At 33.4% G+C, this 118,383-nt stretch overlaps 1 protein-coding gene and 1 long non-coding RNA gene across 3 annotated transcripts; one reads left to right on the forward strand and one right to left on the reverse strand.

Annotated features, from left to right (window-relative positions):
- Positions 1-28,961: 28,961 nt before the first annotated feature.
- LOC128672038 (uncharacterized) lies at positions 28,962-55,935 on the forward strand. Of its 2 annotated transcripts, none has more exons than XM_053748930.1 (6): positions 28,962-29,240; positions 48,188-48,348; positions 48,612-48,704; positions 53,534-53,692; positions 54,709-54,882; positions 55,259-55,935. In XM_053748930.1, exons 1-6 carry the CDS (start codon positions 29,195-29,197, stop codon positions 55,427-55,429), a joined length of 804 nt encoding a protein of 267 aa, XP_053604905.1. In that variant the 5' UTR covers positions 28,962-29,194; the 3' UTR covers positions 55,430-55,935. The 2 variants fall into 2 exon arrangements, with proteins under 2 accessions (XP_053604905.1, XP_053604904.1); XM_053748929.1 differs by lacking the exon at positions 28,962-29,240 and adding an exon at positions 42,010-42,309.
- Positions 37,162-53,018, reverse strand: LOC128672039 (uncharacterized). Its single transcript, XR_008404902.1, has 3 exons — positions 52,962-53,018; positions 41,377-41,513; positions 37,162-37,590 (listed from the first exon to the last, which is right to left on the reverse strand). It is a non-coding gene; the product is annotated as an uncharacterized LOC128672039 (long non-coding RNA).
- Positions 55,936-118,383: the final 62,448 nt, after the last annotated feature.

The raw sequence follows: 118,383 nt of genomic DNA on the forward strand, positions 1-118,383 counted from the left end.
ATCTCCACTATACAGCTAATCTAGATACTGTATCTATATAAAATACACAAAATAAAGTTGAAATGTAAAGATAAAGTAAGATAAGATAATTTAACATTATTTGTACTTTTATTACAACGATCTTAAGCTCAAGTCCCAATAAGGACGTCTTTTGCTCTCTATATATCGAAAATAATTCGACTGAAAATTCCATCACAGATGTACAGAAAGTTCTTAGAAGTCACTCCTTTTTCTAATATAGTTTACAGTATAACACTAAAGTGTTACAATAAAATGTTGCAAACAAAGCAAGTTTGTTTTCTTTCATTGTATTTTGTTTCTTATTTATTAAGACATAAGGATTATTTCTTGTTGTCCAAAGATCGTATCGGATGTGCTTCGCTCAGCGCATTGTTGATACAAGTGAGTTGCACTAGCACTCGAAGTGGCTCAACTATTTCCTAACTGCTTTAGTGTGACAAACATTCACTTTATCTAACTGTCACTGTCTATTTTATCTCGCTCTCTGCCATGAAATTTATGACGGTTATGGTAAATCGAAAATGTAGTTCAGCTCTAGAATAGGACCACCCCAGATCCATCCATACATGTAGTTCGAGACGACTAAAGGATCTTGGCATGCAACAATAACATTTCCAAGAAGAAGAACTAGCGGCTCGCCCCGGTTTCGCTCACGTAAAACCATAATAATAATTAGCCTATGTCACTCCTGAAGATTTCGCCTATCGCTGTGCCAAATTTCATCAAAATTGGCCTAGTAGTTTTTGAGTTTATAACAAAAATACAAATCTTTCCTCTTTATAATATTAGTATTTAATAAAGCTTAATTTTCTGATACTTTGAGAATTTCTGATTATATGTTCATTTTAGATTTTCACTTACATTTTTCTTTCAGACTATACGCCAATATTGAACACAGTATGTTGAGCGAAATAAAAAACCTTCTTACTAAAAAAAACTTACTACTTGCTAGTATTTTATTTTCACCTTGACGATTTAGAGCAACAATTCTTTTTCCACTGTATTTTTTAATAAGCTCTAAATATTACCTCACATTTTTGGGCACATTCATGTGTCTCTTGGCGCACTATATCGCCAGTGTTTCCATAAAAAAGGTCGAATACTGTCGGTGTTTGAATAATTCATGGGCCCTTTATGTGGCGAAAATTCGGTATATGACGCAAACGAACCGAAAATTTAGTGAAAGAATCCCCAAACACAAAGCAGATATAATACAGATATCAATCCACACTGACAGTTTCCTGAGAACAGAATTATTAGAGTTCTATATCCAGCATTTTTACAACATCTTTTGAACTTTTACGTTTTTTTGTAATAAGTTAAATAAACAAATATATTAGTTAACAACACACATGAAATATTAGTCTTTTTTAAAACCTATTTATATATTCTATTGCTGGTGTCACTGTGATAAATAGAGCACACCATAAAACTTTTCCTTAAAACGTCATTATTAATTTAAATAAACACCCTAGGTTTTTAAATCGCTTTACGGATATAAATATCTCCGTTTTTGTTTCTATAAAATGTTAAGTTGCTTCAAAATTTCAATGTCGATTTACATCTTTGTCCTCAATGTTTTCTGAAAACCCCGAATGAAAACCCCGACCTCTTACACGCACTGCTTGCCACACAATTTTAGAAACAATACGAACTTCTAAATCACGAGGGAATTCCGTAAATTTAAGGGGGAAAGTGTGTCACAAGATGAAATAAATTGATTCAAAACTCCATCCTTATGGGGGAACAAGTTTTCAATTGAGGCAGATTCCATATACCTATAGGTACCATTTAAAAAGGAATTCATATCATAAAAACTGTAAGTTATTCACTATAAGGCATCTGAGTATATGGCGTGTTCAGACAGGCTGTGGTCGTACAACATAGCTTAGGTATTTAATGTTATGTTTTATATAACAATATTTTTTATAACCTACGCTGGTATAATAATATTCATCCGGAATTTTTAACACGAAAACATAAATATGTCAAAATCATTAAATTAAATACGGGTAAGTACTCAAGTTTTATGTCATAAAAAATCTTTTGATGAATATAGTAAGAAAGCATTGAGTGCGAAGTTCGAGTGGAGGAGAAAAAATAGGGAAGCGGATCCTGGGCTCCAACGCTCTATGGCGGCAGTTGCAACCGGAAAATCATATGAAAGAGATACTAAATAGAATAAGGAGCATTCAAATTTTGCTAGAACCGATGAATTTATAATACTTCTCACTAAAATAGACAAACAAAACACACATTATAACGGCAGTTTTCGCAAAAATTGTACTCCATTCCGACATTTGCCCAATTTGCCCAAAATTGGCATGAGCACAATCGCCAGACAATCCAGATAGTGCAGAAGAAAAGAAGACCTGTAGCTATTTGAGAGGAAGAGTAATGGAACGCGCGTACGAACAATGTTTTGGCAACTGTTCAAACGAGACTCACACGTTTTCTAGTTCAGATGGAAGTAAATTGAAACAGAAAATGAAACAGAATTCTAGCTTATGACTATTCATCGTATGGTTGAGTCAGACACAAGTTATTTCAAACAAAAATTGGTAGTTATATTCTCTAGCACACCATATTACTTACTACAAAAAGAGAATAGTGCAGGACCACTATCATCTGACAAGCTTGAAATAATAATTCTATTGCACGTCAATGTCAGGTGCATGTCAGTGTCTAAACCTATAGAAAACATTGGAGCACAACGGAGTTAAAACGTGCTGCGTCGTCGCAACGGAGCACGATTGAGCAATGGGGCAATCTATCATTACACCAAGGCGATATATAATTTCACATTTTCTATATTTAAATTGATATTATGCAATCTGTTGCGATTAGGATGAAACAACACGATTGGAGCAGTAAATTCCACCCAACTTTAACAATTATTGTCTAGTCTATTCATATCCTCACAGATGGCGTTATACATAAAAAAATTTAAACATAAAAATAAATAGACAATAGCTATATTCTAATATAATATGTAGAATTAGCGCAATGATTTAAGTCACGTATAATTATACTCACTTAAGCCACGTATCACTTTAATATTCCCAAAAATGGTGTATCTTACTAGTTATGTTACTCGCTACTAGATGGCGCTCCAACATATCAGTAATTTTCCATGTTTATTTCTAAATGCACTCGCGGCTGTGACTCCCCAAAGTCTGAATCTTGAAATTTTGTAGATTCGGCTTCTTCTTCCTTGAGTATCGATGGCATTTGACAACCAGTCAAATCATTGGCTAGATTGAAAATTCTGTGAAAGTGTTGAAGCTGTAATTTTAAGGCCAGACCACTAGACTTCAACGCTATTTGGGAATATTGTTGTTGCCTTTTACCGGTCAATGTTGTTGTTATTACTTTGTCGTCTCGTACGACTTCCACAGGAGGATATGGAAACTATATGCCACAACATATCTACAAAAACATGTAAATAGGGCAAGCTCTTTCTTTTCTTTTTCTTTTGAGGTAATTCGGATAATTTGGCAAACTAATCTTAAAAACAACTAAATTTATAGAGACAAAAAATAATAAAACTAATTGTTAATAAATAAATAAAGGCGCTGTCATCTGAAACTATTTGGAAGCCCTAAGGATTCATCGTCGTAATTCGCTTAGGGCGCTCAGAACTATTGATCACTCACTTACACAAAATTCCCGTAGGAGTAAAGCCTTGGGACGCAGCTAGTGACCGATGGCTGCTACACACTATCGGTGAACTTCGACAAAATCAGATGGGAATCGACATTGCTGGCTTCTAATAAGAGCTATATCTCAAAGCAAAGAAAACCTAACAACGTACATCTTCGAGCCGATTGAGCAAATTCTTCGGTAATAAGTAATTATACAGGCAACCGTACGTAAAGTTCCTCTGCACAGATCTATATGTTGCGTGCGGTGATATCTGTTGACTGTACATCTGGCATAAAAACCTACAATATTAGATCCCATTTGGCTGCCATAACGCCGAGAGCCGCCTCTTGCAGCCAGCCAATACGCACTCGCTGCATCGAGCAATTTGTGACATGCAAAATTACACCTCGCGGCAACTCTCGTCAAATTATGCCTCGACCAACGGATGCGTTCTGTGTATTTATTTTATGTGCCATTATGTATATATTTGCCCTATGTACAGTATAGATATATATTTTAAGATTTGCTGGCATTTATATTTTTTCTTATCATGTTCGGTAATTTGCAAATAACAACCCTATTTTCAAAGGGAATTCCTATTTTAACAATTATTATTTTAACAAGAAAATATGTTTTAACGTTTACCTTACGAACCGATACAAATGCGTCAGTCAAGTAATTGTTTAATAGCAACAGATAGTTAATCTAGCAAATAGATTGGTGATAAACATCAAAAACATTTGACTATTAATAAATATTACTAAGTTTACATAACCAATAAATAATAATTTTATTATACCTACTTAAAACCAAGTTGATATTGCGAGATTTCTTGAAGACAATTTAAACAGGTGCTTTTGGTTTATTTGTATTTCCTATGTAAACATTATGCGCAGTTGTGCATTAAGTGCCGAAGTAGGTATTTATCATAAAAAGTAATATTATATAACAACCAAAATAATAATATATCCTATCAATGCGTAGGTACTTGCACATAGCGACATTTTATTTAGGCAGTACTCAAAGGTTTACAATATTATTTTTTCTATTTTTATTAAAAAAAAAATAAAGCTCAGCTCCCCCGTTGACTTAGCCAGCGGCGCATTGCTTAGTAATAACATTAATGATATGTATCGAGACGGAATGTCATTTTGAAAATTGCGGTGGCTTATTATAACCCTGGTAATTGCAGGAGGTCACGCATCCTATGGAATGTCCACTCGTTATCTGTCACCAGCCATTAGATGTCAGATTGCTGGTGTGGACTGTACTTTAGCGGACTGCGAGAGCTGTTCACACTTGAAGTCGGACCACATGCAAACTCAATAGTTTGCATGTGATCCGACCAAACCAGATACATACATAATTACAAAATTTATCTGGTTTGAGCATTTTCTTATTCTCCTACATTTTCTTCTCCATTTTCCACGGTCTTCAAAGCTAATCATCGCGAATATTCCTTGACGAAATGACAACATCAAGCAGCTATATGCTATGCCTTCGCCAGATTGTTCTAAAGCGGCTTCAACAACTAGTTACTGAGTTACGTACAAAAATATTACAATACTTATATTTTACTACGATTTTACAGTTAATGCATATATAAACCACATTTCTTTTAACTGAAAAGCATATTGTAATGTTAATTCATACGAGAATACACATGTCATTTCTTGTCTAACATAGTGCATATTTTTTAGAAGATTTTCTTAAAATGTTATTAAGATTTTTAATTTTAAAATAATTAAGTGTAATAATATTAAGTTCATGTACATGAACTTAATATTATTACATTATTAAACATTCTAATATGTTCTAAATTTGTCTTCATCGATACACGTTATAAAAAATGGAAGCGACATACAACGTCCATCCACCATTTAAGACATTAGTACAACAAAACTAGAGTTAATAAAAACCTAACAGGTGGGCCATCACTGTCACGTTCACAAAAAAAAAAACAAAATTAGGCCCGGCTTGTTAGTACAATTAACAAAAGGTTTTACCATTAGATTAATTGATCAATTGGTTATTTGATATTTAATCAATAACGTGACCTTCCGACCCTTTCAACTTTCACTATCGTTCATCGACTACAAATTTTATAGAGTATAGAACTCGGCTTTACTACACTCTTAGCTTATGGAATAATTTTTATACACCCACATCAAGTATATAAAAATAATAACACAATCAGACTTCTGACAAATATTATTTTATTACATTCATATTATATACATTTTGCATTGCATATTTAGCTTTTTTGTGGAGTAAATAAAGATATATTATTATACTATTAAATAGCAAAATTACTAGAATGTTATCTAGAAATATACTTGCTTCATGAGTATAATACTAATAAACACAGTTTTATTTGTATTATATTCATGATTCGATGTCATCATGGTAACATCATAACAAAGGTCTATAATCTATAAAAAATTGGAGTAACAAGACATAATTTTGAAATACCTTATTGGTATCAAAGTTTACTATTTAAACTTGTACTTAGGGAGTATATTGTTTCAAAAAAGCATCTTTTTATCGCATGTCTATGATAAATGTAGTCTATGATATTGCAGTTGAAACACAATGAACACCATCAGACACTTTGACGCCGCTTTTTGAAAGTGAATTTGGATTTCTTAGAAATTGGGTCGCATTCGTGGAGAAACTATCTATAGCTCATTTCTAAAAGTCTTTTAATTACTCCAATCGGGTTTTTAGATAAACATGAATTAAAAATAAATAAAACAAGTGAACAGGTGGTACACATTTTTATGATGAGAGATGGGTGATAGTTGTTTGTGATGTTTGGAATTAATATTGTGGTTTTAAAAATAATAATTTTTAATTTTCACATTATATTTTTACATTTGCGGCCCATCCCAGCTTCGCACGGATTAAAAACATAATATATTTACTGTATTACACCTTACCTTTCTCAGGAATCACACTATCTGTTAGTAAAACCGCATAAAAATCCGTGTCGTAGACAGAGGACTTTGGACTTTGTCAGGATTCTATAAGTTGTTTTTACCATATTTTTATAAATACTTACGTTCATCAATAATAATCTCCCACGCATCAGCATAGCTCACAGTGCGATAACCCAACAAAAACCGTAAATAGTCTAATAAAACATGCCATCGCAACAACTCAACATTTTTCCCTAGACACATCGAAACTTGACGTTTACAAAACGAATAAAAACGAAGCAAAAACCAAATTACAACACCAACCGGGAATACTTCGGTACGGGATCAATAGTTAATAAGTATTTAATCGGGTCAATGTAGGTTTTTTGCGTTCGGATACACCTTAATAGGAGTTAATGGCATCAGTGGCAATCAGAGCATCTTGAAACCGAAAGTGTGAGAAGCGTCTCGTTAGAGCGTTCCTCCACATTCTATCTTATGCAGCTATGTTAATTGAACGCTCACCATTTTTGCATATTTTTTTGCGGACGGTATACTCGAGTCGACGGAAAATATTTTGCTTTAAAGTGAGGTTGATCGGTTATTTTAAAATATTACATTCTTCATTGTTAAAAATCGCTAAAGAAGAGATAAAATCATGATATTTCAACCAATCTTCAATAATACTAGTAACTATATAGATAAATTATAATTATTTGTTATGTAACTCAAGTTGACTTAAATCAGTTTCTGTTTAATTTTCATTAATGTTTACACCATTTATATAAGTCAGAGACAAGAGACAATAAATAGATAGACTTGTGTCCTTTTTTCTATCATAGCTCTTTAAATGTAAGACAAGCATCGACCACTGCAGCACATTTTCGCAGAACTGGCCCAGCGATAATCATCTAACCTATTTGTATTTAACCCCATAACCTGACCTATACGATCGCGTGACTGTCGAGTTGACCGTACTTTTTGTTTCGTCGCGTCAATAAAGGAATTAGGCTCACGCTCCATTGCTCGGTGTTAGCTACGTTGTGCTCCGTTGTTTTCTATAGGTTTTGACATTGACTTACGTGATGTACGCCGAAATTCCAAACTATGTCTACGGTGTGCTGCGTTGATCCGCCAACGCGGCGAACAACGCGACGAAGAACGACTGAGCAATGGGGCATGGCACTTCTCGTATTACTCGTTAAGAAAATATTAATATTTTTTAGCAAAAGCACAGACTTTTATTGAATTTAAGTTTGTGTTTGTTGTGTTTTCAAAAATTGTGACTATGCAGCGATAATGCGTATTGTAGCCTAAAGTTTTACGCTTTCTGAATGCTATTTATGTACTATTTGTATTGTAGCCTTGCAACAGTATTTTTTTAGATGTGTGTATTTACATTAACTGATTCATTATATACTTTGTATGCAATATTTACCTATGTAAATTATAATCAAATCTTCTGAAGAGTTTGACATTGTTGCGACTAAAGCCTGGCAATACAGGCGACGACGGACGTCAAGAGGAGGGAGGAGCCGCGACGGACATTCGTTATTCGCCATCTTATACATACTTACTTTACAACCACTAAAATCTCTTGTACGCACCAATAATAAATTCTAATCTACAAATTCAGCGCCTTATAAATACAGTCCACTCACAACCTATATTCAAGCCTCTGCGCCACCAGACACTCATTTTCAAATGGACATATTTTTAACTTAGATTCCAAATTCTAAATACATATTTATAAAAACATGTAAAGAAAAACAATACTACCTATATATAATAGAAACAAGTTGTAACTTAATTTAGTTTAAAACTAGTAGTTTAGTTTAAAACTTAATTTAGAGTAAAAAAATTCAATGCTTCACAATAAAATATGTGACCGTAGTATGAGATGTTAATTGCTTGTCTCAATAACTATTGTTCGTCACATGTTCAGAGCAAACCAGATGGATTTTTCCGCTTATATTATACCTGTCATTTGAATATTTGGGTCTTGTTTATTTGTATATCTAAATACGGTGAGTATTTAAAAATTGTTAAAAAATAGTATCCGTACACAATGAAACACTTTTGGGGCTAGCTTCACTTGTGTACATCTGAACCACTATACTCATATGAGGGTGGACCTCACAGCGTTTCGAACGTGAACGATTTTGGAAATGATTTCTTTCCTCAAGAAAATTGCGAGATCGTAATGACAGCGCGGCCGCAGCGGTCGAAACGCTCTAAGAAACATCCACGAACCTATTTATTTTAGTTTGTATTAATTCATTATCTATCAAATTATTTGTGCAATGTTTTTCATGACTATATAGCATAAAACAAAGTCGCTTCCCGCTGTCTGTCACTCCCTATGTATGTTACACAACGGCTTTTTAGTCAGCATCATACCTGAACCGGACGGGACTCTAGTTTTGGAGGTACTGGATCATTCTCATAAATGAAGTAATTATGTATAATTTGTAAGAATGGTCCATTTTGTTATTTATTACGTATTAAATAATAATATACCGACGTCAACTATGTACCTATTTTACGCTAAAATTATCAATGAATCCATTCAAGCACACAAATATAATTAGTTATAAGCAATTGTTACAAAACAATCGTAGTGTTGCCAGTATAATATTTTTTACTATTGATTAACAACCTTGCTTGTGTCCTTGTAAGGCCTCTGCCACACTCTGCTTTGTCTTATTATCGCCTATATGAAGACTACAATTCTTGATACTTGACTTCAATAATAAAACCAGTACTTTTTGTTATATATTTATTTCCCAAGAAAGTTGAAGTCAGGAATGACCGGTCGTAACCAAGTGTTCAAAAAGGTTTAATTTTAAATCGACCAAGGCTTCGAAGCGTCAATTAGAATTGTGCCACTTCAGAAATTAATTCGTTTGTTTTTTATTTACGGTGATTATTCCCAAGCATACTCTACTACTGTACTAATGGTCATCATGCCCGACTTCTACACTGATACTCGAAGCAAAGGATCTAAACTATTTTTCCTTCTGTGACTGTGTCGGTTTCGTTGCGGCTACAATGTATCGTCTGATCTGATATGTATAACCTTGGCGGACTTTAATTTTTACATAGGTACGTCGTTATCCCAAAGTACTAGGTACGATCCAAACTAATAAGTACGTACACATTAAATGAAAAAGATCAGTTGGAATTGATATGATTCTTTTCTTTGATATTGTTCTTTGAAAAGATTTAGAATACATTCCAGCCATTTTATCTGCTATCAGTCTGTTTAACACCTCTTCTGTTTTATTCCTTTCGATTGCCTAAAATATGAAGATTACCAGGAAATAATCACGTTACCTATTAATATCTCACGCCGAATGCCAGACGGTTCAAGAGCGATACGAAAATAAACTCCTCGGAACTAAAGCCCCTATTACATTTGAGAGCATTTATTTGTGCCAAACCGTCGAGCATTCTATAGTTTAGTTTTAGTCGTTTTCATTATAATTCACTATACTATACTCTCCTCTAAAAAATGCTCGGTTATTCTGTATTCATCCTTTGGCGTCTCCTTAACATATTATTATATTATTAAATTATTGAATATATAATTATTACTAAATATTATTATTTTCAATTCATCCTTGTAAATATAACTAAATAATAATACAAATAACAAAACAACGTTTAAAGTTTGGACTTTAAAAAATAAGATTGTTGAGGATGGATTAAGGAATTGTTAAAAATGGCGTAAGGAGTAATATAGGACTAAATAATGAAGATGATATCAAATTTGTATATGCTCTGAAATAAAATAAAGACCAAATATATAACACGCCACGATAATAAAGTTGATTAGCCCACTAAAAAATTCGAAGCCATCTTCGTGCACGCTCGGTGCTCGCTAGAATGCTCTCTGCTCGCTCAAGTCTATCAGCGGCTTAACACTCGGGCGAAAGTATCACAATTGGTTACGCAAGAACATCTGTTCTACCAATTTGCTGGTAGCATTCTACCGGCAACTATTGTCGGTTTATGAAGTATAGGAGTGTGTGAATTTACATCGTGATCGAGCGGGTGTGTTAGTGTAGTTTCGATAACAAACGCTGGTTGACGCGTGCTAACTGTGTTCGGGAAGTGTTGTGGTTGTGTTTTGTTTGCCGTAAGTTTATTCATTTCTTTTTAGTATAAATTGTATGAGAATTTACTTGATATAATTTGATAGGTAATAATCTGCGTAGATAAAGTTGGTAGATCCGGTTTAATTTATTAGCCTTGATGTTTTTGTAGTTTGTCGTAGAATTATGGGTTTCTTTTTTCTTTTAATATCAATATCTTGCCTACCTTTACGATTGATATACATCTTACTATTGCCCGATATGTTAATTTCACAGGTTAATAGATAAAAATGAATAATATAAACATTTTGAATAATACCGACAATGTCAATGTGTAAATTTCAAGCATAGCATTATGTAACGTCCAATTTCGTATATAAATACAAGAATATTAGTGCTATCTCATTTACTTTTATGGTTAAAGTCAACACGAGTGCATAATAGTTTAATTTATCGTTAGCAACCAGCACAGAAATTTCCGTTTTCTACCACTGCGTTATGGGATAGCAATGCCCAACAAACCTTATAAGGACGCCTTAAATAAGGTCTACAATGACATTACGTCATTCTTGACTAGCTGTGATGTCATGGACGACGTTTTTACAACTCAAGTCTACGATTCCACTGAAGGCCACTGGTCTATCAGCTCACGGACAGTCTTAATAAAATTCACAAAAACTCATCTATACCGCGTTGATTATGTTGTCTGGTATCAGTTAGCTTTAAATAATCAACATACTTAATGTATTCTATCATAATCGGTAATTGCTGCGATGCAATTTTATTTTATTTTATTGATTATTAATTTTATTATGATTTATATATTCACGCATTTTGCCTTATCTTTTATTGACGTGATTTTGATAGCACTACCTTTTTTCCACTTTCTGTTTGGTTCGGAGTTTAATTCTTGTTTTTTAAAGTTTATGGCATTGATTTTAAATAAAACAATAAATATATTTTTGTACCCTAAAAATAATTTTAATTATCCTTTGAGTTACGTTTGTTTTTAAATTAAGCATATTGCATAATTTTAAATAAATCTTGCATAATGTATTTTATATTAGTCCAAGACTACTGATACAAAATTAACGAAGTTACGAGTAGGTAGCATAAACGTCACGATATCGCTAAGATTTGTGAATTATTGTTGACGAAACTGGTCACCAAACAGATAAATTATGATGAGTATGAGTAATCTTTGTACGTTATCAATTTAACTGAAACAGACGACAAAATATTGTTATCAAAAGAATTTTTATTTGCTATCTCATTAGTTATTTACTATAAGATAAATTTCATGTAACCATATATATGAATACCTATGTAATAACCACAGATAATGATCTTATGCGATATATTATAACTTCTATAAAGATTTTCGTATTCGTATAAAGCATCCAGTGGACGACTATTATTATTTTTTGTGTTGTTGTTGTGTTTTGACGACCTCGGTGGCGCAGTGGTAAAATGCTTACCTCTGATCCGAGAGGTCCCGGGTTCGATCCCCTGTCGGGTCTTAATGGAAAACGATCTTTTCTGATAGGCTCGGGTCTCGGATGTTTATCTATATATGACGTATTTTTTTGTTTTGTATTCAAGATTTTTATATATTAAATTTAATATCACTTGTTCTAACTTCCTTTTTTTGTTAAACTGCTTCTTGTGTTTGTAACTATGTCTTTTCCTATCGGTCGACTGGAAAATATCCCTCCGTGAGATAAGTCTGCGCCGGCCGTTCCTGGTGCTTTTTCTGTTTTTTTATGTCTGTGTTTTCTTATGCAATAAAGTCTAAATTTTTTTCCAACAAACAACTTTTTAGAAATTTTAAAATTAACTTGAAACTTTGGCTAAAACATCTACCCAAAGTCAGACTTCTTATGCATGTAGATATTTTGTAACACCCAGTAAAACTATATCACAAACTCACAGAATCTAAGTATTTACTATCAAGGAGATTCGACAACATTAAACCACTTGTGGCTCAGAAAATTATTGCGCTTTTTCATATTTATTTTACATTTTAATTTATGCAAAATACCTACACACTTGCATGAGAATTCTTTGCGATATGTAACCATGCCATAAACGTTATACAGGTATAATGTATATATATTATTAATACGTCTTATCTTTTCAATTTATCTTTCAAATATATTGTAAATGTCGTATTCTAAATACTACCCATGGGAATGGGAAAGCGGACAATGGGCTCCAATTCTTAACGACTGAAGAAGAATCGGGAAAGTGTCATTGCGATCATTACTATCTGTTAATTTTCTTGAGGAAGGAATCATTTCCAAAATCAGTCATTCATAAAATTGACATTACCACAGTATAGATTAATTATTTTAAAGTCAGATAGTAAAATTAGTTCTTGTCTTTTGTAATGACAGCGCGACTGCAGCGATCAAAACGCTATAAGAACCACCCGAGAATACTCAAGTTTTGTTGTCAATGTACATAAACAATCTTACCATGTACAGCAATATAAATTAAAACAGACTTTTTGGAAATTACTTTCGTGATTAATATTTTTTTTACTTTAGAATTTATTATTATTGCGTATGATTTTATTTTCAAAAATTTTTTATAACTAATGTGAAGATTGTTTACATGCACACTTGCAAGAAAAAACAGATAATTAGTTCATTTAATTCTATTTCCATCACCTTCCGATATATGTATGTACCTGAATGATGTAAATTATGTATTCAACTGCTGACAAATCGTATGCGTTGTTTTTAAACTGGTGTTATTATTCGAAAAACAAAAGTGGGAAATAACCAAGAAATAATGCTATTATTCTATACAATATTATTCCATGTTAGACATGTTTCTAGACAAAATTATTCGTTATTCGCTATTAGCGATATATTTAAAATATTATTAAGCTAGGTATGTTAATGGGGAATTGTGTATTTCAAACAAACAATGAAAAACACAGGTCGTTGCTTGATCTGTGTTGATTACTGAATGATAATTATTATACGCATCTATTACCCCCGACAAACAGGTTGTTATTGTTTTTTATGTCTATCTGTGGCCCCACACAATTGTCCGTTTTACAAACTTTTTGTTTTTCGCGTACTTTGAACGCCTCCTCCTCCTTCGGTATACCTACTTCCTATCAAGTTCGAGTCCTAGTACAAAACACGTGTACGCCAAAATATAATTGTTAAAAATATATTTGTTTCCACTTTTCTCCTCATTTATAGTATTTATTTTTTTCCTGTGACCGCATCAAGAACTGTGGTCCCAGTGACCCTATTCTGATACAGTGCTTGGGCAATTGGGACCGCGATCCGGGTTTATTGCGGTCCTAATCGCCCAACGACTCTTGAATGCTACATGATCTCTCTACATACAATAAAAGCATGTGTCTAAAATTATTTTTTTGTAATAATAAAACTTACTTTGTTGACGTTGACTTGAAAAAAATACTTACGTGAAATTTGTACTTATCTTTCTTATGATAAGTACCTACAAATTTCATGTATTTTTTTTTGTATATTCAGATTTTTGTGATAGTAGGATTGATGTTAATCGATGATGAACTGTGTTTGTTTACAAGTGACGTGTCTTGAATGACTGATGTTTTGTAAACGTCTAGTTAAATGTAGGCCTTCCCTATGATTCCCTATCATTAGCAGTTATAAAACGATTAGAATAACTTGAGTAATGCTTCTTAAAATATAATGGTAGAAGGTTAGATTGGTTTCGTAAAAATTATACATACTAAACATAATTGTATCTATTTAATGAAACTTACAATTAAAGATTGTTTTCTAATTCGATATAAAAAGTACATAGTATTTATGGTATCTAGTTGTTGATAAAATTAGCCTATGTCACTCCAACATTGATCCGTTTTAATGTGAAAGAAGGACAAACAAAACACATATTCACATTAATATTATGAACTTTAGAATGAACTTCGGGAAATTTGGACTGCCTCTTCCCCGGTCCCAAACGCCCAAGTACTTTGTTTGTATGGGTTAAAATGAACCACTGTCCCAATCACCTAATGCCAAATTTTGTCGGATTTGGTATACATTACTGATTTTGCATTGCGTTAAATAAAATCACTCTCATACAAACTACGCAATGTTCTTGAATTCGCTTCGGCATCTGTCCGAGTTCGGCGATAGTACGGCGAGCCTATATGAAAACTTTGGAATTGGTCAGTCTACCGTATTCTAATAAGAAGACTTTATTATAGGAGTGATAATCAAAAGTACGTGCTATGTATTTCTATCACAGTTGTACGCTCTGGATAGTTGCACGAATGTTGGTACGTGTTATGTCAATGCTAAATTTAACTTTAACCTACCAAGAGGCCGATATTGAGAAAACGTAAATGTTGAAATGAAGCGGTGGTGGTGTTAGCGGTGGTAATGGTTAAGATGTGGATCGAAAGGTCCCAGGTTCGAATCCTACTCGTGCCACATGAGTTTGAACATCTGACTCATGTATCGACCACCACTTGCTTCCGGTGAAGGAAAAACATTGTGAGAAATCTGCACACCTGTTGATTATGGAGAAGGCAATGGCAAACCACTCCATTAATAATGCCAAGAAAGTTGTTACGTGTGTTTCATTCCATGTAATGACCACGACCCTCAGTCATGAGGAATACGACTATAAAGAAGAAATGTTTACCGTGGCTGCCATGCTGTTTATTTTATTAAAATAATTAATCTTAATAAATCACTTCTTGTTATAAGTTTATACACTGTAATTACATACGAGTAAACATTACGGCTAAATCCCAAACTACGTCTAGACCTAGGTTTATAATGTGCTGAGCATCTGGTTCTTTAAAATAATATAAAGTGGTTTTATGTGTTTACTTTAAATTTATTTCAATAGCGAACATTCACAAAACAAATTAATAAACATCAGGATTATTCCACAAAGAAAAGAAAACTCAAACAAAAATTGGAAACCTAACTACTTTTATTTGTAAATTAAGCACTGCAGCGAGTGTATAAATATTTTATTTATAGAGTACTTAGTTTATTTTTTGAACCAAAGATTTGTTTAAAAGGACTTCCCATGTGATTAAGGCGATTAGGTACTCTCTGTACACCATCGGCACCTCACATTTTTATTATTTTCTTTAATTTTTTGTAATAAAATTGAACATTGTACGAACATTAATTGTAATCAGTGAAACAACAGGTTGGTTCAACATAAAGTATTTTGTTAGAAAATATTATGGTTTTCTATAATACCAGTGGTCAGACAGACTAAAAGGAATTTAGTAGCCACCGTTTTCGATTTATTCAACTGTGAATAATGGATGCAATGGAAAACTTTGAAATTCTACTAAAATTCTTTATGTACTGTAGCATAATATATTTTTATTTATTTTTTCTAAGATATGAAATAAATTAATAAAAATGTGAGATGGCGTTAGTGTGCAGGGAAATCGCCTTAATGCCATCTGCACACTTTCGCCAAACAAATCGCTAAAATTTGGCGTATTCGGCATACATTACTGATTTTTCATGGCGGTAAATAAAAGTTCTTATACAAACTACGCAATGTTCATTCATTCGCGTATAACTGGTGAGTAGCCGGTTTTTTTGTTGGTTGGCACGTTGGTACAAATTCTATTCGCAAGCATTTGAAAAGCATTGATAAAATTTAGTTACGCTATTCGACGATAGATGTCACAAGTTGTATTTTCCTCAGGAAATATAAATTTGAAATATTTTCTGATAAATATTCTATTTATACTTTTGAATTTTGTTGACCTGAGAAATTATTTTTTAAAACATCGTTTTTATTCGTTTGTATTAAAAATATATACTTATTTCAGTATATTTTTTCAATTCCACAATAGATGTCGCTACTGATAAATTTCAATACAACAAAGTTTATGCGAATTTAATTATAAACACGTTCAAAGTTAACATTTTTTAAATATAGTTTGAGTTCGTATTACTTTTAGAAAAGTTATGCTTTTTAATACTACTCTGAATATCTTAGTAATAAATTCTTAATATTTTTATGAATGATCATGATTTTGATCATGATCGGTCTTTGAACTCATCGGTAATAGGACAATTATGAAATGAAAATGAAATTTACTATAACGGCTGAAATTTACTAGCGGCACATTAGCCGAACTCAGATAGATACCGCCCGAATGCATGAAAATTACGTAGTTTGTACTCATAGAAACTAGACGTAATTTTGCTTATAAAGCTTTTGTTACCGGGATGAAAAACCAGCACAGTATGCCGTGTGTGTGACTCAGTAACATTTAGTCCTTAGTCCACAGGAGAATAAATGAGCGATGACCGATTTCCATAGAATAAAGAGTATGTGATGACGTTACGATATGGAAAAGACCACACTTAACATAGCCATTTAATTTCGACTAATCTTCGTCACAGTCTAATCAAGTCAATCAGTGTATTCATTATGGAAACTCATGAGTCAAGCGGATCCTTGCTCCTTAGATTCCCACTTCATATGTTCTCAGTATATGTCATGACGCGTTGAAGGGAATGGCCAAAATCCCATAATCGTGATCGGATCTCTTCATGTGACGTTGTAATGTGGACTCTTGAACTCCGTTCTGTGAAAAGTGACGTAGAGCGTGACGCGGGCGGCGGCGGTGACGTGTCGGCACGCCCGTCGCGTCAAGGTTATATCGCGTAATTTTATAGTCCGATTACCTATGCGGGTTACATAATTGTTTTATTTTTACACTAGTTTATTTGGTTTCGATTTCGATAAATTTGTTTCTGGTTTTATTTGTTTTAGGTGAAAAACTGTATTTAGTCAATTTGAAAAGCTATATTTTTTGTAATACTTAAATATAGTTTTAATTACGAAATGAGTTAATGAGTTACTAAGTACCAAATAATTAGCTATCCAAAGTTCAATTTAGTGAAACTTCAAAAATAAAAAATAATGCATGCTTTTTTGTCTATTTTTATAATAGTAATTCGTAGAGGAAAAAATCGAAGAAAAATTAATTACTTACATAACTGTAAAGGACATTGTCCTACATAAAAACGTAAACAAGGAAAATAAAGATGTCGATACGATTTACATAAATAACTCGATATTTTCCGCGAGCAAAGAGCAGGTTAGGTTTTGTATACAGGATGACTTTTTAACACTATACCATTTATTAATACTTATAGGTACCTATGCCCAAAAAAATCCAATAGTGAAAATAGAAAAATAAATTTCGACTTTCATACGACTAAGTGCTGATTGGTCAATTTGTATGGGAGAATAATGTTTGATGTTGCATTTAATCATTCAAACCACAGAAAAGGCCACTATGTATGAACTGAACTATCTTCTAAGTATCTTATTTATTTTTGAACATGAAAATATAAATACATAAATACTTGAGTTAGATGCTCGACCTTAACAACCTCGACCTCGGTTCCGCAGTGGTAAAGTGCTTGCCTCTGAACCGAAAGGTCCCGGGTTCGATCCCCGGTCGGGTCATGATGGAAAATGATCTTTTTCTGATTGACCCGGGACTTGGATGTTTATCTACATATGTATTTGTTATAAAATATAGTATCGTTGAGTTAGTATCACATAACACAAGTCTCGAACTTACTTTGTGGCTAGCTCAATCTGTGTAATTTGTCCTAATATATTTATTTATTTTATTTATCCTTTCAAACTGGAAATGCGTGGAAAACGCGTGATTCAGAATTTAGATCTTCCAATGTTATTTATTTTTCATTCTAAAGTAAACGTGAGTCAGAAATATTCTGTTATGACGTAAAATCGACCGCATATCAAGTTACTCTGAATGGATCTTTACGCCACGGTACTAGTGGTAAATTTCGCAATTAATTTGAGTAGTTTCATGTGCTCATTGACTTACCTATTCAGCTTAAAGTTAATTATTCCTGATAAAATACAATACGTATAAAATTACATAGAGAACTTATTAAAAAATATTAAGGTTTAAAAAAGTCGCAAACCTAAACTTTTGGACATAATATAAAAAGATAGTGATCCACTGAAATTCATGATAAGCTACGTGCTTGTTGACATGGGCGTGCGTGGGTTTATTAGGTTCATACCTTCATACGTACCTTTAGTCGACAGCATATCAACCTATCCAAATTTATTGCAAACTCGCCTATAATACAGCATAAAGATTGATGTTTTTAGCCCTTACAGGATAGGTTTGGTATGGCGAGATAGGGTTAAATTATTAAGATTGGTAAAAATAAGATTAAATAGTGTCAGAAGATAAATAGTAGTATTTAGCCTAGAGCCTGAAAACAGCTATTAAATGCTGTTAACACAATATAGTATAAAATTACTTCAAGAAAATATTTAGCGGCACAATTTGTTAGTTTTCTCCTTTTTGCCTCTCTTGCCATTTCATTCAGTTTTTATTTTTATTTTTAATCCCATTCCAGCAATATTTAATATTAGTCTAATATTAGAAAAAAATATTCATCAAATTAAATATTTACAACTCATAATTAAGTGATTTCAAATTTGTATGTTTTTGCGTCCGACATCAATGAACTGATATAACCTACAAAAATCGGTGTAGAAACCGCGCTTGACCGGATTCTATTAGACTTTGAACTTTGTCATCCTACCACCTATTGTTATATTATATAGTTGTTTGCCCGCGGCTTCGACCGCCTAAATTCTCACGGGAACAGTTTTTTTTTCGCATTTAAATGGGATTGGGATAGCGCATTTAAAATACACATAATTCCATGTAGGTTTTTATTGCAAAGTTTTTTATTAGCATTTAGCATCACCTTAAAATACACACAGCGCCATTCTAGTCTTTTTATATTTGGCGCCATCTATCATAGGTTTTTGCAAATCCCACGGGAACAATAGTTTTTCCAAAATCAAATCATTTATTCAGAAATTAGGCCATCACTGGCACTTTTTCACGTCATATTCTAAATTAAATGATATTTACCAAAGCCACAAACTACTAGCATTTCGGAACGACCACTGCTGAGAAGAAATGCCGAAAGAAACTCGTTCAAACAGTGTTGGTCCCTATCATAGATAAAAGAAATGGTCCCTATCATGCCAGAAGGGCCTACCGTTTTTCAAATATTTATGTATCATTTCTTGTCAGTCATTTAACAATGTAAGTAGCACAATAAAGTAGTAGTTTCCGGGTTGAAAGGTACTCTATATGTCCTTCTCCATACTCTAATTATATCTATGCGATATTTTAAGAAGATTGATTGAGTAGATAACGTGCAATGAGGTAACAAAAAAACTTACTTTTGTATGTATAATAGATATTAGTTGGGATTTGAAATTATGGGTAAACCCAAGTATGACTACTGTGAATTAAGGTACAATTACGAGCGAGTACTTACTTACTTTTTATATGCATTATTCACGAAGGAATCGTAAATTACTAAGTAACATCCGTACGTACTTATTTGTCATAACTTTCCGCACTTTATCGTCTGTGCGACTGAATGGATGTGGAAAACTATTGAGGAAGAATTCCATTCTTGCAGTGTCAGAGACAGTATCTTCAGGCAGTTTCTATTTTTTTTTGTACTTAATCTTACTGATTAATATGTAGAGGCAGTGGCCACTCCATCGAAATTCTTCTTATAAAATAATAAGTAACCAAAGTCCACTCGAATTTCTGGTGTTGATCGATCGTTCTGTAAGCTCAGCCAGCATTGAATACATTGCATTGAATATTGAGCTACGCACTGAATCATAGCGCAAGTAATGCGTGACCGAGACAGGTATTTTGATCTCCCGCTCTCCGGAACCAGTCTAGGTTTTCCCAACACTCTATGGTCCAACCGTGGTACATAGATTGCACTAACATCCGTATTGAATCACTCATCATAGAACATCGTAGGCGTGAAAATTGTATTTAAAAGGAGACCTTGAGTGACTATTCAGAAACCGCAATTTAACATGCGAACGAAAAACAGAACAAAAAAATAACCTAATTATTATTTGGTCAAGTGCCTGTCGGTCCACGCGCAAAGTATCACGTGACTCCCATTCGATTATCAGGATTCTAGATATCTAGCATGAAATTTATATATTTTACAAATATACAAATATTTTTTTCAAACCAGATAGATACTAGATTAATATAGATTTGGTGATAGAAAAAGTCTAAAGAACATGAACACTACCGAAACACGTAACGGAACATGACCGCATACGCGTAGCTCTGTTTTTTTTTTAAACTTGCATCTGCGTATCATTTTAGTAGAAAAATTTCTCCTGCAGTTTTGACTCACAGCCTCCAGAATTCAGACCATGTTTTTCGACCGCAAACTTACAAATCTGAGAAAAATGCATATTTTGACGAAATTGGAAATTCCGTTTAGCCTCTCGTCGGTGAACAATCTTTCAGTTATTCGGGTTTAGTCAGCAAGGAAATGTCCAACTAGCATTCCAGGTCAAAAAAAAAAAACAAACGCATGTACTTTCTTTTTGTACAAAATAACGCTAAAAACTATATTCGAAGTACTTAAAGGTATTTGAAACTAGTAATTTTAGAGGTGTATGGCGTCATTTTAAATTATCGCGGCCACACACCAAACAAAAATTTATAAATAACATATCAAAGGGAACATACTTTATTATACAGCACAATATAGTTACACTATGGCGGATATGAGGAAATTGGTGTTTATATTTTCAATTCTTTGTATGCAAAAGGACTTTAAGCCATTGACATAATGTACATATTGCATTGTATCGATGCGCAATCGAATAGCTTCGACATCGATTCCCACCAGCCACCAAGGTGTTCGCGGTCAATGATCACTTATGCATATTTCTGATACTTACTACATTATTATGGGCAAAATTATGTCGATACTATCCGATAGCGCACCGGTACATACAATGCAAAATGAACATTATGCCATTGAATTAAAGTCTTTTCCTTGCAAAAAATTTCAGCCCTGATACAGTTTAGCTATTATGTAGTTAGTTATAAGTTTTCTCCCCTTATGCTGTTTCCAACACCAATGTTCAGTTAGTAGCCGAGAAAGTTCAAAATCCAAAGAACTCAAGAAAATCAACTCAAAGAAGAAAAAGACTCCAAATTTACCGAAACCCATTACAAAAACATATGCCAAAAATTGAAATAAAAGCCATTAAGTACTTACATTATTTTCATTCTTTATATTTCTAGATTTTGATATAATCGAGAAGACGATTTATATACGACTTCCTTGTTCTAAGTATATAGTTTCCGATTACCAACTTCACATAGATTGTGGCAACATTGTATTAAATTGTATTTTTTTTTATGAAAAAAAATATTAATAAAAAAATCCGCAACACGCTTCGTCAATAAATGTATAAATCCGCCTCGTACTTGCTTAAATTGATTTTATCAAACCAAAAACATGATGTCATTAGCTCATGATGCTTGCAATCGTATCGTAAAATGTGTGAAAAAAAAAAATTTGCATCATAATATGAGAATTAAGTGTTCACGCGTGCGGCGTGTGTTTCTGATTCATTTATGTGTATGTGTGTAGTCATATATTACATATAGCAGAGAAAGCGACCTTCGACTGAGTCGGACATACATACAACAAAACAAATATTGCATACTATTGGATGAGTCAGAGTTAACTCATTTAAAGCTAACCTTTATTTCTATCTCTAGATCATATTGCTATCTCTGTTTGGTCTTATAGTTAAGTGGTAAATAATACCGTGTGGAATTTGTACATTTAAAAAAAAAATTTGCAACTAAGTTTTTTTTTAAATAAAAAAATTCTGTCTACACTTGCGTCGATACTCAAACGTAATTTGTATGGCGATAATTACGACGATAATTAATTTCCAATGAATTCATTGTGTGTATAAAATTCAATACAATTATATGTATGAAGAAGCAAATTACAATGTAAATTTTTCATGATAATAAAATTAAAAAAAAAAATCAAATCGTTCGTCTGAAACTGTTGCTGGATACTGTAATGGGTAAAACTGCTTCTCTTCCTGCGGATATCGTAAAGTCAAGGAGACGGAATATTTATATAAAACTTGAAAATCTTCCCATAGACGGTGGACTAGCATTTTTTACACTATTTCAGAATCTCGTGGCCTTTGAGTTTCACGAGTATTGGCTAATATCAATACGTGGCACCACGAAAATATCAATACGTGCATGTGAGTGACCACACGTAGCAAAATAATTAATTAAGTATAATAAGCTGCGTATCTGTATCTAAGTCACTTTCTATAGTATTTATGTAGGTCATTTTGGCATGGAATCTGTTTTGGTCGGAAATTCTAATGAGTCACTGCTCTCTCTCTCTCTCTGATCTTACGTTCATTTCACTACATGAACTATGTTTTGAAATCATTATGAAAAATTTTACCATGACTCGATCACATGCTTGGAATTTTCACTCGATTACGTATTTCGATGTTTTTGCCAATTTATTAAAATTGAAACGAAGTGAGTCAGCGATAACATTGTTTTATCATAATTTTAATTAACAACAAATTTAAAAAACCAAATCTCATGAAAGTTGTATTTAAAGTGTTGTGTATGTATTTATAGAAGCGGTGGTGGTGTCGTGGTTAAGCCGCCCGTCTGTGTATCGAAAGGTCCCAGGTTCGAATCCTACTCGTGTCACATGAGTTTGTATACTAATCTGACACATGTATAGTACTTTTCATCGTTCACCACTTGCTACCGGTGAAGGAAAACATCGTGAGGAAACCTGCACGCTGGTGGATTCTTATTAATTTATGTGGGAAATGGAGAAGGCAATGGCAAACCACTCCATTAATAATGCCAAGAAAGTTTTTGTGTGTGTTTCATTTCACGTAATAACCACGACCCTCATGAGGAATACGACTATGACGAAGTAAGTATTTACCATTGATAGTCATGTTGTTTTTTTATATGAACGAAACATCTGTACAGGCTCCTGCTTCGTTTCATCAAAAATAAAATATAGAAAAAATTTATACCTACTTAGAAAAATAAAACAATTTAGTACTTAACACGGAGTCAATATAGAATATATTAAAAATTATTCAGTCAAAATATTTGTTCTCATTTACGTATTTCGATGGTCTCTAAGTATAGCGTGACATAAAACTAAAAATAGATTTCCTTTTACAACAAGTTGTTATCGTGTAATCCGTCTCAAACATTGACATCACACTAGTGTTAGTAAATAATGACCTGCGTAGACGCATGTATGAATAACTTTATATGGAAACAACTGGCAAAGAACTGTTAGCTAAGTTACGTGTCGACCACAGATATATACGAGGTCAGATACCGTATCAACACAAAATACTATTACTTTTTTTATATCACTAATTTAAACTTGATAATTATAGTGCAGAATAATACCCCAAGCAAGAAAATATCTTGGTTTCTTTATGGTACCTGTTTTTGCTTACAAACAAGAACGTTATATATTTTGACAGTTCGAATTACTGACCTTGTCACTCTTCCTCTATGTATTAAAAAAGGAGCTAATAAGAGAGGGACATCTGCCCCCGGACTTTGAGGGTTGCCACAAAATAGCAAGAATTTTTTGTACAGGAGATCACTTTAAAGTCACTTGCCAGCGAAGTATGTAAAAAATTTTATCTCAAATATTAATAAAATATTCTCATTTTAACGTGACTTAAAACTTATTATTGTAGGATTTTGGCAAACAATTAGTGGAGATTATCATTTGTTTTACGTCATTTTCATGACGGTTTGTCGATAGTGCAATTTTTTGATAACATAGTTTTATAAAAGCGGTATGTACGGCACATATTATTTAAGAGATAGCTCTAAACTATCTACATATAGGGCTAGGATATAGGATATAGGGCTTTACTTTACCTTGCGGTGTCTAGATCAGTATAAATCTGTGGTGACGGCAAACACTGAGAGTGGGCCAAACCATGCGGATTCTCATTGCGGAACTGTTTCGGACTGTATTTGCGTCATATCCGAACTAATGAATTTTTCAATGAATGGTCTTAACCTTGCTCTCGTAATCCGGCGAACTTGAATACTATTACGATTTCATTCCATGTCATAATATAAGTTAAAATTTATAATAGGTACTGATATAAGACACATTGACAAAACTCTTGATATAACCGTAAATGTTGAGGCCGTATGTTACTCTTCTTCTATATTAAATTGAGAAAAAGGCCTACTTAGCCCATGTTGGTCCAAACTTGGCAAAGCTCTTTCTACATGTGTCAAAGTGTTTTTGAATGACGACCTCCGTGGCGTAGTTGTTTGGAATTCAATAGTTAAAGAAGCCTTCAAGAAACCTTTTCAAAAATCCAAATGTCTTGGGGGTGAAAGTTTGTATGAAAATATATAATCTGTTCCGCTTTAGCAGAATAAATAAGTCGGGCGAAGTTGCGAGCAAAAGCTAGTAGAGAAATAATTATCAAGATAGATACACTTTGATAAGCTTCAACAAATGAAAAATAAGAAAACTATAATAGAAACTATGAAAGAAGTTCATTGGCAGTTAACGAGCGGCGACAGCAGTCAAGGCCTTCCATTGAGCAGAGTACTACGCGAGTTCATTGATGATATGCATCTGTGTGTGTTAGCGTCGCGACGTCACAGCGTGTCGGTGTGTTAACCTTGTGGGAAAGTTACGTTATCGTTTACATGTTTTGAATTTAGAATACTTTGATTTTTCAAATGAATAATTGAACTCAATGATGACTGGCAATAATTTTGTTTCAATTTTAAAATATGTATAACAAAATTATCTTTTTTTGAGCTTCAGATGGACATAAATGATTTAATTATCTCAATATTATAATAACAGTAATAATAATCATGTAAAATTGTTACAATCAAGTAGGTACAATGCTTGTTAAACTATTTTTATATTAATTTAAGAGAATAAATAATAAAATAAATAATATATTTAGTAACAGTGCCTTTACCGAAGTATTTATAGATTCATAGTTGACCGCACTTTTAAAAATGTCATTCATACGGTAAACTTTTTTAGTGTGCTACTTTTTGCTTGGCCGAAAAAAAAATTCTACTTCGAACGGATTCATGCCCAATCGCCATGACCCGTGAGAATAAACTTTAATCAATCTGCACTAAAGTAAAACTAAAAGTGTATTGGTGCACGCACTTGCGCGACAGACAATCGCCGGAATAGGAAGCATCGACGCAAAATGGCCGCTTCTACAGATTAAAAAGAGTACAGAAGGTTCCTTCTAAGAGTACTTAGTTCCTTAAGAAAATTTATACTTTTTTGGTGTCATTTGTTGTATTATATTTAGTATTATTACTATACGGCTTCCTACTGTAAATATTAATATAATTTGTCAACTCAAAAAGAATCTATCATACAGTTACTTCGATAGGATTTTCACTGAGCTCTCGGCAACCAACAAATCGGAAGCGATGCCGCTGTTGAATTACTTTGATAATAAAATTAGATCAATTTATGTATTTTTTCGAATACTGGCTGTTCGCGCCGCTTTTGATACGCTGCGAAAAAAAAGTGTAGCTAGGAGATTAACGTACCTAAATAAATATTACAAATTTGTTGCGGCAAAAGGTTAAATTAGGTTCCATTTATGAGTACAATGAAACGATTCCGTATTTTTTATTGGTAAAAATCACGTAAAAATAGCTGAAGTAGTTGTTATGTTTATTCTAATCTCTTTAATTGCATTATATCTTGCTGATCACATTTTCGTACGATTGCCGATAAATTTTTCTGAACCCTAGTTATTTTGTAAAGTTACTGTCTCAGACTAGTTCCGTATACAGGTTCTTGCCACCTTTATTGAATAAGCGATTTATTGCTTAGTTACTACGAACGAACAATAGACAGCGGCTCTACGCATTATTTGTATAGATTTTAGGAAATCCTGGTTCAAGTTCGGGTAAAGAAGCTACTTTCTACACTTGAATTCAATTTATCAAGTGGTATCAATACTTACCTAGGTACATAACGGCAAGAAAGAAGGTGGTCTCCATTATAATGTTTACATTACATTTCAGTAAATTTCATTTTAGGTACAAACTTACATAGAATTAATATTTCTTTTACTCGTCGAAAAACTCTAAATGTTAATACGTAAAAAAATCACTACGGACATCCATACACATCCATCTATGCTAATATTAGAAATGCGAAAGTCTGTCCGTTTCGCTTTTACGACTAAACCGCTCAACTAATTCTAATGAAATTTGCTACAAATATAGTTAAAGATCCATGTTCAAAGATAGGCATTCTTTTTTTCAAAAATCAAAGTTTGTATGAAAAACACGTCTGTTCCGTTTTCGCAGAGAAAATCACGCGAGCGAAGCCGTGAAAAAAAATACATAGGATAATTAAAAACAATTATAATAATCTTTATCACAGGCTTATCATCAAATCAACCTCGTTTGAATCACGATCAAGGACCGGCCGCACCCACTAATACTTTGATGCGTGTTGAGAATTAGACCACAGCAAGGCCACTTGTGTACCTGATGTTGCTTCTAATGTCAGAGTCAAGAAAACTACTTCATTGTCATTTATGTATTTTATTTAAAAAACGACACTACAGCTTTATGATGTCAAAGCAAAAAATGGGAAATCAAGTCGAAAAAAAACGCTCCCGGATTTAGTTCGTTATTAGGTACGTCATCTATACTGTAATGTCATGTACATTAGAACAATAGCAATTTGGAATTTAATGATCGAAATATTTCAATATTTATTTTTTAATACTTATTTACTCGTAAATTTTTCCTGCGTTGCACTAAGCCATGGAATAAACTTTCTTCAATGGTATTTCGATTTTGGGGCTTTCAAGAAAAGACTCGTTTTCTTTATATTTAATTTAGCAAGGTTTTTAATAACTTTTTTCTTCGGATTACTAGTGTTCATGGACTGTGGTGTTTACTTACCATTAGGCAAATCGCATGTTCGTTTCTATATTACTTATATTATATTAGCAATTTATTACATATTACACATTATACACAATTAGCAGTTAGAATGAAGTTTAAAAGTGTAAGTCTACATGCTTAGCTAAGCAGCTTTAGTGAATAGAAAAAATAAATTTATTATGCCTTTTAAAAATAACGAATTTTATAGCGTTCTGAAAACTAAATCCATTAACACATAATTTAGTACTTATTATAGATAATTTTATAAATGTAGTTTTTGGCTGGATGCGAATTTCCAGTCTGTCTGACTCTCATACTTTACATTAAATAAAATTATCATTGTTACAATGTTCTCTGCTCGTCAGATATGACACGTTATAATTTCGTAAATATCGGTTGCAAAAATACGATTTTACAAACGATTACTGCTACAAGCAATTTCAACCCTTATTTGTTAAAATTTGCTGCCAATTGTGACCTAATATGGCATATGGCTTTTAATTTTCAAGGGGTCTCGGTATATTGGTTTAGTATTCAAAATATCTAGGTCACGAAGACCATTGCTACCAGCCCCAGGCCTGGCCTGGGTTAACCATCGAACCTAAATGCTAAATTATCATCAAACACAGACTGATTATTAGTTTTGGTAACAAAAAACGTCCTACTTTGAACGGTGCCAATTTCATCTTTTTAAATTTAATTTATTTTATTTACAGGTCTGACTGCAGTCTACGGATTGCACCAAAGCAAGCTAAGGTGAGAATTTTCTTTTGTTCTCGTCCTAATGTGGATACCTATTTATTTATGTTTTCTTATTATTTCCACAGTTAGGTTATCACACATGAGATACGTCTAGAACCATAATTTCGACAAGAGATGGATGGAAAAGACCAGAGAGAGCTATACATGGAAAGAGAGTCTTTAGCCCAGCAGTGGACATATTATAGCTATTAAAAAACGGTACTCTATTAGATATAGGCATTTTTAATTTTATAAATATCAAAATTAGTCATTATATACGTGACTGAAAACACGTGCTCGTAGGTAGGAAGGTAGGTTTACGAAATATTTTAAGAATTGATCCGCAGATTAGTCATATATTTTCGGAATGATGCACTATAAAACTTCTTTAGTAATTTTTGTTTTGTAGAATTAATTTTGGTCCATTTCTTAAAGATTTTATTAATAAATCAGCAAAAATTGTATTTCTACGAAGGAATTATTTTAAAATATTTATTCGATGCCGAAATTTGATCCGGTTTCAATTAGAAGTTAAAATAATAATATTTACTCATATAAATAATAATTCCTTACAGACTTTTTGACCTTGATGGTTGAATGACGTTTTTTTATTTCTTTTAGCCATCTAGTTTGTCTATGGTGGAATTTGTAATTTGACGTTAGACATTTCACGCTGAGTCCAATGCGTTCACATCACATCGTGTAAATGTGAAATTTCTAATTGGTTTTTTAATATTTTTCGTGTATCTATTTTTGAAGAAATTGTTTATTTTACGCACGGTCATGGTGGTATATCATGTGTTGTAAATTGTCATTGGAAATATCGGACATACCTTTGGTCAGGAGTGTAGGGAAGAAAATCTTTGTGCTGTCATCATGTTGAACGGATGGTCTCATCGGCAGGTAGAAGAAGTTTATATAGGGATATTTCAGGTATGAAATGTTTTGTTATTAATTTCTTAAATATCTGTATTTAAATTAATTGTAAAAAAAAATATTTTGCATTGTGTTTACTATTGGTATAATCTGTCTTCAAATCACATTGAAAGAATTCAACAACCTCTAGTAAATTGTGTAAATTAATAATTATGATTTGCATTTAAATTGGTCAATCAAGGTCATTTTTCGAATGCGGCGCATTATTCGTTCCGTGGAAATGGCACACATAAAATTATTTTTATTTAAAAAATATACTTAGTACTTACTTGATTTACACACAAACCACGATTTAACTGGCAGCCCTCATCTCCAAAACTAACTCAATGAAAATTTAAACAAGTTAAATATAAGCTTAAAAAAATACAATCTCACCACGGAATCAGACTCTTCGAAGAAAACATCGTGTTAACACACGTACACGTGCTGTTTAGATTATTAATATATTGCGTATACGACTATCATCGTATTCATATAAATCGTCATTGTATGAAAGTCAGATCATAGGCGACTTAAATAAACAGTATATATAGTTAACAGCACATCAAGCTACGCAAATTTGCCACTATAACGGCGGCATAAATATCTATGTAAAGTTAGGTAGTCGATATACGGTCAACTGTACTTCGCAAATACTAAGATGAAACCTACACGAAAACTACACACGCGTTCCATGGTGTTCACAAGCTTTTGCAGCGCTATATAAAAATATCTAACTATTGCACATTTGATGCGTTCTCTATCCATTCGCATCCCTTAGATATCTGCGCGCTGTGACGGATCGCAGTAATTTAGCTCATGATCTACTTGCCATACAAAAAGCGTGATTATTGCCTCGTTAGTCGTAGTTTAATGTATTTTCCTGTATTTAATACCGTTACAGTAATCGTCCCACACATGTGGACAAGCGCCGGCTCTCGATGGGTATTTTCACACAGCCCTTTTCTTGGGCCATAGATGTTATTTAAGAATAGACAGTTCACTCATTATTTATTTTATTTATCACATATATGAAATATATAATTTGATTAAGGTGTTTTCTTACAATCAGGCAAACAACATACTTTGCTTTGGCTCTATATATATCTCTTAATATAGAAGATATTTAAATTTTCAGCCAACTGCATATCAGTACAGTACACTAACACATTGAGAGACGACAAACATATATCTCGCGTTGCTCACGTCAGATCTGCTTGGTTAATTGATAGCCCGGAATTGTCGTGACGGAAGTAAATGGAAGCATTACATTCAGAATACTCTTAAGGAGGCTGAATTATGTTATACGTCTGACGTGGTCTTCCCCAGATCATTCTTTTCAAAATTTTTGTCGCCTTGAGTCATGTTGTTAATTTGAAACTTTCAATTGACTCTGTCTGTTGCTTTTGTAAGCATTAGTTATGGTAATGTAGAACATAATAGTGCTCCAAGTTCATCTCTATGCAAAGTCAACTCTATGGGATAAGCAAAAAGAGGATCACTTCCCACTCCAGTTTTTACCACCGTAATGACCTTCGATTTTAATTGTCGGGCTAATTACGACATAATTTGACGTCGGCCGAGTAATGTTTTAATTGTACTACCCTTTTCTTTATATTATCTTACCAATTAGAACAGGCATTAATTATATTATGTGTTTAAATTGAGAAAATTGTGAAATTAAAGGTATTTTGAAAATCGCGTGATTTGCTTATAATGGCGACGGTGAATCGCGTGTGACCACGGGCTGAAGCGGTTTGTGGACGGCGATATTTTCGCACAGTGCAAAATTTTGAATTCGAAAATGGGCCAAAAAAAGAGTGGGGCCAACCGCGGCGGCCTGCCCACCCAGTCGGCCGACCGCGCACGCTCGCTATGCCGCTCCGTCGCAGTCGTTGGCAAATACCGCCAATTCCACCGCCATACCTCCCTTTATTCCACAAGACTTATAACCCTTTTTGCTACCAAACAATTTTATTCTTTAAATACTAGTCCTGAAGACTCAGAACCGTTTGAAGACCCTACGACTAATTTTCCGACAGAGATAATGATTAAATTGTTTCGGCATGTCAAATCAAACGAAATTATGCTGTTATATCTTGTTTAATAGCGGTACGATTCTGTTTGTATTGTATGTGAAGTTACTTGCATACCGGCGAGGATACCCCGAGTAAGATTTTTCATTTAGTGTCCTCATATATTAAAAAAAATATATATTTGGTAAAATGCACTTTGTGCAAACTAACAGTAATTTGACCGAATGTCTCTTAAATACAATTAAGATAAATTGATATCAGTAATAAAATATTATATTAATATTTTAAAATTATTTTATAATGTAACCAGGAACAAGAAAATGGAGAGGAAAGCCTTTTGAAGTCGTCGTCTGAAATGGTCAAGGGAGTACAACATTGCTTTATATAATTTGCAACATAGTTGCATATTGCATGTAAGGACTGAACAAATGCATCAAGTCAAAGTATTTATATGGATTGCTCATATCATGTAGGTATTTTTTTGGGGAGAAGCTTTCAAAGAGAATTGTTTTATGTCCATAATTTCCTGTGTTCGTAACAGTTTTGTAACCTTAAAATTTATTGTTCTTCCTTGATTTCGACCAGTTAATACTGACTACTCATTATTTGAGACTGAACATTATGTACCAGAAATATTCATTTGACTAACTGTCAAACGCATACACCATATTATACAAATATATCGACTATATTTAACTATGATTACCGTTTAGTTTCATAATGTCTAATTAGAAATGGCTTATTTATTTTTTATGCGAAATGCAACTGAACAAATATAACAGTTTGATGTTCATTGTTCGCATTACTTAAATAAGCCATTTTGCGAAATTATCCATTATACGACTAATGCTGATCTACTTTCTCTTTTATACTTATCGGAATCGAGACTGATGACAAGTTTACATTTACTGATGTCCGATGGCCGATGTCGGATAACAACATCATCAAATAGAAAAACGAAGCATTGCAATGGCCATTGCAATGGTGTGTATGCATACCATATTTACATATATAACTTAAATAAATATATGTACCCATATTCTAAATGAATATCATGTATCCATTTATTTTAAAATTAATTGCACAAAAATTACAAAATAATATCAAATGGCGGACTTCACAATTTCTAATTCTCTACCAGTCAACCATTAGACCAAATAGCTATTTGGTCTAATGAGGTGCGATAAAGTGCAATAAATAGAAAACTTACTCACCTAACATAAACTAATAATACAACCGAGAAGTACATAAAATACGGAAAAAACTTATAAGGTGTTCTAACAAACACTATTTACTGATTTGTTGGAGAACATATGTTTTTACCGAAGCGATTGGATGCTCTTCATATAATTCTATGCTAATTTCATTAAATCACAATGTTAGGAAGAGTGAAATCTCACAGCATAAAAGGTGTTTTCAAATTGCCTTTCAGCCAATATGATTTTTTGAAAACTTTTCAACACAATAGGGATTTATTTATTTATATTTACTTCGATATTCATATGTCGATTTTTGGAAGAAAAGTATTTTTTTTTGATTGGTTTTTCATTTATCATTTATCAAGGCTTCTATTTTCCACCAATTACATCCACGAAACAGCAGTGAAACTATGATTTAAAGAGGAAAATACCCACCCTAGATCTCTAAATTTAGTTCACATTAACTTAGTGGAAATATTATATATATCGCGTTTCCCTAACAAACAATCTGATTCACAGATAAATGTGATTGACTAATAATTGTTTATCTCATAACGTTTATTACCTGAATTCTAAGTGTATTTTTATATAAATATGTTTCTTACCTATCTATTGTAAACAGTTCGATCTTATCCAAGAATTTTATAAAACAAGGAAGGAAAATGTAACGCAGAAAAGTAACTGTGTTCTGAAAATGTATATTAGTCGACATTTTTTTTATGACGTACTTATTACGCTGGTGCATAGGCTGAGCTTACGAGTTCATCTTTGAATACCTTTGAATCATTCTTATTTAAATTTTCATGTTTTATCTTTGGGTATTTCACGATTTGAAACCCTGTTCCTTAGTTATTTTTTAAACTCTTAACAAAATTATGCTGAACTCATTTTGTGTTCCAATCATATTTATCGAAGCCTACTGGTCACTACTCAACCTTTACTGCTTAACCGGGGGTAACAGCGCCAACGGCTAGAAGAATGAGGTTGAATTCTTTAAATGTTGAGTTTGCAAAAATATGAGTTGAGATCGAACCTAGACTTTGGATGTTACTTGTAAATCAAATGTCAGAGCGGTATATTGCTTAAGTTACTTGAAAAACCAAGAAGAAAGCTGTCCTATGGTTCCACCAGGCAGTAAGTCCCTTAGCCCTACTAGTTAGCTCTCAAGGTTACTAGTACGACTGTCTCGGTGGCGCAGTGGTAAAGTAGTTTCTTCTGAACCGAGAGGTCCCGGGCTCGATTTCCGGTCGGGTCATGATGGAAAATTATTTTTTTCTGATTGGTCCAGATTTTGGATGTTTTTCTATATGTGAATTTGTTAAAATTTAATATCGTTGAGATAGTATCCCATAACAAGTCTCGAACTTAATTTTGGGGCTAGCTCAATCTGTGTGATTTATCCTAATATATTTATTTATTTATTATTTAGGGACTGTACTGCCCAAAAGGAGAATTAGCAACCGTAATGGTCTTCTGAATCTGTAAAAACATCCACTGTGATAGGCTACGATTCGAGTGAATCTTTTTTTACTTGTGGTCGGATTTTTGTTTATTTAATTATATAATAATAGGTACTACGCGTTACTTTGAGTAAAATATAGTCATAATAATTTATATCGTCAATCGTATTAAATTCATTCATGAAAAGATTCGCGCAATGCACATACTAAGTAGTAAAATACAATCACATGTGGAAGCGTATACGTGACATAGTAATTTATGAATGAATGCAATGTTACATAGTAAATTTCCGCAGTCATTATGAAATGCGATTTCAGTTCAAGGTATTATCGGGAATCACCATTTTTTCACTATGAGATGTGACTAACCATGTCGTAACAATATGTTTCGTAGAAGCTTATTTTTATGAACTGACCTCTAAATTGAGCAATGTCCCGCACAGCCTCCGATTGACGTCAGAAATCGAATAACGTTGTTTTTTATTATTTGCAATTCATTGCGGTGTTAACATAGGCTGCGAGATTGATATTCTTATATATAACGGTAATGTATGTTTGGTAATGCGTAATATTTTTGTGAATGTGTCTGTACGTAGTATTAGTGTTGTAACCGTCAATTGAGAATACGATTCCGGTCTGCTGGTGTATTGGGTGTCGGTGAGTCATACGCATTCATAACTTTGGATATTACCGTCTAGCTATGCAAAAATGATTCTTTTTATACTTCTATATGGACTTTGCTTTGCACCTTTTATTAAGGTTTTTTTTTTTCTAAAATGGAGGACTACTTTCAGCTTCAGTTTCACATCTTTAGATGAGATTAGACTTAACAATTTTGATCGAAGGATCGTTAAATATTTTAGTATCATCACTAACATCCAAACTATCGCATTTAGACTAGCTGTTACACTCGCAACTCTACCCGCGATGGCCTATATTAGACCTCGAGTTATTAACGATATCTTTCTTAATTTCATCAAAATCGGCCCAGTATTTTAAATTCAAATTCAAACATTGCTTTTAGTCATAAACGCGAAACATACTTACTAATAGACTTTTGTATTTATAAGTTTTTATGGTAGCAAGTAACTAGATGCTATTTTTGTCCAATTTTCGTTAGTCTGTGTGCATTGTAAAATAAACTTGTGCAGTAATTAGGTTGTGCAGTAATTTATTGCGTGCCTCTGAACGTCCGCTGGGAATTGATTACGTGTGATCCGATACTCCGACCAGCAGGTTGTTGCGTAAAGGTCCGTTCCAGATTCTCCATTTCTTGATCCGCGTTACTCTTTACATCATAGCTTGAGTAACTCTGAACTTTGGATAGGATTTTAGGAGAAACGTGATTTAACATCACAAATTCTACATTATTTTCCTAAAATCCTATCCAAAGTTCAGAGTTACTCAATCTATGATGTAAAGAGCAACGCGGATCAAGAACTGGAGAATCTGGAACGGACCTTTACGCAACATAATATATATACTATATATATAATTACTAATTATATTATGTATAATTACTAATTATATTATGTATAATCACTAATTATATTATATATAATTACTAATTATATTAGTTTATGGGTTGAGGAACTTAATTCTGTTGTTTTACTTGTGCAGTTCACTTAACCTATTAGCATTATGGATACTTTTGTAATTTACTACCACAGTGCGGAAAATTCTGGACACAAAAATATTTTAGATACCAAAATCGTCTTGAACCGGAAAGAGGCGTATTGTTGACGTGCAATTTATCAAACAAACAGCCAATGATGCATCTATTCATACAGTTTGTAAGCGAAATTTCACAGCTCATGTTTAGAGCAATTGTATTGTATACACCGTGCGCCCTTTATAGGGCCGCTTTACAAAGGCGGACAAAAACTTGGCCTAAATTACAGACCTCCACTGTTCACTACCGTTAAGGTGAAAACAATAGTCTATATCGTTGCTCCTAAGTTTAAAGGACATCCGACAATAAGTTTTATTGCGTCATATATAACGTAGTGAAAGTTGAAACGTATTGTTTCTAATCTTCGTTAACGGTAAACAAAACGAGACGACAAAGGAGCCGATATTTTTACAGAAGTCGGCTACTTTACAGCGCCCAATAAAGACAGTTTGCAAAATTTTTATTACTGTTTTATGGCTTTTTATTTACGAGACGTTGTGCTCGATGCTGTTGGCTGGTTTTGCCTGAGCATTTTTGCCTTTATTTAAAATCGTGCCGTTAATTTATTATGTAACTTAAGAAATTTTAAGTTATAATTTAATGACTTATTTTTGTTGTTTTTTGGGCTTATTAGCTATTCTGTTTCATTAATCAATTTAAAAGCATTACATACTGTAAGAATCGCAAGAACTAGTTCTTCAGAATAGGCAAAATTATACTTTTTATATGAAGACATTTTGTTGTAGTAGAGACTTTATGCGACTAAAGGCTTATAAGGCAATATAAATTATCTCAAAATTATGAACTTGAATTAAAATTCTTTTTGTGACTTTCATGAACATTTCATCGCAGTTTTAAAGACCCCACAAGAGATAAATGGAGATAATTCACAAACGGAACGACTATCCCCCGGGAATGTCACTACAAAACACAGCACGATATCACTTGCTTCTTAAGTTGTGCTAAAAAAACAAGCAAGTGTCGACTTGAAATGTTAAAAAAACCCGTTTTGTAGCTAGATGAAGTGCTCAATCTGCAGGTAGTCGGCCAAAGCATTAATACAAAAACTCTATTGTCGAACTTTATGACAGCCTTGTCTATGGGAAGCCTTCGTTTTCATTTCAACGGTTGGATAAATTAGGTAATGTAAGGATTATAGTTATATATTAACAATTGACTTCACTGCTAGATGGTATAGCTAGGTATTGCTGGCTGAAATTTTTCAGAAACGACCTTCGCAAAGTTTAAATATAAAGGAATAAGTTAATTTCGAATTTTGTTTTTCTGTTATTCTTTCAAGAGATATATGATGAAACGTTTGTATAATTACTTTTATAGACACCATTTGTTTCCTCGATGTTGCCCGCATCACACAATTTAAGGGATCTTCTAGGCAAGAGTACTAACTCTTTTAGGCATTTGCCTATTCTCTTTTCCTAAAATTATATTATTTGAGCTTGTGAGTAACATCTTAAACCTCATCTATGCTCCCCATCAGGCTCGATAGAGGTCAAACGCACTCAAATTTCTAATAAAAAAAAAACAATTTGTTTGAGTATACAATTATATTCTAAAATTATTAATGCACTTTGCAAATACGTAATTTCTAAATATAAGTACTTCATAACTGCACGTGTGAGTTGCCTTATTCTGATCCTTTTATGGCAAAGTCAATAATTTAACCACAGAAATGTGACTTCCTAAAGCAAATCCCCAAATATAGAAGATGGTATGACGTCTAGATGACGGATGGATGATGAGAAATTTGACAAAGGTGTGGACAGTGACGCCATTTTATGAAGTCATAAGAGCGGAGGCTCTTTAAATCATATACCATAAGATTAGACTTATCTGATGAGAAGATGTCATTTGAAAAGGACTTCTGAAAATGTATATTTTGGTCGCCTGGTCAGTTGTGCTTTCCTTGTCATTTCATCTCTCTCTCTCCATCGTGTACTCCCGGTATCATTTTTGGAGTTATGTCGCCGCGAATCCCGTGGTCTGTGAGTAAAGACATATTATTAAAATCCCGAAAGTTTTTAAAAATCGCCTGACATTAACCTTCCTTAAGAAAGCTATGATTAACAATAGGCGTGCGGTTAGCTCCCACCCTAGAACTTGCTGAACCCAGGTGATTACCTGCTAAGGCTTTTTCTCCTTTGCCTCCTAATATGACATTACGAACGGATATGGAGTGGTCCATATCCAGGGTGGGAACCACACGAAAAAAATATTAACATGCGCATTTATTAGTGAAATTGCAAGAAACGCCGTGAGATTTTCCGTATTATCCGATAATCCTCAACTAATCTCACAAGGAAATAATGTTTATTTTTATAACAACAAATGACACAATTTCCTTGTATTATAATGACTATATTGTGAATCAGTTGGCTAGACAGTATGGCGTCGGAATGTCTTATCGTGCAATTTAGTGGCTACTGCAGCAGGAAAGCTGAGGTGGACGCAGGTGGTGTGTTGCTTCATAGAATTACAGGTTGACGCTATTGCGTATCCGGCCTGAAGAATTTATATGTATAATATTATCTATACAGTGACATGTAAAACTGTTAGTGGTCCATATCGATTCTCAACAGCGAGATAATATGAAGAGGAACTAAAAATTAAGGCACATAAAGGGATTACATTTATTTTGGAATAGCACATAGGCCTCATTAAAAACATGAACGGTTCTTGTTATAAAATTCGATACTTGATTATTCTGTTATGATTTTATATCCGACTGCCTGTCTGACATAAACCATTCATGGGAATGCTGTTGATGTCTATCAGCTAGAGCTAGGCTATGTTTTTCCTAGTCACCTTGTAGGACATTCAACTGATATGGAGTGGTACTATTCCAAGGCGAAGCCACAGGTCACTCTAGGGCGGAACCACACATCACAATTAAACTAGCCAAAATTAATTACCCTTAATCTTACTGAACGTAATGATACGAGTATAATTGAACATTACTGTATTTGAATGGGAGCTATTTGAAATGTTAAAAGAAACCTCGTTAGCATAATAGACGAACACTAGAGTTATACAAATTATATTGGTGCGACTAATTATCCAGCACTATCATTAAGAAATTATTTTAAAGTCATAGCAAGTACCTTTTCAAAAAAGGTACTTTCTAAAAACTAATTAATGTAATCCTTTAATGATGCCATTATATAAGTTATTAAAAATGATTACATAATAAGGGTTTTTACGTTCTTACAACAATGAGGATTACAATATATGTACTTGCTCTAGGAATCCAGGATTCAAAGAAATTTTTGAACATTAAACATTCTGTGTTCTAGTTTATATTCTAGCCGTGCATAACAAGTCATATGTGCTAACTAAAGAGTATTGCTCTGTGTGGTCTAATGGTGATGTCCTTAAAATGGGTAATATATTAATTGAGATAGTACATGATAAAAGGAGACAAAAGATATAAATCATTGATTAAATATGATTGTTTACATATTGAGTCAACTGAAACCATTCGTGAGTAACTGTGAAAATATCGCGCGTTTCATGTGTGAGTCAAAATATAGTTAACTCTGCCAAAGAATTTTTGAGATGAAAATATTTTTCAAATATGAATGAGATATTTTTTTATGTTGTTGTGATAGGGAATTTCTTTCATATTACCTTGACGATGATTCAACAAAACATTGGATCTAAAATAATGTTTCTATTGATTTTGGTACCATACCTATCCGTTTACATAGGTGTGGTACCTACACCGAGTTTTACCTGTATCGTGTGGTTCCGCCCTAGAATAAGACCACTCCATATCTTATCACTGATGTCGTGTGAGATTTCTAAGGGATATATAGCCTTGTTCACTTATGGGTAACAATAGTATTCCCAAGGAGCGTTTCTTGTAGACAGGCGACGGGTTGGAAAATCATAGCAAATATTCAAAATTATTGCACTAACCCTAGGTTTCTAGGCCACGGTTCGCGTAAAAAATAAACTTCTAATATTATGACCTGTTTGAAGCCAACTCTCTTTGGGAAATCTATCGTTGCCTATCAGCTACGACATCCAGGCAGGTCTTTACACAAATTAATCACAAACTTTCATAAAGACCGTATTGGGATGGAATTCTTTAAATTAATGTTAATAAACTTCGTTTACTGCAAATATACTTACATACTTTTTGCGTGAAATTTGATACATATAATGCATATGTAGTGATTTTACCAAAACGTTTATAATCACACGTATGCTCTGGTGAATACGTAACAAATTCCATATAACACTACTTGCACAATAATTATATCTAGGTTTAAGCGAATGTTTTTTTATGCCGTCTGTTTTTTATGACGTATGCAATTTGATATCATAATAATATGTCGTCTGTTTTAGTCATACGTAAATGAAATTATAATCATAGGATCAATTTTTATCAATTCTAATTCTTTACAAATAAAAGAGACCATCAAAAAATAAATTTTAAAAATGCTGAACGACTTTACAAAGCAATTATTGCAACAAACTATCGCTCGTGTAATAACATAATAAATTATACACTATAACTTTCCTCAGGAAACACACTACCTATTGGTGAAAACCTGTTAAAATGGTTAAGGAACTATTTTGTCATTTAAGTATTCATTATTGTGAGCGTCTTATTACTTGCTATAAATTAAAATATGTGCACTTTTTACTCTTGGCGCTTAAAGGGTATGTCTGATATTGTAGTGAATAAAATTTTAATTTTAATTAAGATTATCAGTCAGTGGTGCTCTTTTAGGTTTTCTAATATGAGATGATATTTTTTACATTTTCGTTTGCCTCATCAATTAAAAAGATATAATATGGATGTTTAAACGGAAAAGTTACGTTGTTTGCATGATTCATAATATTTGTAGTTAATTGAATTTACCGATCTTATCGATCAAGAAACCGGTTATATGTCTGAGCAGCGAACAGACACATTTGCAGAGTAATATATTTACATAATCATAGTTCGCACGAGCTACATTACTAATCACAAACAATTAGACGAAATCGGTTCAGGTGGAAACAAAATAGGATGTAGGAAGGAAAATCACATTCGTTTTTCATATTTTCTATTGTAAACAATACCGATCATCTACTTAGAAATCATTGATTTTGCTTCAATCACAAAATTAATGATTTTTTTCAATACACCTTACTTTTTATTATTAAGTTATTCCGATCTGATCCACAAAAAGTGATCCCTTGAGTTTCAGATAATATTTTTAATTATTTTATATTCCGTTTTGATCCTTTGACTTTTTTCACATATTTTTAGTGCAGTTAAATAAAATTTTTGTTTTTGTCGGTTTATTAAGTAAATATATGGTATATTGGTAACTCGATTTTTTTCTGGAAGCAATATGGAACATAAATCTGAGGTGTTTTTCTTGTTTTTTAAAATTCTAAACACATACTAGGAAATAAAGGAACAAAACAGTATTAGGTATGATAAGTATGACCAGATGGGGCTCCCAACCGTTTATTATACGGACATGATATATTTTATTCACACGTTAAATGCAATAAGATTTTTCTTACGACATGTCATAAAATGTTATTTTAAAATATATGTAATTTATGCGTAGAGGTAGTACTTACTTACCAGGGGGCAGTATTATATTTCCCATTACCTACTTTATTTTTAATTTTTTCAGTCCTGAATTTTCTTTAAACCAAAAATTTGTCCATGTTTGGGAAAAAGTCTGGATAATTATGGGAAGAACCACATTAAGGATGGTAAATGAATGGAAGTGTTTGGATTAAGCATTGAAATGTAATGACCTTTATAGTATTTATTAGTCATCAAGCTGGTATCTGCAAGTGTGCATCTGATCAGATCCCGGTTTGCGTCTGAAGTCTGGGCAATTCGTCATTGGGCTTTCCACTACAGTGGAAAGCCCAGTCATGGCAGTATGTAACTGAAAATGTGAAATAATAATTAAATTAATTAATTGATTAGTTATAAATAATTATGTTCTGTCCAGATTCGATTACGTAAATGAAAAAAAAAGAAAATACGTAGTCATTTATTTCCGCAAAATTTTGTTAAAAATATTTGACCATTTGAAAATTGGAATAAAAAATATTGATTGTGTTTTAAATGACATTATATACAACTGAAAATATAAAGTTAAATATAAATAGCAGGGCTTGTTTGAAGAAAATTGTGAAAATTCAACCCCTTGTCGATGTCGGGTATAAATAAAAAAACATAAGATCAAAGGACCCTATTGCATAAAGGTACTTGCAAATGGGTGGGCCGGGCGCCGCCCTCGGCCCCCATTGGCCACGCGGGTGAATCCGCTCCGAGGCCCAACACTCATTCGCTCCCCACTGCTGGGCTACACGTGCTTAGTCGACATTTACCTTTATCTTTCGCGCGTCCACCGATCAGTGTTAGTCTCACAGTTGTCACCACGCGAGCCACATTGCTCATTATTTGGGGATGACATATATCGTCTACTATGGATCATTGTAATTTACCGTCGTGCGCGCTAAATAGACAAGTCACAACTGTGATAATTAGAAACAAAATGGATATTTCTGACAGACATTGCCAGTTCGATGTGTGCCCAAATTCGTACAGTCCCAAGGCGGTCCACAGGCCGTCCGGTTGTGAAAAATGTCGAAGGACTAGATTAAATAACCAATACAGTGACTGTGATAGTGTAGTGGGGAAATGTCGAACGTACAAGTCGAGAGCAGCGAAAAGTAGTAAGCACTTTTTTTCTTTGTTTTATCTTAATTATTTTACATAAGAAATTTAATTAAATTTAGATTTATTTTATAGATGAAATGTTAGTAGTAATCCCTTTCATTAAATAAACATATGACTTAATAATAAAGTTTATCACTTTTTTTTACTAATCCGAACTTGAAAATAACCACAAATGTAAATTACGTTATTTAAATTGTACATTGGTATAATTTATATTTATTTTGCTGCTACGCGATAGTTACCTGCAGTTAGTTAATTATTATCATAGCAATTAGATACTAATTTAGTAGATATTCTAATAAACAGAAAATATCCAGGTTTTACATTGAACAAATAATAATTACTTTCCATGACAAAAAAATACCTAGACACATAGAAAGAGATTATTTTTGTTAGCTTATAGTTGTGCCCCACTACTAGGCAAAGGTCTCGAATTAAAAAAAAATAAACTAATTTTTTTACCCAATATGTGAGTGTACAACTTGGAGGAAGCTTACAATGAGCTTCAGAATATAATATTACATTTAAAAAGCCATATATCTAAACAGAGGTGAAGCCCCTAGATCATAATGTTATCAGAAACGTAAACATCCCGAGAAGTTAGCCTCAGCGCTAAGCATTATTTATTTATAAACCTTATGTCCGGTCTACGCCTCTCACATCCTCTGCGAAGATAGGTACCTTCTGTGGGTATTGTCAGTATTTGTTAAAGAAATAATTAAGTAACATTAATTATTGATATTATTTTCATTTATACTCTTTTTCCCTGTTTAATTTTCTCTTATTCCATTAATGTTTCGTAACGCAGCAAAACCCGGGGCCAACGTAAAAAAAGTATATTCTAAAATCAATTTAAATGAAAATATAACAGGAGTAGTAACGTTGAATTTAAACTGCCAAATTCAATTAAAATAATTATTGCCTAAATCTAATTTTGCACGTTAAATATAACATTAAATCCGTTTAGACAACTACACCTCAATTATGTCAAAACAAAAAGAAATCTTAATCGAGCTTACATTTTCATTAGCAAAAACGCGCCCGCTCTTACAATGTTAACCACGAAGATAGTGGCTAACTAGCGCAATTAACTCGACGTACTGTTACCGGTCGCATATCTCACTAAATGATTCTATCCTTTAAGAGACGTACGGTTACATACGCATATACACTCGCCTATTTCGTAATAAGCTTAACTATATACCTATATTGAAAATTGTTTAATGCCTATAGTATTTTTTCATTTTATCTCCTTCCCTATCAGATTCTAAAGAGAGTCCTGTCTAATTTTAGACAGGTTTTCAGGAATTTCATCAATTCAAAACCGAAGTCTTCGATTAAGCTTATATTAAAAAAAAATTTGATGATAACTTCAGTTATTTTCAAACGGTAACATAAAACAATTGACAGCAATAGATAATGTTTATTGCATATTTATCCGAGTCAACGTCGAGGTCGATACTAATCAGCGGATGGTATATATACGTCATACAATGTTACGTTTTACCCACAATTTTTTCGTGTCATATAGTTTTTCCGACATAGTATCATTTTTCCCACGTGGCCACGGGCCTGAACCTAACGGAACCGGATATTATGTTTAATGAGATATATAATTAAAAATGCATTTATTGTCGCGTCTAAGTGCCTATTTAGACAGAAGATTAGCTTAGAACGGTAGTACAGTAAAGTTTAATAAAATCTTTGACGAAATAGCTAAATAAAGAAATGAAGATATGGTCATTTGTTTATTTTTAGGATGAATTGTGATTTACTTTAATTAAATTCAAATGCAAAATATATTGAAAATTTATTAATTGCAGTGGCACGAATGAAATGCGAAAATATAAAAACACTTAAAATTATTTTCAACATGTAACCTTTTTTATTGCAACAGTAACACAGGTATAAATATGTGATTTCTTTGATAAAAAATGAACGTGTCATTCCTCAACCACAGATTATAAATCCCATTAAAAAACAATTAATCAGAGTACGCATGTACACCAAACAGTCAAATGTAGGGGACGATATATTGTTAGGATTTTCCCGGAAGAATCACAAACAAATAGTTTATTATTAGTTATGTGTTATTATAATTTGAAGATAAAAGATGTAATAGTTTTAGATTTGCTTTAATTTTATTTCCATCCCTTAGCACGCAGCAGTTATGATTACAACCCAAAATAAATTCATTTTCATATCAATAAAATTCTTAACTTTCAATGTAATGAGGTCATTATTAGACATTAATGTTTGCATTAAATTTGGTACATTTAAATTTCCCGGAAAAAAACTAGAAGTTTCTGGGAAAGCTATGTTGTGCTGTCCCATTATATGTACATGTTAGAGCGGCGGCGCGCGCGCAGGCTCGATTTCATGAACTATGTCCGCGTCATTAGGCCCGCGATCCACTCTCTCATTAGCAACATTTTCACATAAAACCTTGTTCATTTACGCCGAGTAAGCCGCCGCCTCAATTATAAACAGTTATTTCAGTGAGCCCCTCATAATTGCAGTGTTTAGCTGTCACCCATTTAGTGAGAGATGTCGAACCGACCTTATTTTTTATATCACCTTCAAAGGAAACGATTACGAAAACATGTAAAAATCACACTCGCAATACAGTATCAGATTGGCCCGCATCGATTAAGAAGCACATTCCATTCAATATCATCCAGAAAAGTAATTGAGATAACATCAGTTGTTACCTTATTAAATTTAATTCGAGAAAAATTTGCGCTTATTTCGATAATTTCAGTGCGACGCTATTACCATTTGAGCAATTTTGAGTTAATGAAGAGTGTATCACCTCGGCCATGTGATAGGAGCCGCCGCGCGTCTCCGCGCGATAATCGCTCTTATTATGCGCAGTCAAATTTTACGAGCGCATCGGTTGTTAGCCGCTACTAACAAAATGAACCGACACAAATTAAACTTCTATTATGGGTAAACAAGACACTTTTCTATGTAGCGACACCAGGGCGGATATCACTTGTTCTTAAACGAGTTACTTTGTCGCGTCTCCTGCAAAAACAGGTAATGAACGAACGATTTTGGTGGACACGAAAAAATTATCCGTGCTCCATTTTGCAAAGCGCCCGTAAAGATAATGCTCGCATCCAAATTTGACGCATTGATGAACGGAATTTACATAATGATTGCGCTGGCGCCTGCGCCGTCGACCAGCGAGCGTCCGGTGACGCCGCGCAGCTTTTCTCGGTTTTCGAACCAAAATTCTAGTTAGCGGACGCGCGATTTCATTTTAAAAAAACGTTAACAAGATCTCGTTTCGGTTGTTTTTCGTTCCGCGATGCCTCCTTTTGTGAACAACGAGCTGTTAAAAAATAAACGAATTCTTTGTTTCTCGGGTAGTCGGGCGACCTCCGACGCGGTCCCCGCTTTTTTATGCCCCCTTATAACCTGTGTATTACCTACGTGTAGGTATCTTCTACTTTTTATGTTCGCTCGGTCAGTTCTTCAATGGGCTAAAGGATCCAATCGAGTCTCATATTGTTGATCTTAATAGAGTCAGTAAACATTCTTAGAAAAAGTGTATTTTCTTAATACAATACGAAGTATAAATTAAACTGACTAAATAAATTACATTCTCTGGCCTCATCGTTCAACAGAGTAAAAAGAAAAAGTATTATTTACAGTGCTTGCGTGCCTCGTCCTAGCGATCTTAATTGTCGAGTGTTATCTTTATGAAATAGTTTCCCGGTGAGCTCGTCTCGCCCAGTTTCTCAAGGAAATATTTGTCTCACAGTGACTCTATGTCTTTTACGATCTGACCTGTTATTTTTTTTTTCGTTGAACTTTTGACGGCGGTCGCGCGGTTGCTTTTGACCGGCGCACTAATAAAATGTTATGATCGTGTGTTTAACGCGAGTCGGGCCTTCCTTTTGACATGATCGTTATTGCCGGTACACCTTTGCGGTCGCCTTTTGTAATCCGACTTACAACATTATTATTGTGTCAATTACGTAGCCATATAAAGTCTATAACTAAATCACGGCTAGTTATCGTTTAACGATCTCGATTTGTTTATGCGAAACGATGTGTTTTCAATGACTAAAATGAGAAGTTTGGATGGTCTCTTTCTGGCTAAGCGATGGGCGTGTGGTGATTGGGCTTGGTGCACAGGACTCCAGTTAAATAATAAGCGGCGAGGTGCCCTATAACTATAATTTTGTTTTATTTGCCGTCGCGGCCGCGGGCGAGGCAAAATCACCACGAAACATACTAACGAGATGCGAAAAGGGTAAAAAAGTCACGCATATATTTGCGCTAATTGTGTGAGTGCATTGATGAATTTGACTTTGAACCGCTTTTTTCCCACACTTACGTTTAGTATTTTTGATTAAGTATGCTTTTGAGAATATAAATATCATAAACAACATTCAATAAATATGTATTTATTTTGACATTGCGCCAAATTCACCTCACAATAATGTCTCCAGTCATCATTATTTGCAAGTGATGTACTTAGGTACCAAGTAATCGCACAAAATCACATGAAATTGTAAAACAGATGTCCCTTGTTTGTACAGTGTTAAATAGCGCAAAAGATTACCTCGTGTTAGTCACCTCCTCGTGTAAACATAAGAGTAATGATTCATACATTGAGTCAAAACTCTTAAAAAAATTGAACACCAGTGAGTAACTACTTACAATCCAAATATGTCTAATTATTATTTTTTCAATAAGGCAATTATTACTCGGTAAATTTTTATTTTCCGAGACGTTGTTATGAGGAAACCACAAAATTTGTAGAGACAGATGAAATAAAACATATAATTAACATAAATTATTACTTTAATTTATAATGTCACAAAATTTTAAGTAGACGATACTGCCAATATAAAGTCAATTAACTAATATTTTGTCTACAGATAAAAAGTATCATGTAATTAATTCTGTAGGTCAAAAAATGGAAGCAAATATTTAGCGGCGAACAAAAAGATCGATCGCTATGTGCGTGCGCACAATAGGGAAGGGCCGATCATAATACACGGAACGCTATTGAGAATAGCATCTAACTGCACTGTAATTATTTTATAATCGAAAAAAAAAATAAAACAAGTGCATTTTGATGATTCTAAATAAACGAACAATGAGTTGTACAAGTGTAAGTGTTAATTTATTGGCCAGTGAAGTGCAAACAGTGTGTCGGAACAGTTCAATCGAAGTTCCGATTAATCGGTTTGATATCGGGAGAATGTTAGTTTTGTGACCGTTAAATCATGCCGTGTTAGTGATTCACATAGGTTCACTGGACAATTAGCAAAGGCTGTCCACCTCTGGGGCGCAATGTATTTATTCATCGGATGTTCACCGATTACCATAATCGATAGCATCGCGCGTGCCGCATACGGAACCAGCTCTTGCCCGTTTTCATTGATGAAATGCATCGAAAAGTACGATGGTAATATATTTTTTCGTTTATGAAAAAGGTTACATTGTAGAAACCTTCAAGTAAAAAGTAGGTGAATTGATATAGTGCCACAGAATACATACTAGTACAAGTAATCAGTAGTGCATCATTGCGGAAGTAAATGCGTTAAATATCACCCTAGTACCGTAATCCTTATATCGGGAAAGACTTCAAGTATACGAGTATATTTGATAGGCTTTGCCATTGATTCTCAAAGTAGTTTAAAATTTGTCAAATTAAATAATTTTAAATGTACAAAATAATTTCGTATCCAAATTGTATGTATAGGTATAGATAAATGACAACCCAATACTTTTATATAAAATTTAAAATGCTCTAAATTGGGTAAAAAACCTTCCTTGTTTAGACGTAACGACATCGAAAAGGGTCTTTAAATAATAGAAGTTCCAAATTTAAAAATGTAATTTATTTTTCAGGATACGTCAACGTCTGCGCGGTGGTGTGCTTGCTACTACTCGTCGGGGGCCTGTCACCGCGGTCGGCGGCGACGCCCTACCGGAGTCGCACCATGGACCGCCAGAAACGATCTGACGAGAACAGTCTATGGGGCAACCCATGTAATTATACCGACTCTGATGTAAGTATTATATTTATGTGACATTCCACGAGAATAGGCAACTTATGGAGGGCAGCAGTCGATCTTTAAAAATGTGCATGTGAAACGTCATAAGCGACTTCCTTCCAACATGTTACATTCCAAGGGTAAAGTGCCTTACCTTTACCCGTGGAACGTCACATATAATCATGCATTTTACTTGTATGTTATGATATTTAATGAAAGGCCAATTAAAGTGTAAGCACCTTTTAACATAATTGTAACCAATTTATTTATTTTTCCAGTCAGATTCAAAATACACCTCACAAAACGCGGAGCGCGTCTACCGACAAGCCAAATTCTCATTCGAAGAAGCGGCGAAATACAAAGACGACTTTGTAAGTATTGATGTTTTTGAATTTGGAATTTTTCGCTTTCATTGATACTGGCTGGTGAGACATCGAGTAGTATTCGCAATCGCATCGTTATGCTAGTCGCGTCTCGCTAAATGAACGGACGGAGATCGCGCCCGGCCATACCAATAAAACTTAGCTGACAGCCTTTGGGCCGCTTGTATCCATATAAAATAATTACATTTTTGTAATAGATATCTTAATTATTTTGATTGTAAGGACCTAATTGTTTACAAAATACAGTGGTCATACAGTCTCTACCCAGTGGTGTAGGTTTTCAAAATGAAAATACAAGATGAAAATAAGACTAAGTTACGACTTTTCCATTTGATTCCTCAGAATGATACCCCAAAAATTTTGCGATTGACCATGTAAAAAAATTTCCATTATTAAAAACATTTTCACAAAATTTGGCCAATTAGAGATTCTGAAGACCCTTGCGGGCGCGACGCTTTCTGACCGGCTTTGAAAACAGATTGCATCGGCGCGGGCGCCGGCTTCGCGCGTCCGGTCACCGCTTCCTCCCTCTTAATTATTATTTCGCGCTGCAATTGTATGACGTCACACTCCATATTAATCAACTTCATCAATTCAAACATAGAATAACGTTAAAGTAATAATAACATAAAAAAATAAATGAATAGGCGAACTGTAGCAGACGCGTCAACCTACATTTAGGAATTCATAAAACATTCACGAGTTAACAAAAACCTACGTTCGGCATGTTAATACAACAATTCATATGATGACTACGATTCCAATCCTAGGAATATGATATTTCCGAATCGGAAGTAAGGTGGACTGATCAACCAGCAGTAATGCGATGTCGACGTCGCGACTCGAATCAATTATGTCTTAGCTGGTACCAATGTACTCGTGTGTCCATCTCGTATCGACATGGAACGTGAGTATTTCGGTTGCATATCACAGAGCATACCAATGACTGAGCGTCACGCAGTCAATGGAAGCGGAACAACGGATGAGTTTATTCTCAATGCGTCCAGTTATCGAACATGGTGTTCGCGTATGAGGTATGGTGGCATTGTAATAGTCGACGGTCGTAACGACGGCGACGTCCTGTCCGCTTGCCACCGCGTCGTAAAACGACATTATCGACGCACAGTAGCCGGAACGAGGTACAGGACGGTGCGCGTACGCATCGAATACTGATTGCGCATTAGTATTGCAGGACACACCTGCTCGACGATTTTTTCTGTCTCTCCCCTTAATGTCGGTCATTCGTTACTAATGTATCATATTTATTGCGATTTAGACGCAGGCGTGAGTCGATGAACTACTATTGTTACCGATAAATCAAGGACGGTTTTCTTTGTTTCCCGCCTCGTAATTGTAATCACGCCTTCCTCGCTGAAGTAATTTTTATATGAACGAGTTAGATCGAGATAAACGTATAACAGGAAAGATAACTGCCGTAGTGTGACATAAATAAAGAGACAATATCCAAATTACTCAGACGGTCGCATAATGTCGTCGTATAATAACTGGCTACGTTACTAAGAACGCAATAATAAATTCAACGAACTCTACCGGTATGTGAGTCGCCACCGGGCACCGTGTGAATGTCTTAGCACTCGTAATTTTTGAGTGCGCTGTTGTCACGTTATCTCATCGTTATTTTGATATCCAAAAATGTTTTGAGGAGCTTTTGTAATTATTTAGTAAAGAGTGCGAAAAAATTGCCGACGAATTTAAATACGCAAAGCAACAAGCGCGATCGACCGTACTATATCGCGACGCGTCCATCACGCACGACAACTCTTATCTGGCTCGCCTATAGTGACGCTATAAACATTGAATTACACATTATGTAATGCGTATGTAAGTACATACATTACGATATTGTTGTTCACGGGCGACAAGCTGTCTGCGACGTTGTTGCGTACGTGTGCCGTAAATATATAATTTGCTGCGGCTGTGTGAGTGTTTATTTGATAAGCTTCCGATGCGCTAGCCATTCGGATACGTAGTCGAATTTCTTGCGACCACCCGCGCTCGATGCAACTGCCGATGTAATCGATTCAGCTACTGCTTATTGGAATTCTGCATCTGCTCTAAAACACGATTTATCATCGAGTGGGACTTTATGACATATAGCGGCATTTCATATTTAACATTATGGGATATAAACTTAGGTCGATTTCGTATTATAATTTTTCTTCACTATAAACACATTGACAATATGAATCTGTCTTTTACATATTTTAATTCTCAAAAAATGTGTTTGTTTACAAAATACATGCTTTAGCGCCTATAGGTAGGTATTTATCTGTTTCTTCAAGACAACTAAGATCTAGAATTTTACCTACGTTTTTTCATGATGAAATCTACTTATTTTTGGGAAAGGTACCCTATTTATTTTTACATACTTATATATAAGTACCTATACGAAATTTCGTAAAGATTGTTGACCAGATCATTTTTTTAATCACAAGATTTCTTTCTTTCAGATTAAAATTTAATTATAATTGGCGGATACTGCCTATAACCAATTTATGAGCAATAAGTGAACTTGTGATGAGATTATTGAACGACAATAATAATTCTGCAGTGGGCGGAGGTAAAAATCGATGTAGCTTGATGGGTGGGAAAAATCATTTTTTTAGTAATTCAGACGTAAATAATGTTAGCCTAGTAATAGGGTGAATATAGTCTTGTCTATACAAGAATTGATATTCCCATTATCACCAAGAATTCACCCAACACCCTAAGAAACAACATATTAATTAATAGTGCATTAAGTAAGACGATTCTTAGAATCAGATTGTTTACACTAAGTACTAAGTTTTCTATTATTCGGTGTAGGTTTCGGACATGGCGTGATTGACCGGACGCGCACCTGTGTAGGATCCACCGTGCGTTGGCGCATTCCAAACTTCAATTATTATGATCAACACATTCCACATTATGTCAATACTATATCTATTTTGCAACTTCCACATTATTTCATATTTTGACATTTATTTATTTCTCTTTAACTCGATTACTACTTGTCAAAACCATTTAAGCGAAATTCGGAAAAATCAATTGCACAAAAGATAACACAATAAACACTTCTTATCATCAATGTTTATGCGCTGCTCGTGTCAAAATATAATTTTACGAATCGATCTTTCGTAAATCAATAACCGAATAACGACTTCCATTATCTTTGCACAATAATCGATAGTTTATCACTCCGAAAAATACGGTTTAATTAGTGGTATTGTTGCTTAACAATTTACAATGGGCCACTAAATTTCTATCGCTCGGACAACGCATCTGCCGATTTTGGGACTTTTTTTTTCATTTTTGAACTCTGTGTTGACGAGATAGGATTTAATTTGACTGGGTATGACAGAGTGAGGACTGTTAGTGTGGAAACCAAAAGGTTTTGTTACGTGACCAGCAGCAAGCAGTATACCTCTTGTTACAGTGTTATCTTTCGGCCAACCTTGACTTTGCCATTAAATTGTTCGATGATCATGTGGTGTGGGTATCGAGAACAACAACCAAATAAATAGCAATAATAATAAAGTTTGTTTACAAATTTTGTATTTTGTGTTGATATATTTGAATCCAACTGATATAAGTAAAACGTCTAAGTATCACCGGTCTCATGAAAATGGTGTAATTTATATGCTATATTTATTTCATTCGTTTATCTGTCTCTATATGAGTTTTATCAATTAACTAAATCCAAAATCCAAAGTCATCGGAGGCACAAAGAACATGAAAAATAATTCTTATAATTGCAGCATTTACGAATAGAATGCTTTATCCACTTGGGTTGACAAATGGGGGTAATTAATGTGTTCAATATGTGCGATCATGCAGTTAAGACAGTACTTTAATGGAGTGATTGCTATAAGCCAACCAACATTACATGACATGTAGTTGCAAGCAAAAGTATCATTACAGAGTTCAAATTAATCTGGCTATCTACAATCTACTCGTTCTACTCACGATCATTCGGAGAAAAAAATCTTATATCTCATGCAACTGTCCGTTTCAATTCAGTCCTTTGTATTTAATATCTTTTTCATTAGAAGTAATGTTTCTAACATTATTATCAAAATTATACAGGACTGCAAATAAACTTAGTTGGGATATTCGTTAACCCGTACGAATGTCGAGATTTGTCTTTCGACATCTGACGAATTCTAATTTGTAATTGATTAAAGTAAACACAGATGTAAAACAGTTGTTCTTAATGACAATTTTAATATATAAAATTGTACTTACCATTCTTGCTTCCATAAGCAAGCGTGCGTTTTTAACACAAAACAGACATACAACTACGTGGCAACTGTCGATGGAGTGGACCAGACTCCTTATATATACAGACCCTGCAGGAAACTGCAATGGACCACCATCCGATGTTTTTCCATGAAAGTCAGTCAGCACAATATGACACGCTCTATTTTCATCTTTCGAAGAAACAACGGTACTAGATCTAGATGAAGTGATTCATGCTGTAGACAATCACTTTTTAATACGTTAACTACAGGTACATAGTAAATAGTCATCTAACATCGTAATAAAACATATGAATTGTGCAATATTGAACATTAATCTTTTAAAGCAATCATTATTTATCAATGTACCTACCCCGGATAAGGTAGGTACTACGCGGGTTTGTTCTACTGAAAATTAGAAGCTTAACGTAGAAAGGTAGAAAAACTGGTAACAGGTCAACACTCGTACTAATTATAAAGATTCGATAGCGAATATATTCTACTTTCCGATGTTTCACAACTTTACAACTTTTATAATATATCCTAACTGAAATTAATTCTAATTTCTGTTTGTTCCAGGCCAACAAACTATTCACAGTGTCAAGTTTTGAAGAGTTGTCAAGTACAATGGGCAACAACGAGTGGTTGCGAATTATGCCGTGGTACCGGGATGAGGTTCTGCCAAAGGATAAAGTCCTTGACAGCTCGGTGTCTGAGGAGGCAATGAGCGATTTAATGGTACGTATTTTTGTATTACTAATTTTAGATATGAGATCCTTTATCGGTCCCTAACCCGACATTCTGCAGCTGAGAAAGAAATCATGAATAAGACTCAAATGAGAGAGATATGAGGTCTGAGAATTATTAATCTATTTAATTACAAATGAACATTACCAACATTTGTCAAACAAATGTGCAAAAAGCTGACGAGATTTGAGCGCACGTCCGGATTATGTACTTGTTATGTCTGTACACAATAACATTATGTTTTAGCAACATTATCTTAAATTTGCTCAAATTTTCCCTTGACATTGATTTTACATTTCGAAATAATACTTAATAATAATATGAGTAGCAAGAGGATTCTTACCATCTGATATAATATGATAATACGGGTGAAATTAATCAATATTTATCATACAACAAAGTAAATAAAGAGCCGATAGTAATTCGAAATGAAGCAACACAAGTAATCGATTATACAAATGTATTAATTAGTAGGGATGCCACTTTATTTAATTATATCTCGGGAATGTCGAATTGACCGTCGTTTCCTAAACGAGAACAATAAGCGAGCGGTGAATTCGCTGATTGTCAAAAACGTGCATCCGTATGGGTTTTTGAATCGATTTCAAGGAATCGCTCGTCGTCGGTGGCTCTCATTGTTGTTGACCGACTATCGCTCACGTGAGAACACAATCGTTTCGCAATATGTATGCTTTTCGTCGTGAAATCAACCGTTTCGGATAACAAATGATAATTTAGAAAAATTGCTATTACTTGTGGTGATATAATTGAAGGAAATTATATTTGTTCTTTGCCAACAAACTTTACTGTATTATATCGTTTGCTTGAATTTTATTCACGCTCTGAATCTGAAAAGTACTAAATTTAATCTGGCAGCTGCATCAGATCTCAATGATTTGAGCTTCAAATTATTCACAATTAACTGTAAACATATATTTCGTAGTGCTGACCCTAGCTCATACGATGACCAATGGAAGACAACTAACAAATATATTTCTTGTCAACAGAATAAGATAGACGATGTGTTACCGTCTATGTTCAAAAGTCTGAAGATAGTTCTCGCCGGGCTGCACGAATTGACGGAGAGCTTGCGCAGTACCGACATCAGCTCGGACGCTAACCTCTCTGAGAGCCTCAACAAGTCCGTGTCGGACGTCCGGAATGTTCTCTGTTACTTCTACGTAAGTATTAGAACTCGAAGCTTTTCTCGTATAGAAATTTCAAGTTGAAATATCCTATGTTCTATTATGGGTTATTTTCTATGTGTGTACCAATTTTCATCGAAATATTTAGAGTACATTTTGCACGAGTGTGTGATCCTCATATCACATTTCCATACTTGCATACTTATTTTTACATTAAATATCTTTTCCCTTGGTTAGATTAGTCAAAGGTCCCTAGTAAAGCCACTACTTAGAATAATGAGTTCAATTCAATCTAACTTAAGCTTAAACCTGCGGAACAGCATAATTTTATTTTAATCACTATTTACTATTTAGTGATATACATCTCTGACCTGAAACGAAATATCTAACTAACGTGAACTTCTCTTTATAGGATTTAATGAAAGCGAGAAACTTGAAAATCTATGCTCTGGACGACTCAGAAATCCCAGAAATCACCGAGGAGAACCAGCTGTCTGTAGGCTTCCTCATCTACAGAGACGCGCTCAACTACTTGGAATACTTGACGCAGGTGTTCAAGGAAATGGAGAAGAATGTCCATTAAGCTTGAAGAAACTCCGGGTTGTGTTAACTATTTGAATTAAGACCGTTATCAACTTTGAGGAACTACGTATCTAAATAAACAATAGAGTACATATCCTAGAGTAAATATAATTTCTTTACTCATCATGACCTGAATTCTTTGAATCTCAGAAAACCCATTATGACCTGAATTCGTTGAATCTTAGATTTGGAATTTAATTTTATTTCAAATTTTTTATAGTTTAATATAGATACATTTGCGATACATAAGCTATCCCGAGATGGGGATGTTTAGTTCTATCTTATTTCATAGTTAAATACTTTGTTGTCACTACAAATATTAGAACTTGATTTATAACTAAAAGTATTACTTAGTTTTATGATAAATTATAGTTCTGGCGTTATAATTATAATATGTATTTCTTTGAGTGATAAAGGGCCCACTAGTTTTGACATCAGTCTATCGATGCCAAATGCTAACGCTAGCTGCTGTTGCCTTAGACTTAAATGTAGGTACTTCCAACTTTATATCAAAACAATGATATTAGATTTATTTAATTTTGTTATTATGGCTTATAAGAGTCAGAACTTTGATTAAAATAATAATTGTAATTGACTCTCTATCACCAAAAGAATTTAGAGTTTGTTAGATCATCAAAATGTTGTGTTTAAACACAAATCTGATGCGATACGGCATCGCCTGGTCATAGTGGGTTATTGAATGGAGGATCAATGCTCTTCTTAGAATATGAGGGTTGAATGTAACCACATTTCATTTCACGTTCCTCATTGAAAGGTCCAAATGATTCCTTAGTCAAATTGTCTTCACCTTTGGCTGTTAATGTAGTAGAAAAAAATGTCATTGCCATTACATTGCCATTTTGGTCTATAACGGATTAGTTCCTTTTTAGTTTAGTAACGAATATGAAACGTTTTAATTTATTGTCGCTGAATAACATTCTAAATTTTCCGATTATCCTAGTCAAGGTCTTAACTTATTTATTTCTCGCTTGTCCACTTAGTTTCAATTTCTTAATTATAATTGTTTAATGTAGATTTTAGTATTAGACACCATTCCACCAGATTGAGAGGTTGAATGTCGATAGGGAAATTGTTTTGTGTGTTTGTGGATGCGTCGAGTGATGAATCATGTTGATTTTAATGCAAGGGTGTGAAGTGTCGAGAGCGGTCACTTCACGCGAATTATTTTTATGTACATCTAATTCCTCTTCTCTAGTGTTGCTTGGCACTTTGTTAACTATTTATATTGCTGTTAAATCCAATGAAATAGAATAGCTTTAATAGAGCTGTTAATTATTATTGTAAAATACAGAGCCAGTGTATTTATAACTTAATCATTATTTGTATAGTTCAAATAATACTATTTATAATGTAGCAAACATTATGGTATGTTTGTGAAATTAAATTATTATTATTACCTTTACACGTTTTTTTATTATTTTCCTTTATACACAGAATTTTGGTAATTTAACGGACAAAATAATAATTTTTATTTCAAGTTTATGTAGTGAAGAAAACTAATGTCTATTAAATGAAATTTTTTTTATTATCATTGAAATTAGAATTCAGTTGGGGTCGCTAGTTGTAAAAAAAATGGAGGCAGTTTTTAAATATGTTCCATAAATAATCTATAGCTGTAGAGATTATAAATTACAGTACAGTCAGTCTAGTACAGACTAGATGCCAACTAAAACAACATTAATCAAGAAAAAAGTTTTAGAAAAATAAATGTTTCTGTAAATGTTTAAATAATTATCCCGCATTGAATGGTCCCAAAAGGAACAAATCAAAAGTACTGCTCGTTAAAAATACGTAGATATAAATACTCGTATCAGCTACATGCGTCATTATAACTATTCAGTTCTCCGTTAGATATTTTCCCTAGATAAACAAATGTCTTTCAGACAGACATCTAAATTCTTTCAGACCCGACTAATGTCAGCTATTTTCCAATAAATTAATATAGAGATCAATTACACACAGTAAGTTGAGACCCCAAGGCACAAGTTTGAGACTTGTGTTATGTATGATACTATGTTTTATAACATATAGAAGACTTATAAATAGATAATCTTGTAAGACTCGGGACAAGCAAGAATCCTACTAGAGCATCCTTCTAATATTATAAATATATGTTATGAAATTTGGTACACGGGTAGAATATAACCTGAAATATCACAAAACACATATTTCCACAAGACCGAAGCCTCGAGGCGCAGCAAATTGTCCTTAATCTTGACCTGACTGGATATCGAATCTCAGACCTCCTATGTAATAATCATCAGTCAGTATGATGTAATCACTATCTACCTACTGAAGTAACAAACAGATAGCCACTAAATAAACAGGTAAGTATGTGAAAAATATTTTACAACTAGTAGAAGTTGAGAATCGAAAAAGTTTTCACAGAAGCTTAAAGCGCACCTAACGGCTACCGGCTTGTTAGTAACTCGTTGTTGGTGGCAACTCTAGGTGGTAACTTCAAAGCTTCGCTCCAGTATTTATTTAATAAATTAGACGCACCATGATTTTGTCGCCAAGAGTTTCTGAACGAGGCGGGTAAGGGAAAGGAATTCCAATGGACTTGTGTAACTTAAATATTATCTGTAACTTTATTATTTAAAGCGGTGGTTGTCATGTGGTTTTTTTTTAATTCTTTATTCAGTATAATTTACAATATCCAACAACATTATAAAACCGCACCACAAAAACCTCGCAGGATTTATCTGGGCATCGGCGAGTCGCTGATATTATATTTAGGCAGGTAAAAAGTTTTCAACTTATTCTTAAATGTTTTACTATCAGTTAGACCGTCCGCATGTGAATGAAAGGTCCTAGGTTCGAATCCTACATTTTTTGCATTATAAATAATCTATACATATAATAAAAGTGGCCTAATGTCTGTACTTATGGGACTAATAGAAAAAAAAGCAAAACTTTTTTTAAAAGTCTGAACTGTCTGTCTGATTGTTCGCATACGCAAAAACTACTGTATGGAATTTGATGAAGGTACGGGCCAAAGCTTGTAGATGTATATTTTCCCCGTGCAATTTAAATAGAGGATACATCTAAATATTTACGAATACTAATATGTACTAGTACCGACTACATAATAAATACAACCTATATAAACTTTTCATGTCAACTATCAATTTGTTAAACAGATTTAAATAGAAGGTGTTACAAATGACACATCTACCTCCATATTATTAGACAAACGTAAATCACACATATAATCGGGATTTGCGCAAATTGACAAAAAAATCTCGCATATCAATAGACTGTTTGCTCAAATCTCCTAAACAGAAGTGTCATGAGAACGACTCCGTCAATTAGTAACCGATATCAGATCAAACACACTACAGTCATTTTGGACCGGTCTCAATGAGTATAACTTTTCTTATTTATGTATAGATTCACACTACCCAAATTCATTGCTAACTCATACTATCAATGTATGAGTTAGCAATGAATTTGGGTAGATGTGCTGTTGACTGTATATTAACACATTAAAAGAACATGCACAACTAGAAGGTCATTAAACTCTCCTTCCATCTGTCTTCCGACGGAAATTTAGGGGATGAAAATGATAAAAAGTAAACTTCACTCACACGAAGCTAAGAATATGTCAATTAAGTAAGGAACACCCGAATCGAAGTGAAGAAAATGTAAGAAAGTAGTACTAGAAATAACTGGGAATTCGCTCAGATGAGATAGAAACAAGGCAAAAATTAATTATATTGCTTAATATCGTACTGTCGTGAATAGCTTCGTTCTCCAAGTTGGTGTTTCGTCGCGGCCATGTAAATACGAAACACAATATTTACACATTAACAGCAAAAGCTCATTGAGAGTGACCTACCACATTGTGTATCGGGTTGGGACATTTTTTGTTAAAAATATATTTCCCATTTTTATGACGAGGTTCTGTATACAAAAAAATATTTTATTTAAAATTCAAAATTCATTTGCAGAGTTCTTAAAAACTTGCGACAATGGAATCAACATTTAATACCAAACAAAACCTTGACAACACTTTAAAAAATTAAAAATTTCCGTGACAACAGTATTTAGTGGGTATTAAGACACATAGTTTAAATGATCGAAAGTCATAAATTGTATTGTGCTGATACAAATGGATAACATCAAAGAGAAAGACAGAAGAGTTTAAAATATAAGGTCATAAAATATTTTTCACCCCACTGACCCCTAAAAAGGGCACAAAATATTTTCACATTCATTTAACGACCGCGCAGGTCACAAAGCATTTAGGCTCACCGAACATTTGCCCTTTATCTCGCTCACGTTCCTTGTTTTATTCTGAGCAGGACCGGATTAAGGCAATGTAGGGATGTGTTTCCTAGGGACCATCATCGGAGAAAATCTCAGCTTAAATAGAGAAAATTAATTAAATAATTTGTGAACTTTTCACTTTTTTACCTAGGTATATTGTTTGAAATGAATTTAAGATTTTGATCGAATTATTGTGAGACTATGTGTCCAATTTGTTGCCATATAGCTGAACGATTTATTTGCCTTGCGTGTTGATTATGTGGACACTGAAAGATCTGTCTTTCGGTTTTGGCAATATAGATATATCTACACCGGCTACAAACAACATGTATCAGTAATTATAACTTATTAATGCTAAAAAGAATGATAAAACGAAGAAAAATTAGGAACTAAAGTCTAAAGGAACCTCGACAATTAGACTTAATTACCAAAGGGCCCTGACTAATCCAACCCTGGTCCTGTGCTTTTATTTATTAGAAAGATTTATTATTTACTTGGCTTTGCTCGGCTCGCACACGATGTGTCACGAATCTGAGACGAAAAAACCAGGTTATGTTAATGTGAGAGGTTCGCACGTGACGACACTTTTTTCAATTCGATGCACCGAATTTACTTTATCGTTTCCTTGTCCCTTTAATGTTGAATGTCGGCTTGATTTTCACTTAATCGTTTATTTCGTATTAATAGGGATATTGCTTTATCACACACCTCTGGTTATCCGCTTGGCTTTTGAGGCTGTAAGAAGTTAAAAAAAAATTGCATGAAAATAATGTTACATATTAAATGTTCAATTACTACGACTATATTTATGACTGTACCTATCCAAAGGTATAGTTACAATTTTCATGACATTTTTAAAATGTTTTCTGACATGAGAAAACTCAAAACTTAGGAAATAATACTTTAATACTTTTAAACTTTTAAATAAATTCTCATCAACATCATTTTAAATTTTATGCTTTTAAGAAAATGATAGTAGTACTGATACCACTCATTTAACTCATGGTCTCTGAGAGCAAACCTTGTGTAAAAATCAAGTTAACTGCAGGCACAACCTGGGCTTTCCCTAGCAATATAAAATCGCACTTGACCCGCACAAAACCACACGTCTGCCGTGACCAAGTGCACAAATACACGAAGACAAAGATGGACTTGTTTGGCATTATCTGTTTGCGCTGCGAAAGGCAAACTGACGCAAAGTCTGTACTTATTATTACATGCTAATCTAGTAATATCTGGGGAAACTTTGTTCGTTTTAAATGCAGTTAAATTGATAGGTAGCTAGCCTACCCTATCACATGTGAAAATAATTTTCAATTTATTTCATTCCATTTCTCTCGATACCATCGATATTTGCTACTCCTATTGTCAATGCAAAACTTTTGGTATTTTACGCAAAATGTACTAATTGTGTGATAGATTAATTAATTTCCATGAAATTTGGTACAAGATAGTGTAATGGGACATATATCCTTCTTATCTGAAGCGCAATCGAAACTCCGGGGCACAGTTAGTATCTTAATATCTCAGTACAATGATATCATACCTAGTTAGCAAGATAAAAAAAAATCCAATTACATATATTTAAAATATTATAGAAGTCTAGGAACATTTTCAATTATAAACGCAGCAGATACTACAAAAACTATCTTCAGACTTCACCAAGCAGATTTTATATAATTTTTAAATAAAATTAGTACAGCAGTTACTAGCTAAAGTAAATCAAATTGCCAGAAGAGATTTATGGCAAGTGACTGCAAGCAATTATATTTTCGTCTTTTAAGGTCATGCAATACTGCGCCGTGACCTCACTTCAAGAGTTTACAAAAAAGACGTATGTGCCAAACATTACAGTACATACATAAGGCTTTTAGAAGATATTGCCATTACGACATTGCGTTCAAAACTACGACAGGCCGGAAGGGCGGCGCGTGCCATTCGCGTATCACCAACTATTGGTATTTTCCATTTTCATTTTATATAGCATTACATAAATACGCAAGGAATTTTCTTTTATACTATTAAGTAGTAGTACTTAAGATACGTAACGTAAAGTAGGTACTTCTGACCTCGTCTTTGTAAACTTTGATCTTTCATAACAACCCATCACCGGGAAAAATCTATGTTTCAAGATCAGTGATAAGAATAAAGATGGTAAGAGATATTTTTAAGGACCATAGGGAATCTCCCTATGGTATCATAGCAACTTCAAATTCATTGTTATCTCGCTTTTCCTCAGGATACAGGTGGATATTTAATTTAATTAAAATTCTTGACCTGTGACTTCGTTCTCGTTTATAAGTTTTTATATTAAATACTAATATTTGAAATTAAATAAAAAAAATCATTGTCTCATTTGCCTTTTTTTAATTCCGTTACATTTCATAAGTACTTTTAAAAATATACCTACTACAAACTATTATAAAACGTTGAACATTCCTGATGATGATGCATGAGTCTGAGTACTGTCAAGTGATATAATTACCGAATCAGACAGATTCAATACAGCCGCTGTGCACTGAGCGCTATATACGAATAAATGCGAAAGTATGACTGTCCTTCCGAAAAATATGGGAATTCGAGCTAGCATATATTTCTCAGGTCTGATGATACTAATATAATCAGTTCCGTTTCGCAAGAACGTGTTGGCATGGCCAGGCCAACCAAATATAACCACTTCCCATGGTCAGTGACTCATCTATGGGATATTCAGTTGATGACGCTGATTCATTCTATCACACTTACTCTAGATTATTTTGCACGACACTCGGGTATATGGGGATTCAAAATTAATCTCTGAATGTAAATCAATTGAATGTGTAATTGGAGGTGAAAAAATGATTCCAAAGTTCAAGTATTGTGAGAAATTTATATTGCGGCTAATTTAAGAAATTAGATACTTAGTAAAATATCGAAATAACAAAGAATCTTTCAATTTTTTTAAAAGTAAATTTGAAATGATGCTTTTTTTAAAGATAGAAACAACTTTTCTTTGCGTCAATGAAGAATAGCAAACAAAAGACAGAACAGGCGTGTTCTAGCGCCTTACCTAACCTCAAAAGAGACAAAAAATACCGTCCACGGTTCCCATAGTCCTCAATTTGCTCTGTCCTGCGCGTTAATTGACTCATAATGTGTTATCGTGTGAATGTCTCTAAGCCTGTTGTTTTCTTAGCAATGTTTATTTATAGTTTCAAAGGTATACTCTCACTGGTGCGAGAAACTAGAGTATGATTTTCTGTATGTTGAGAATAAGGTAAATTTGATAATATAGCCTTTTATTACCATAATTAAATTTTACGAAAGGATGAAATGATTCCATCTTCATCAAATATTTCAAATCAATATTTTCAAATGGCGATCATCTTTCCTGTAGATATGTTTCTTTTCTTTTTCATTCATTTCCTTTTTCTTGACCTTTTTCTACTTATATGGAATCGATATAGTATATCCCTTTCGTTTCGTTTCATTTTATCACTTGTCAATTCAATCGATGCTCGCATTCAATCAATATCATACATCACTTTTGTGATCTTCCATCTTTCTCTCATCTGACCATTTGCTCGTTTACTTTATCAGCCGTTGAGCGTGGTGCTCAGGGTCCGCTTTCCTACTTTTTCATTCAAAAGTCTTCCTGTATTTATTCAAATTAAAAAGTTCGTAATTTTAAAGTTCCCAGAGCCAAGAGGAACCCACCTGTTTATTTATAGTTTGTAGGACACCGATCCTGTATTTTGTTAGGCTGCCGTTCTGCTATTTCTTTTCACCTCTTTGTTTGAGCTCGTTTGGCGCTGTTGCCGGTGGTCTAGCATTTTTTGTGTCCCACCCGTTTTGGGTCATGTCTCGTAATATTAAAGTTAAATAAATATATTAGACTTGGCTGAGCTTCCTAAAATTTACATTTTTATTTATAATAGATTAATATAATATTGATTTCATATTGCTACATATTTGCTTTATTTCGTGAAGTGAATGATCTAATAATTCGTTCGATTATTTTCATTCAATTGCAATAATAATATTATATAAACAAAACCACTGCATAAAGTTAATCACTATTTGAAATTGTTCCTATCGAAATTTTACTAAACGAGTAGGTGTTTAAATTCTCATAGATACAGATATGTTTCAAAGATAATAATTGACATTTTAACAAAATCGAATTCATTATCGAACATAAAAATATTTTTGACCACAAAATAAATGTTACTCTAAACCAGTCTGGACTCACCATTCCATTCACAACAAGTGTAGCCTTATAAAGCACAAAGATTAGACAAATCGTCGTAATTTGTACAGTCGAGTGGCCCGGAAGGTAACTGGATACGATAAGTATGTTCTCTCATTGTGCTCCCAAATATACGTCGACGTTTTAATGACGTGGCTGGGGTGTAGGGTTTCAAGGCTCCTGGGAGAGCAACCAATGATGTGAGTGATCTCCCGGATCTAGAATAGCAAAAATATTTTAATTTTAATAACGTTATTATTTTTGAAAATAACTTTAACGTTATTACTACTACTCTAAATTAATAAATAGTAATATGTCGTTTCCAGACGGACGTACCTAATTGACTTTGTCTTCGATAAACGGCAAAACGGTGAGACTGCAACTTTGAAAAAATATGTCTGTGTCAGCATAGTGTCAGTATAACCATTACACTAGGCAATGGAAATAGCTAATACCCACCAGCTTTAAATGATTGAATTAATTGATCATATGTAAAATAAATACCTAGTAAAATGTTAGAGAGCTCATTGCCTATATCAAGGTTGCAGCCTCAATGGATTCGTCTTCTGATTTATGCATCCATGATCATACAAAATCAAATTTAATACCAACCGATAATCTCTATTATTAATTATTAGGTTTTACTACCTATTGAGTGAAAAAAATACTAGCTTTTATATGAAAAAATCAATCAAAATTAAAATATTCTTAGCCATAATTTAATTACTATAAAAGGAATACCATTGTTAAGGAATCAATATATTTTACGATGCTATATTATGCGTATATGACGTACTTATCCATCACAATCAACGGACGTCCGTTGACGTCGCTTGGAATATGCGTCAAATTATTATAATCTCGTCTGATGGCATATACCTAATTAATTATTTACCGAAGTTATCTCGATTATAGTAGGTATTGTTTCGTTCTGAGAATTCTACGGCAGATTTATTCCTTTATTCGTGTCTTTATAGTACAATTTATGTAGGTTCTACAAATGAAATAGCTTTTATACAAATATGTATTATATTATATTTGTCAATATAATGTAAATTCTCATAAGTATTCGAAGCGATTTTTATGTGTTTAATTTGCCACGGCTATCGTCAACTTACCTAATAAATGTTCCCTTCGTTAGATCATACAATGTGTCCGAATCTGGAACACGATGGACTCAAGCAAGTGAGGCATTGTCTGATGTGGGAGTCACATGAGTACTATTCTCTATTATGGCTGCCGATGTGTGCTGTTCTCTAAAATTAATAAATAAAAATGATATAACTTTAAAACTCTTGCAATTAAGGGTTGACCTGATAAAAAAAGACGAAGTAGAAGACAGATTGAATGTCACAATCACAACCACAATCACCATCTTTGTAACACCCATCACAACATCCAACTAAAGCCAAGTTACCATTTTAATAACATATCGTACAATTGTTTATTCTTTATTTCTTAAAGATTAGCCTAAAACCAGAACATCTAATGACTTGCGGTCTAACACGGATACAGCAGATAAAGCCATCAAATTAATAATTCCATTATCCATCCAAAAAGATAAACTTACAAATCATTTACCGAATAAAAAAATATTAAAGGCAAAACCACATGATTATCTACCATATCGACAATGGCGATTTCGCGTTAGACCATCCGTCCCTAAATTAATTGGACATAATTAATAAAACATCTAAAACAAACTCCACCCAAACTGCAATCGTGTTCATCGCCTTATTTTATTTTTACAACGGTAAAAGTGTTATATCTTACGTCTATATCCATAAGGTCGAAAATGTATATTCTTTTTGTTAAGGTGAATTTATCACGGTGTGTATCTAAGGCTTTTTTGTAACAGCATTCCGTACAAAACGGCCGTTGTAAAGAGCCCCCGATACCACCCATTCATGAGGACACTGGTGACCTATTGATATTCGAGATTGTTGGTGTAGTGTGGATATGCCTTTTTGTTTCTCTTAATATTTTATTACAAGATGACTTACCTTTCATTAATTGAGGAAAATATAGTTCCCATAGTGTAGTATGAGATAGCTATATGTTGTTATAGGCTTTCTTTCCGTTAACATTTTGGTACGATACAATGTTTGCATGTACTTGTTCAAACAAAGCTACCGTATCATTAATAGTTTGATGTTGTATGTAATTTTTATTAGTTATTTTGTATCTCAAGAATTACATAAATAGGTAGACATCAAACATTTTAGGAGTATCTCTCCATGTCTCTGTACCACGACAGTCAAGCGTGACAATATGAGTATCACACAAAAAATTATCGATGTTTTTTGCACCATAAGACACTTGAAATGTAAAACCACAAAATTACTGTTAACTTTTGAGGATGTTATTATTATTGGAACTACGACTTTAGTTTAACTGGAAAACGATTGAAGATGTGCGTAATTTCCGGCTTTTATAAAATAATATATTTAGCAGTACTCACAAGACATTATCCTCAATAGTTACAAACATTTTTAGATATATGTAAATATTTTTTTATATATATCTCACAATGTTCTCGTTTTTTCGGTGCCAAATAAGTCTCTTGGTACCTGTTTAATTTGTTACTTTATTTAAAAATAACATCATCTTTAACGTGACTTTAACGTGAAAAATTATATTTCCAAAATGAGTTATCCATAAGTTTCTACGGTTGAAGCAGCCCACACGCGCGGTCTACCAGCCTCTTGTAAAGTCGACTTTAGGATTGAATCCTGGACCTATTGTTGCGCGAGCGGCCTTGGAGACCAAATTTACGGCCAGATCGTTCTTATTATGAGCGTCAGCGCAACTATTAACACCTTGCAACGTCCAATGAAGATGTTACAAGAACAAAGAATTTAGTTTTCATTTGAATGTAAGTGTAAAATGAATGTAAAAAAAGTTGAGTATTGCTCTATTGTTATTCAATTCAGAATGTACGGCATTTTCTCAGTTTTAATTGTTTTAGAACAGCAGCCAGGTAAGTACAGTAAGCATTATATATATTTAAAAAAATGATTTTTCGATGCGATGCGACGATTTTGGTGAATGTAAATTTTTTTTTAGAAATTCCTTTCTCTCTCTAAAACAAAACTTGTCTCATAAATCTTCATTACAAAACGAGATCAAAAAAGTAGACAAAGCTCCCAAAGTTATAATTTTCCAAATATTTCATGTTGTTACAAGAAATTATCTATGGTCCTCAAACTTAAAAAAAAAATTACACACCCATCAACCAATTTCACACATCGAACCATAAAATCATAGATAACTTACTAGAGGACACGCATAATCAGCAAATAGCCGGATCGGTAAACACAACGCCTCCTCCCAGCCTGAATGCCACCTCGAAAACCGTTTATGATTTTTAAAAGATTTCTGACACAAAAAAAAAACAATTTATGATCACTTCACCCCCGCTGTAACCATTCAAAGCTCAATAATTGTATATTCTTTTACAGTAGTGTATTTTGTATGGCGAAAGAAAAAAAAGTATTCAACCAAAATCACAGGCGCCTTTAATCACCACTATTGAGATCTATCGAGGGATCAAAGCGCGTGCGACCGAGCACAAAAATAAATTTTATGCACAAGGGAATAAAGTTTGAAATAAATGTTAGATTGGTCTTAGTCTTTTTTGTGTAGAAGCGGATGCTCGTGTCAAGCGCTTTGGTATTTTGAGTTTGTTTTGAAAATTCTTTTATGTATATTATTTGCCGTCGCCATTGTTAGGAGATGGTGTTCTGTAGGCGGTTTGTGAATCTTACTTGCAATAATTTAGATGTCATAGTGTATGTGACGACTGTTTCGGGTGTATTTATGACTCCAGGCCTATGTATTGTGCTGAGGAATTCGCGGCTCTTTTGAAGGTTGCCAGGCGCGTGAAGCGTTGGTGGCATTTCCGTTTTAATATAGGCGTTTTTTCAATTGAACACCTTGGCTTGAATAATATTTCGATTTTTATTGATGGTTATTTGTCGGTGAATCGCCGTACGTATTGGTAAATGAGAAATGTGGTGAGTACTATATAGGATACAGTTTTCTTAAGTAATCTAAGTCGAAACTTATTGTGTATATATATAAGAAAGATCTACATACAATCAATAAATTAATGAAATACATATATTTGCCGTTTCACGTGTAAAAGCACCTTATGGTCTATTTCTCAAAATCTATTCAGATCATAAATAAAAACACATATAAAAATCCGTTCATAAGGTACTTTTATCCGTGGAACGTCACATCCTCCCACAACCTTCTCTACTCGTACATAATTTTCATTAAAATACAGTCAGTTATGTAAACACTACTGGGACAATAATTGATCACATGAAATAATTCCATAACGTAGGAAACCATGCAAATGTTAGGTATGAGTAATGGAATTACAAAACAAACTGCATGAAAGCTTTGCGTTCTCGAGCTTCGTAAGCTCCCGCGCATATAAAAGACTTCAACGAGTTGCATTGTGCATCGCTTTGTAACTTTACACAATGATACATTGTAGATTGCGTGTGTCATCATGACTTTAATTAATTTCCAGATACTCCGTATATCTGTATATACATAAAAACAGTAAATCAATGATTAAAGTGGATTTAAAAATATATACCTAGATGATGTGGGCGTGCAGTTCTTTAGAATAGGACAATTCCAAATACTCCCCTAAATGTTGTACGAAGTGATTACGGTATAAAAAGCCATGATAGCTGATAGACATCAGTAATATTTCGAATGAGATTTGACATCAGGCAGATGACCGGTCATAAAATCATAGCATTTGCAAAATTTAAAGGTTAAATATTATAATAGATTGGAGTATAAACTTAAGACAATTTAAAATTCTATATTTTTTTTACCCTGCTATAACTCCTACTTTGTTATGTTGTTAGATAAAAAATAGTGAATTTTCAAAGCTTTTTCAACATAAATAATAGGTGTATTATGTACCAAGTACCAAAAATGTATTTTTTATACATATATAGTTTTTTGTTGAATAATAGTTTGATTTGATTGAACTTTCACATCGACATCTTACAGAAACCAAACTGGTAGGTTTAACGAGATTTAATCTCATTACCACCGTGCGTATGTTGTATATCGCGGCATGGTGCAAAAACAGACAATTGCAAATGTGTCCGTGCGCAGCTGCCGGCGCATGCGACCGGACAGGTGTGGGTGTGTCCGATTGGGATTTTAGCCGTAACACGTTGCGGTATATATCTTATCATATATATAGTTAACATCATACGAATATATTCAATATTATTGCAAGTTTGCCGTTACATCTATACTATTATTATACAGAGGTAAGCGTTTGTGAGTTTGTATGTTTGAGGCGGGTAAACTAAGATACTATCTAACCGATTTCAAAAATTATTTCACCTTTAGAAAAGTTTATTATCCAAGATTGCTATAGGCTATATTTTAGCTCAAAATTCCCACGAGAGTGAAGCCCCGGGCAACAACTGTGAAAAATTATCTGTTGCATCTCTCTTTCATCTCCACATGTTCCTGGTTGCTTTCGGCGCTGTGATACCGCGAGCCCAGGGTAAGCATAGAAAACTTTAACTTGTAAATATTTCGCCTGCCTGACGTCATCCGTCCTTGAAAACTACGAGTCCCTTAGTCACCATGTTCAACATTCATGAGAGTATATGGAGTGATCTAATTTTAAGGTGAAAACACACTCCACCAGTTTCAGTTAGTTCAGCTATCAGTTGTTTACAGGATTTTTTTTGAAGAATGCTTTTCATCCTTGACCTTTTCATCGTAACAAATGATTATCTCTCTCTCTCTATATCAGGTCTCTCAAACTCAAAATATGCTTCAAAAGCCATACTGTTTTATGTAGTATGCCATAAAGTCATACTACATCAAAATGTAGTATATAGCTTTATGGTTTACCTAACCTAGCACCTATATTTCCATTAAGTATCAGTCGCACAAACTCAAATCAAATTTCTAAATTAAAATATAATTTCTATGTCTGGAGGAAAGACTATTTAAATATAAATAAACATTTTACACCTGGAATGTAATTTGGAGGTGTGATCTCATCGAACTTTCCTTCGACGTGGGATATCTTAACAGTCATTCCGCATACTCTAATAATCATAAAACCCTTAAACAAAGCGCATCTGTATAAAAATATCAAGTTACTGTACCAATGAAACCCCTGTCAAAATATTTAGTGCCATAAAACCGATTTAAAAATAATAGCAGAATCGGTCCGTCCCATCTGTATTCATACCAACAGAGCATAGACTGAGTACAATTTTCTTTAAGTTATAGAACGCGCAATCCTTAATTTATCGAGTGTTTTATTGCTCATGTCAGATTATATTCATGCTCAAAGTGGTCATACATGACTTTTACTACTGAACAGTCAACCTGGGAAGATACAGGTTTCTTCACCGTGTCTTCCTTCACTGGAAGCGAGTGGTAATCTATGAAAACTAAATATACGATTTTAAATAAAATGGTACATACTGCCTTCTAGTTTTTGTAAGTTTCGTTTTAGATTATTAAATAATATTTCATAAAATCAAAATGTATGTCTAAAAATTTACTTTATAGTATTTTATAGAAATTATAATTAATTTTTCAATCCTGTTGGAAATCATCTTCACTTATACGCGCTCTATGGAAACGAAATATCTCTAAGTAGGAGAGTTATAAAAAGATTATGGTCTGTCATTTCAACTTCTCCGCCATTAAAACGTTAGCGGCCGCTTAGCGCACTCGTCACGTATGGACGGTACAGCCTTTAATAAATTAAAATGATACAGACTTAGATACAATTTGTTGGTCTCCGTAAAACAGCTATAAAACTGGCAACGACCTTATTGTTGCTACACGAACCAGACTCTATTGTATTCGAGTAGAAATTTATGAAGATATATTTAGTGTAATGACTGCTTTATTGATATCTGAATCTCTCTATAAACCGGCACATGAAATAAACATAATTGTTTAGTCTAGCTTTAAAATGTTCAATTACAATTAATATGATACCGTGCATCATAATAGTATAGGCATTATCGTACATGGTTTTTAATGAAAGGCTAGTCCGATCGGTCTGATTCTAAAGGAAAATCTGATAAAAAATAATTGTCGCCAATTAATTTCATTATTTTTTAAGTAAGCTTAGATTAATTTAAGATATATATTTTTATGTAGTTTTAGTGTCGTTCTAATAATTGCAATAAATACACAACAAATAATACAAACGATAACGTTTGTATTATAAACAATTTCATACAAGTAAAATATAAAAATCAATTTACAGCGATGCGTATCAGAATCACAGATACAAGTTAGTTTTGTTGGAATGCATCATAATCCTAAACGCCACTTGTCAAATGTTGGTCTCTATAATATTATGACAATAAAAAAGTATTCATTGAGACAATAGTCGGGCCGGGGCACACAATAAATTCTGACACGGATCATTTATCACTTCAGATAATCATCGCGGACCGCGCTCGCACGGGGGGAAATTCTTTTCGGGTTTATTCACCTAATTTTGTCATATTTATACCTTTAATTAACTTGTACGACTTAGAATTAGCGTAAATAACCTGATTCGTATCTGGCGTGTGTAGATTTTTTACTTTGCTCGTGCAAATGTCGTCGAGGGATGTGCAATAGTTTTTGAATAATGAATTTTAATACTGTTCTTCCTGAGACTTGGTATAATTGTATTCAAATGGTGACTAACGTTGGTCTATTACACGCATATTAATTGAAGCTTGTAAATAGACATATAATATTGAAATGGTTGTGCCCATAGCCCATGAATGTTTATAGGAGAAAATACTTACGCAATAATTTTGTAGCAGGTATAAATAGATTTTCATGCATTATGAAACTATGAAAAGGGGACGTCCTCTGTATTATATGATTTAAAGTCAATATTAAAGTACTAGTAGTAATTAATTAGTAATTTCAATTCAATTCAATAGCTTTTAATGCTGAAATATTTACAAAATAATCATATAACTTTATTAACACATCAATTGTGGGAATAATTGGGAGGAAAAAACGTGGGATTCTTCTCAGCGTGTCCTTCTAACACATATAGGCCTCCTCCAAATCTTTCCATATTTTTAACTTTTTATGACTATTTAATAAGTATACTTAGAAATGTATTAGAATTTATTTTACTCTCATAAATGAAAAAACAAAAACTATTTGAAATAATATATTCTACAATAATAAATGAGTTCTCCTAAAAAAAAGTTTATATTTGCAATATTATTAAACCAGGTTTTTTTTTGTATCATAGAAAATAACTCACAGCAGTATCAACTGTCAATACACAATTGCTTCGTAAAAAGCAACATTCAGATTGTATAGGATTTTCCAATTTCAAGAAATAAAAATAAAACAATTCCTTCATAATGTAAATACCACCCGTGTGTCGAAAGCCGATGTCCAACAAATCGTGCACAGGTCGCGTCAGCCAATCGGCTTTCAGAAGTCGCGGCGCGCCGCACTCCCGGACCTTTTCACACGGGGAGAACCACACAGCCTGATAATATGGGAACGCTCCATTTAACCTATTTTATTGCTTGAACCAGCTTCTTAAGGTTATAGTGTACATTTCATAGTCTATTGGTGCTTTGAGTTACACACCAATATGAGTGGCTTAAAAGTACCTACTTAATAATAAATAAAATAATTTATAATAAGATTTTTTTCAAACATTTTAGAAATATGTTTCTTGTTTTTATATAATTTATTTAAAATAACCTTACTTTTATAACTTATATGAACTATAAATATTTCATTCATTTTAAAAATTCAATATAAATATAAAAAAAATTGTGATCGCCTTTAAAAACTTTTCATTTTGATATTTACTCCATTTCATATTGATCAAAATTTATTTTTTCATATTGCAAATTATGGAGTATATAATCCGCCATTTTGAATTTCTTAGACTTATACTTCCAGTGGAATAACACTCACAGACCTACATACCAACATGAACTCTGAAAACAAAACTTCCAAAATAATATATGTAATGTTAAATTTATTATTTTTGAACTTTTGTAAAAAGATACATCGGATTGTGGTTGTTATACATAACGTGTGACTGACTGAAACCTAAAATAATTAACACTTCTAAAACTAATATTTAAATATATAGACAAACATAATATAAAATGCGATGACATATTTCTATATGTCGTTCGCATACAAATTGGAAAAGACATCAATAAACGCCGCGGGTCCATCCCATCTTGTTTATTGGCACTAAACTGTGGAATTGCGTATTAGGTGTATCAGGGAGGAACATAATATCACAAGAGATTGAAGGCACATGCACATGGCATCTCTCAAAGGCCCACCAAGTCTACAAGGCAAACTATCCTATACGTACTTAATAAGTTTACATGATGAGTAAATAGGATTATTATACTAGGAACTACTGCCTAGGAAGCCAATTTGTTTAAAGAAAACTACTACTTATACAATTTTATAATGAAATCTTGTTTTTTGATATGCGAACTGCGATCTGAACTATTATTTTTTTACTTTTATAGACTTGACATAGCTGGTACTGGAAGAAGAGATCAGCATATCGACTATTTTACAATTTTTCATATCATGTCATTTCTTATTCTTAATTAACCGTACCTTATTCTTGAGCGCTGATTTTAAAGTCCGTGTCGACATTATGCCTAAGCCTTTACCTTAATGTTTGTGCCTCTCATATTTTTATGGAGCGCAAGCGCAAGTAATTCCAGACTCCATTCTTCGGTTTATGAGCTCTCACTTTGTGCCGATGACAAATAATGCTCGTTCGTTATTTTATCTAAGGTTTTTACAATAATGGTGTTGTAGTATGTTGCAGATTTTCCTTGAAACTTTATAATATCTCATGAACTTTAATATCGTCTTTTAATATCATCAATTAAATATTTTTTTATTTTTGTCGAACAAATAAGCGACAAGGTAAACAAAGTTTAATTTTTAGACTCAATTAGAAGCAATGCCATTTTTAGTTCAAAAACCAAAGCGCAAATATATTTTCAAGAGCAATAGAGTAGCTAATAGAAGTAGATTTGCACAGCTGCATCTTTCAATCAGCATAAAAAATCAGTTTATACAGAAATATACCACCTAACTAAGTATATCGTAAAATTAGAGCATTTAATCTGATTACGGTAGTTATATGTAATTATTTACGCGGACTTGGCACAGACTGGTTTATGACTGTGACAATGTCGTTAGAAGCGAATACAGAATGTCTTGTTAAATTAAATGTGTAATAAAATTTTGTCTAAAAGAAAATTTATTTGGTTTTTATACATCGTAAAATCTATTTTTAAAGTCAAAGTTATACATTAATTAAATACTATGTATCACATTATTATATGATATAGATCACTACCGCAGACTAAGCGATGGAATTAAAAACACGACTATCCAAAATTAGGTATAAAGAAACCTAATTTTATGACCATACATCTATAATAAAAAGCGTATCGTGTTTGCCAACAAATTTTTGGGCGTGACACATAAAGGGCGCCGCATGATTGCTGATTCAAAGTCGGGGCCGCTAAGACTAATGTCTCAATTGGAGTCTTTGGCCAAACATACCGCCCAAGGTCCCACTGGGTTCCAGGTGTAGGTGATTGCATTCGCTAGTGCAATAAATTAATTATGTGACAAAGTGAGAAGTTCGCAGGGTGGGACGCCCCCCGCTGGCGCAGACCTCCACTGAAGAGAAACTATATTGAACTACTGTCATATCACACCGCCTTTGTCTGCCTCAGGTATCGCACACTTTCGACTGAGGTTTTTTCATTTCGTCTTACAGACTGTCCACTAAGTTTTTTAATTAAACATTTTAAAGCATGTTGATGCTAACATCAAAATTCGAAATTTTGTCTGATTTTGATAACATTTGGAATAGATATTGTTAATGACTCGAAGTCCGCACAGGCTAACGCGGGCGGAGCTGTGTATGTTAATTCGTTATGAATAAAGCGTGGAATAAATAGTTTCAAAGAAGTAAGAAAGTATTTTTTTATTATTTATGATTAATATAAATAATATGAAGTGGATAGTAATAGGAATACAGGCCGATGCACACCGACTGCGCCGTGTGCGCATGCATTGCTTGTAACGAAATGATTACAATTCCATATAAAAAAGCACCACGCTTGATGCAGTTGGTGCGTTCCGGCCTTATAGAAAGTAGTCCTAGCTCGTAATTTTGTTTTGATAACTAAACGGTAAGCAGTGTCTTGTAATTTCTCACTCCCAGCGCTCAAAACATCCAATAACTATAAATTACAAAAAGTCTTAAATGTGCATGTTAGGATTTTGCCTTCCCTTTTCGCCTCGAAACATTTTTCGTTATGAGAGAGGAGCACGTCGTCGGCAGCCTTTACGATCCGGCCATCATTTTTCACGTCTCATTCAATAACTGGCTGCGTAGTCGCCGCGATAGTGATCGCATTTTTGAACATTTCGATGGGAGAGCGTCACATTCCCAAGGATATGGTGTTACTTTGCGTGCGGAATGCCGCCGACGAACCCGAACATATTCATAATATCTACACGTTGGTCCATCATTTCGTCCATGTCATCTTGTTATTTATAAAGCAATATACGTATAATATATGACATCTCTATTTTTGGAAACTTTCGAATTCGAACAGCCCCGTGCTATTCCGCTTAAAATACTGTTTCTTTTCTGTTGCTTCTCAAAAATGTTCAGAGAAAGTCGAGCTAAGTAAGTATAGTATAAAATATATCGATTCTTAAAAGAGAATATTTCCTAACCTCAATAGCAGAGTCATATAGACTCAAAGAAACAAACTTGTTCATTGCATTTTCATACTTTAAATTCTTAATGATTATAAATTATCATTATTTGTCACAAAATCAACAGCTAATAATTGTAACATAATGAGAATTTGGAAAGGAAACTTACCACATGTGGCTCTGTAAAATAGGATCTATGCTACCCTGCGCTTTGCCCCTATTCCTAAATTTCAATTACCTTATCCTATACCTACATTGTTAGAGTTACTTATATCTAAAACTCGTCAACATCATATTCAAAGTTACATTTGCATCACCGAGCATATTTGTAACTTAAGCAAACGCGTCAAAGCGTCCAATACATGTATTCTAATATCATTTTTCTGGACAACCCCAAACTCTTTGTAATCACATAATAGGTAGGCTGCATATTGTCTGCTTTGTCAAAATGATTATGTCGGCTACTTTAACGGATTACTTTCATTGTTATTTCAATACGCAGGTAGATACAGTTATTCATTGATCTGAGCAGATGTTATCTATAAAACAATGTTCGTTTTCGTTGCTTCGAGTTTCCTTATCGCCCTCGCTTGTCTGTCCATCTGTGAGGTGCCGAAGCGTCAGTTTTGTAACTACACAACTGTTTGCTTATCTATGGATTTGAGGCTCCGTTTCGCCTCAATCGGAAGCTTTGACGCGTTAAACGGTGTTAAATCCTTTCCGATGTGAATTGAATTTGTTTGAATGGGACTCTGGATCTGGTATGTCTTTACAAATCCTTACATAACCAGATACTATTTATACTGTGTTTTTGTGTCTCGATTGCAAGTGGTTGATAATGCAATATTTTTGAGTGATTAGCTTTCATGATTATAAGTGTACGTAGATATATTTAGTAATTTCTATATATTTTCTTCACACTCAAGCAGGGGTGAAATCCTATACAATATTTTTCTCACACACCTGAATGAAAACACTCATATGAGAAGTATGCGATTGGCGCTATCTAAAATCTTATTAGTCAAATTTAATGCCTTGACCACAACTCTTGTAAAATTAGCCATAACAAGCTACCACACACGCCGCATGAGTCATATGACACGGCTAGACTGTAAAGCCTGAGAAACATCATTATGTGATCTAATTCGAAGAACCGCTGAAATGAAAAGCAAAATGAAAGACTGAGATACACTTTAAATAATCTGCCTAATATCCGGTGGCGCCTTTACCATGATTTAATTTATTAGTATAGGGTTGGCGTTCAATATATTGTGATTATTTTAAAATTAAGTTTAGATATATAAGAAGAGGAGATTTATTCGACGGAACGACAAAGTAGTAGACATTGTTGGAAAGAATATATTTTTAGCTGATGACCTCCTATAATAATAATGTGCAATGTGGATAGATTGGCTAATATTACAGAAGAGTGCATTTAACATCTTTCTAAAACCTTGGCACTTGGCAATGTTGCACTTGAGTGTGATGGAAATAAAATTATATTGATATTGATTAAATGATTGATTTGAGACTATTTCTTTCTTCCGGACTAATTAATTAACATTCAAAAGTTCGTTTCTTAAAAATGTTCAAAACCACTGTCTTAAAATCTAGCTACTTATTAAGTAAATTTTTATCGCAGACTTTTTGGATTTTACACTCAACTTTTACAATAAAATTATTTATTAAAATGCTGTGTTTATTCAAACTAACCGCACTTCTTTTCAAATTAAATTATTTGGTAACCCTACATTAATAACCTTTATAAAACCTTAGTAATACATAAAAGAAACGCCGCCGGTTCCTGGCCTCAGATTAGTCATAAATTCAAAGCAGTTATGGTCCAAAACCATATTGTTAATTTGCCCCCAGCAAATATTTTTATGAATGGGCGCCAAAACACGCGCCCTTTTGTTAATCTTTTGAGGATTTACGGATGAATAAAGAACAGTTTAAGATAAAACTTTATGGAGATCATATTCCTATTGAAATTGAATGGAAACTTAAACTTTTAAAATCCTGGATTAAAGTAAGTACTTACTTTTGTTTTGTCATCAACACCTTAAAATTATGTTTTTTTTTTTTTATTTCTTAAAAAATATATTTTGCCTTGTACAAGGTGGTCAAGTAGGCTTTGAGATTTAAAATAAATTCTGGAAGTCCTTGAGCCATAAGACTCCTACTAATTTAATTTAATTTAATTTAGATCTAATTGAATGCAGATTTATAAATACTTTATACAATATTATGGATTGCGTTATTTAGATCCTGCGATAGAGATCGCTAGACAACTAAAATAGGCAAATAAATACACAAATAGTAAAACAAATGATTTCTTATATTTAATATGTATTAATATAAACACCCAAGTCCGAAGATAAGAAGGAAATACGGAGATATTAATAAATAATATGTGAAGGACTTTACACGCCATCTAGCGTCGAGTAGAAATACTACACACTTATAATCGATAATGATAAATTTATTATTTTCATATGAAAATAAAAATGTAATTGAAAATAAATATTTATGTTAAAAATATAATAGTCATATAAATAGCTATAAAATTTCGTGATAATAGTTTACATAAGGTTCGGTAGATGGCGACGTGAGCTCGAGTAAGAGATGGAGACAATTTCTTTTATTGTTAATCTCAGCTTTTCTATTTTTAATCATAAATTATTATTGTTGAATATATCATAGCGTGCTTTCTGATACTTAAAAGATACGGGTTGGTAACTACATTGTCTAGAACTTTGCTTGGATCTAATTGTATTGAATGTAGGATGAATTGCATCAGACAACTTTGACGTTAACTTTAAATTGTGCACAAAACAAACATTTTTTGAAAACTATTTTGTCTAAACGACGGCAGCTGCGACGGCGGCGCTTAGGTACGTTAAAGTTAACGTCAAAGTTGACTGGTGCAACCGACTCCATAGGACAAGCGGATGTTGGCGATATTTGAACTTGCAAGATTTGATTAGGTATATATAGACAGACAAGAAAAGTGAGACGTATATACCGTGACAATAGACTACGTATAGGCCACAGAGCAAGCCAAAGCACAATGCTGGCGCGCTACCCTGGTGTTGCAGCCATTCATAGGCTGCGGCGACCGCTTCCCATCAGGTGAACCGCATGTCTGTTTGCTTATTTGGTGGAATAAAAAAACGTTTACATGTTATCTAAACGTTTTGTATGAACATTGTACTTACATATATCTTTCTTGTGTTAATTTTAATTTATGTACCTACCTACTTATTTTCGTGCAAGAAAATTACTATGAACAATTAAAAAGAAACCTATGCAGTTGAATACCTTGAAAATCATCATCTGTATCAGACGCTTTTCCTTACTTAGATTAATTGGACCTTTGCCATGTGTAAGCTCGATTCATAAAAAAATGTCAAAGTTTGATAAATGTATTTTTTATTTAGGTACATCTAAATCCTCATTTACATGGTAAAATGTTTGGATTCCTTTTGATTTTTAAAAATCATAGTCAAAAATAAAAAAAAGAGTTTCAATTATCTATCTACATAGTATACCTGTGATCCCGCCCTAGGATAAGACCACTTCATATATACTACTGCTAGGGATACATAGCCAGTAGCTGATAGGTGACAATAGCATTTCCAAGGTAGGTTGACGTCTGGCAGTCTTGGTGGCCAATTATAAAATCACAAAATATTCAAAATTTTAAATTTATTTTTTCCAGCGTCACAGCGTAGAATACGCGAAAATGACAGAAAATATCTACCTATAATAGTACGTTAGAATCTGATGAACGCGAGCTGTTCATCAGGTTCTAACGTACGTAACAGTACGTATAAAATTGCAACGGCAAGATAGCAACTAATGATTCCAATAAAACAACCAACGAAGGCATTGGAAACTTAATTTAAAACAACCTAATAAAAGAACCACGCCTACAAGATGGCTATCTAAACAGTCAGAGCTAAAGAGCGCCAGAATATCCTGTCATTTCTACCATTTACTTTTTTTAAAAAGAAAGCGATTTATCTCCAATCGGCACCCTGTTACTCGTTCCATGCGAAGGTTAACACCGACTTATTAAAAAAATAAAAGCAGGCAGTGTAGACCCCCAAAAGACTGAAAAAGGACGATGAGACGAAAAAAGAATACACTCGGGTTACCGCGCGGCGCCTAGCGGCTGCTGCGGCGGCGTCTGTGAATGCGAACTGCTTTATGCTCAACGATTTCGATTCGATTTTATGCCCGACACTGTCGGCAAACAGTTTCCGTCAACACGTTATTAAGTGTGAATATCATCCGGATGAAATTCACACTTAACGTGTAAAAGTTAACAAATGAAAAAGTATTAACCATCAATTTTTCGTAGGTATTAACCATCAATAATAAATTAGCATAATGTAATAATCTTGATCAACAACATTTTAAAAACTACGAATTATTTTTTCTGATTTCATTGTTACGTCACGATCTCAATGATAAAGCATTCTGAACATATAACTATAATTAAATAAATCTTATTATAAACTTTAATTAATTAAATCTATTGACACAACTCTGTGGACATAATAGTATGGAAAAGTTTTAATTACTTGCTTATAACGTCACCCGATTCATCTCTAATGTTTCATCGATAGCCTTACATGTGATTTGGTTCGACTAATTAAGAAATAAATAACATGCCCACGTTGTATTTTAACTAAGTAAATAAATTATGGTTTATCAATGTCATCTTAACTCAAAAAAATATTATTTATTAAATTGGCGTTATGTTACGCACAAAAAGCGGAAAAATAATTTAATTATGGGAGAAGAATTACCAGACACATTCCTTTATTTCGTTCTAAATTGATATAGTTATTTCTATACAAAAAAAAACAATATTTCATTATTTTATCTTTGAGTGCAATGACTAAAATAAAATACTTAGGACAATAATACGTGACATGTAAACGGTTCGGTTAGATGTTTCGACTGATATTCCCTGGCGTGTAGTTTTGTTGCGACGCAGGCGCACCTAATTTATAAGCGTCGACTCCGACGCTATTGAGTATGCACCTATGTTTTAATGGGTTGGCGAATTTCTTGTTGCCGAATTCGGTAACTTTTTGATCTCATTTTGATTGTGAAGCGATCTGTGATCGGATTTTAAGAGGTTCCTTTAATGAACGTGTTTTACATGTAAATTAATGTTACAATGTTTGTGGCTTTTGAAACATGTTTTATTCAAAGGGTTTGCAAGTATCGCATCTTTTCTTCTCCCTACATGTATCAATTTATTAATGCTAAGAAGTTTTAATGTTTTTGCAAACTGTCAGTTGACATGATGTAAATATTTTTGTATTTGATGAGTAATAGTTCTATCTGTGCCAAAATTCTCACGGGAGTGGAGTATCAGGGCATATTATCTTATCAAGTATGTCACCAGTATATACCTACTTTATTATGTTATATTTAGAAGAATGTGAAGCAAATATCTGGTTTAATTTTAATTCAGTCAAACGCAAATTACCGCAAAGCGGGGGGTTGCGATTTAAATAAAATATTGATGATAGTGTCCGATAAACAAGCCAAGATGAGAGGAAAAAGTAGGAAAGTGAACTATGTACTCTGGTTGAGGATTAAACAGGTGAGCTGAGAAAATAAATATAATTATGCTGCGGACTGTACGAATGCGATTGCAATTTAATAATTGAATGAAACAGAGCAACATCTCACAATACAACACAAGCCCCAATTAACCCGTGCGTGAGGCGCCTACAGACGGTCACGCCCTGCTATCCACGTCACGGCACTTCAAAGGATAACCTCACATAATATTGTTTCGTTTTGACAGATCGTACGATACCATCACAAAGTGAAGCGGCATCAAATACTGCCCTCGGTGAAACGACTTAACTTGTCAAAAGTCTAAAGTGAGTTTTGACAATGCACATCATTCGGTGTTTGATACTGAAACACTTACAAGATTTAACTCGTCCTGTCCATGAAAGATTTTTATCTTTCATGGTCGTACCTATGCGTTGTTCAAACTATCAATAGTAAACTATTAGTATCTTAGGCAAAAACTTTTATTTTTAATGCAATAGCTAAAAAAGGAAATACCTAGTTAAATAAACTAGGCATTTTGTAATAAAAAAATAATTAAGCGCATATAGGAGAGAAAAATGTTTAATATATGCTATCGTTCCGTACACTAATCATTTTATGCCAGTGGTCTTTATAGGCTGCGAGATAGCATCTACGGTTCCATCGGTCGGTATGAATGGACCTTTAGATTCAAGATAAATCATCGTTAATGGTTTGTAAGCTTTACGTGAGAATTGGGCTTTGACGTTTTGGTGTGTTGCGATTTTGTTTTTATTATGTCGCTGGATCGGCATATTAGTAAGATATTACTAACGGTGGTCAGCGGTGAATTTTTAATTTAAATTCTTCGTTGATGATGTAAATACTTAGTGTGTTATAACAAGATTAAGATGGATTGCCATATGAGGTATTCTTTCATAACGCTATGAGTCTTTAACCAGTCACACGGGGACACCCACGACATCCACGGAGATATTTTAAAATTTATATTTTTTTTAATTGTTTAAATTTCTAGGGTATAACTCTTCCTATAATTTACTAACACAACAGTAGAGTTGTTTTTAAAATATAAATTTTAACGACTATGCAAAATATCTTCATTTAAATTGCTTGGAGAAAGCAGAAATGACAACAAATCATTGCAATTTCTTCTTCAGCAGACCACACATACGAGTATGACAAAAACATTAAGAGTATCAACACGCGATAACTGTTATTAAAGTGCACCTCAAACGACCGAGATTGATGGTGCACTGTGGAAAATACACGATTTAACAAACGTCATTTGTGGTAATCGCTTATGAATGGACACTTTAAAGCCTCGTACACAATACTTAGTGGCGAGCTTATGTGCTTTGGGCATAAGCAGATTTGAATCGATAATATAATATTGCTTAGTATTTAGTTATTACGACAAGTGGCATTGCGGTTTATGTATTTCTCTTGTACCTACAATTTCAATAGATCCTTTAGATTTGAATAAAGTAAAGTTACACAAATGTTTAATTTTTTAAGTTATTTCTTAAATTTGACTCATAATTTTAGTACCATTAGATATTTGAAATTTAGTTCTGGTGTCTTGTAATCGTTTCTGTGTATGCGACTAGCGAATAAACCATATTCGGGTATTTATTAAATGTTATCTATTTTATTTATAAGTTACTAGTTCTACAGACCCCGTGTACATACCCCGTAATTTTATTTTTTGTGAGCCCCAACATCAGTGCATGTGCATCAAATGACTTCGACTTGTTGCAGTTGTCATTAGAATCAATTATTTTCACATTTACGATGCCAAGTGTCTCGGAGTCCTCAATGGACGTATGATCACTTTTTATATGCCATTGTTTTAAGGAAAAACAACTACATATGTTTTCGCAAATAAAAATTGGTAGCAAACCATACAATTGAACTATTCTTGTTATAATGAGTGTTTTTTTTTTCATAAAAAGGATTATTTATTTGAAACAAAGATCAAAAGAAATCACGCCAAAACATTCCTTCATAACTAAATAAAAGAATGTATCCATTGTCAACACTAATTGGAAAAAGATCGTTATTTGAAGAATTGGCTTATTAGTATCTCATAAATATTTCAATTAATTAAAAGATAGAATAGATAATAAAAATATTTTCAACGTAAGTTGTTTTTTAAGTATATTTTATGATACAAGGTCCTATAAATTCTGTAATAAAATTGAAACTCAATGTAACTGGCTGAAAATATAAAAATAAAAAAAATATTGCGACAAAAAGCCTGAATGAATGTACGAACACCTACGTCCACTTATGAAACTAAGGTGTGAGTCAAATTAGTGAGAACGCTGTAATTAGGGCGATTACACTCGAGATCCGCACATCCTGTCTGCAGGATGGTGTGGGCGCCCTTACAGCCATAGCGTTATAAATATCGGGCTTTGTTTTCGTCGCGATCTATAGTAATTGTTTATTTGATTTCCTTCATAGCTAAATCACTACATAGTAGGAAACAATCCCGCATCTTTTGTTTCTAAGCTTTCTCTTTTAAACCACACAAAGGATTTTGACAGTTTTTACTGTTGTTTAGATAATTTACTCCTGAAGGCCGGGCCAGAATCATAAAAAAAATTATTCAACTATGCATAGTACACATCAAAATCATCATAATAAATTTAATATAAGTAGCGTTAATTGACTACAACATTTGACAGAAAAAACTATAGACATACCGTACTTTTCATGTCGCTACAAGAATATAATACATACAAGAAAGAGAAATTCATATTAGAAATACACGAGACGAAACGGGACAGAGTGCTAATATCTTTTGTTCCTCATCGTGTACCCGGTTCTACAGCGCCCATCTTGCTACTTTGTATGAAAATATATTGAATACTGGTATAGAAATTATCGATCTCATTTGGCAACGCTAGCTCGCCTTTAGTTTTCAGGATCGCCCATTAATCTCGTGAAGTCCGAAAGAGGGGATTAGATTTAGGGTTAAAAACGTCATGTGATTAATAAACAACCTCTGTGGTCTATATTTAAATATATATTTATTTAAGACGGCCCCTTCTTTGTTGTGACCAAAACGCTTATCACATCGTCCTTTCACGAGTAGGTAGACGAGAGTCGATGACCGAATTAGCACTAATCGCCACCAAGTGAAAGTGTGTAGGTATTAATTACTATTTGCCCAGTGTTCAACTAGCATCGAAAATGAAATAAACAATGTCATGGGGTCGTGCGTGTGTGGGACTCTGAACACTATGATTTCTTAAGAGTATATTGATATTGCAACTTCTCTTAGCATCGTAGCAGATTCGAGCATTCATAAAAAACATAATAAAATACCCATTACGAAATGCCAGTAGTTTGTAACTTTTCGATTATAACTTTGACTTTAACTTTTTACAAATATCTGAATATTATTCTGGGGAAAGCATATAGCGATATGCATATCCAGAACTTATCGAAAATAAAATTATATTTTTCAAATTTCTATATAAATATTAAGATTGAAATATATTTCGTAGTCCTTCGGAAAACTCCGGTTACAATGTACACTATACAGTCTAACATGTGGCGAAAAAAACAAGTTAGACCTTGATTTACAATAGGTATCTTATACTCACTATATTTAAATCGTGTATCAAAATAATATTTGTTTTGTCTACCCTATATCCTCAGATGATAAGTAATTAAGTTCTAATGTCTAACTTGGTGGTCCACTATAATTAATGTCGGCGAATTTTAAACCTTGAAAAATAATATTTTGACTAGCCTGTGGGCTATATGTTTGTTGGTATTTAATAACAATATTTATTAAGGGTGGGTTGCACCGTCATCTTTGACATTAACTTTAACGTGCGCAGAAAAACGCAAAGTACGCCATTTGTCTAAACGTCAGCGGCGCGCCGTTAAATTCAATGATAAATTTGACCGTGCAACTCACCCACACACAGAATTGGATTAATTATGAAAAAAAATCTCATTGGATCCATTACGTATCTGGACCATGGATCTATTGAGACTGACCTAAAATAAAATAATCTTGATTGAGAAAAATAAGTTAAATGCAAATGTTTCTATTACTTTTAAATAGGTTTAATATTATAGCTACGGATTTAACGTTGTCTCGGTGTATTTTTAATTGAAACGGTAATATTGAATCATTACAAATCCTGTAGCTGAGTAACTGTCACTCGCTGCACTCACACGACCTTCCTAATGTAAACTATTAAAAGCTCTATTACTTTTATGATACGACTGTACACAAAGTATCGTTTTAGCAATTTAAATTAAAGTGTCGTTATACTAAATAATTTTACTTCAATATAGCCGAACGTTGATATAAAGTCATAAATCAGAAATAAGATCTTGCTATAGACATTATAAAATATTGTTAATATAGAAGACATGGCAAGCATCGGCTAATCTTTGAATCAGACCCACTCGCAAATCACAAACCCCGAAGATTAACATCCATTATTTTGCATATTATTGACATTTACTACCACACCGCTTTATTTATACTCGTGCGGAGTTATTTGGGAAGTATTTTTTAAAGATGTCCACATAAAAATGTTAGTAGGAAACAAAAAGAGATTATATTTTATGGCAGGGCCGATGTGTGTCAATGCGAAATTTATATAGCCTGACAGAGTTTGAAATAAATTCTTTGTGAGCAATGCGCACGTATCGTATGGACAACGAAGCATGCGTGAATAAACTTGACATTACGGCTCAATAGGAGTGTGGGTTGGGTACGTCTCACCTCTTGGCTAAAACACTAAATTTACTCATCATCATCATCATCATCATTATCAGCTATTTAATCGTCACCATTGCTGGAGCATTGTCCTTCTCTATAGATGGTTTCATTGGATCCTTATCCACTAATGCAGTAGCTATATATGACTATAGTCCGCGCCAGCCTTTTTTGGTTATTCTGCTTATCAGCTACCAACCAACCACGTGCACGAAACAGCAGTGAAACTAGGATTTAAAGAAGATCCCACCAGAGATCTCTAAATTGTAGCTTATATATGCTATAAAAATCAGCGAGCGGATTGCTACTTAGAAAAGAGATAATTGTATATATGACACTTTTTTTTTCATCGCGATCTACAGCGAAATGCACACAAAACCGAGATGGCATGGCCATTAACTTCGCCAAAAGATACGCTTAATTTTCAAACGATCTTGTTTTCAAAATTGGTGGTGTTGTGTGGTCATTAAGACCTCGTTTAGAGAGTCCAATATGACACGGTCGCTACCTTTTTGCTTATTTTAATTTTTTAAATATTCGACGATAATTTTTACACAAATTATGCAAAAATTGATATTGTTAACGAGATCTCAATATGTTACAAGTGACTTTCTTCTGCCAAATAAATCTTGAAGACTATTAAATTTTGATGAGTGTTCTTGTTTGAATGCGCGTTCTGTTATCGCCAATTTGTGTGTATTTAATAGCTTTTACATCTATAAAATATTTTATAAGGCCTTGTTAAAATAAGACGCATATAAAAATTGAGATGAGACAATTCGAAAAATTATATTAATTTCAATGAAAGTCCATTCCTAGTTTATAATTTTAGTATTTTTTTTTCAATTTAATGCATATCTCGTATATATCATGAACAATTTGCTTAGAAAACAAGAATTTTCTTCATTTCTTCAAGCCTAGTGTGACAAAAAAGGTGCTTTTTCGCAATATTCTCATGCCTCGTTTGAACTTAATTCTCAGGTTTACTACCGACTATAAATATTTGTGTTACATATTCATGAACTGGCCCACACAAATCATATTAATTTTTATAACTAGCTCAGAGCTGCTCGATGACATCAGTGTATAGGAACTATTAAATGAACAGTGAAAGCATAATAAACTGTAAAATTATCAAAATTATACAAGATACTCTCCTAAACAGCTAGGTATCATAACTTGATATCACACACACACACCCATACACATACACACACCACTCAAACACACACTTCTAAACTTTCAAGCATTGTCTGATATTTCAAAATAAAAATTATCGTAAATAATTTACTTTAATTGTTATTTATTTTTAGACGTCTAAATACAACGAAATGTTATGGTATCCTGTTTCAGTATTTAGTATTAAAATTGTACTTTAAATGAAATCCCTGAGATTTCATTTAAAGTACAATATTAATAATTCTTTATGAATCAATATGTTTGAAACATATGTGTAAGGAATCACAATTACTCTTACTTAATAATGCGCAAGTACCCTCATCTCCCCTTCAATAGCCCTCTACAACGTCTACAACTAGTCCCCACACAATAAAAGGGATACTTGAAGCGGTTACAACTACCATTTGCTCCAAATGGCCCCTCGTGCCCCGCCCACGCCCCTATTTGCGTTTATTGGTTACTGCACACGAGGGTTCCGTACTAAAATTTATATTGGGATCTTTGATAGGTCCGCGATTAATAAAAAGAAGAAGTGGAGAGATAAACGTGGTTAAAACGAGTTATTGGGCTTTCCTAATGTAGTATTATTGAAAAGTTAGGTTAGGATTATCATTTTATTATACAATAGCAAATATTACATATTAAGCTAACAAGGCGTTAATAACAAAATAATTCTAATTCCTATGCATTCTTATAAACTGCGGGTGGACCGCTTGCCTGTTACTCAATAGTATAAAAAATACTTTGCCATAAATGTAAATGTGAGTTTGTTCGTTCTTCTTTCACATCAAAACGAAGCATTTGATTGAAGTGTTTTTTGGTGTGGAAATAGTACAAGAGCTAGCTCTTGTACTATCTCTCAGCTATACGGCAGAGCACAGTACTCAGTCAGAGTCGCCGTAAACAACAGAACAGCTAGTAAATAAACTATGTTGATCTGGTTATATTTAATGTAACACAAAGCAATAAAAATGCAACAACAAAAGTTGACCTTATTACTGATAAGATACATTTTCCAAATCAATAAAATATGCATAAAATTCGTTTTACAGTTTTCTGTCAAGTTAAGTAGGCTCCTCACCTCATCGTCGCGTAATATGGTATCGCTCATAATTATACAGAATTTTATCGCCTCAATAAAATTAAAATAAATGATTTCTCTACAAACAAACTAAATAAGGTGTTTTGTTATAATTGATCCTCTATCTTGTTTTCGCAGTCCCCCTTCGACCCGTTAGGTGTACCGTTAATTATCGCAAACTTTATACGAATGCAATAACGGTCAGGCTGTATTGAGCACAATTAAAAGTGACGCATCCAAACTCCGACTTCGATGCATCGATATTGTTTAGCGGAATCGAGAATGATCGCGAGTTATGACTCCGATTGTCGCACACAATTCAGAAAGTCTAAGTAATGAGACATTTTAGTAGCCCTCTTGTTATGCTCGTTTTACGATTTGGCTATAAAATTGTAAGCTTTAAGCATTTGCAACATTCAAAACAATATGTTATGGACGGGATCCATACAAAGCGGAACTTGGACGTTCGTTATATTTTGGACAATAACGAATAATTCATATCATTTTGTATACAATATTCTGAAGTTGGCGACAGCTAAGCATGAAGTTACATGTTAAATAGGTACTTTAATGAATCCCGAGCAATGAAAGATATTAAAAAATAGATCTCGATTTGAATACAGTTACTATTTCAATGGAAAATACGACGCTAAATCGAAAGAGTTTTCATTGGTTGCCTCCACATGCATTGTTAGCTCAACACAGATAGTTTGTTTGTTTGTTTGTAAACTCTTTATTGCACGAAGAAAACACATACAAAGAAAGCAGTGAAATAAAGAAAGAACGCGTACAAAGGCGGACTTATCCCAGAATAGTTTTGTTTTAAAATAAATAAATAAATAATAAAATGATAGTTTATTTACCTGCATTACATATTAGCTGAGATAATGTCATCGCACAGGAATTCGTCAATGTTGTAACCGTGCCGAAAGTGTGACCCCCTTGTTGTGACTCGGTTACCCTGCCACAAAGTATTAAGGGCACATAAATAAAGCAATATAAAATGGTACAGTGGTTAAGACCCTGTGAACCGAAAGGTACAAGCTTCGAATCCTTCTCGCACCAGAGGAGTTTGTATTCCAGTCTCATCTACTTAGTATTTTTCATAGTGATTCCGGTGAAGGAAAACGTCGTGAGGTAACGTGTACTTTATTAGAGTGAACTTTAAGATGCAGTATCATCAGCTAGTGTGTGAAATGTAGAAGGCAATGGCAACTCCATTAATATTGCTGAGGAAATCATTATGTCCATTAAAAATGACTCCGACCCTCAGCCATGAAGCTTTTTAGCCACAAGTTTAATCATGTTCCACCGGCACCGGCTTGATGTTGGTAAGGTGGATATGTATGTCAATAATCTGACAATTACATAGAAGAATAGACAGGAAATGGCTTCTTTACTCTATGGCAATGACAAAAAATAAGATGAAAAGAAAACACATCTTGCAGCCCAAATCGTCGCTTACGGTACAAAACTTCTGGCCACATACTATGAGTTTGTAGAATGAGCTATAGTTTTCTCTAGAGAACCTGGGATATTTTTTTTTTGTTTTCGAATGGACATATTATAAAAATAGCTTGGCTTCTGTATTCTCCATAGTTTGTGGCTTCAGTGTTTGTCAGATGCATTAGTTATATCTCATGCATAAATTGTCCCCGATTTATCGCACTAACATGAAATATGATGCCGATAATTTTATTATTCACCTATTTATATCATGTACGACATTATTGTTGTAATATCAAACAAATCATGTTTACGTACACAAAGTGAAACATGTATTATAATATTTATTTATAGATTTTATATGGCGTAATTATATCCATTGTAACAAATTTATATTAGTTAATATTAACTAAATATTTATACCCTACTAAATACTGTTAAAAAGAAAACTTTCTTGCCAACAATACAAATTCATCTAGTTTTACCCAATAACAGTTTTTGTCACTTCAATAAATTCGCGAATTCCTCGGACGATGATGGACACCCTTGAGCGCCTGCCTTCATATTAAATCATACGTATTTCCAAAATTTAAAGGTCATTAATTGGCTCCATCCCGTTACAACCCAGCGGTCGCATTATTCTCGCTAATCGAAAATTCTCAAACGTGTTATCTTAAATTTCAAGCCCTCAGCAAAATGAATCATGTGCCGAAATAAGGCACAGATAATCGACCCTCAATTTCGCATGCCTCTGTACAAAGAAAGCACTTTTACTTTTTTACTGCGCTCGCTTTTCTCACGCTGCGGCCTGAGTCACGCGTTCGAATTTCATCGTGTAGCGGCTACTCGGCTACTTAATTATGACGTCATAACCGCGGCCCTCGAATATTTTTTGGCCACTGACGCGGCGTATCTCCGGACGATCTTGTACTAAACGACTAAACAATGGCAGTAACTTAGCGCGATATATCCACTCGGTTAAATTAATGTGTCTGGTTGTTTGACTACATATTTTTAGAATGTGATTTTCAATTTATTTGAGTAGTTAAGATACGTATCAATTGATTCATAACAATGTAATTTTTATACAACAATCATAAGGAAAACTAAATATTTAAACAGTTATTGATTTGCTATTCCGATCCAGCTTGTTCATCCGCGGATTGCACAATAACATCTAGACCAGAATAGATTTGGCTCCCCGCAATCTCTACGAGACGCGATAAGATTAAAATATTAAGTTCTCAACAATCTCGCAATATATTTCTTCTTGGCTTACAATATGCACAATAGCGGCCCATTCGCTAACTCTGAAGCTATTGCAAGGATCCTCGCACGCCGTGAATAGAATATTAAAGTATTATAAATAAATGTAACTGTCCTGTAGGTAAGCGAAGAAAGTGGCCTCGGCAGACTTAGCTCGTAAACCAAGGTACGACTCAATAAACATATTTTCAATTTTAGTAGCGGACTGGTTCCTTTCGGTTCATTGTCAGAATCCTTTGTATTTATGCCAATGGACCCTTAACATGTAAGGTTTAAGGTTCTTAATAGAATGTTATGTAAAATTTCGCAATAAAACCTTTGAGTACGGAAACTGTACGTATATTTCACATTTGTAAAGGGTCAATACGTCCTTTCCCGTTAGCTGATTTAAAGCAATGGAAGTTCATTCGTTCATTCGAATTGAGCACTTTAATAAATTATTTATTGATATATTACTTGATAAATTACGTCTTTCATTTTTCAAATATATCATGTGTGGATGATTAAAGTGAGTAAGAGTGGTATGTATTTAGGTATATTTCCCCACATTTGTATTTTTCTTTCTCAGGAATTTCATTTCTTTAGGGAAGTTTCTACCTACAAAAATGTATGTAGTAGTTTGTAAGTTTACAAAATGCGAATGTTTGTTTTCAATTACAATATTAATGTTAATCTTAGCATTGGTCATCTTAATATTCGTAAAAACGAAGAAAATTAGACCGAAACTTATTATTGTCAACAAAATCGGAAAATATCAGTAAACAGGTATTACACCTGATGTAATTATACCTGGAAAGGAAGCCCAGGGCTTACGACGAGCATTTCAGGAGTTGACCCAAGCTTTCTGTTTATAAGTTATTTATATTTCTGAACTTACCCCCGAAGTATTCCTTTACGTCTTGCCGCTAAACATAAGACTTTAATTTTTACGTCTCTCCTTTGAGCGTTTTTAAAATACAAATCCCAACTAATATTACAATTGTTTTGTGTCTTATTTGTTATAAATATAAAAAAATACAAAAAATATCTTTCATGCCGAAAAGATACACTTATTACCGAAGGAAATATTGATCCAAGTAGTCCACACATGGATTTTTAGTATTGGCGCAATAACTTTTTTCGTATTTGAATGCTAACCATAACGATGTGGCACTTGATAATTTTTGGTTTGAAAATAACCTAAGAAAATCTGAAGAAACCGAATAGACCTTCAGAAAATGTCCGGAAATTTCCAAGAATAATGAAATTCTCACCGGCACATCACTATTCAAAGAGCCGACTAGCAAGACTTGGTGCAGAACAGGAGAGAGTGGAAAATTCTAGTATCGTAGGTCGTGATCCTCTTTTTGGTCACTGAGCCAGTAAACACAGTGCGTCAAGGTTAAATTTGTGTTTTCTGTATGTCTGAATTTTTCATCAATAACTTATGTCAAAGTTTACAAATATTCGTAAATACTTAAGCACAATACACCGTCAAGCTGTAGTATTTCTCAAGCAAGACCTGTTTGTATGATGTCACCACTTCACTAATGATTTATGCTAGAATAGCTTGGCCTTCCATACAAGTCTAGACACACCGCCTTCTAAAACTATCTTGTCTTCACTTCATACCTCATACCTTCATACACATGTGTATGTGAACCACAAAATTTAGTTACTTAGAAACTACAAATTAATTCAAATTCTGGAATCAGGACCTATTTCGCAGGACTGTCAATACGTTTTCTTGCACACTATTGTATAAAATATTGTATTTTTAATTATGATTACGATGGTTATGTATGACAAAATAGTGGGAGAACAAAAAGTAGAAAAGCGAAACGATTTCGATGTTTTATGGCAGAGAAGAAAAAGGTAAATTCTTAACTAAAAGAATTATAAAAATTTTGGTAGCAAACCATCATGCGCACATTTGGTCAAATGTTCATTCTGTTCCACACTTTTCCTATATACAGAAACCAGAGAGGAAACATTTTACACATCACAAATAACGTCTTCAAAGTCAAAGGAAATAAAAGCTATATATTTACATATATTGTCTGACGAAGACACCCACAAAACATCAGGCCAGCGATTTCTCAAACCTACCGGTTCGTACACAAAGCAGTACCACAGAATAATAAGACATTCAGTTGTACAACAACTTAAATGTAAACGAAACGGTCGAAACAAAATTAAAAAATAGGCCATCACGGATTTTTCAAGAGAAATTGTAAATAATATTATAATTCTCAAATAATATTATAATTCTCCTGTTTATTATAATTCTCAAAGGCACAAACCACTATTATTTCAGAAGTACTCTTGAGAAGAAATGCCGAAAATATCTCGTTTAACAATTAAATTAGAGATGCTGTTTCCTGGAACCCTGGTTCCAGGGTTTATTTAGCAAAAGACTAGAAGCAACGTGAAATATTCAAAGTAGTGTCATTCAAATTTTCAGCAAGTAAATTCCCAAGCTTAGTTGTCGAGAGCAATTCTCTGCCTCACCGCCCCTTACCTCTCATATTCACCTATGAGTGAGAGTTATGAGTCATATCCCTCACTCATAGGACAAAGTAGTAGTTTTAGCCATGTAGGTAGACTATGGTAGTAGTATTCAGTAGTCGATGTCTCACTGAGAAATATGAGCTGGCCCTGGTTTCATTCAGCTGGTCCATTCATAAACCCTGACGTGTCCACTGCCATATGACTTCCTGTAGGCTTATTGGCGTGGTCAAGTCCATCGTAAATTTTGCCTTATCTATTTTAAATTATGATTGATGCTAACTGAAAAATCTTTAAAAAAAACAAACGATTCAAAGGTTTTTACAAGTAACATAAACGTTACCTTTTACATTACAACATAAAATATCCAAAAAATATTATTGTGCATTTGAATTTGAAAGAATTTGAAGGAAATATATTGGAAATATTACTACCCGTATTATTCCAAAATTCTTACGAAAGAGGCTTGTCCTTAAAATAGTTATTTTGTTTCCATTTAGCATAATATAAACTTTCCCGGCAATTCGTAAGTCTACGATTTATCTGTCATTTAAATCGGACGTTTAGAAGTCTAGACTAGCCCACTATATCTGGATCCTTGTTAGATTTGAATAGTTAGTATTATTGGGAGATTTATTGGTGCATTATGAGTCTATGAGCCAGGCTGTTGTCTGAAGGTTCCTACGCACGTCGGTTATTGCCGAGTTAAATCTCAATATTCTCCACTGTCATCTATAATATACTACTTAATAAGAAAATAGAAAGTGAAAACTATGAAATGATGAGCACTTTGTGAATAAATGTGAAATAAAATAAATTACATAAATAATAAACAAAACTAATAAAATAATAGGAAACCTCATAGATAATAATAGTCTTGAACACATATAGGTAAAAATACTGAAAACAGTATATAATAAAAAAGTACAAAAGAAATCTCTTCTCATTATATCGGAAGACTGGTGCGTGATTTTCTTTCTTCTTACTTTTCCGTTTGTATAATATCAAGCAGGCTGAAATCTAGCATATTATAAAAAACCATATTAAGTTACAATATGTCGAAACAACACGGTTTATGAAAAGATTTTGTTACCGGTTGTAAAGTTTTATTATTTTACGATACTACGCCAAAGCCGAATACACATGTCATTCCTTATTTGATCCGCAGATATTTCAAAACGTTTAATTTATTGGTGAATAACTTAATCGACTGAGACGCAGACGATAGCTACTTGATTTAACATGATCGCATAATGGTTTATTACAATTGTTCAAACATCTAACCATAAGTAAGTAAGAGCCATATAGCCCCATAGCAATGCGATCGGCCGTTCTCATTCTAGTGCACCTGTTTCGTAGATGGATTTCCTGAATCCTTCTTTCAATTGTGGACCACCTCGTAACAAGCAGGCGATCTAAAACTTTTTTCCAGTAGTTTGACGGCTTTCTTCACAATATGGCTAAGCTTCTTTGACTTTGCCAGAGATCGCTGGTGCGATTTTGTAACTACCTACGTGTTAAAGAAATCTGTTAATTTTTATTTTCATTATTAACGAACCCTACAATCCACGTAATTTCAACAGTACCTACAATAAATAAATAAAACTGAAATAATAACATATCTGTTGAAATTACAGAAGACTGTGAATGAGGTATTGTCAAAATTTTATTTTTGAAAATATTGCAAATATATTTTTCTATATAAAACTGAAAGTTTAACGCCAAAACCAAAGTGCATAAAACATAAAATTTACAACATTGAACATGTAAACAGCTTAACTGAATCCTTTGTGTCTTTGTTGCTACAATAGGTGGTCGCTATTTTAATACGCGCAATAAAACCCAATATATTGGAGCTAAGTAATCGAATCTTGTTTATAGCTGGCATGCTCAGTAATATCCGTGTTTTATTTGTTTTTTTCTTGGTCATAAAATAATCCTGTCGATTTTATAAAATATGTATGTAAATTTGATGTTTAAGTAAAAGAATAATCCTCATAATAATTGTCCATATTTTTATTATAAAAGTTAATTTGCCATGTTATGTTTAACTTTAAAACTAATTGTTAGTGTTTAAAAAAATCCCCAACGTATATTATCTAAAAATATATAGGCATAATAAAATACTAGGCATAATAAAATACTACTATATATATATTTAACACTATAACAAATAATCATAATCGAATACTAGATAAAAGCATAAGAATATCAAATATTTATGCCACTTTGCACAAACTAAGTATTTTTGTATAAATGTATGTGTGAAAAATAAAGCAATTCTTTACTAGAATTTCACAACAATATCAATATTGATAACATGCATAACATGTACCTAACTAAAGAAGTAAACGCAGGCAAACTTGCGCGCAGAAGCTAGTTTTTTTTTTGATAAGAAAACAAATGTAAAAATCAAAGTCACGGCCAGGGCCGGCCATAAAATACGGTATGATGCACTTATTATTTTTAACAATACAAACGGACAGACAAAGAGGCTGCGCTCAGATGCACGTAGAGATTGCTTCGATATGTAGATGTACCCTTTGCTGAGGAATGCACCGAACATTCTGTGTCTTGAGTAATCTGGTAGTTCATGGTTTTGTATACTACCAACGAAATATATGTAAGTACAACGTTAAATGACAAAGTAGCTGTAAGTTCACATTGTTCTGCAGATAAAGCCATATTATTACTTAATACATATTCTTAGTTATTTATTCGTCCTACCACCCATCCATACTAATATTACGAATGTAAAATTGTGTTCGTTTATCCTTTTGTCACTTAAAAACTGAGCGATCACAAAAAACCTCAATCCAATTATTGAGGCTTTTTTTGCCCTGGAAATTATTGGAGAGCTGAGAGTTACATAGGCTACTTTTTTCACACAAACCTCTGATTTTATAACCGACCCCCTGTCTGACATAAACTCTCTTTGGAATTCTGACGTTGCGTATGATCACGGCTCTTATGCAAAATCCATGAGAGACACATCTTTACTAAAATGGAAACGAGAAAACGTAAAATTGAGAGAGATATTAAAAAGATTAAATATTTGGTTCTCGCATTAGAATAGATCTGATTAAAATATCTTGAATAACTTATAGGCAAGAAAAAAACAAACGACGAAAAAAACAACTGGTGGTCGATATGGATTAACTCTTAATTTCAATTACCCAGTTATAACAACTTTCACAAACCAATGTATATTTAACATGATGACAAATATCGCCTTAACACGACACTAGTAGATATTTGTAACGTAATTGCCGTCGGTATAATAGATCGAATAAATTTCAAGTTTCATTAAGACTTCATTATCGGTACGGAACACCTAATTTAGTTTTCAATGCGTTGCTTTTATTAATAGAAACTTTCTCTAGTGAAGTCATGCGGTACAAATATTTAAACTTTGTTATTGTGAGGACTACACTAATATTATATTAAGGTAGTATCTGTAAATATTATGATCCATTAATATCCATAGCTGTTAAAATACTTTTTACATTTTCACGAAGAAATAAAAGACATTAATAAAAATGTGAGATGAAATCGCCTTAGCGATTTTAATTATGAATTGCTTAACGCAAAAGTTTAAAATTAGTTATATCAAAGTTAAGTCGTATATTGAATAAGGTAAACTGAGTTTCGTAGTTTATATCCATTTCTTTATTTATCATAGTATCTAGTATTTAGAACAACGCAATTTTCCAACGAAGCATATATCCAGCACCTACCTACATGCTTCCGTTTTTACGTCGGATGCAGTTATTAAATAAGTTATTGTATCGTCGAATATAACCTAAATTACTCTAGGATACGTACAAAATGATGCGATCAGGATGCAATTATGATTCAATTCGTATTGCGACAATTGAAAAAGCGACAAACATATAAATTTTATACTTCATGCTATTTTTAATGCTAAATGTTGCTTAGATTGACGATCTGTCATATTATCCATTCTGTTTTAAAATTAAAACTGAAATCACAAAATGTAAATTAAAACCAACATATTCTATTAATACATATAACATATTCTATAAACAAATAGTATCCTTTTACCTCTAGAGGCACTAGTAAAAAAGTACTTAACTTAGGTATATAAGTACAAATATGATTTCCATAAAGCGATTCACCGGACAGGAAATTATATAGTTATAAAATCACGTAATAAAATTCAACAACAATCTAGACTTGCAATAATTTTAGACCCGCACAATAAGTACCTCACAGGGCGCCCCATTCATGTTCTTAACGCTCATTCAATAGCGATGATGCTGTAGAAAAATCGACTGTTCATCACCAGAAATAGAGTTCAAGATAAGTTACTCCAGTTTCTTTGTAGCCTCTTTTCTCAGAGAGCAAACTCCATATTTCATGTAAGACGAGCCTGATATCATGACAGTGTCCCAGAAGTGAGCAATTACATAGAGCAATACCCACTAAAGCGTTGCCACCTGTTCTCACTCTGATATTGTTAATCATTTCTCTGAATAAAATACCCACACTCAACTTCCTACCCTATTCATGTACTGATCAAGTTAAAACTTACTTACACAGTGATCTTAAGGGTTTTATTAAACGAAAGTCATTTTTATTTTTATAGCGATTTGGTTGAAATTGTAGTGATGGTTGCTTATGAGTAAAAGATGTTGGATAGTCACCCACGCGCTTTCATTCATAGGAAATCCGTAGCTTTGTTTTGTAATGAAATTGTTAGTTTATTTCAAGAAATAAACGACGCGTATCCGTGAAGCAGTAGTCCGTCTCGATAACTTATGAAGGCGATGGGTGGTCCTTAAACTGGGTCATATTGTTTTGTAAAATGTATCGGATGACATCGAAGTGGACATTGTCAATTTAATGTACCTCAGTTTATTGTTAACAGTCAACTTGTAGTTGTCGTAGTACCTAGTATTATTATTATGCATCAATAAACGCTACCATTATGGAATAATGATTAATATTTGTTTATATATCCACGCGAAACACAATAACGTTCAACCTATACTTAACTACTAATATTATAAATGCGAAAGTTTGTAAGGATGTATGTGTGTATGTTTGTTACTCTTACACGCAAACACTAAGGCACGAATTAGCAAAGCCCCAGCGCGCAGCAATTATTTAATAAAATATCTAACATATAACTGAATAGATAACAAGTAACAAAATAATAAGAATAACTTTTACCACAAGAGGCCGTGAAGAAAGACCAAGTGCCTTCAACGAGTGACCAAACATTGCACTTTGAGTTTATCCGTACCGTTACAGTGACGATGCCTCCACAAATTTGAAGCGTTGGCGCAGCCTGCATTCTAATTTGTTTACATAAACTTAGAACAAAAGACTGGTTATGGGTACAAAGAATTAAAACAATTTCCACAAAAAATAAGATCTACTTATTTTAATTTTTTAAATGTTATTTATTGATCTTCAACCTATTTAATCTCAACTGCATTTACTAATCTTAACATTTACTTGAAGATAATTTGCATTTGGATTAACTTTTTGATAAAAGGTTTTTGAAAAATGATGATGGTGATGGTGTTAAAGTTTGTAAAGTTTTGTATTTTTTTCGCAAATTTATGGAAATCATAGTCCGCTATCAAAAATGTAATTCAGTGTAAAGTTGTGGTCTTGTTAAATTCCCAGAGTATTTTTGGACACTTATTTTGGTTGCGATAGTTTCAAGCCGATGACTCATCCAGTAATCATAGACTGGAGATCGTCCTACACACGCTCACCTGAGATGTTCCCATGTTCCATGGTTTCAAGTGCAGCTTATAATTTCGGACGCCGATGGTATCGCACGAGAAATATTGTTAGGGCTATTAGCTTGGCGCGTACATTATGAGCTATAATATTACTATGACCAGTGTATCCTAATAAAAGAAAATATTCGCGATATTTTCTAAGTAACATTATATAGATGTACTGAATTGTTTCTTGTTTGGTCTCATTAATTTGTACGATTAATCTATAAAAATAGAAGAAAGAAGAGCCCAGAACTGACAAAGGAGAATGTAAGAGAGGTCAAACGGATTGATGAGTATAGAAAAGCTTTAAGTATATTCCACCTACGAGAAGAATCTTTTCTGGAAAATCTAGATAACAACAAATTGAATTTGAAAATTATTATTTTGTATATAGGAATTTCCGAAAAGATTCAAGTGTGTCTTACTCGCAGTGGATTTTACTATATTGAGATAACCAAGATTCGAAGAACTTTAATTTTATTGGACCCCTCTGTATGATAAATAAAAACAGGCAATTTCAATTCTATACACCCAGTTGCCCGTTCGACAGGAAAACCACAAAAGCTCAGCTAGTAGGTAATAATTCATTTTATTTGTATTAATACAAGGCAGGGTAAATATTAGCATTTATACAATAGATTGGCTCCGTCACACGTAAATCATTGCGACAGTATTAATCGTAGGTGCCATGAACGTGGCCTTTAATTGCTGGCACGAATCTAATATGGGCGGTATTGTCTACAAATCGATTTAAATCTATTAACACCAGGATTCAAGAATCAATTGAGTATGTAAATAATATTTTTTCGACAAGTCAATTAATCACATAGTTTTTCATTAAAATTGAATGTCAAAAACAAGAAATTTTACATAGAACTTGTTGAGAGTGATGTAGGAGGGTCGTTACAATTTTAGAGTCTTAAGAGCATTCTTACCTGATATAAATACATTAATGAGATATAAAGTGTAGTAAATTACGCGATTTACTATACTTTATATCTCATTAATAATATTTATATCGATTATAATGACATTGAAATAACAATTTTAAAACAATATGAAATATCCGCAATATGCTTCGTCAGAAAGTGTACAGAAATTCATCCACCACATGCTTCATCAAATACTTTATTAATCTAACAGGCCACACTAGCCATTGGTTCAAAAGGTCCCATTATATTGCATATGGTTGTGTTGTGCACGCTGTATGGCGATGGAGATTTTTGAGACAGATACGATACAGAACGCCTATCATTAAATTAATATTTTTGTATATAAATACCTATAGATAAATACGTTATTGTATATCTGGTGCATTACTTGCAAAACCTAAAATAATCATCATTTAAACATCATACAATTCGGAACCAAAATGCAATGTAAAAACCCATTCGCCATATTGTGTTTTAATCTTAAATTTTCCCTTATCACTTCGGAAATAACTTTTTGTTATACTTTTCCTCTAGTTTACAAATTTCCAGCATTTGTTTCCATAAATTTAATCAAATTTTTATTTGAATAAAACGTTAACGTCATAACTAATCGCTTCACAATTTATTCATTAATATATTCATAAAATCCCATTCAACACTTAATTAATCCGCTGCAATTAATCGGCCGTTTGAACCAATTTTGATAATTAACTGTAAACATTAACCCTATCTAGATATGACTTGTTGATTTATAGCTTAAACCTAGTTATTATATAAGATATATTGAAGTATTTCAAGTTTATGTAAGAGCAGTTATTATTTTATTTAAATTTAATCAGTGACGACGTATTTATTTTGATGTTCATTTCTAATGCATTGTTTTACTATATAATTTTTTATGGTTCCATAATCCACCATTACCAGAAGTAGACTTTAATACAAGATCGTTTGCATTGGTACCTCAGTCTTACTCTTCTTAGTTTGTTCACAATAGTCACATCATAGATGAGATCTTTTTACGTAACGCGTTCATAAAAAGCTCTCTGCGGTTAACTCAAGATTGTTTTATTATAGTGGGTAAACGAGCATGCAGGTCGCCTAATAGTAAGCCAACACCGTCATATTTGGCATTATTGTCCAAGGACGTTATATTCCTTGTTTAAGGATATAATTGTGTTTAAGTCATTGATGTTATATGTTACTAAGTAAGAACCTAGTATGTTATAATGTAAAAAATCTCTTCTCTATCGAAGGACTTTATATTCAAGGATTGACTATTTCTATGGGTTTGTCACATACCAGACAATTTAAGACTGATTGAAATAGTTGTTACGTGACGTCACCAATGATGTAATGATTCACATAGATCGTGTCTATCGACCGTGTTTACATTAACTTAATGCAACAATTTGATTTTGTATGATTACGTCATGTTGGGTTTGAATTATGAACTTGTCAATCATAATGATTACATTGGTGCTTTGGTATTTGTCGGAGAGGATATGTTCGGTTATTACTAGATTATCCTTTATCTGTCCTTCACTACATTCATTTGTAACTTTACCTTTAAATTCCCGATGACAGAGGGACGGGAGTTAAAGGTTAACGTGTCTGTATATGGCATCGAAGGAGTCAAACGGCCGAACCGATTTTGATCTTAGTTTTTATTTGGAAGAAAATATTATCGATACTGTTCTGATAGAACACATTAGTTATGTTTGGTAGAAACAATGTATATTGTTCATTATAAAAACCAGCAACGTAAAGTTTTTACCCACCTACAAATGTTTCAAATTACGGGTTATCTTCGGCAAAAGAAGCAGAGTATTTAACATGATTATACTGGCAACATTTCGTTGAATACCATTACAATAACTAATATAATATTGGAGCTATAATATGAAATTTCAAGGCTTTTTTATTCACCATCTGAACACTCTGTGGGTCAACAAACGTTCTTTACTATTCCTTATTTTACTTTGCCTGTGTACAACGTTTTATGAAATCTTTCCACTAGATTTTTTGAATAAGAATCAGTTTATTTATTTGTGACACATGTATGTTGGTATTGCATATATACTATTGCATATATACTAATAGAATATGTACATTTATACAATTAGAAACATTAGCATGAATGATTTCGATTGTATTTTATGAGATAAAATGAACAGGTGTATATAAGAATAATGAAAAGGAAAAAAACATGCTTTGCACACCAAAACTAAAGTGACAAGAATATAAATGGCATTATCAAATGGCACCTGTATGTCTGGCTGTGCTTGGTGACGTCACACCAAAGCAAATTTGGGCGCAGTAAAATTTGCATAGATCGTAAGTTTAGTGATTTAGCAGGCCATGCTTTGAACGTTACAGTCAAAAATACAACTGGGACACACACACAGATGAAATGGTAAAATATTGTGTTATGTGAAACTGACGACTGGTATACTACACTGGGCTCGATTTCGTAAAAACACTAGGTTTTCGATTTATTATGGTTAACTCATCTTAGCGTTTTCCCTTTTTCTTCCGCCGCAATTGAGCGTCCGAACCATGGTATCTGATATCTGAGCTATCTACAATTCATAATGATAATAGTATTATAAATGTGAAAGATTGTTTGTTTGTCCTTCTTACACGTCAAAGTAAAGCATTGGATTTAAGGTGATTTTTGGTGTGGAGATTGTTGTAGAGCTGGAGAGTGACATTTCTCATACGGGCAACAGCTAATGTTCTCATAAAAATAGTTTTAAATCAAAATTTATTGTTACTATAATAATAGTAGAACAGATTTAGGCCCACAGAAAGCTTTATTAAACTTGATGTAATCCCATCCCAACTAATATTGTAAATGCGAAAGTAAGTTTGTTTGTTTGTTACCTCTTCACGCATTATCTGTACCAATTGTTATGAAATTTGGTACACGGGTAGAAAATAACCTGGAATAACACAGGTTACTGTTTATCCCGAAATAATGCCCAAAACCCCGGGATGCTGCTAGTTTTGTTATAAAATTAAATAAATCAGTTGAAATACTAGATAGACTAGCAAATATTAACACAATATAAGTATTTACTTATAGCTAACTTGAAATTAATGGATCATCTCATTGACAGCTAAAGTAGTGTTATTAGCAATAGCATCAATTGGTTTTGACAATGATTCACGGTACTTCAATGAGCGTGAAATTCACAATGGTGCGCCCACGCAGGCTAACTATGTTGTTCAACGGTAAATTATATCAATGAAGAATCAATTAGCCGATTGTCAAAATTTAATAAGGTTGCAAAAAAAGCTCCAGGTCGGAGTCTTCAGTGGATTTCTATCATCTGAACATTTTTCTGGTTTCTTCCTTAGCCGTCAAATGTCTGGGCCTAGGATTCCGCATTCTATTTTTGCTTCTCCACTTCACACGGTCTCTGCATCGTTTAGTTGGTCGGCGCAATGAGTATAATTTTACACACTACAAAGTTTGAATATTTCTTGCAAACACGCTTTTTTTTGGAAGAGCTTTCGACTAAATTTGGCAGGTACACAGGGGGAGTAAAAATGGAATAGCATATAGGGGACTTTCCATCACAATAAATCCAAGGGAGCAAAGCTCCAGAGTACAGTATGCCTATCGTATCCTAACTAAGATATTATAAATGCGAAAGTAAGTTTGTTTGTTTATTATGCTCTATCTACCTACTCAATCAATTTTCTTGAAATTTTGCATACATTTGAACAACGAACAGTATTTTTTTCATTCCGAAAAAAATACTGCTCCCTTGGGAAATTACGCGAGCGAAGCCATGGGCAAAAGCTTGTATAATAATATAGCAATAAACCAAACGACTATGGAACGTTATTGTTGTAATACGTATATAGGTACAGATAAAACCCATATTTACTTGATTAATAAGCGACTGGAAATACTAAAAGGTGCCTAGAGAGACAAATCATAATGCTCGCACAATTACGTTAAATACTTTAGGATTATTTATGGCCAGTGATGATTGCTGCCAAAGGGCAAAAGCTACGGCACTTACTAAATGCATAGAATGCGTAAAGATACGTAATATTAAATTATAGCTACTCAAGTTACTCAAATTCTTTGATCACATTTTTAGGGAGAAGTCTTCGGTGGAGAGACTATAGCTTCGCCGTTTTACAATCATCAATCAAAATGCGAAAGTTTGTGAGAAGATTTGTGTGTGTGTGTTTGTTACATACAATAGTGTCTGATAGTGTATGTATTTTGTCACACAAAATACATACACTATCAGACGGATTGTCACGAAATTTGGTACACGGGTAGAATATAACCTACACCAAAGGTACTTTTTATTCCGAAAGCGAAGCTCCGGGGCGCACCTAGTCTTCTATAATATTAAAATAAATAGGAAAGTATTCTATGAGAGGGGTGATATATGATGTAAAAAATATATTATAATTTTCATCACTATTGTTAAAAGTATTTCAAAATGAAGTTTTTCAAAATTAGGACATAAACAGATATTATAGCATTGCTTATTTCACTACGTTGCATCGACATACTCGTAATTGGACATGCTTAAAATGAGTATGAAAATTCGCCATAAATTTTGTATTGAATTAAGAAATACTCAAGGAAGTTTGCAATCAGTCGTCATATTTTTTGTGTTATATTTCGAAGACAAAGGTCGCATTTCGCATTCGAAAAACAAAAACAATTATCTTTTATTGCCGAAGTAATGATAACTTCAACGACATACTTCCCCCAACCGGCGATTTTAAAGGAATAGTGAACATTTTTTACACTTAATAATGACAATATCCAAAAAGCGAGAAATATTTTATTTTATTGATATTGCTTTCTTAATTTGTTTATTTTACCATAAAATAAAATTGTTGATTTAAAATATTCACTTTAATAAAATTGTAATTAGCATTCAAATGTGGCATCGATATTCTTGACAGAATATAACTTATGTCAAATAAAAAATTCACATAAGTATTATAAACTAGCTGTCACCCCGTGGAAAATTCGGGATAATAGGGATTACTTTTAAAATTACTTTTATAGATAAATCGTTTAATATTTCTTAGAGCGATTCGACCACTGCGGCCGCGCTGAATGTACGGATTTTGATGAAATTTAGCATACGGGTAGAATATAACCTGATTGGTACATACTACGTTAGCAGGCTCGGCAAGTAGCTACTATCTATATTCTTAATGAAAATGCAATCCGTATGTCAACTTTTACAGCTAAACCGCTGAGCCGATTTTGAGGCGATTTGAAATAGTCATTAATGACCCAGGGTCAAACATAAGCTACCATAGGCGGAGCTGCAGACAACAACCAGTTTATTATATATTTGTGTACCCTACGTGTGTCTGGCTTCGGCTAAGTATGTATTCACATGAGATATGCATGTGTACCTTGCAGCCGCGTAATTTTACCCGACAGCGACATTTTCCTTTAGTGCCCACTACTAATTGGCGACTCGTGTCTGCAAACCAAGAACTGTATGGGGATATGTATAGAGCTGATAACAAATTCGATGAACAATTACAACATATTTTTTTAATAAGTAATTAAAAATAAAATAAACTTTTGAAACCTTATTTTATTCTATCTGACATTTTTTTTATTTTTTTCGTCATCGTTTCGATCAATATGACGATATATATTACCGGTTTCGATCTTCTTCGAAGATAGTAAAAGATCGGTTAGACTCTAGCCGCAAACGGTATTTATCTGTAAAAGCTAAAAAGACTATTCAATAAGACAGAAAGCAAAGCGAACCCTAGGCTCTAACGCTACGCTATGTGGCTAATAAAAAAAAATAGAAATTAACTCAGATGAGAATGAAGAAAAGCACTGCAGTACATCGAATTGAATATTTTTAAGCACAACTGAATATTTTTAAAATAAATATATAAATCTTAAGCTTTATTATCTGCTCTATGTGAGTGCCAAGCACACATGCGAGTCAACAAGAAATGCCACTCGAAACGTAACCGACAACTGAGCGGGTCCAACCGCGTACCGACATGTAATTTGTCAAGCAATTTAAATAATATGCATGATTATATATCTATTAAAGGCATAAGACGTGTTGATATCGAGCTAATGAGGTGAAGTCGTAATGGCGGCTACCTGTTTCTCGATTGGGGCCCTTTTTATCGAAATTTTGCGAAACGAGTGAAAGTTTCGCGTGTTTAAAATAAGTGTGCATTCAGTATGGACCTGACATAGGTTATCGATAGAGTATTCGGAATAGTACGTTCATTGGAGCATAAACTTCGTTTAGTAGGTATATTTTGATTCTTATTAATAAACATGTGTTTGAGAAAATCTAGTCAAGAGTGCCTATATCGAATATGTTGAGAAGTATAAATTCATATTACGAGTAAATCTATTAATTAATATTTACTTAGACTTTTAAGAAAAAATATTTGTTCTTCCTTCTTCTCAAAATAACTTCATAGTTATCATACCATTGACATGCATATTTTTCTTGACGACAGTAAGCCAGCGCTTTTTGGCCTGCCTCTTCTAAAAGGATGACTTAAGGTTTTCATTTCAGCTTTTCTCAACATAACTAAAACATAAGTATATTTGATAAACCAGATGTTAAAATATTCCGACTACAAACTTCCTAATCAGAGTTGTCGTTTGCTGCTCACGCTTTCACACCTTAAGCGCATTTTAATTATTAATTCAATAGCAATATTCTGGTAATTATTACTCAATAACAGTGATCATAAAACTTTACACTTTATTAGTTATATCAGTCTTCTTCTTATCGAATCTAGTGTTTTATCTTGTTATACTTTTTTCTACCATTTTTGAAAATTGCATTTAAATATTTCGGGTCTACCCCAAAACGATTCAGATTTTATATCTAGAATAATAAGTGGATTCAAAATTGAATTCCGACAACTGCACTCGTTTTTTAGTCTGTGGAATAAAAAAAAATAATCTGATAACATTTCCAGTATTCACAGTGACTATATTGTCATCAACAATCTATAACTGACCTATGCAAGTAAGAAAAAAATAGCAAAAATGTTGTTGACACCTGGCATTACAGCTTTGATGCCGATACGTGTTTATGTCAGTTCATAATTGACTTGTCGTGTAAAATTACCACTTATTAGTGTTACGATATCTCTGTGCCTTATTATTGGCAGGTTGTAATTATTTTTATCTGGTTGTCACTCTAACAACTTGTATTGACACTCCATAATGTATCTGGTTCGTAAACATGCGTCTAACCAGATGCCGTATTTTCGTCATTTATATCAATTGTTTGTATCGCCCGAATGCAATGAAAACCGCTTTAAACAACTTCCCAGAGACCTAAAAGAAGTTTAGTTGTTATTATTTCTCAAGATCTAACCTAATAACATGAGATCTGATTTATGCTAACCAATACTATAAATGTTAAAGTAAATTTGTTCGTTCAAACCCTTCACGCTTTATCTACTTAACCAATCTTCTTGAAATTTTGCATACATGTAGTTTGAAGTATGAAGAAGAACGTAGGGTAATATAACTGTTTTCATTCCGCAAAATAACTGCTCCCATGAAAAATTTAAGCGGGCGAAGCCGCGGGTAATAGCTAATTTATCAAAAATTTTTACGTACTATTAAATGAGCAAGATTTGTGAGCATATTGACTAACGATTTTGTTGAAATTTAAAATACAGGTGATTAGGAGAGCATAAAATCGATCAAGGTCTAAGTTTTTTTTTCAATGACACATTGTAATAAGAAACCTAATGCTAAATAGCGGAGCTCGATTATATAGGTCTTTATAAGTATTATAACAATTTAATTGATTAATGTATTATTGTTTACTTTTTTAAATCATTCCATGCACAATTGTCAAGCCTTCGAAATTCGGCATCTACCACAAGATGTAATCAATCGTGTACGGTATTGAATTAATAGGTTCGGGTCGGCTTTTAGCTTTTTATTAAAGTGCTGAACCATGAAAGTAAAATTTAAATTACAAACAGCAGTAGGTATCTTTTTAGAGACAATCAAGGTCAATGTATTGTGATTTAAATACAATTTTATTTTAAATTTAATTTACTAACATAACATGGTATTATTCCTAATATGACTTGACTATGCTATGCATGGATCTTTATCTGAAAATAAAAAAATTTGATTTTGAACACATTGTATCAATAGAATTACAACAAAGTTAAAATCAAATATTTCAAAATGTTAACGCGGAATTTTACTAGGAATTTACAGTTACCATGATTGAAATTAGTTTGAAAACTCTGCCGTCATACAATATTATGTAATTCTTTCAGATCCGTAATCCGGGCAAAGTGACGTCGTTGGGATGTTTCATGCAGAAATGAACAAATTCATTTAAATACTCTACCTACATTTCAATATATATTTAGAGTAACATCCTTACAAACTTTCGTATTTATAATATTAGTAGGGTATAGTAACAGACTACACCACTGCAAAAAATTCCTTCCCCACAACATTATCCAAAAAAATCGACCGCGGAAAAATTGGCTTCTCGTTAAAACCAAAAAAATTTTTGGGACTTTCTCTCTCATTTTCCCGGTCCATAAAAAATTTCAAACATGAATTTACATTTTTTTACAATGTGGTCTTAAAAGAAAATCTAAATCCTACATGTTTCACCGTCCACGGGTATGCAAATTTAAATTAAGAGCATGCTATCGTCCCACAAAACAAAATCGAATAAATAAAAGTAACAAAATTTTTATCTGAGTCTACCATTAAAAAAATCGTTTAAATTATAATAACATTTATTAATGAGTATTACGGATATGAGGTGCTTTTTTAATAAATTCTGATATTTATATTGTTGTATCTTTATTTTTATATTTCTTACACATTTATGAAATTATTATTATCACATAATATCTTCTACCATCCCTGCACCACAATCGCACGTTTTGCGGCAAATTGACTCACTCTACAAAAAGGTATTCGAGAATCGCCAGTCATGGCCGGGTTTCCCATCAATTTGTACATTTGAAACGCCTAATCTAATTTATATGCGTTCACAATCCTATTTGCTAGTTCTTCTTGACTGGTTCCCAAGGCGGATGTTTGTGGATCCTGTTGAAATGTGGATATTTTAAATATTACATTTAAATAATTCTAATTATATTTTAAATATGATCCTACAAATACTATGGCTCCGAATTTATGTATGTTCTTATTTATGTTTTAAGTGTTACTGAATGTAGCAAAATATACTGCATTTCGATAAAATTTGTACACGGGTAGAATATTCAGTTATTATACCCCGTGCGTCGCGTAGCGAGTGTCAAAGTACACTAGCATGCAGGTTAAATGCATTATTGATGTGATGTATAAGATCTATGCATGTCTCAATGTATTTATTGCAAATAAAAGAATTATTATGATTAGTAAAATTTGATTGTGAAAGTGATTTTTACCGTAACAATTGATGATGTAAAAAAATATACTTATTAACACAGCGTTCAAACGATATCACTTATTTTTGCTAAATAAAATTTACGAAAATTTTATTTAAAAAATTTTTACTTATTTTTATTTGGCTTCCACAAGCACTGTTTTTCACCTATTTCTATAAACATCTTTTTTTAAATATCTGTAGACATCTGAAGATCGCCTTCCACATAATATGTCCTATGTGTTAACACGCTCTGACGCAACTTAAAAGCTGCAATTTGTATCGCAACTGCATTCGCACCCACTACAGTCATTGCATAACTTCATAATATTACAGTGCTATAAAAACTTAGATTATTGTTGCAATTATTTCTACTTGGCTTTAAAGATCTTTTATTGGTACATAAAGAACATTTAATTATGATGAATCTATAATACAAAATTATGGTCTGTTTAAGTAAATATATAGAAACTCTGTTTAATTCCTTGTAGTTGCTATTTCATTCAAGCTGACTAGTGCGAGGCAATATGAATGCTGTCGTGAATGCGGGAAAAATTTTTTTTCTTAAATTAGAACATTAAAATTCTTCTACTAAAATTAAAATAGTTCAAAGTATCAATATAATGAATCAATATAATATAAAATAGTTCAAAGTATCAATATACATGATTGATAAGGCAATTACGATAATAATACTTTTTTTGGGCCGCTTTGATTGTTCAGTAACAGATCTAGACTGAGATGACGACTTAGAATACAGATGTCAGTTTCCGGAACCTTTCCAGCATTATTGAAATTTCCCTAAAGAATCCACGACATCTCACTAATGTATTTCCATAAATTGGAAAAGTAAATTAAAAAATATAAACTTTTAGTTTAGTTTGATCACTGAGAGTAATTCTTTTTAGTTTACTACGTTATCTTTGTCAAATTATAATATTCATATGTGTTGTATCCAACAGATGTCCCACATTTTACACAATAGTGACTAATAAACCAAATGTTATCTGTCTGGCATCGGTCTGCCGAAGTATATAAACCATTAAGCTAATCCGAATACTATTTTCCACATCTATCATACAAAAGTAGGCGCCCGGTCGACACGTGTGCAAAATGACGAAACCGCCGCCCGCCGTGTCTAAAATGACTTGGTCTCTCTGGTATTTCCTTCCGGTGCCATGTTCTAAGTTTAAAATATATATCAAAGTTCAACTAATACTGGCCTTTAAATCGTATTAAAAATGCATTGCCTTAATTGGTATTATAAGTGGCTCATCTCAAATTGACTTATATAGTGTTTTGGTTTTTTAATGGCATGAATGACTCATAAGCGGAGCAGATTGAGCGATCAATTCATTATTTTTAGTTTACAGGTCACTACTATTTATTCAAAAATTATGAATACAAATTTCGTTTCGTGATCAATATTTTTATCAACTGATTTTTTAAGCAATAATTTAACAACAATGGCTAATAGATTAAACAAAACAAAACTTTATCACTATTGTCCAAAAATATATGTTAAGTTTGCAGATACTTCGTCTCATCCAAAACCACGTCCTTATAATTTGTAGGGAACAAATAAAGACGTAAAAATAAATAGACTCAATTCCGCGACCGCAAGAAACAACAAAATATAATGTGCGTTCTATGGCGGTTGTTTAGAAATGATACATTTCAGTACAATACGTACCGTATTCTAAAGTATTAAGTACTATTAAATAATATTATAAATGTGCAAATAAGTTTGTATTTTTGTTACTACCACATTCACACTCAACGAATTTTCTTAAAATTTGGATTAAAATATGGAAAAGGACAAAAGCTACTTTTCATTCCTAAAGATTCCATTACACGTGAGAAATTACCGCAGGTAAATTATTACTTACTGAAAGAAAATGTAATACTGCCACGATGATGATATGGACTCAATATAGTGTGTTGTAAATTTTCAACTGTTACCTTGCTTTTACTTTGCCAAAATACAAAGTGACATGCGCATCAGGATTCCCATTAACATCTCAGCCTCAGTTGCACCAGCCAACTTTGACGTTAACTTTAACCTACGAACCACTGTCGAGTAGATAAAACGACGTTCTTTAGAATTTTGTGCGTAGATTAAAGTTACGTCAAAATTCACTGGTGCAACTGAGACATAGTTTGCATTAGATTTATGCGCGCGCACGCACCTCTGGTTTATTTCATTTACAATACAACAAAACGTTAAATTACAATTTATAATAGCGTCATTGATGGATGCGGATACAAAGTTGAATATTCTAAAGCCAGTGCTTTACAATTTTGTTAAGTGATTGTGTATTGGCTATGAAAGAGTATCGAGAGGGAATTACTAAACTGGTGGTGAAATCTTTAAATCTGCATTAGTTAGCTTAGAGACATAACCCATAATTTATTTTTTGTAAATATGAGGTTGTTATGCAATAAAATAGAAAGCATAACATTGTTTAGTAATAATCTCAAAGATCGAAGTTGAATCAGGGCGGTTTGTACCGTCAACTTTGACGTAAATTTTAACGTGCGCAGAAACACGTTATTTTGTCTAAATGTCAGCGACGCGCCGGATAAAATGAACGTCAAATTTGACGGTGTAACTTACCCTAAATTATTCAAATCCTATTGGTTGTTTCCCAAAATACATTTGGCCAACTTTCACTTGGCTGTTTTTATTATTAAATAAGTTAATTATGGAACTTTATTATAGGTTAGATATTCATTATTTTACTTACACATCGACATTTTACATCTCAAAATATTTCGATTAAATAAGCTTTGTGACTTAGCTAGTTGAGTCATTCAATTTGCACTCAAACACTAATACTGTTGACAGCAAGTCAAGTTACTCAACACGGACCTCTGTACAGTAGTAACAGCCGAAATTTCAAAATTAATTCTGGTAAGTTTATCTGTTGTTCAGTGTACAGCGCCGACATTGTATTCAGGACGGTCCGTTATACGAAGTCCTTTCATCTGGCTTTTTATTTCAAACGTTCAACGAAGATATTTCAATAAATACACTTTTAAGAGTTCCGTATAGAAATTGATCAAACGCAATAATAAAATGAAATACATTTGTGAACACATAAGCATACATGGTATTTATAACATTTATTTCATCCGCGTAACCAATTCGTAGTTTGAAGCTTGAATTTAATGTACCAAATTAGAATCTATTCGCTTTCAAAAATATATTACGTTTCTAATTTATTCTATGTATATATCGATTAAATGAGTGTATTTATTAAATAAATTATTTTTTTTTCTAACTTTTCCCAAATTGTCAACTAAACGATTTTCCGTTCATCTAACGATTGCTAAAAGATTGATGATGAGTTTTTGCAAAAAGTTTTTCTGCAGTTGCTTCTGCCCACAATATGTCAATTGACATTGACACACCCTAATTGGATTGTAAAACATTATAATTAGTTTGTCAAGATCATCGATAACTGGATGAGTTATGAATTACCGTACGTGGTTCCAATAACATCATTATTTTCCTTCAATTGAATCCAACGTCTTGTTCCATATGATATTAATTTCATTAAATATATCAAAATAGATTTAATGAAATTAATGTAATATGGACTACCCTATATTTCACTATAAGACCCCCGAAATTAGATTATATGATACAATATTTTTGAATGGTCAAAAAATGTACGTATTTCAAGGACGTTAACGAACACAGGAGGGCAAATAGTGCCGTAGTCCACATAACGACATCGATATGAATGATATTCCTTCTTTTAACGTAATTATGTTTTCCCTTATATTCTTTGGCATAAGGATACTTTTGCATAATATTATTTGTAATACGCCAGAGTCATAGAGATCACGTGAAGTTGCGAGCATCTTCAGTTAGCTAGTAATTTTCAGTTATTCAGTAAAAAACAGTTTTTTGTAGAAGGCTTCTTAGTCTTATAGTACTGAATTCTTGATGTTCATCCTGATATCAATGACACATTTTAGCGTCGTGTAATCGTCGCTAAAACCCCGACGAAGGATGATGCAGTTAATGAATTTTATCAGATTGAATAATGATTGATGTGCGGAACTAATTCCGTTATTTTTTTGCTTTGCGGCACTTTATGTTGTTTTGTTATGGGTCATTACTAAATAAGTTAGAATAATTCTAATGAATAACTAATTAAAATTAATTTATTCGGCTGCTACGTTACGATCGATTAAAATTTAAATTTATAGTGTCATTTTTTGTTATTGTCTGATGCGTTTATAAACGACTCTTGTATGTGACACAACTGTTTGGAATAAAACGGTAACCAGATTTAGTCTGTTAAATTACTGATACAGGCATTAATTAATTAAGTCCTAGCATAAATGAAAAATATTTCCCTAGTATTTGATATTGCGGTTTCATTGTTTACAAATGGATTTAAATTTAAAATTTATATGTAACTAAGACATTTTCAACAAGGCCACTGGAAACCGCAGTCTTATCCATTTAGCGCTTATTAGAAATTGGCTGCATCGCGTCGCCTTTGCTGTGAATCAGAACCTTCAATCGCTCGGTTTGGATATAATCCTTCTGTTTTCTGTAAATATTTAAGTACGTTGTCACAATTTATTCATGTACTTTAATTTTTTGAAGTTTCAGCTGCGGTTTTCCGACCGATTGCTTATTTTTTGCCTCTACCTATAATCTACCTATATTTATTATACTTTTGTCGTCTCGTACGACATCCACGAGAATATAGTCGTAGTATTTACGTACTAGATTTATCAGAAAAACAAATAGCTACGCCGCTGACTAGTCACCGGAGGTATTATCCCACCTCGCCTAACCGTTTATAGATAAGATACTTGTATTCGAGGGGACAATACAGATATCTCACACTTCTTACGTCATTCCGTGTTTGTAGTAAGTCTAGTGACGTGTGCGATGTGGCACATGGCGTCGGTCGCACTAGGACGTGAGTCGAACAGAAAATCTGGATTAAAATTATTTTGTAACAAATATGCGTTTAGGGTTGCACAATGCCCATGCGTGCTATTTTTATGTATATTTAAATTAAATGTATAAACTAAATAAATCCTATTCATAATTTATAGTGCATGTTGTATATTTCATGTAAGTACATCGTAACGCCCTAATAACCTTTAATCTAGACGGTAAGATAAGTAGGCGTAAGAGAATGAGTGCCTAATGACCCATAATTTGGATATTTTCGCGTCGCGTCGCACTCTTCGCGCCTCTTTTTCTCAGTGAGGACGCAGGGTTGGCCTCCAGTGTACATCCCAAAATAACTTGCTGTATATTGGTAAATATTGTATGTTTATTTTTACTTTTTCCCGATAACTGAATCCTTGTTTTGACTTGGTGTGTCGTGAAAGTGACTACACGATATATGCGCATGAAACTGGCACCAAGGCTGTTCTCATGACTTACTTTATCTCCTGTATTTGCGCGTGGGCTGCCAACACGTTGTGATTTTTATCTAGGATGCAATTAAAATATCTATGAAATCGATTTAACCATTGGATAAGTACCTCTTTATCGACATCAAGAATAACGGCTGGTTCCCTTATGGTTACTGACCGGGTTTCTGGTCCATAAAATAATTAATTAATCCAATCAAATGAACTAACATAATTTCGAGATTTCATTACGTTTAACTTATCGTTATTTTAAAATAACAGGAAGATAAAAACTGAAGCCAAGCTAAAATAAATTCTAGTAATCTATATCATGGTGAGCTTACGATTTCATAGCGGCACGTCATAAATATGTAAAAAAGTTTGAACAGGTTTTTTTTTTAAATAGCTATAACATGTCCCACTGCTGGGCAAAAGCCTCCCCTCTTTCTTTCCACGTGTCCCTTTCTTTGGTCTTCTCCATCCAGGGCAACAAGATATTATCATTACAACAGGATATGAGAAAATCCGGATCATGGATCTCTCTCACGGCGGTAATAAAGGCAATTTGGGTAGGTTCATATGTTGTTAAATTATGCAGATCAACACATAAATCTTACTAATGCGAAAGTTTGTGAGTTTGTGAGGCACACTTACTTACCTATGTGTATTTGTTACTCTTTCACGTAGAATCTACTGGACAAATTGGTATGAAATTTGGTTCACCAGTAGAATAAAACCTGAAATAACACAGAGTATAAAAAAGTATCCCGAATTTCCCATGACAGCAAAGCCTCGGGTCGCAGCTAGGAAACAATAATGCCGTAATGTGTTATAAATTACACTTAACTAGTTTTTATGCCGAAAGCTAAAAATATATTACTTGTTTGTATTTAACAAACATTTAGTGAGTAGTTGAGTCTATGACCTTAATGGTTGATATGCCTAAGTTCGACGCATGAAACATGTTTTGTTAAATTTATCACTGAACTCTCAAATATTTACCTTTATCAGCAGTCAAAATTGAGTGAAGTGCGTCACTAGTCGATCACTGACGTCGTGATAAATAGAAATATTTTGATTTTTATTCTAAATTATAAGCTACTAGTTCTACGAAACCATCAACTGACATATTGTTGGTTAGTGTGTATACAGCTTTTGCAAGCTAATTCAAATTGAACTCGATACATCATCGATGACGCGAGTAAGGATTATGTAAATAAATGTATTTATTGATCGATTTAAACAAGCCGTTGAAATCGTTTACTGGCGATTAGAATCGCAGAGTTTGCGTAGGAGCTTGTGATAGTTCTGATTAACTGCTATATTTTAAACTATGACATTGTTAAGATATATTCGTATGTTGTGGCCGAGGGCTCTGCTATCGTACAGTTTTGTTTGCTTATAAAATGCGTACAATATGAAATATCATACTCATACAGACGTAAAACCAGGTTTAATGAGTTTTTCAGATTCGTTTGAAATAAACTAATCACTATCACTAATAACTAGGCCACTTTAATTCCTACAAGAAATTATTTTCATACTAATATTATAAAGGTGAAAGTTTATCTCTTCACACTTTTTATCTAGTCAACCGATCGTCTTGAAATTATACATACACGCATGGAGAAGGGCATAAAGTGATCCATAAAAAATAACTAAACTGAAAAAAAATGGGGTGGGACCGCAGGCATAAGTTAGTCTGATATACATCAAAGCTAATTAACCCTTTTTCGATAAAAAGAAATAGATCAAAAGCTAAGCTGATTTCAAGTCAAACAATACTCAGCTTTCCAGTGACATTTTCTAATGAAAATTATCTGAATCAGGAAACACATTACGCCAGGTTATTTCCAACCCCATCAAATAACATAAAGTTAGTTTAACCGACTACCGGAACAAGGAGGTTGTCGTCGTATATAACCGCCTAACTTAGTTGGAGATAGGACGCCGACGTCGTCCCACATGAGATGCTAATCTCGATTGCTACTGCGCTTGCGCAAGGTACAGTCGACTGCATGTTAAGCTGCCCCACTTGGACCTCCATATAGCGGATGTAACGGCGAGATTGTCATGCATTCAAATAAATTAATATGCTGTTAACGTTACTATTAGATCTAACGCTCTGAGTTATTTCTTGTGATCTATCGTAGGTTTGTATCATTAACGGTTTGATGACGTTACTTCCGCCCATGTCGAGAAGTAACATAGTTTTTCTACAATTGCTCATAAAATTATGATGATGTTGATAAACTCGGTTCAAGGAGCCAAGAATATATAAAAAACAGTTATAGGTTTATACCTACTTTTATAATGAACATCTAATAAGAATTGAGTTCACTAAATGGACATACATAAGGTTATGCGACATCGGCGCTGCATATTAATGGACGGTACAGTAAACAGCGAATCTATCAATCCAAATTCATTGATAATTTGTGGTGATAAGCGCCACGGATCCTTTCAGGGGAATACCTAGTTATAGATCACTATGTGCCGTTCATAAAGTTATTATTACAATAGAACGAACGTTCTTTCGAAACAGGAAACGCTTTCATTCCGTGAACGGGAATGGGTGTCGTTCACATTCCCGTTCCCAGAAAGATTCCCTCAATCAGCCGAACGCTCGTTTTCGTGTATAAAAAGTAATATTTTTACAATAGAAATGTATTTAATACACATAATTTTACCTTTTTGTACGTTTTAAAAGTAATTAATTGACGACCTCGGTGGCGCAGTGGTAAAGTTCTTGCCACTGAACCGAGAGGTCCCGGGTTCGATCCCCGGTCGGGTCATGATGGAAAATGATCTTTTTCTGATTGGCCCGGGTCTTGGATGTCTATTTATATATGTATCTATTTATAAAATATAGTATCGTTGAGTTAGTATCCCATAACACAAGTCTCGAACTTACTTTGGGGCTAGCTCAATCTGTGTGATTTGTCCCAATATATTTATTTATTTATTTATAATTTATTGCAAGTTCATTATTCTAGTAATAAAAACCAACTTTTCTACCTAAATTAAGTATTTGTTGTGTATTCAGTAATTATTTTGATAAGTAAGTTAATAATATTAGTAAGTACATTTATTAACTGAGTTATTATCAAGTTGTTGACAGTATTTACCAATACTAATACGATTATATATCAATATTCAGGGAATCCCTTATAATATGCGTTATATGTATTTAACACTTTCAATATCTAGATATAACCGCAGCCCACTTTAATACTTAAGTAAATAAAAATATGACCGTATTTTCCGCGATGGATCACGATTTGTTTGTATACCTACCATGTTGAAAATGATGTGTATTTTATTTATTTGCGTACAGCTATAATT

This window comes from Plodia interpunctella, chromosome 8 (genome assembly GCF_027563975.2).
Source record: "Plodia interpunctella isolate USDA-ARS_2022_Savannah chromosome 8, ilPloInte3.2, whole genome shotgun sequence".
NCBI classification, from domain to species: domain Eukaryota; kingdom Metazoa; phylum Arthropoda; class Insecta; order Lepidoptera; family Pyralidae; genus Plodia; species Plodia interpunctella.

Bases quoted from the DNA above. Each gene is read 5' to 3' on its own strand.
- LOC128672038 (XM_053748929.1), top strand. From the start codon at position 42,060: ATGGATCATTGTAATTTACCGTCGTGCGCGCTAAATAGACAAGTCACA. The intron at 42,310-48,187 runs GTAAGCACTTTT...TTTATTTTTCAG, and splicing joins GTCGAGAGCAGCGAAAAGTA to GATACGTCAACGTCTGCGCG. The intron at 54,883-55,258 runs GTAAGTATTAGA...TTCTCTTTATAG, and splicing joins ATGTTCTCTGTTACTTCTAC to GATTTAATGAAAGCGAGAAA.